Raw genomic sequence first — 121076 nt, 5'->3', positions numbered from 1 at the left:
ATAAAGAGCCGCAGGGCTAATGTACCAAACGCCGCATTGTTTGTGTGTCAAGACCCGCTAGCTCCATCCCCGCATACCTCCATTTTATTATTGTGTCAAGCTGCACGACAAACGCAGAAGTTAAGTTGATAGTGCGTTTCATATGCTCACACGGCTGCGCCGACAGAACCAAGAAGTGTCGTTTGTCATTTTACCACAGAAACAGCTTGCTATCACTAACATAAGAAACATTGCATGCTTGTAATTGCACGTGGCCAATTCGATTATAACTGCCCTTGCCGTCCTTATAAATTACTAGTACACTAATAAGTAAACCAATACATCTTCCTCATCTTATTTTATTACCCCCGCCCCGCAGCCACCTTGATGTCTGTGGGTGTAGAATTCAAATGCACCACCGACACCAGCTAGCACGATAGCATCTCGTTAGCACTATCTTTAAGCTAGCCGGCAAGCTAACATTAATCCAGCCCGTTATAACACATTTTGTCAACTGAAGATGCTAAACATATTAAACCGACGCGGCTTACCTGCTGCTCTAGACCGTGGGCATTTTCGACGGCCACATGACTCATAACTATTGAATACGGAGGAAAAATGTTGTCGTTGAAAAAAGGACCTCTTTGTTTGCCGGGTTTGATGTAATGTAATATTTCTCCCCTGCCTTTGTTTTGTCGGCCGTAACAACAGATGACAACTATTGCATTGGTTTACGACGGTTACATATAACTTTAGAAACTGCTATTGTTGAATTGAACGTCGTGATAAATTCCTCAATTTTAGCTGCAAGGATGGCACTTCGTGCAAACTCAGCTGTTATCGGTTTGCTCTTCAGGTACCAGTCAAGTCAATCCCACTAAAATATATAAGTACTTCCGGTAAAGTCAAAAAAGGGTTCCCCAATAAGCATAAATGAAAGTAACCCTTTGCTATAAATGCATTTAATAAACACTATAGCCTATCCATAAATTGTTTTTGAACATTTAACATTGACTATAAGCTATAAACATATTATACATTGTATATAGACATTAAAAAAGGAACCCAATCCCTGGACTTCCGGTCAGATATTGGGTAACACTTGCTAACTTGACTGAGTCATAATTAATCCAGAAACCGCGAGATTTTATTTACTTTTCATCGCGAGATCACAATAAACAAGAAGAATATCATTCATCTCGGTGGAGCACAGAGCTTATTTTCATTTTTCAATTAATAATAATCAAAAATAAAATAATAATACATACATGTGTAGTGCTATTTGTATATTTTGTTCAAATCAAACTGATATTGATGACATCATATAGTAAATCCCATTTAAACATACTCTACATACTCCAAGTGGATTTGTAAAGAATAATAATAATAAATCAAAGAAACAGGAGCATCCCACCAAGAGAAAACTGAACCCTGTGTCTCAAAGGTTTTGTGAGATTTTATAGGAGAACTGTGAAAATGAAAAAACATTCCAGACAGTGGTGAGAATGATCTGAACAAACAGAAAAGCAATCCTCTGTCTGCAAAAAGGTGACCCCCAAAGGAATATGACAAACTCAAATCCGGTTATATATTAGACTATTATGTTCTATAATTCACCCAAAAGAAAAGGGGAAGAGAGAGTGTTATAGTCCCAATGCCATAAAGATTACTGTAATTCATACAAAACTGAAAATCTCCCTATAGTTAACTATGTTCACCCCTGGTTTTCATAATTTTGCTTATTTATCTGTATGTTTGCTTTGCCAGTATCGTTATATTGGTTGTTGGTTGTCTGTCTGTCATATCTGACCAAAGTAAGCAGATATATTTATTTTAATTATTGTTATGTCTCTGAACCTTTAAAGTACATAACCTGAGGGGTGTGTTCATGTGTGCATGGCGGTGTCTGAGGAGATTTGAGATCTTTCTCAAGAAGTACACATGAGAAAGTCAAATCAATAAATGTAATTCAGCAGCAGTGTTTGAAAAAAATTTTTTTTTGAAGAAATTATTATTATTATTGTTTTCAAGTTATGCTTTTCATGCTCTGCTCTTTCGTGCAGCAATTTTTTTATGTCAAGCCTGACCCAGTGTTTAACCATTCCAAAACTGTACTATACTGATGGAAAACACAGCAATAATGAAACACCACCACAACAATGCTGTCTGGCTGTCTTATATGCAAATATGAGAGGCAGCTATAAAAATAATAATAACTTATTCTGCAGGAAAGACACACTCACAGGATGCTAGTAAGTAAATGGTAAATGATCCGTATTTCTAGAGCACCTTTCTAGCTGCTCTACGCTACGGCTTTTGCCATTCACCCATCCACATCCATTTACTCACACTTATACAGTGCATCTCTGTACAGCACATTTTCTATCACTCATCTTTCATACCTATTCACACACTGCCAGCACATTCGTCAGGATGGACAGACAGACACCCAAACTAAGGCCTCATGCTGCATTCCATTTGGATCAGAACTGGAGTTCACTGCGTTCCAGAGAGAAGTCAGTAAAAACAATGAGAGCTGGGTTAGCCATTGTTAGCAATACCATGACAAAGTGATAACAACTTCAGTATTTTGTGCATGCCAACAGCATAGCAACATGTCTTCAGATAAAAATGAAACAGTACTATGTTGTGTACAACTGATTAACTGTGAATCAAATATGACAGGAGTGCTATTAATAGTACAAGTAGCAGTGCTTGTGCTAAGGGTGGCATGATATCACTTTTTGGTGTCTGATACCGATAACACAACCTTGGATATGTACCGAAACTGATCTGATGACTGATCTGAGTGATTTTAAAGCCTTTCAACTATGAAGCTGTTAAGAACACATTTGTGTTTGCTATTTTAAACAATTTTAAAGATTTAATTCTGCAGCTATGTAACAATGACGCCAATATTGGTGATTTTGACCAATATCAGACCGATACCAATACTGAGTATTGTATAGTTTCATCCCTAGTTTGAGGTGAGTTTGCTCCAAGTTACCAAGTTGGTAATCCAAGATCACGTGGCATCAGCCTCAGTACACAGGTGTAATAAATGTTGCATGATGTGAAATATGGGATTGAAGCTGACTGGGTTGAAATCCTGCTTTGACTGAGGATACCACACATCAGTAAAGTGTAAATGGAGTTCACACAGTTATATAAACTTCCTCAAGTGGCACCCTCTCCTGATGGAAGAGATTACATGATTAGAAACCATGATGGACTGTACTGTCTCCTATTTCAGCACAAACAAAAGGACTTTGATTATACAGTATTTACACCATTGCTGATAAAACAGCATTTCTAAAAGACATACATTTTGTGTATGGTTATTCACCTGAAGACACAAGAAAGAATGAGAAAGAGAAACATTCTTGTCATATTTTGCAGTGAGCTCGTGTGGGAAGGGTTTACCCAGTAACTTTCCACTTGTAGTCTGTAACTTTCCAGAGCAGCACAGGCTGTTGTTCACGACCTGACTGACTGAGTTATGACATGTTCACTTGCTTTGTATTAGAGTTGGTGAAATCAGTTTCACATTCCATGACCTGCAGGTAAGTAATGATGACTTTTGCTGTGAAGCCCAAGTTTACTTTCTCTTTCCTATGCATTGCAAGTGTCAATAAACTGCAGGTGACTGCACAGCCGCTACTAAACATACATGAGTAAGTAAGTTTTGTTGAGACGGCTTAACAAAGATGAATGAACTATATTATTATCTAGATGGGTTACACAGCGGGTAGTGGTTATCACTGTTGCCTTAATGCAAAAAGACCTGTTCGCGACAAAGTCTGATCCAGTGGGTTTTCTCCAGGATCTCTGGTTCCCCCCCACAGTCCAAAAACATGCAGAGGTTAGTTGGACACTGTAAGGCCATATCCACATGGAAATGAGACAAAAGTAAATTATCTTTTTCTTTGTTGTTTTGGAAAAGTTTCTTCTGAACATGGAATTATTTCTGGAAACAGCTATATCCACATGAAACTGCCCAAAACAGCTCAAATTGCTGTATGCCAGGCCTGTAAGCGGCGCTGTAATGCTACACCAAAAACAGAGAAGAAGATGTCATAGACAATACAATGTATACTCACAGAAATGGAGACAGAATGAAACAAGCCTAGGGGAAAGAAAGGAAAATAAAGAAAGAAAGTAAACGTTTATCATAAAGCAAACACACAGTGCTGCCAACTTGTTGGCTTTGATGCAACATTTAGCGACTTTACACATCCCCGGCAACTTTTTTTCAAAAAGCTCAGCTTCAACTGTTCTCTATGGTATGGCACAGAATACAGAATTCACTGAGTTTGGAGGTGATTAGACAACCGCAGCAAAATCTTCTTCCATGACAGTGGATGGAAAGGTGGGCGGGTGTGAACGCCGGGCTCACTAGAGACACAGTGTTACAGGCACAGCCTCTGGCTGTGTTTGTGTATGTATGTGAGTGTGCATGCACAAGGCTGTGAAGTGCGTACGTAGGTAATGGTGACTGATACGGGCTGTAATAGCAGAGCAGTATACTGTATGTTAAGTTACAGGCTGGACGAAAAAATCCTATGCATACTATAGGTGTGAATGTGAGAATGAATGGTTGTTATTTGTCTCTGTTGTTGGCCCTCACGCGTTTATGTTGAGGATAAAGTGGCAGACAATGAATTCATTAATTTGACCCATTCATTTGAAACAGGTGTGTTGGAGCAGGACAACATCTAAAACATGCAGGTCCCCTTAATGAGGAGGATTGGGAAGCACTGAATTAATTAATGGTCTATCTGAAGATTAGCACTATATGGAGTATGATTTACTCTAAATGCCCCACCCTTAAAGGCCACTTTATAATCAAAGTGTAAATAGGGATCAAGATCCAGATTTTGACCTTATAGTACTATGACTTGACATTTTTCCATATAAGCAGAGTTTTTAATATAAATGTTTAGAAACTCCCTAACTAGGTCAACAATTGTTTGTTTTTTGAACCCCGCCCCACATCACACCAATCATCATTCTAATAGTTTCCTCCTTGAGCTATAAGCTACAACTTGTTATGCTTCTCACAAACCGGTCAGAATACACAAAAACGTCACCAAGGTTGCTGAATGATACGTAGGTGATACATGTGCAGATCACCATCAAACTAACAATTTCTTACTTGATCCCGACATCCTCAGGGAATCTAACGATAAATGTCCTTAACTATTAAGTTATGCCACTCACGGATAAAAGGCAAAATTATAACCCCCATAGGTAGAGGTAATAAAATCTGTTATTCACAGTATGCCCTTCCCAAAGTGTGGGTCGCGGCGCACTGGTTGGCATCAAATTACTTCAATTAAATTATTGTTAGGAGAAAAAACACAAAAGCTAAATTAAAAAATGGTAAAATGTGTCTAATAATATGATGTCTCACTTTGTCATTTACATTTCTATGATATATGTTGAATTTATATGGTAAATGGTCTGTATTATAACGCTTGTCTTGATGACACGTTGCTACACTACAGTGCATTTGCTCATTCACACGCTGCCGGCACAGCAGTCAGGGGCAAGGAGTGGTTAAGGGCACATTGGCATGTAGACTAGTGGAACCAGAAATCAAATCCACGATCTTGCAGTTGAAAGACAACTCACTCTACCACTGTCGCTGCACATATAGAAACATGACATACTGTAGAACTTAACAGTAGAGATGGGATTTATGACTCTTTGAAGGGAGCCGGATCTTGAGGAGCCGTTCCTTTCAAAGAGCCGTTCAAAAGACTGGCTCACTATTTTGGATCTTTGTATAAAATGGGTCTTAGTGTAAATAAAGGTTTTGACTTGTTAATCATGCAACACCTTTTTATTTGTGGCACAATAAAAAACTAAGCAGTCTTCAATGAACTTCCAGGCAAAACTACTAAAGTAAAAATATATTAATATGGAAAAACTTTTACGAAACAAGTTTCACGTATCACCCTTCAGAGGATTCCTGTACTGCCCTTGGTAACATTAATGCAAATTTTAGCAAACAATATTTGAGATAGACTTGAAAGAAATATTATTTTGGCATTTGTTACATTTTGCTTTGAGTTTTTTTCTTCCGAAAAGTGGCTCATAGCTGCATTCCTTTGGCTCATAGCTGCAGTCTGACACTCCGCAGTCTGCACTCATAATAATAACAATGACCTTATGGTACTATGTTTTAGTTTAGTTTTTTTTAGGTAGTCATTGAATAAAATGTAATTGTGATCAGATAATAGTGTATGATATAGAAATGTCCATGAATTGTAATACTTGGTACACTTTTTCTTTAAAAGAAACTGCTATTGTGAACAATAATTTTTTTCCATTTTTTTCCATTTTTTTGTGTCAAGCGCATGAGTTCAGAGGAAGCCCACAGCATGTCTCAACACTCTGCAGTGTTTAACATACAGTTGCCCTCATCCCACCGACAGGGCTTTAAACAGAGCGTAACGACCAGTTTGATCAAATGTTGTCCAATAGGAGATGACTCGTGGGCTGTAAATGGTGACTCTACAGTGCTCTACAGTTTAGGGACATCACATAATAATCAGTCTGAAGGAGCATATGCTCAATCTCATGATGCATCCAAGAACAATTGTCAAAGCACTGGGTGGCAGCTATCATGGAATCCTATTTCGGGGAGCACACCATATGTCAGCAGCACTGACCGAGACATTAAATAAAACGAGACTGATGCACAGTAAATCCATCCTTGTTTTAATTGTGCAAAAAAGTATGGTTTAAGATTGCGCTACAGTCAAATGTGTACACCTTAGGAATTCAAGGCTTCACTATCAGCCACAACGTGAAAACATTTCTCATAAATGAATACATCAAAATTCACATTTACATTAATAAAAATAACATCTGAGTAGAAGACAGCTTTTAAGTTTTAAAGAGTAGTACAAACCACAAACTCAGCAAATTGGATTTGCATACAGTGTGGTTCATGAGTATGTGTACCAATAAGAAGGTATTAAAATAAGTGTTACTATGACATTTTCACAGCGGAATTACAAAAGAGATCCCCATTGGGACAAATTAAAAAACATGTTATTATGTATACAACAGAAAACCAGCCTACTGCATGTAACAGTAAACATCAATTAATTCAGTGTCATATATTGTTATATTGTTAGTGTCATACACAAACACATAGACTCATCGTAAATGTTCTTTACATGTAAAACCATTCATTTAGTCATAGTATACAACATGCTAACACATGTGCTACTGCTAATTCAAACCTGCTGAGTTTTATGAAATTTAATGCGATTAAAAAAACAAATACAGCACAAATACAGTACAAGTCAAATTTGAGTGATAGAAATCTTATTCCATAACAACAAATATACATTTTATCCAGTCATTCTGAGTAAAATGTACATTAGTGCATATGTTCAAATCTTATTTTTGTGTATTGGCTTAACAAATGAGAGTATTTGCTATTTTTTATTCAAAATAAGGGATGTAATTTAATGTAGTTATCTGGAAGACTCCACCCTAACAGGGTGCAGCATTTGACACTGAATGTAAAGCAATTCAGTTGATACTTCTGCCATGAATATAAGTCTCCCGTAAATGTGTTGTGAAGTAACCCTAACCCTAAACTAAACCAAACACTATGTTGTGAAGTCAACATATACAATATAGAATGTCTATGTTGTCTATGTAAAAATCTCAGGTTGAACAGTTTTCAGTGCTGTACTCATGAGCACCTTTGGTTTGGTAAATTCCAATTTTGGTCATTCAAGGCAAGCCGTTCAAGAACGAACTCATAGAAGTGTGGATGCTCAGGTTTAATTGGGGGGTCTATATAGAAAAATAGACGAAGAGGAACATGCCAATGGAGCAAATCACGACCATTCCTATGGTCAGGATGATTCTGGTTTGGGGAGGTTCTTGGAGAAGCTCATCAGCGGTCATTTCCTGTTCCTGAGCTATAATGACCTGATCCTTGGATGGTTTCTCCCTGAAGCCACACACCCACTCTAGCACCCTTATGCACCTCCGGCTGTGTGTCCCCCCTCCTTCAAAGCAGCCCTCCTCCCCATGCCTCACACCCCCTCCATCTGCTTCCTCTAACATTTTGCGGTCAGTAGTCATTGTATAGCAACTTTTCTGGACTGGATGGTGGGGTTCAAGGTTAGTGACTGTAATAGCATGGCCATTGCTTGGTTGACCATTTTCACAATTGTCAATGCCATTGAGGTGGTCGCTGTACTCTCCTTTACCAAGCTCAGTGTTTCCATTGTTAAGGGGCTTCAGAGAATTTATGCTCTCCTCAGCATTTTCTTTTTCTTGCAGTTTTAACTTCTTTCTCTTGTTTAAACCCCACAGAGTAGTTGTTGCGATTTGTTCTTTTGTGGGGGGTGGAGTGCAGAGACTCACAACAATGGTCACTAAAGCGGATACCCAGAACAAGATGGCCGCCACATACATGAAATGGATGTCTTTGATGAAAGACGGGCGCTCATCCGGTTGGTCACAGTGAGGTTCACGGTAAACAAATGCTAGCACCAGACGCACGGCTCCAAGTATAAAGCCTATTATCCCACCCCAAAAAGCACCCATCTCATTGCATCGATGCCACAGGACTCCGAGCAAGAAAAGAGCAGCGATGGGTGGAGTCAGATAATCGGATACTTCTTGGATGTAATAGAACATCTGTCCTCCCTGCATTTCAATAATGACTGGCACCCATGCAATGCTTATTATCACCATAAAAACCACAAACAGTCTGCCGACTATCACCAGCTCTCTAGACGATATTTCCTTCCGTAGCATCTTGTAAATATCCAGTGTAAAGATGGTGCTTGCTGAGTTGAAGATGGAGTCCAGGTCACTCATGAGAGCTGCAATCATGACTGCCATCATCAGACCTCGGAGGCCAACAGGCATCACTGACATGACAAGCCGCGGGTAAGCCACGTTGCTACAGCCAGCTGCTGAACCACACACTTCCAGACAGTGTTCAGGACTGATACACACCAACTCATCAGTGAAAAAGACCCGGGCAATCATCCCTGGAATCACCATGACAAATACATATGAGCATACAATCAAGCTTTTAGATGTTAGAGATAGGAACAGCGATTAATGACTCTACCTGGGATGACGATAACAAACATGGGCAGGATTTTCAGGAAGCCAGCCATGATCGTAGAACCTTTGGCATGGGCAATGTTCTTTGCCGCCAGAACCCGTTGCACAATCACTTGATCTGCACACCAGTACCTGGAACACACAATGATTATCACTGGTGGAAAATATAAAAAACTAAATTTTGTGATTTAGAACAGACGGTTAAATGCCCACGCCTGCACTTAACTGAAGCTCTATAATAAAAAGTATAAAAGGAAAGACTTAGACCAGTACCAAATAGAGGCAGGTGTCTGGCCCAGCAAAAAACCCGGCCAAGGCAGGTCTGGATCTTTTGGTCCTCGAAAGATCTTCAGTGCATCTGGCCTTGGGTTGAGGTGGTGGTAGCAGGATTCAGAAAATGTCAGGTTAGGTGAAGCCATCAAGATGGCTGAGATGTTTGGCGAGGCTTCCATGTACTTGACCCTTAACCCTTGAAATAACATGGCATGATGTGGTTTACTTTTGAGAAAGTATGCAGATAAAATGAATTACATTGTATAAATAACTGATAGAACTTCAATGCACAATGAACCTTCAAGTCCTCCCACTTTGACGAGGCTGATGCCTGTAAGACAGAGAGCTCCCGCAATCATGAGGAACGCCTGGACTATGTCCGTGTAGATGACAGCAACCAGACCTCCAGTGACTGTCAGCAAAGCAGTCATGGCGATAAGCAGGGTGATAGACAAATACAAGTTCCACCCAAATGATTCCTGGATAAACAAAGCTCCGGCATAGAGGTTCACTGACAACTTGGTGAAGATGTAGAGGATAAGCAATAACACTGCAAAATACACCTTCAGCCGTCTCCCTCCGAACCGTTTGGACAGGTACTCTGGCATGGTGTAGACTCCTGACTGAATATAGACAGGGATGAAAATCCAACCTAACAGCTGGAGCAATAGCAGGGCATTCAGTTCCCACGCAGCTACACTCAAACCAGTCGCAGCTCCAGATCCTGCAAGTCCAATAAAATGCTCACTTCCTATGTTGCTGACGAATAGGGAGGCCCCTATAGCTGCCCAGTTCATGGAGCGACCAGCAAGGAAGTATCCACTCACTGTGCTGCGATTGGATTTCCACATCGCCAAGAACCCAATCGCTAGCACCAGGATGAAGTAGAGCATTACAACACTGATGTCTGCCACTTCCATGGCACCAGTCGTGGCCATGTTTGAATATGTCAGCTGAGTTGACACCTAAGTAATTTCAGTTTCAAGGGTGAAGTGATCTTTGCACTTTCTTAACTAGGTCACAGGGGGTTGATGATTACAATAATTAATATTCAAACAAATATTTAACTCTGACCTTTGGGTGAAAGTGGCCAGTCGGTGCTTCAGAGCTTTGAGGGAGAAGCTGGGTAATATAGTAATCTATCTGCCGTTCAGTTTTAAGCAAAAATAAAGGGAAGGTTTTCGATAATAGTTCCTTCTTGATATTTTTAGCTTTCATCCAATTCTTGTATCCATTCCATTTTGGTTCATCTTTGTGAATCAATGCAGGTTGTGGTTTGGCAGCTTAGAGGAATGCAGTGTGCTGTATGTGTGTTTTGACTGAGGGAGCCACAAGAGGTCATCTTGATCCTGCAACACAAAAAATTTACAAATTAATTTCGGCTCTTGGAGCTCTTATTTTAAAAGAAACATATTTATAATTTATGATGCACAATTAATTGATTTGATCTGTTGTGGCTTGTCTGTCTTTCTCACGTCTCTCTTTGAGAGGACAAGCCCTGACTTGCCACAATGCTGATTATCAGTTCAGCTCTTCATGATCCTGCATGTTTAAACGTATACAGTTTACTGCAAGTGTACACTTTTTTTCTTTCATGTGCTGGAGCCATATCTAATGTGGCTTGAATGATGAGATCCATCCATCCATCTTCGACTGCTTTATCCTCCACATGACTGTGCCAGTCTCAGCTCACATAGGGGTGGCTGCCATGTTGGATGTATACAAAAGCTGCCTGATGTGCATGTTGGGTCTGCCTCTAGTCTGCTAGGGGGAACCATTTATGATTGGTTCCCTTTTTTAGGGAATTCTGTAGTTGTCCAAAACAGTGTCCTTGCCAGACTTCTCTGCATATTGGTTGGAGTTCACCCAGGCTAGGTTTGTCTTCTCCTCTCTATATAATACTATTAGGTCTGCCTTACAATGTTTGTATGTGTATGCAGCCGGGTGGAAGAGGTTAACATAATATATATTGTGATTTGACGATGTATAAACACAATTTGATAAAACATTTTTACCTGTCTCCTCTCCAGGCACGAGTTGTTTCCCCTTAAATATACTCTGTGTATGTACACATGAAAGTACTTTCTATCCTACAAAAACCAGAAAAACATGTTACTCATGTTACGAAATGCACTTATACACACACACGTATATTATTCTAGAATCATTGATGTCACCAGGAACTGTTCTGGAGGGCAATGAGTCTCACATAAATTAAAGTTTTTTCTTTACTTCAACTTCTCCCCAATCGCTTCATTTTCACAATGGCAGCATACATATATATATATATATATACATATACATATGGATAAATAATGAAATAGTGGGACTAGATATGCTTCGGCTTCTTCCCACTCTCTTATGAACATGGATTATTTAGATTAAGTTATTGTTTGGTCTTTGGTTGATTGTTTACATTTTTGTTTGTTGTTGTTTGTATTTTATGTTTCATGTTTAAATATCATTAAAGTGTCTGTTTTGGATTTTTTTTGTCAACTATATCATTACATCTCAAAACAGACTTTTATTTTCATATTCTATAAAATATTGCAACATCGCAATATCATGATGGAATATTGTGATTTTATTTTAATCTCATACGCATACCCCTGCATCCCTGCAGTTGTTTTCTACACTTGACATCGCTTGACTAAGTTTAACTCATACTCATAAGTGTATGCAATTCATGTCTTGAATAAAGCTGTTGTAATAGACCTTGTTCACAGCAGATATTTGTTAACATAAAATAGTAGTAACACAAGATTAATCAATAACATTAATGTTGGTTCACTCCAGGTTTAAGAGAGTCAGAGTTTTGCGATTACAACAATTTTATTTTTTCATTTTTAATTAATTATTTAGCTGAATTTTCTGCATGTGTTCCAATAATAGTCATTCTAGTGACGTAAGTTAATTTTAATTCTTAAAATGTAGTAATGCAGATTGTCATGCAGCAGCTGATGTGTGTGCTACAAAATGTATGAGCAAAAAAAAAAAGTCTAGATGTGAGTGAGGGTTGCCCTTGTTATAAGCTGACACTTACCTCCTCCTGGACTGCAGGTTTCTTGCACGACTTGCCTGTGGAAAGGTTAGTCAGCAGAGTGGGTCGAGTGCCAGACTGCTGATAGTAACAGGGCTCCTCTGGCTAATAAGGAGAATGGGAGACACCGCCCACAGCTACTGCATCATCACCTGGGTGGAGGATAAATAGACAGGCTTCTGCTGCTGCAGGTGCTGTCCATTCACAGCAGATATGCAGGTGAAACACAGATGTTACAGTTTCTTTTAGCACACTCTTTCTGTATGGATATGCAATCCTTCAAGATATTTTTATATATATACATACATATACATACAGTATATATATAGGGGACCTGCTCCTTGACGAGTTTGTTCTGCCTGGTTTGGTTATATATATTCGTATGTTTGTGCTTGTAAATAGACTCCATGTGACCTCCACCGCTCAGTCAAAGACTCATGTTGCCTTCAGGTGCACAGCAAATACTAAGTTCACTTCAGAAATGATATAATGACCAGTTGGCAAAGACGTGTACTAGGTTAAATATGTGCGGATGTTAGAGTGCACACAGAACAGCATGAAGCAAGCAGAAATGTCAACCAGGGTGTGCAGTGATATTAACAGCGACATGAGTTGCCTGTAAACATTACACACTTATGTCACTTTTCCCTCGTGACATCGGCCTCAGCTCCACCAGGATGCAAAACCAACAAAAAAGATGAGTCCCGAATGAAACTCAGATGCTCGTCTTACCTGATATACTAGTGAATGAAAGTGGGTGAGTTTATACTGACAGCTTAGGGATGACATTACAGAAATGTTCCCTATTTACATGCACTGTATACTGAAGAGTCCTGGAATTTTTGTTATTACGGCGCAGCATTTCAACATGTCATGGTATCAAAACAGGAGTAGCATTTAGTATTTAGTAAAATTATTTTTAGATACGTTTCAATATTCTTTACAATATAGTATGACAGTGTTAATCCTGCCAAGGATTTCAGCTTGCAGTGAATTTCAATATGTTTCATATTGAAATTCATATTCATATATGGTTACCGAAAGAAATGGTGTGCTAGCATTTGAGCGTAGCATAGCAGCATTACATATATCTGTGAATTTAACTGCATTGCATTTAAATCTGACTGGAACTGGATTAGGACTCATTAAGCCAAGTGTATGGTTTATGTCAGGTAACAATCCTGACTATAGTAACTAATACTGTACTGTATACTAATATTTAACATAATGATTGATATAGAGAATATACATGAATTAAATATTAATTTGTGTTACCAAATTAAAACAAAAATCTAAATTCTCTACGTTTTATATGGGGACTGGCAAACTATTGTGACCCAAACATAGCAACTTGTTACAGCCATATCATTATACATTATTTTGAATTGATGAACAAATCATTTCCAAATACACTTCATTTTAGGCATGTTATTTAAACCATATATACATAAATCTAAACTAAAAGGCTGGGAACATTTTGTTATTTTGTTTAGGGACCCAAACGAAATCGCCTGTGACCCATCTGTGGGTCCCGACCCCGTGTTTGGGAGCCACTGCTGTAAACTGTGCTCATTCATTACATCTTTATTTTTTACATTTTTCCACGTTTTCCTTTTTACTACCTGCAGTTTTCGTCATTGCTTGTTTTTCTACTCACTGATGACGCCACAAAAAATTGATCCGATCGGTATTGTGATTCTCAAGAAATCCAGAATGTAAACCGGTATGTAACACACAGATCTTATTTATAATATACTGTATGTCCTGTGAGGAACTTTGATTATCATTCTTGAAATTCCGTTCACGAGTCTGTCCAATACTAGTGAGTACATTATGTGCTGGTGACTGTTGCTTGTCAGGTTGTTCCAGTTTATTAGTTTACAGCACATGACTCCATCGACACCCTGGTAAATTTTGCTTTAATGAAACAGAAGTGGATTATTGACACTAACTGAAAACAACACAATCACACAGTGTTACTCATAAACTCGGCTGTTCAGGCAGCAAAAGAGCTCTGACAGTTCGGACACGACATGACCTGGCTGTACTGTCACGTGTCTGCGTGAATACTGTGTGAGTTGGTGTGCGTGCGTGTGCGTGTGCGTGCGTGTGTGTTTTACCACTATCACACTTAGTGCACTGTCACATAGTCATTGTCAAGACCAGTCCAGTAGTCCTCACGGAGGCCAAAACCTGGTCCTAATGAGGCAGGACTTTATTTCTGAAGAGCTGATTGTCAGGATTAACCAGAATGTGTGCATGCGCTTGTATTTGTTACCACATTAGGACCTTTTCTGGCCTAAACACTGACTTTGTCAGTACCAGTAGTCCTCATGGAGACTAAAACCTGGTCCAAATGACACAGAACCTCATTTTTGAGGAGCTGGTTATTAGGTTTAGGGCTAAGGTTTTAATTGTGGTTAGGTGAAGATTAGACATTAATTGGTAAAGGTCAAAATGTGTGTGTGTGTGCGTGTGTGTGTTAACCATGAACACCTTTTTTTTATCCATTACCGAGTCAGGAATTACCTTCCCCTTGAAAACAGTTTAGTTTGTGCACACATGCCATGATTTTGCACTTTTCATAAACTATTAGCCATAAACTGTAAGGAAGTGAGGTGCAGAGTCTCTGAAGCAAATCTGTCACGATGACTCCTACTTTTGTTGGATCAAGACAACAGAGTCATACTAATAGTAAATGACGGTTTTAATGAATCCGACTTCAAAAAATGTAATACTTTTTGTTTTTTTACAGAAAAGAAAATTCCTGTTCAGTTCCACATTTCATCTGGTGTTTTTAATATGTTGAAGTGCAGGAGGAGCTTTGATATGCTCTGCACTCTTTAGCCATATCTGGAAATAGAGTCAGTCAGTCAGTCATCATCTACCCGCTTTATCCTCCACCAGAGGGTCGCGGGGGGTGCTGTGCCAATCTCAGCTACATCGGGCGATAGGCGGGGTACACCCTGGACAGTTCGCCAGTCCATCGCAGGGCCACACAGATAGAGACAAACAACCATTCACTCTCACGCTCACTCCTACGGTCAATTTAGAGTGTCCAATTCACCTAATCCCCACATTGCATGTTTTTGGACTGTGGGAGGAAGCCGGAGAACCCGGAGAGAACCCACGCACACACGGGGAGAACATGCAAACTCCATGCAGAAAGGCCCTTGTTCCAACCGGGGCTCGAACCCGGGTCTTCTCGCTGCAAGGCAAGAGTGCTAACCACTACACCACCGTGTGACCCTGGAAATAGAGTAAAAAGCAAAAATAAACACAAAAAGTAACTCCCATATTTAAAACTTAATGCAAGCAAAAAAAGTGAAACATAAATAAAACTGTAAAACACAGGGGAGGTGCATGTGTTACACAGGAGCCTCTTTTCAACAGCAGATAAATTCTATAGATTACTCCTGCTGTTTCTCTTTTAGCCACTAGATGGTGGTAAAGCTGTGTAGCACAAAGATAAATAATGATCTTATCCATCTTTAAATCAAAGTTTGTCTTTGTTTTAGCTTTTACTAAACGGTAAATGACCTGTATTTGTAAAGTGCTTTTTCAAGCCTTAATGACCACTCAAAGCTGCTTTATTAGTTTTTTGCCATTCACCCACACGTTCCTACAGTGCATCTATGTATGCATCATTCACACACTTCATTCACAGCTTACAGGAGCAACTTGGAATTAAGTGTCTTGCCCAAGGACACATCAGCATGTAGACTAACAGACCCAGGAATTGAACCCACCACCTTACAATTGAAAGACAAATCGCTCTACCACTGAGCTTCCTCTCTCCACAAAGGCTAAGATGGGGGAAGCCAATGGCTCTTTTCTTTACCCTCAGTCTTAAAATAAAACATTGGTGTGAAGCGTGGGAACATTGACATCATGAGTGAAAGAAACAAATACTTAGTTGATCCTGCATGTCTAACGCTTCACACCGATGTTTTATTTTAAAACTGAGGGTAAAGAAAAGAGCCATTGGCTTCCCCCATCTTAGCAGCCCTCCGACATAAAACAGTGTAGAAAACATGTACAATCTGTTTAAAATGATGATGATAAATACCTCATTGTACCAGAGGGCAAGTGAAGTTCATTATGACTCAGCTAAACGCAACATGCACACAGTGAAGCTGGCAGCAACCACAGGCCACTGACTGTGTAGCAGGTAAAAACCCCCCCGTTGCATCCTGCATACGTACACGTCCCACATCCATTTCCCATGTATTTTAGCTGTTAGGCTCAGAGTTTCCTGTTTTCTGAAACAGCCTCAAACCGTTTCTAGTGCTTCTTTTACAAAGAGCATCAAAAAAAAAAACATTGCCTGGCCTGTAACCCATCTGTGGGTTACAGGCCAAGGTGTTGTGCTTCAGTCAAAGTTTTCTTTTCAATCTCATAAAGAATACAGAATACTCAAATGTTGAAACTCACTCCGTTTCTTCAATTGTTCATGCCATAGCCCCTTATTAGACCACACAACTGACCTTTGACCCTGACCCCCTCTGCAGTTACATTATGCCACTTCAACAAACTGAATGTCACGCCTGAGTCGCCAACTGGTTCGGCTCTACATACTTTTTACTGTCTCACTAGGAAGTAGACTTGTTTTCAGTATTTTGGATTAGCCCAACCCACAAGAGGTAGATAGATTAAAGTATGTCGGCAGTTTCATTTAATTTTGAGCGTTTCATTTTAGGCTACAGTCAGTCCTCCTCTAAGATGTCAAAGACATCGGCAGTGTGGCAGCATTTTCCAAAAATAGGTGGCGATAAAAAAGTCAAATGCAAAGTTTGCCAGCAACAGTTTGCACATCACAGCGCAACTACAAATATGGCAAATCAAGTCTAATAATCAATGATTCGTGATATAACTGCAGGCGCAACAGCGACTTGTAAGTCGCTTTGGATAAAAGTTCAGTGTCGCTCTGTGTGAGGTCATGCATGAGACAAATCATGTAAATATTCCTCATCAGTTTGAACTACGGGGCAGATCTAGTATCCAGGGGCGAGTCCACGTATGCCGACTGGAGTCTTCACGCTGATGTGGTGAAACATATCTGGTTCCAGTTCGGACAAGCAAATGTGGACGTCTTTGCGTCAGCAGAGAACAGGCATTGTCCTCTGTCCTTCTTTCTGCACAATCAGAAGGCCCCTCTGGGGATGGATGCTCTGGCACACAGGTGGCCTGATTGCTCCAACCATGGTCAGGGTGAGGGAGGAGGATATGTCGGTGATCCTGATAGCTCCACGTTGGTCAGGGAAACACTGGCTGGCCCTGGTTTTTCAGTTACTGGTCAGCACACTGCTGCTGCTGTGCTGGGACCTGCTGTTTCAGGCACAGGGGGAAGTATTTCAACCCCATCCAGAGAGCCTGGCCATGTGGGCCTGGCCCGTGAGTGGTTCAACCTGAGTACAGTGGAACTCCCACCAGTGTTATTGACACTATTCAGTGTGTGAGAGCTGTGTCAACACGGTCGCTTTATGACCATAAATGGCATGTGTTTGAAAACTGGTGCTCCAAGTTACAAGCTGTCTCATTTCAGTGCTCCATGGCAATGGTTCTGTCAGTACAGGACCTTGTGGAGAAGAGTAAAGCTTTGTCAACTGTTAAGGCCTATCTGGCCGCTATCTCACTCTGCCATGTTGGGTTTGATGGTAAAATGGTGGGTCAGCAACTTGTGGTGTGTCTTTCATGCCTGCCCCTCGGTCTCAAGTACCATCACGGGACTATGTCATGCACTGTGCTTTTCCAAATTCTGTCTGTACCAAAACAGATCAATAAAGTGAATTGCACAAATCAAATGACTGAAAGGTCAGTTCTGCTTCCACATATCACAGCAAAGCAAATGTGGAATTTAGTGAAAATGGTGGATGAGAGGAGGAAAACATGACATTCTTCCACTAATATTCCAACAGCAGTAATGAAGTGAAACAATCTCATCCTTGAAAATCTACATGCATTTTCAAACCACAGCTCACATAATACAACTATAACCAATGTATTATATAGCTGCTTGTCCTTTTCTGAAGGTCACATGAGGAGCTGCAACCAATCCCAGATGGCGATAGTGTGTCACACCCTGGATGAGATTAAACTAATAGTGATGATGATAATTGTTATTAATGTTATTCATTTATGATATACTCCTGGTCTCCATTGCTATACATGTGATAACTACTGCACGTCTGTCCATCCTGGGAGAGGGGGAGTCCTCCTCTTCCTGAGGTTTCTCCCATTATTTCCTTGTACAAGGGTTTTTCCTAACTCAGTGTGAGAGTCTAAGGACAGAGACTTGTTGTACAGACTATAAAGCCATTAGTGGCAAATTGTGTTTGTGATGTTGGGCTACATAAATATAATTGAATTCAATTGAATTGGAAATATCTGCTTTATACAAACCCATACAGTACCAACAATAATAATAATTTAAAGTTTTACATTTTTTAATTTTTATATATTTTGAAGTTTAAACTGTTGGTTGTTTCTTGTTTTCTTTTTATTGTTGGGCTGACCGGGTTCTGGGGAGACTGACATTTGGTTCTGACCCAAATATATTGTCTACAATGATATAAAAAAACAAGTATTTTTACATTGTGTTTAAACGTTTGACCACTAGTTGGTTTGAGTTGCTCTTCTCTCACTGGACAAAAAAAACATTTGTGCACATTATCAGACTTTTTCTAAAAATAGACTATTTCTGATGTTTTCTGAGAAATATAGCTGGGATATATGTTTAAAGAGTCTTTGCAGCCATTATTTTCCCCTGTTGAAGATGTATTTGATGATAATTAGTGTAAGAATTATGATTAAAATGTTGGTTATTATAATTTGAAATACTCATTGAACTCTTGCTGTTATGTTGTCTTTGTTCTTTATCTGTTTATATATGTTGGATATATATACTAATATACATTTTTTTTTACATGTATACAGTATGTAAATTAAAACAGCAAAAACCCAATTAGCAGTAAATTATAGCAGTATTAATTCAGAGCAGTTAATTAATGTAAGCAGAAAATACTGAATGAAATACCTTCCATAATAAATAATGTTGCTGTTTTGTGAGCTTTGGTAAAAAATGCAGCATCATTTGTCCTGCAGATGGCAATACAAGACCAAACAAAGTCAAGGGGGAAGCATAAATCTGCTGCTTTAAAGGACCTGCATGTGACAACCACTTAAAATAAATGTCATTTGATTACAGTTTTTGGATTCTTAATCACATTTTTATAGCCAGAACAATCAGTCAACTAATTACCGATCTAAGTCAGTTAATTTTAAAATTAGCATTTTACTGCAATATCTTTTTTAATGCTCTTTAGACTCCATACATGGTCAGAGGATAAAAGAAATATTGAAATTATTTCCAGATTTGTAGACAGCCAAAATAAAATGTACTCTTTATAATCCCACTGTGATTATTAGTAGATTAAAAAATTATCTAGCCTTTTATTTTATACACATGCTGAGTGTATTTCTTGTTGTTCTGTTGTACTGTATGTATGGAACGGTCATGTGACACAAGATACAAGAAGACAGTTCATACAGGGAGCTGAGGGGAATTGGAGGCGATGCTATGCACTGTAAAAAAAGGAAAAAATCAAATTAGTAAAATTCACTATCACAAATTGATGTGTGTGTGCAAATATAAGAAATTCTAAGCTATACATTCTTAAAGTCAGTTTAATCAAGTAAATGAAGACTCATTTTAAGTAAACATTTCTTACATCACAGAATTTCTTTGCTTATGATGAATACAACCTTCCCACATTTTGGCCAGTTTTTCCTTGTTTTAAAGCACAATACAGTTGGAAAGTGGCTAAATATACAAAATAGTGTTAAATATTCAAGCCAAGTGGATTTTGCTTACCCCATTGGCAGATTCTTTTTCCTTACAACAAGTACATTTATATAAATTCAAGAGTATTCAATTGACTCATTTCTTGAAGGGTTGTTTTTTCTGCATTTGTAGTGTGATGTTATGGGAGTCCTGTTATCTTCTCTCTCAGCAGCACAGAGAAGGAGGAAGGAGGAGGATTTTGTTCTTCCTCAAACACAAACAGGAGCTGAGATGCTTCGAGTTGCAGCTGGTAGAGAGAGGAAAGAATGAAAGACAGATGGAAAAATCCCTTCCAACATGTTTATCATCATCAAGTGTGTATATGAGTGTGTGTGTGTGTGTGGGGGGGTGATTCCCTCAGCTTGAATGAACATGGTTTCAGTCTTGATGACCACTCAAAGCTTCTTTACACTGTAGTTTTCTATTGGGATCAAAAGAACTGCATTAAACTGGTCTAAATCTTACTTATCAGAGATTCCATGTTAAAGCATGTGAATGATGAATTTTCTTTACTCTTGGACTTAAACATGCGATCCACAAGGTTCTTCTCGGAAGTCTTATTTAAACAAACACAACCTACATTTTCATTGTTATGCAGATGACACGTAGCTGAAGATCCAGTTGACAGTAATCAAGTTATAGGAATGTCTCACAGACATTAAAACCTGGATGAGACATAACTTTTTACTTCTTAACAGCTGTAAACACCTTAGGGAAGATGAACATTTAGTCATCCTGGATGGCATTACCATGCCCTCCAGTTCTACTGTTAACCTACTGTTAATGAACCTTGGAGTTGTTATTGACCCAGATTTGTCATTTGACTCACACAAACAACAAGTTTGTAAGTCAGCCTTCTTCCACCTGCGCGACACAACCAAAATAAGAAACATCCTGTCATCAAAGGATGCCGAGAAGCGTGTTACTGCATTTATTACATCTAGACTATAGAACACTGTCACTCATTATTATCAGGATGCTTTAAAAAGTCTCTGAAGAGTCTTCAGTTGGTTCAGAATGCAGCAGCACGGGCTCTGACGGGAACTAAGAGATCACGTCACTTCATTGCTGAGCTCTTTACACTGGATCCCTGTAAAATGTAATAGAATTTAAAATCCTCCTCCTCACATATAACGCACTCAGTGATCAGGCCCTGTCATATCTCAAAGAGATAATTATTCCTTACTACCAAAATAGACCACTCCTCTCTGAAAATGGAGGCCTGCTTAAAAGTAGAATGGGAGGCAGAGCTTTCAGCTACCAAGCTCCTCTCCTGGGGAACCAGCTCCCACTCTGGGTCTGGGAGGCAGACACTCCCCCTACATTGAAGTTAAACTTAAAACCCTCCTCTTTAATAAAGCTTATAGTTAGGGCAGGTTCTAGTGAACTTTGAACCATCGCTCTGTCATGCTGCCATAGACTGTTGGGGGAACAGCCATTATGCAGCAAGCACTCTCTCTCTCTGTTTATCTGTCTCTCTTTCACTGTCTCCCTCTCTCCTTTTCCCTCTTTTCTTGGATGTTCTTCACATGTCTTTATGTATTTAAGCAATTTGACATCTTTATTTTAATAATGAATTTGTTTGTTTCTATTTTTTATCATTATAATGGGCACTTATAGATAACGATAATGAAAACAAGTTCACATTCTGTCAATTTACTTGTCGATTTATGGACTTATCAATTAGCAATATAACTAATAACCAGCTTTTTGGAAGAGAGCAGAGGACGTAAACTATGGGAACCAATGACACTAGACACACTTTGCATTAGCTATAGGCTACACCGTTCCATGGTAATAACTGCACTTTCTCACATTCTCAGCTGTTGCTATGGTGATATGTGTGTGTGTACTGTGTGTGGTTGTGACAGAAGTGAGGGAGCTGACAAACTTGAGAAATGTACATGACTTTGTGACCTCGGCAAACACACCCCTGACAGCATGAAGCAGACAGTGTGGGTGTGATATTAAAAAAAAGAAAAAGTTGCAACAGAAAGTTGTATTTGAAGTTGAAGCCTAATAGTAAATGATATTATGCATTATTATTTATTACAATGCAAAAATGTATTTTACAGAAAGTATGTAAAATATGTACACTTTTTGTACAAAAAGCAAGTTTTGCACTAGGAAAATAATCACATTTTAGGAAAGAAATATCAGTTTGTCTTTAATAAGATATGACAGATAGCTTTATAAAAAGCTATATAAAAATATAAATATAAAATACATATATATAGTATAAATAAGTAATATTTTGGGCTAATTTTAAGGCACATTACAGGATTTAAAAGCTATGGTTTTACATGTTATGGCCAAGCAAAATTTGATTACCCCATTGGTAGAATCTTCTTAAAACAAGTACATTTAAATCCATTTAAGAATATCCGACAGATTTTTTAGTAGGGTTGAGTTAGTAACTGTGTTTGCAGTGTAGCTATGAGAGTCTGGATCGCTGCAGAACATCAGTTGCAACAGTTTGAATATAAAGGGGATACAATACAGCCAAATCTTAGTTAAACTCTAAGCCAAAACAACTTGATTCTGTTGGCACTCGGCTGTTGGCTGTGATGGAAGTAATTAAGATACTCTGAAACCTGATTGCTGCAATTCCCGTTAGAGTTTTTGTAGCTTGTTTCTGTGATTTCATGCAAACCATTGTTTCAGCTTTTTGACGAGAATTAAAGCTTAAAATAATACAAGGCAACATTTATACTTTAGCAAAAATCCATCATAATTATTTGACTGTTATAGTGACTGTTAATGTGATGAATGATTGCTCTTTTGTTTTCATGACGTCAGTATTTTTCCTAAATTGGCTGTTTCTTGGTGTCCTGGTGCAAGATAGTTTTGTTGGTGTTGTGAGTGCTGTAAAATATAATCCTGCCATCGCTGCTTTTGGTAAGGATTTTGAGACTTTAGGTTTAGGTGGTGGGATATTCTGATATAATCCTGGCTTGTTATGTCTTCAGTTGTTGCACTCACTTGAGTTTGACTGTGTTATTCATTCATTGTATTATTATTATTATTATTATTATTATTAATAATTTCATGACTACGTGACTGTACTTTAGCTGCTGGTTTTTAGTTAGTAATGTGATCTCTGCTAACGTTATCCATCATCAGATAAACATTTAGTAGGCTATAATAGTATTGACTGCACAAAATATTACAAAAATAATACTGTATATCTTCACTAAAAATGTCATATTTCTATTGATCTATTGAACTATACTGCTCCTATACACTGAAGCCTCAAACTCCTAACTTTTTCGATGGGATTGAAGCAAATCCTCTGAATGTTGTATCATATATTTCAGACAGTAGGAAGTATCACTTCCAAAGTGGACTCTATGGACCCCCCAGGTTTTTTGAGGGGTTACAGTATATCTGAAGAGCTTGTGCTGAGTAGTGAGGAGTAATCCAGGGATAAAAGCATGAAAAAGAAAAATGTGTGTAAATGTGTACAATGTATAAGATTCTATAAACTTCCCAAAAAAGGGAAAAATTACACAGAAATTAGGCTTTTTTTAGCATCTTGAAAACATTTTTTTTACAGTGCAGCACACAACCCTGGAAAAACGGTAAGAACTGGAGTCCATACGAATGTACAGATAGTTGCTCTATGGTGTCCTGTAGCGACATAAATAAGGATTAACTGCAGTTTATTGCAACTTGATTTCTGTTTGTGCATCTTTGTTGATTGATTTGCATCAGTTGCGTAATGCATGAATTGATAACATAACTGATAACATAATTGACAAAATAATCATAGCACTGGATATGGGAAATAGAACAGAGTAGTATAGTATGTTTGTTTACATACATACATACATACATATATATACATATATATGTATTTTTTTATTGGCAGTCTGAAGGAGAGTAGAATATACAGTGGTGTCAAAAAATAAAACATAACAAAGAATACTAAGATAAAGACATATTGCTCAGTAATGGAGTAGGATTTCAATGAATGGATGGTTCTGATAGATCTTTTATTAGAGGTTCTTAAATTTGATATTGTGTTAAGGTATAAGTTAAGATCAGAATTTTCAAAAGTGCTCCATAAAGGTACTGTCTTTGAACACACTGCAAAAATAGATTTAAAGTAAAATAAGCCTTGTATCTGGAAAATGTTTCTTACTTTTTGCCCAAAAAGTAAAAAAAATAATAATTTGGTAAGCAAGTTTTCCACAAGAAAAATGATCCTATGTTTTGGCCAGTCAAATCCTTCCTCAATTTAAGACACATTACAGCTTCAAAGCAGCTGTAGATAAGGAAGCTCACCCCATTGGGAGATTATTTCTCTTAAAAAAACAAAAACTTTTTTAATAATTTTATTATATAATAATAATAATAATAATATTTGTTTCTTTCTAGTGGGGCTGTTTTTGCAGTGTACTTTTGTTTTAAGAAATTAAATTTGGCTATGAGCAGATGAATCATATACTGTTCATTATTAGAGCAATTCAAATTTTTGAATGTCTATAAATAGGATTTTTTTGCAAAAACAGCTGCCTTAGTTTTTGGCTTCAAATGTACTTGTAAATATTAAATTAAAATGTCCTCTTTAATTCTTCTCCTCTGTGGGATTAAGATTCCATTTCAATCTAACCTCACTCTCAGTGTTTGCCTTTCACCATTTTTCATTCCTTGAATGCTGGTGTTTTAAATAAGGGCGTCTTATTGTCTTGGGGACATTTGATCCTCTCACACACACACACACTTGGAAAATATGCTGACACCATGTGCAAGCTCAGCTTTTTTTTTAAAGAAAGAAAAAAAGTTGACAGATGAATGAAGAATAAAAAAAATCTATTTTTTTCCTCTTTCCACTCTGTTTCTTTTTCTCTCCTCCTTCTTTGAAGTAAAGAAAGATGAATTGCACCAGCACTCGGGGCTATTATGTAATTTCCATGTGTGTGACTGAGTGTGTGTTGGCGTTGTAACATTTGTCTTGAAAGGCAGCGTGATTCATTCAGTTGTGATTAAAAAAACAACTGAAGGACACAGAAAAGCTCTCAGCGGTTCTAAGATCAGTCATCATCTAACCGCTTTATCCTCCACCAGAGGGTCGCGGGGGGTGCTGTGCCAATCTCAGCTACATCGGGCGATAGGCGGGGTACACCCTGGACAGTTCGCCAGTCCATCGCAGGGGCCCGGTTCTAAGATTTCCAACAAAAATATTCTAATCAGAACCAGGTCACATAAATAAGGTCCATTATCGCAAAAGAAAGAAACCTTAACTGAGGTAAAAAAGTGGTTACTATTGCCACCCTGTTGACCACTGATGGGGAAAATGACAGCCTTATATACATGGAATCATGACTGCACAACAAAACAAATATGCTAGGCCTGTGTGTGGCACTGTAGTGCTGTTACAGGAATACACTAAAAACAGAGAAGAAGATGTAGACAACCTGTGGACAACAAGACGAATAAATAAATATTATCAGGTTAGTGTGTAGTAATTCAATTGGGAGGGAGGGGCCGGGGGGATGAAAAAACTTCTGTCCTCTAGGGGGCATGACAGAAAATAATTAAGAACCACTGGGTTAGGGAAAAACAGAGGCACAGTTTTCTAGGATTCACACATGCAGGGTCTGAACTGATACTGGCTTGCAAATCTAAAGTTCATATCCCCACCTGTTCTTATTTAAAAACCAATGCAACTCTATAATTATTAATCAGTCACAGCAGATCATTTTGCACATGAAGTCGAACAAACACCGAAACAAGAATTTATGTTTGTGGATTAGTTAAGAGGCTTAACCAGGTTTATTTGGTACCAGATACATTTGGGTCCGTGTTTTAGTTTCAATTTCTCAACTGCAATGCGATGAACTTCATTCCCAGTCTTGACTTCCGATGTAACTGGAACGCATCCTTCATGGTTTCTTTTCACCATGACTACAATTTATGAATCTTTTAATGTCTCCAACAACTCCAGAATATATGGCTGTTTTAAAAGCTAAATGATCCTCCAGTCTAATATTTAATGCCAAACAGGTCATTTTGAGTCTTCTTTTCTGTGAAAACAACTGATTACATTAGTTGAAACTCACAATAAGTCCCATTAAAGTTAAGGAGAGCTGCTCATTTGATACACTGTTCGTATAAAAATATGGATTACAGCCAGTTCAACATCTGATTGTGTAGTCTTCAACATTTTACTTAGAACTGGAATTGTATATGAGGAAATATAACACTTCTACATAGCAGGGCTGATCCCCTCATCCCTCCTGTGCAGTCACAGAAAGTGGCTATATTTACAAGCAAGTGTTCTTGCCAAGCAAAATACATTCTTTCTTAAAACAAGAACATTTTAATACATTTAGGAATATTTGGTTTATTTATGCTCGAACTGCTTTTAAAGTGCATTTTACGGAGTATAGGATGAGGCAAAGTTTATTAAAAAATAGAAGAGGTCGAGAAAGGTATGAAAAAATATGTGCACTGGCTGTTTCCATACTCCTGGAAAGCACCAGGGGGCAGTGTACGGATCAGATATATTCATATTGTCTGTCAGTTTCTGCGACATCTAAGTCCGACAGCTATGTTGGTGTAAACAAACTGAGTCACCTGACGTCTGGAGCCCTGTATATGTCTGTGAATGTAAAGGTTAATCCGGTAGTTTGCTGGTTGAGATGGTTATTTTAGACCAGCTGAGTGATGAAAGGCAGTCAGCTGTTGTATGCACAGAGCCTGACCTCGGTCAACCTGAGTCTACGTGGACCTAAATAACCTCACAGGCTTCAGTGCACTGTCACATTCACATTCATGGATTATAACATGGATTAATAATCTTGGACATAAGGAGATATATATAGCTGGAAAACTATAGAGTCAAGTCTGACTTTACTATGAACAGAATTACAAAAAAGCCATATGAGACAATAACAGAAACATGGACGTTTACTGCAATAACTTTTGCAGTAACTTTTCATATTTTTCCTTAATAAAGCTCTTATTTATTGTGACCCAATGCCAGATTGTATAAATACCCATAGATTTTTATGTGGTTATTTTTTCATTCCCTTTCTTAATTCAAAAAATTTGATGATGAATGATTTTCTTTTGTTTGTTTCCATGTCCTGTCACACCTTGATTCTAAACCATTGTATAATGGCAGGGCAATTCTACAACAGGAAACATCTCTTTTCTTTTTAGGCAAAAATTGTACTCAGAAAAGGCTTATTTTACATTCTTGACATACATTTTTTTGCGGTGCATCATTTAAACAACGGTTGTCGACAGACAGCCTTTTCGTATGGAGATCTTGAGGAATTAAACTCATTTCTTTTAGTTTAACTGTGAATTATTTTTTATGAATAAGATGTAGACAACAGAATATTGACCAGACCATGAGTGGGTCAGGGCCTCAGCGGCGCCTGCATCTCACAGTAGAAAAGAGGTTAATGTATGTTTGCCTCAGGCTGGATGTGACCACTGAGCATCATAACAGCCACAATGATGATTGGCCAGCGTGATAAAGACAGGATCTGACACTAATACTGTATTAAACAGTATATACACACTGTTCCGTGAGGTTTAATCTACAGAAGTAGAAGGAAGTCTGTGTATAATGTATTCAAATATATTTTCTTTGCATTGTGCCTCTATTTAAAGCTGTAGTGTGTAAGTTTATAGTATAAACGAATGCTCATGACATTCAAATCAATGTCAAATGAGTTCACACAATGATGATTCAGTCTATCAGCTCCACACGACTCTTTCCTGACGGGTGTTTCTACCGTTTCTGCGCACTACTCAGTGAAAGGGACGTCCTGCCTGTCTCTGATTGGCCAGTAGGTCAGCCAATCACAGGCAGAGTAGGGCGGGCCTTCATCGAATCGAGGCACGGAAAACAGCAGGAACCCTTGACAGCGACTGGGAGAGAGATTTACGAAGGCACAAGAAGACAAGAGACAGAGAAAAGCGGCAAAAGTGAGTCAGCGTACCATGGCTTGTACCAAGTGTTAAAAACTGGGCTTTTAATCCATAACGGACCGAGGCGTTCATGTTCATTCTTCCCTTAGGAAGCTTGAAACCGTTGGGTCTCATTTGCTCTGAGACGGTGGCAGTGGTTAAAATTGAATAATAAATTAATAAATAAAAAAATAAAAAAACGTTTAAATGGCATTTGAATTGAGTCCTTGACATCACACAGTGCAGATATTGATACAATGACAATGTTACTTCAATATATATAAATTAATTAATGTATAATTAAGGTATAATGCATCTTAAACATGATGATGCTGCGGACCCATGCATGAGGACATTTTCTCTATCCTTAAATCCTGCTCTACATGGTATTTTACACACACACACACACACACACACAAACACACAGAGTAGCAACATGTCCACATAAAAATGAACTATGTACTAAGTGTACGACCTATTTCCTGTGAAACAAATATGACAGAAGTTCCATTAACTAAATTAACTATCATTGTTCATAGCCATCTTGGAATCCTAACTCGGGATATGTGGTGTTGGGGAGTTTCCGAGTTGGAAATCTGGTTTCATGTGGCATTCCTGTGACCTCGGAAATTCCAAGTTCCGACTGCAAATGGAATGCACCAGTAAAAATACATCCAAACCTTCATGACAATAAAATACCAAATATCTAACTAATAAATAATGACTCAGCATACAAATAAGGTTCATGAAATGGTTTAAGCGTTCCTTCATGCATGACCTTGTTGTTTTTGTGTATTAGAGATATTTATGGTTGTCCCTGTGTGTGTGTGTGTGTGGCAATGGCTGGTGATTATGTTTGAAATGTGACGTGTTTCCCCCCTCAGCCCCCACTCACTGAGGGTTTACGTGACCATGAAATGCTGTGATTGATTGATAGTGAGTCAACGATATTTGCGCCCAAGTGCTGCGCCGCACTTTGCGAGGCAACTTGACCCACATCCACACGCTGCTGATGTCCAAACATGGAAGATGCAGCACATCTGGGTCACACCAGGTCAAACATCACATATAAAAGTGACAACCTTCCTTCTACAGCACAAAGTTTTACACACAATTCTCTTCATTTTAAATCTCCTGCAGGTAAAGCCACACATGGGTTGCTGGAGATTTTTGGGGGCCCCAAACAAATTTGCAGAATCTTCCCAACCTTTTATTTCAGATTTATACATGTAAGTAACAGGCATAAAATAATTGTGGAAAACACTTTAAAATATAGTTAGTTAAAATTACTGAAGACAAATTGCAGTCTAACAAAAATGCAAGACAAATCAGATATCACACATAAAGTGCTCAGTTTGGCTGTTCTCATATTTTATTTATAAATAGATTTTGATTTTACATCACTGAGGCTATAAATTCTAAGATTGACATCAGAATTCTGCAAAATTCAGGTTGGATAAAATTAATTATTGACCTTACTTTTAAATTTTGTCATATATTGAAAATGACTGAAGCCACTTCTGTTTTTTTTTTTACATCACTGGTTAAATTACAGTAAGCTGGATGTCCACCTCTGGACCGTAATGGACAAAGACACAGTGATATGATGAGTTCATGGCTGCATGCTGACACCACTGCATAAGCTCCAATAAAACAGAAAAAATCCCAATAAAATTCTAATCTGCCGTGTAAATCCAGGCCAAGGCATGCTGTTTGATGAGCTGTGAGCCTTTTAAAGTGATCCAGGTTATGTCGAGGCTGAGAATTACAAGGTCATGTCTTGTTTTTACGAGTGGTTTGCAACTAGTTTTCTTTTGATAGAGCGATAGAATGTGTGTGTGTGTACTTGTATTTGTTAGCTTATTAGGACTTTTCCAGGCATAAACACTGACCCTGTGAGGACCAGTCGTCGTCATGGAGACAAAAACCTAGTCCTAATGAGGCAAACCTCCTTTTTTAGGGATTAGATTAAGGTTAGATTAAGGTTAGGGTTAGGCATTAACTGGTTATGGTTAAGGTTAGGGATACAGCTTTGTAAATAGTACTACTATTACTGTTGTCATTTTTAGATATTTGAATGCAGAAATGTTACAAATTACAACTTCATGTCATGAACTCATCTATATCATGCTGTCACTGAGTGTGTGAGGGTGAACGAGTCTACTGAAATCCTTCTTCAAACAACACAGACATGTCGGCGTCGAGCTCCGGCTTCCTTCAGCTCTTCTGCCTTAATGCTCCCCCCCGGAGCGTTAGCTGAGATCCCTGCAGCTATGAATTACATCTATGATGTCAATACACATTGTCAGCGATTCGTGCGTGCGTGTGTGTGTATGTGTGTGTGTGTGTGTGTGTGCAGACGAGTTCCTTTCACAACTATTTTGTACCTATTTTAAGAACTGTGATCATAAAAAGTGTCCACATGAGTCCACAGGGACCTGCAGCAAACATGGGGATGTTCACTGTTAAAGGTACAGTGTGTCGGATTGGTGACATTGCATGTTGCAGGTGAATATGCCACCCTTCCCTTCCAAGCATGTAGAATAAAACCTGGCCTTCAGTTATCATAAACCACGTGTGTTTATTTTGTCCATGAAAAACATGGTGGTCCTTATGTACAGTAAATATAAAGGGGCTTGTTCTGTGCTAATCAAAACAGAAATTCATACAGTGAATGTCAGAAAAGGGAAAATAAAGTCAGAATTCTCAGAATAAAAGTCAGAATTCTGAGATTGAAGGCAGAAAATTGAGAAATTAGAGTTAGGGGGAGGGATTAACAGTTTAGAAAATAAGGAATAAGAATAAGAAATACAAACTCAGCAAAAAACAACCTTTACATGAACTATGTGTGTATGACATAAGCATCTGCTTATTAAGTGATACGACAATACATATGAATGTGAATATGTATAAATAGAATGTGTGAATGTAAAGTAAGAAATATTTGCTCGTGTTTTATCTAATTACTGTTTCTATGCTGTCTTTGCTTGACACGTGACATTGCTATGTGACCTTTTACTTATTGTTCTGCTGACCGATTCACACCTCAGGTTTCACACCTCAGGTTTCACGAAAACTCGGAAATTGACTGCACATGCACTTCCTAGAATAGGGTCTGTCTCATGTGCAAAGTTTTTATTTCATCGCTCACCAACTCAACAAATGATCATTTAAATCTTTTTTTCCGCATAGCTGTTTAAAATGCTGTAAAACCCGCAAGGTTTTATAAGAGCACAATTATTGAATTATCTAAGCAGCAGACATATTGCACATGATATATTACACAGGTGTTTTGTTATTGTACAAGTGATGTTGTTTAGTTGTTTACTTGTTGCAGCTGCTCTCACGAGATTTGACCAAACCCCCGCCCCCCTTGCTAAATTTTCCTAGATTATGATGTCATCAGACCACACGGTTGGTGTATTGGTTAGCGCTCTTGCCATTGCAGCAAGAAGACCCGGGTTCGAGCCCCGGTTGCAACAAGGGCCTTCCTGCATGGAGTTTGCATGTTCTCCCCGTGTGTGTGTGGGTTCTCTCCGGGTTCTCCGGCTTCCTCCCACAGTCCAAAAACATGCAATGTGGGGATTAGGTAAATTGGACACTCTAAATTGACCATAGGTGTGAATGTGAGAGTGAATGTCGAACTGTCCAGGGTGTACCCCGCCTAGCGCCCTATGTCAGCTGAGATTGGCACAGCACCCTCCGGTGGAGGATAAAGAGGTAGATAATGGATGTATGGATGACATCATTGTTTCCCAAAGCAGTCTATTGGTTGTCTATGAAAACACAAAGGTGGCCTTTTAAAATACTCCCACTCTGGAACCCCCCCAAAACGCTGTTTCTGTGTGGATGAAATGCAGATACGATAACAAAATAAATCTTTAGCTGAGTGGACAGGAATTCTTGCTTAAAAATGAAGAATAAAGAAATCCCATATGGCTCTAATCCTACTTCTGTGTAAGGTATTTAACATTTTTGAGTGAATTCAAACAATACGTGTACTTGGTATTTGCTACATGATCGTTGATTCCTGGTCGTTGGCAGGCTAATATGGCTCCCTACATAAACCCGTCATCAAATGCTGAGCTCTATTTGCCATCTGGAAGCAAAGGGTAAACAGTATGTGCAGCATCGGAGCTGCAGCCTGGGCTTTTACAGAGCGACATTAGCTGGCATCGTGCCACACACACACACACACGCACGAGGAGAGACGATGCGCAGTCACACGAACAGTACAAGTTATTTGTGTACACTTGGCAGTGTGTGCATTGTGTGGATGTGAGACTGGTGAAGAGCTGGAGCAGAGCCACGCTGAGGAAACGGCACCATACAAGGACAAGATATGCTGGAGTGTGAGCAGGCTGGTGCCGGTGCCACTGCGGCTCTGTGACAACTCAGCCCAGGTGGAGTCAGTTCAAAGGGCTGTTTTGTATGTGTCAGTGGTATTTTGGGAAATTCAAATTACCTGGATGTGACATTCCTGCATGTGTTCATGATTAACTAACTGCTGATAGAAGATGTGATGTGAAAAAGTGTCCATACAGTTACACCGCATCATGCACAGTCAGATTATAGTCGGAAGGTTTCTAGTAGAGGATGGGTTCAATGCAGAGAAGGGACTGATTTATTTTAAACTAATTTAAAGGTTATCCTTTATTAGTCCTAAGATAACGAATAATAAACATCTGTGAATGGGATGTGAAAATCTCTCATTTTAAAGACTAGGACAGAGTCTGTTCTTCAACTCACCTGTGCACCTGTGCGTCTGCACTCTGAATGATTCATATTGACCCATATAGTTACACTGCATCATATGTCCCACACAGTCAATTTGTAATACGTGGTATAATCCTGATCCGGAGTATCTGTCTTCCCTTTTTACTTTCCCTGCTGTCTGCTTGTGTGTTTGTATGTGTGTGTTTGAGTGTTTTATTCAGTAACTCTGAAAGGGATTTAACTACACTGAAGTCAATCCTCTCTCTATATGTTTTACATCTTTAGAACCTGTTCTGGCATAAACACTGACCTTGTCAGGACCAGCAGTCCTCATGGAGACCAAAACCTGGGCCCAATGACGCAGAGGATCTGGTTAAGTTTGGTAGATAAGATTTGAATTGTGGTTAGGTTAAGGTTAGGCATTAACTGGTTACTGGTTAGTGATAAACCTTTAGTAGTCCAAATGAATGGAAGTCGATACAGTGTTCTAAGAAGAATAGCTGTGCAAAGTTAGGCCTTTAACTGTGAGAAGGTCAAGGGTGTGTGTGCTTTTTGCACATATATATTAGATAGATAGATAGATAGATAGACAGATAGATAGATAGATAGATAGATAGATAGATAGAGAGATAGAGAGATAGATAGATAGATAGAGAGATAGAGAGATAGAGAGATAGATATAGACAGACAGACAGACGGACAGACAGAACAAGCAAGAGATTAACGAGGTAGTGAGGTCAAACATTTTCTATCTCATAATAAATCTCTCTCTTTCTTTCTCTTTCTCTCTCTCAGACACACACACACCATTCCCCCACCCATGTGTTGACAAAGTTTCCATGGTGAGAGGAAGGTGTTGACGATTCATCACTGCATTCCTTAGCACATGCTCGCTCTCTCTCTCTCTCTCTCTCACTTTACTCAGGGGGGTCAATTAATACCCCCCACACACACACACACACACACTGTACACACATGCACAAAAGATATTTGACTGCTGCTACCTCAAACGAAACAGAAAACTGACATGTTTTTCCTAGGGTTTTATAGTGTTACATGTCATCACCTGATTTTGCTTATTTTACTTCACACCGTACAGGAAAACAAGTCGTTTCATCACCCAGTTCTAAAACAATGACATCAGAGCGTCAAACACATGCAGCGATGAAATCTCCTCTTGTAAATGATCATATATTGAGTCTCTAAACACATGAAGTAAATAAATAAAAGCCCATATGTGATAGCCTCATAATCATAATAAATAACGCACATGGATACAGCATGCTGCTCTTGATTAGCATCACTACTTGGTAAATTGAAGTTGGGGATGCCAAGAAGAATTGATGCTGCGTTCCATTTACGTCAGAAGTTGGAAGTGGGAGCGTGACCTTCGAGTTGAGAGGTCAGGCAAAAAAATGGACACAAAGGTACTTGAAATAGAAAGTAGCATAAGTTGAGTCGGAAATTCAACCAAAGGGGCATTCCTGTTGAAGGAACTCCCTCTCAACCTTGTGGGTATTTTTTCTTGCATGTTTTTCATTAATATTATTTTTTAATTTCTTTTTGCAGCAGTAGTTTTTCCTCCCTGGGCATTTTGTTTATTTTACTTACTGTTGCTTTCTGTTTGTCATCACCTGTGTTCAGTTAGTTTCACCACCGGTTCCACGGTATTCATCTCCTGCCACAGTAATTGTTCTCACCTGTTTCTCATAAAGCCTTCAGCTCTTAGTCATCTAGCCTCTACTCACCTTTCATTCTCTGCCAGATTGTCTCGTCATCAACGTGTGAGTTCCCCAGCATTTTCCCTCGTGTTTCAACCCTGGTCCTGGGTTCCCAGTGCCCGGCATGTTCTAGATGTCTCCCTGCTCCAACACACCTGATTCAAATAAAAATGAACCAGGATTGAGAAACCCTGTAGCGTGCAGAGGTCATATCTTGTGCATTATCCCTAAACTTAACCATAACCATTAAATGACAACCCTAACCTTAACTCACCCACTTTTCAGATCTTGGTCCTAAACGTTACCAGTTCCTCAGAAGTGAGGTTCTGCCTCATTAGGACCAGAGTTTGGTCTCCATGAGGACTACTGGTCCTGACAAGGTCAGTGTTTGTGCCAGAAAAGGTCCTACATATACAACAAATACAAGAACACACACACACACACAGCTTTACAGTATATACTTATCTATACATATTATGTAATTCCCAACACTTAGTAGTTTAGTGTCACATGACTTAGGACTATATCATGAATGTTGTGATCACAACCATGTAACCCCAAAAAGAGGGCGAGGAAATGGACTTATAGCTAAATTGTATACACAAGTTTGGTTTGTGTGTGTTCACTACTGGTGTGTAAAAATAATGGGTTAAATGCAGAGGTCAGTTTCATATTTTTAGTTTTTTCATTACATATTTTGTGTATTATTTAAATTATTTTGAACTGCAGTTTGAAAAACAAAAAGGCTGATGGATAAGAAAATGAGAGTCAGCCCTTGACTTCTCATGCAGGCAGTAGCTGTACCTCTGGGGAAGCGCTGTCAAGACATGCAAATACCCACCACCCCCACTCCAGAAATTGTACAGGCCTTGTGAGACTTCCTCAGCCTTGTGATGGACCACACTGAATATGCTGATGTTACCGGGGGACACAGCTGAAACTGTAGCTGCAGCGATGGAGCGTCCCAGGTACAGCATATTAGCCTGGAAATAAGCTCGAGTCTGAGATACTTCCCTGTTGACAACAACATTAACACAAGATGAGAAAGATTTTATTGAACAATAACAACCTTTATTTGTTCAGAGCCCTCCACGCAATACTCATGGAGGATCTAAAGTTCCAAAATAAACAAAAAAAAGGCAGTATATTTAATAACGTATTATTAAATATAGCCATTCTCTAATTTAATGCATGAAAACATAAACTGATTTTTTTCTTGCATTATGGTAAATGTTATTTATACATATCTTAGCATATAAAAGCAAAATATCTATTTATTTCTCATGGTTCACAAATTCTGGGTCAGGATCCAAAGATGGGTCGCGGGAGATATTTTCAGATAGTTTCACAGGCATCTCTTTTACTATTGTGGCCCGCATGAGGATTTTCTGTTGCAATACCACAAGTGGCCACCATGGCAAAATTGTCTTGGAAAAGTCCAGCTCTTCGGTATATTTAAGGGGTCCCAAACCATTATTATCTTTAAAAATGTGCAAAGAAATGTGCAAGTGGGACAAAAGAAATACAAGATGACAGACCATAGCTCCACCATATACAGTATATACAATACGCTTTACTATTGTTTTATTTGACAATTATTTTTGACATAATGATTTAACCTTTTTTTAATTTCAGTGTGTTGTGCTCGCTTTCGACGGAATTTTATTTTTTTTAAGGAAACAGAAACAGGACTGCTTGAGAAAATGCCTTCTTTGAGTAATGTTAAATAAACACGTACATCTTGTTGTAACTGCTATTGTTGAGTCCATTGTCCCGTTAACTCGATTAGGATTTTTTTCCCCCTTCTTCTAGTGTCTTGTATTCTATCCTCCGCTTCTTGAGCTGTCAATCAAAGTGCAAGGAGGAGTTCTAGTGGTGTGCTAAACGTGTTGAAAATGACCAATAAGAAGAGGGCCAGAGTATTTCCTATGTCTGGGAGTGACGTCACTCCTGAAGTGGCAAGTCTGAAAAAACATGAATGCAAACGTACACATAAACAGTGTACGTCGTACAGTATGTGAAACTAATATGACAGAAGTGCTATTCACAGTAAAAGTAGCAGTGCGTGAATCTGTGTAATTTGCACGTGCATATTTAATTGCTTTACTGTACATTTGATGCAAATGTGACGCCATACTAGGGCCTTTGTTACTGCACACACACATTGTAGGGTAATATCAGGGCAAAGTGTCCTGCAACTGAGAGAAACAGGCAGTTATGAGGCAAACGTGCTACACCCACAAACTTCTTAACACAGCAGGGAGTCACGCTTTGGCATTTGATGTCACAAATCATTATACTGTACGTATGAATGTGTGTGACGATGAGATAATGAGAGAAAAAAAAAATCCCATCACTGTGTTTGAATGGGACAAGAAAGCAGAGCGGTGCGATGGAGTCGAGGTGTTCGGCTGCTGTAAACAATAGTGAAGACAAAGAGAGAGCGTGTGGCCTCTGGTAAACTCCGGGGAGATAAGGCTGGTACATTTTTTTCGTCAGAATTTTTTTTTGTTTTGTTTTGAGGAGCGTGCCTCAAGCTGTAACATGTTAGCGCTGGAGCCGAGGGTAGCACCGTGAAATGTGCCATCTCCGGAACAGCATGAGCGCACAAGTGGTGAGGAATATCTCTCTCACACACACACACACAGCCAAGTCAATTAAAGAAGATAATGGTTTAAAATGTGACAAAGCCACATTGGCAAATGATCCATGAGACGTCAGAACACACTGGGAGGGGGAAACTGGGTCAAATGGATCCAGAGAGAGAGAGGGTGTGTGAGTGAAGATCCAGAGCCAATCAACACTCAATCTTTCCTCTCTGTCATTTTTATCTCATGTGGAGTCAAGAGAGGGAAACGAGGGAGAGAGAGAGAGGGTTGGATGGAGAGACTGTTGTTAAAGAGGTGTGAAAATTAAAATTCTAGAGAGCCACTGAGGTTTCAACTCATCTGCATCTTTAATCAAGAGTGAGAGTGAAAGACGGATTGGTGTGATGAGGAGAGAGATACTGTGAATGAGAGATGAAAAGGGGAAGCCATGGAGATGGAATGAAGGAGGGACTGAGGACAAAAAAGTCAGAGACAGAGAGGAAAAAGAAGCAGCAGCTTTATGTTGAATTATAAAATATTGATTCTATGGGAAGTTTTTTTCCCCATCCGGATGTTTGGAAGCCAAGAAAAACCTGATTGATGGCTTTGCAAGAGATGGAGGGGGAAAAAAAAAACAAATTGGCCCACATTTGTCACAAGTCTGAGCAGAAACTGTGATCATGACCACATCAGAGTCTTTGAAAAAATTCTGCCGCCGCATCTCGACAATAAGATGTTGCAGTGTGGGACAATCCGGACTGCACTACCACGGTTTTCCGTTTATTTAGTTTTAATCACACAAAAAATACACTTACACTGAAATGTTGAAATGATGTGATGTTGGGTGATGGTTACTTTGTCTATTTTTACATTTTAATATTAAAGGTGTGCTAGAATGTGACAAAAACATGTCTCTGTTTGTTCAGGAAGTCCGTAGATAGCTGGTCCTTGTGGATTTTCTTTTGTACATACTGTACACACAGTAAATAAAAACACTATTGTGTTTCTTTGTGTTTGTTCATCAGCAGAATGTATGTATAAATAACTGGGATCCCTGTTTCAAAGACCAGCAACTGGTCCAGTGTGTAACATCATGTGTTTTTGTAGCCTTTTGTATGCAGAGAGTGCACATTATGCAAATTAGCCACATAAACCAACTTTAAAACATATGTATCTATGGTAACCTTATCAGCTCATGGACAACTTGACATACTGTACTTGCCAACAACATTGTTGGTATAGGTGGGCCACCGTAGTTTCCAAACAAACTTAATAAAGGGATAGGTGAGAGTAAATCCGCACTCTATTTTTTTTTTTTTAACCTGTCCTGTCCAGTACCCAGGACATGTAATATGGTTGACTGCATGTCTTGTGGTGTCGGACAGATTTGTTATGTGCAGGGCGAGTCTGTGATACTCGGAACTGCAGTATTTTTATTTATTTGTTTTATGATTATGTGTTGTGGGCAGCCGGACCGGACAGGGGGACAGGGAGTGGACTGACAAGGGGAGGAGGGAGGGAGGAAGGGAGAAAGGGTAAAGACCACGGTAAATCAGCACTCTAACCGCTGATGTCACTTATTCTTACAAGTTATAGTCTGCAAAATGTGTTTCATTGTCTTCCACCAGGTTATACTGTATAAGCATGAAGAAGTAAACAAAAACTATCAGAATGAACACATCTTACAAATCTATTTATTAAAAAAAAAAAAACACAACCATCATATTCGTTGAAATAAAATAAAATCATCCTGGAGAAGCCTTGTAGTGACAGGGGCCCCATTACCCATCTGTGTGTTAGTTGTAAATACTGCAACAGCATGATCACAGACACATAATCACCCGTAGACCATCAATCTATACCAAACACACATATTGTTTTCAATATTTCTTAAAAGAATCACAGGGCTGTGATCTGGGTTATTGAGATTCCTTTGTGTTTTTTTTATTTCTTTTCTTCAGCCAGACCAAATTCATGTTTAAAATGTAGAAAATACTTTGACTACGTGGCCTCATATTGCTCATAAAGTTCTCTTAGTTGCTTAAAATACTGCGTAAAGTTTTAAATAATCAAACCAGGCTCTAACCAAGCCCAGTCGAACCCACATTATTACAAACCTAACAGGTGTTTTTGGATCGTACCGAGTTTAGACACAACACACACACACACACAACACGTGTGTGTGTGTTGTTACTGGAGGTGTGTGTTCACACTTAAAGCCAACAGGGTACACCAGTCAACGTTTATATTCATTTGATGGCTTTGAAAGTTACCACAGAGTCTGATTTATTTTACACTGTATTATTAATATTATTATTAATGGGATCCTTTACTGTTGTAGGAAACAAAACACCTAAAATATTTTTAAAAGCCAAAAATTAAAAAAAAAAAAAAAGAGGGTGTGGAGGTGGTTGGATTTGAAAAAAAGTCCAGTTAGCATAGCTTAAAATAGCACAAAAAAACACAGTCTAAAGACTGACTTAAAAAAATAACACAGGGGTAAATAATCAATTTAATGACGGCTGCGTTCCATTTAGCTTCCTCACTTTCAGGGTGTGTCCTGACTTGACATGAACCAAACAAAGGATCATCAACGGCTGCTCTTGTCCTGCTCTGACATGTCAAAATGGCTGCCGTGGAAAAGGCACATAGCAGCAGCACGAAATGTCACAGAGGAACCTGTTGTGTCTGGTTTCTTTAGCGTCCACAGGGACATAAAACGAATAAAAAGATGGTTTAACGATGGATTAAACACTATAATCTGTTATACTTTACTTTGCTGTTCACAGAGCTAGATCATCCACTTCCTCACCCACCTAAAAGTCTGCAGTTAGACAGGTCTTTCAGAAAACACTGAGAGACATGCATGATTTTCCTATGGGTTTCTGTCAAGATCGATATGTAGGAGACTTTAAACCTGAAAAAGGCCTGTGCTCATTATTGATATCTGCCATAAAAAAGTAAAAAAAAAAGTACATGCATGTCTTTGTCTCACATCCTGTAGTACAGCACTCACACGGTGTACGAAAAATACACAAGACTCAGGCAAAAAACAACAGCTGGGTACATTTCTGAATATCTATGAAAGACGAGTGCTTGTCGTCTGTGGCAGTTCAAGTGTTTGATCTGGCAAAAAAATGGACCAAGCACACAAATATTGGCACCACGTACTGAATTCCTCACACACAAACACACCAAAAACTGCATATCTCATTGTAAAGCTTAATAATAATTATTTTTTATTTTTTTTAAATCTCTCTTAATTTTCAAAAAACTAGAGGTGAGAATAAAGATTTGTGTCGTCCCTTTGTTCAGGGTGAGAATACTCTGGGGTGCTAGTTCTAGTGCAATACCTCTTGTATGAAAAACACACATGGCGCACTTGCATTTTCTGGGACCTCTGCTGCCAAACGATGAACATGATGCTAAAAAAGCAAGACCTGAACTGATGACAGAAACCTCGGGCTACTTTAACTCTCATGGCGTCTCCGCATGGACACAGCGTCCAAACAAACGAAGATCCACCTGTGTTTGGGAGATCCAGTTACCGAAACATGGCGACATCATGTGCAGAGGCAGCAGGTGAGTTTAGTGGTCCTTTATTCCCAAGTGGCAGTGACGTCTCCTCCAAAATTCTGCGTCCCTCAGAGTCTCCTGTAGTGCTCTGGTTCTAATGGGGAGTGAATATATCCGTGTAAAAATCACTGGAAGCACCACAGATTTTGTTGGATTTTCAGAGCAACGGGTTATTTCCCCCATTGCTGCTAGTAAAAAAAAAAAAACTGAAAGTGTACTATAGTCCCCTCCCCTGCTCCTCCACTGCAGAGCTGATAGATCCTGAGCACCTCGGGATCAGGCTCCTGTTTCCAAAGCGGCACAGAGTTTTACTCCCAACGTCCGTCACTGGGAAACAGTTGCGTGTCCCAGAAATCGTCTACGGGTGTGTGTCTGTTTTGTGCGTGGTGCTTCCTGTGAGCGCTGCTGCAGTGTGTGGGTGCGGGGGAAAGTGTTTGTCAGTCCATCTCCAGGTCCATCAGTTTGTTGCGCGAGCGCGGGGTGTGTGCGGTGTTGCGGCAACAGCACTGTGCACAGATGAGACCCAGGACGAGAGAGAAGAGGCCCACACCTGGCAAAACACAGCACAGTTCAAATTGAATTCCGGGTCCTTTAAAACAAACCTCACAGCAGCTGTAGCTTCATTCATATGCACTTGACTGTATTCTGGTGAGGGATGGATATTTCTTGAGAAGTGTCCTCCAGTCAGACACATGAATATTGTATTATTTCTTTTTAATTGACTTTTCAAAAAAAATGCTTTCTAAAGACAACACCAAGGTGGAGAAATTGTCGTCTATCAAAGGGATGAGCTGGTAAGATACATGCATAATATATGAAATATGACTATTTTACTGACATTTCTGTAATGCCTAATATTATTTTGAATAGGTAACTGGTCTCAGAAGATACTCGATGTCGTGATATCAGTATCAAACATGTGAGATAAAGCAGCAAACACAACAACGATAACCTTTTGGCTAAACAGCTAAACTCTTCAGTGACAGCATGCACACACAACACACACAGTGCACTCTGCTGTGTAGTGACTATATGTCAGTACCTGATACATTCACACTAACAGAAACCTGAACTATCCCTTTAAGAAATTATGAGGTAAAACAATGATGATGATGATGATGAAAAAAAACAAAAACTGATAAGGAAAGTATTTTACATTACCTAAGGAAGCCGATGCACCATATAATAGAGGTAACTGTAGAGAGTCCCACACTAGAAAAGAAGAGGAAAAGTTAGGTATTTTTAAAGTGTCTGAATTAAAGCTCTAGTATGTAACTTCTGGCACCAAAGCACTGACAGTATCATTAATCGCCCCAGACATGGGCCATGCCTTAGGCAAGCTCTGAGCCCACTTTCCAACCCTTCGTCCAATATGATACGCGGTATTGGTCCGATATGATGCGCAGTATCAGTCATTTAGTCCCATACGATACACAGTATCAGTCATATTGGTCTGATAAGATACGCAGTATCAGTCATATTAGTCCGATACGATACACAGTATCAGTCATATTGGTCCGATACGATATGCAGTATCAGTCATATTAGTCCGATACGATACGCAGTATCAGTCATATTGGTCCCTAAGATACGCAGCGCAGTCATATCAGTCATATTGGTCCAATGCACAGTATCAGTCATATAGTCCATATGCAGTATCAGTCATAGGATCACAACTCATCCGGTCCGTATGATATGCAGTATCACGATCGCGCAGTATCAATCATATTAGTCCAACGGTACACAGTATCAGCATTGGTCCGATACGATGCGCAGTATCAGTCATATTAGTCCAATACGATACACAGTATCAGTCGTATTGGTCTGATACGATATGCAGTATCAGTCATATTGGTCCAATATGATATGCAGTATCAGTCATATTGGTCTGATAGGATACGCAGTATCAGTCATATTGGTCCGATACGTACATATCAGTCATATTGGTCTGGATACGCATAGTCATATTGGTCCGATACATACACAGTATCAGTCATATTGGTCTGAGTATCAATCATATTAGTCCAACGCATACACAGTATCAGTCATCATAATTGGCAGTATCAGTCATATAGTCCAATACGATATTGGTCTGATACAATATGTATCATATTGGTCCGATAGGATACACAGTATCAGTCATATTGGTCTGATACGATACGCAGTATCAATCATATTGGTCTGATACGATACGCAGTATCAGTCATATTGGTCCGATATGATAAACAGTATCAGTCATATTGGTCCGATATGATAAACAGTATCAGTCATATTCGTCTACAATACGTGTTATCAGTCCGATATGATACTCAATTTTGGTCCGATAGTGGTCAAAATCACTGGATCACTGGAAAGATAAAAATTAACAGTCCGGCACAATCCTAGATATATATATTGCATGCTTCACTATGCACAAACTATATTGACACATATACATGAACGCAAATAAAAATTCATGTTGTGGGCTGCTTATTTTAGGGAGACAAATATTTGTTAACACAGTTGGAGAATTATGTCTTGGAAATAGCTTGAAACAGGTTCATGTACATTTCCACCAAAGTGCAATATTATTGTATAAAGGGCTGTGTGCAATCAAGCAATTATGCAACAATGTGCTTTATATTGTCTATAATAGACCTGTCTTTAACATTAGCACTTTACTTAACAACTGTCCTTTTTGTATTGTATATGCATGCAAGAGTATGTGTGTGTATGTGAGTATGTCTTTTCCTCCTTTATGTAACATTTGTATTTCTGTGAGCCCTCATGTTCCTATGTTTTTGTTTCCCTGAATATATTTTAATTTTTATCACTTATAACATCAACCTGCCAAGGGACTACAGGCAGAAATTAGCCATAGGCTATACCCTGGCATAATTACATTTTAATGTTTATTAATATGCATTATTAAGTTATTTATAAAATGAATAAATAACAACTTCATAAAAGGTCAAAAATGACTGAAAGTATTGGTAAAAACTTGAGTTTGTGGTATCGGTGTCGGACACGGAAAATCGTTATCTTGCCATTCCTACTCTGTGTCTCCACAGACACCAAAACAAAACACAGCTATACTGAAAAGCATGGAGAGAGTCGTGTGTGGCAAACTCATCTGACGTTCATATTGAAAAGTTACACACTACAGCTTTAACGTGGTGACGGCTCTATGTGTGCACACTCCTCACCAGCGAACTGGACAGTGAGGAAGACTCTGGACGACGTCAGCTCTCCAGCCTGAGTCCAGGCTCCCGTTGAAGCGGACAGGTACCAGGGCGTGGCCACACAGAAATACTCGCCACTGTCACTGGAGACCACAGAACACACACACACACACACAGAGCAGGTGAGATCTGGGTCATTAGAACATTGCTTTTCCAACCCACTGAGACAAACTAGTTCTCCACATCTGTTTACCCATCAATAACCTCCCTCACCTGTCCTGAGTGCCAAAAATGTTCAGCAGGTATGAGTGCGTGTCCCTGCGCTCCACTGAGATCTCACTGGAGGAGTTACGAGCCTCTGCCTTCACCACGCCAAAGCGGTCGACGCTCGCCACCTGGTTGGTCGTTTGTCCACCACGCAGCCTGGTGAAAAACCAACGCACCTCATAGGCCAGGTCATCTGAGAAAAACACAACAGAATCAGAATAGGTTATTAATACCTGGGGGGAAATTTAACATTTAACATGAAACATAAACATGACAAGAAATATTAAATAAGGTTTTTGGAAGCAAAACTTTGCCTGACAACATTTAGATCCATATTTGTCCAAATGTCGATGCTTTATAGATTTGTTTCCCTAATGGCGAACACCCACTTTTTCATCCATAGTCTATGGGTTGGATGTATCCGTTGCATTTTGTGTAATGTGTAATTCACTATTTCTAATAGGCATGGGGTGATTATAAAATGTCAGGATAATTGTGAGCATATTTGTCATTTGTGATAACAATAATTACGATAACACACAGTGATAATAATGCACACTAACAAGTGTAAAGAGGATATTATTACAACACAAGAAACTTTTATAACTCTTTTTGTGTTAAAATATCAGTTGAACCATTTATTTGGCCTTAATAGGAATTTCACTTAAATTGACTGAAGTGTTACTTAAACACTATACTGCTTTATTATTATAATAATAACAATAACAATAATAATAATAATAATTAAATACAAAATCTGCTTTAACTTTAAAGTGTCAGTAATAAAGTCAGTTTAACTTTGGTTCAAAAACACATTGAGCAAGACTTATCATTGCTAATCATAGAGATCCGAAAATGACTATAAAGGATTAAACTTGAAAATAAATCACGAGGACTGTATGTTGGCAAGGGTTGCTCATGTACAATATTAATGATTTAAGCCATTCACGACTATCCTGATAATGGAAGTTCACCATGATGAACCCATCTTTTTTTAAATTATGTGTGATAATATATATTGTTCCATCATTAGCGTTTCTCCCACAGTCCATAAATAAAAGAATGATGGACGCAAAGAAAGGTGGGTAGTTATAACAAAAGAAAGAAAAAGGGGACCAGAGAGAATTTGTGATAAAAGATATTCTTTGGAGTGGGGGCGAGTGAGCTAATTATTTCCTAGAAAAAGATGGAGAGAGAGAGACAGAGAAAGAGAGATGCACAAACTAGTCATTAGTCTGTCAAGGAGGAGAAGGACTATTAACACACACACACACACACACACACATTTTTGGGTAGCTATTCTTCTTAGGACTCTGCACAGACTTCCATACATTTGAACAGACTAAACAAATATTGCCTTAACGATAACCAGTTAATCTAATCCTAACCTAAACCTAACCAGAATTCAAATCTCTGACCTAAACGTAACCCGTTCCTCATAAATAATGTTCTACCTCATTAACACCAGGTTTTGGTTTCAACAAGGACTACCGACTCTGACAAGGTCAGTGTTTATGCCAGAAAAGGTCCTAAAGAGGTGGAAAACACAAGACAACACACACACACACACACACGCAGTGTGGCACAATAAGCCCCATGCAGTCATCCTCTGTCATTTTACAGACAAATAGAGGAAATGGGTGAAAAAGAATAAAGGAATATAAAATAACTTTTGCAAATGACAAGGCTGGAAAAAAGACAAATGATGATGAAAAACAATTATGAAAAGGAGAAAAAGAGAGACGGAAACGCAAAGGTGAAGGAGGAGGAGAGTGGATGAAGCGAACATAATGATGAGAAAGAAAGAGAAAGAGAGGAGGGGGAGAATGAACTCACCCAGAGCGGAGTAATGAATCACATCTCAATTTCTCTCCCCCATTCTCACAAATGGTTTTAATATTCAAGTGCTACATCATTAAAATCAGTAGTAGTATCATCAGCAGCAGCAGCAGCAGCAGCAATAGTACTGACACCGCCGTCTGTGTCATGCTCCTGAAAACTTAGTCCTACTGCCTTTCAGTAGAAAACATGTTACACTCACTGGCCTCTTGTTGCTGCATTGGCCTCTACTGTGGTTACTAATGAGTTTTATATTTTAACACAATGAATAAACTTTCACTTTTCTTTTAAAATGAGTGAAAATATTTATACTTTTTTCTATCATCCTTTAAAAAAGGTAAACAAAGCTTGCTGTATTTATTGGATTAACACCAATATCAAACATCATATTCTGTTTAATAAGAGAGTTTTTCTGATTTTTTTACTACTTTATCACAACTACAGAGGCTAATACTGTGTAATATATCAATATATCTGACAAATATAATATAAATATTAAACAGTAAAAATAATTACATGTACTTTTACAAAAATGTAGCAATTGGAAGCCTACAATTAACACTGGCAGAGGAGCTGAACAACTTCTTTGCCCGCTTTGAGAGCGCCACACACCTGCACACGTTGCCTCCCCACAACAACCCCCTCTCCTCTCTCTAGGAGCACAAGGTGAAGAAAAACCTGAGAGCAGTACACCCCCAGGAAAGCTGCTGGACCTGACGGCATCCTGGGGGACGGTGGTCAAAGCATGTGCACACCAGCTGGCAGGGCTCTTCACCAAGCTGTTCAACCTCTCCCCGATACATGTCACCATATTCGTGGAATGAGTGCTTGCAGCGGAAGCCCATTTTCAGACTTTACCCGGCAAAGAGTAATACTATTTTCTGATAAGTTGCTAATTCAAGACAGCTGTATGACTGGACTACACAGAGCAATCTGCCTTCGCATCACCCATTCCTAGATTACTAATTTATTTGCTGTGACTTTATCACTTCTCAGCGTGAGAAATGTCATGTGTGGCGTTGGAGCATGTGAACTTATTGAAATGCATGTCAGCGTGTGACTATGAATTTAACAATAACCAGTAAATGCTTATGTGCAATGACAATAAAGTCTATTCTATTCAATTTGTTTTTTATTGTGACATTATGATGGAATATTGTGATATCATTTTAAGATGGTTTGGGCTGAGAAGTCCAATGTAGCTTAAATGTTAAGTCTTTTTTGTTTAACAGCTTTTGGAATATTAGCTGAAAGAAAAGTACACAGACATTTAATTATTACATTTTACTCAGACGTTAACTACATTACTGGCCCTTGTTTCATTAGATAAACCTATAATACTTGATGGGTTACCATACCGGTTAATAACCCCTACACGGTATTTGGCACACACAACCAGTGAAGCAACATTTCTATGGATAAAAAAGTTAACAGTGCTAAGTATATACTACTGATTTACGGTGAAACAAACACCGACTTACTTTTTTTCTTTAAAACCTAAAATCCTCAAATTACTTTTTTTTGTCATAGACAGAAAAGTTTATCTCACATTTGAAAACGGATAGTGAAGAGGACGATGAAGACGCCTCAGGACACTCTTGTCCACAGCGCTCCATTCGACCAATGAGGAGCAAACGGGACGTGACACTGGGCCGGGACGCGAATGGGTCAAGTGGCCACACACACACACACACATAAACACAACACACACATGCACATACACACACACACACCCCTCCAGACATGCTGACCAGAATGAACTGATGAGTAAAGTTGTGACACAGCGACATGAAGACTGAAACACCACAGTGACACTTTTCTTTAAACTCATCAATAATGACATCATCAAAGTTTTAAGTGAAAATTCAAATGATTTGATTTTTATCTCTGTTAGCTCGAGGGCTAGTCACCCAAGAGTCCACATTAAAACGTTTGGCTTACAATACTTTGAAAACACAACGTATTTATTTATTTTATCAAATTTTTGGATCACTGCACTTTAAAATTCCACCTATTATTTCCTGCCGATTTATTTAAAGGATCTTTTTCGAACACTTTTTGCATTTGTTACTTTATACGGTAATGTAAGCATCTAAGACACAATCATTTACTGTAAAGACACTCAAAGTACAGTCAAACTTTTTACAGGGCGGGGTCTGGAACACGTTTATAGATGTATGTATCTATTTGTATTGATTTTTTTAAAAACATTTTTTAAATATCATTCTACTGAATCCTTTTAATTCTGCCCTTATATGTAGCATAAAAGAAATTGATTGATTTGATTGATAAAATATCATCAATTCAACACAAGTTGAACCTACAGATACACTCACACAAGCATCCACACAGATGACCTACATATATTATTATATTATATTATACATATACACTTCAATCAGATTTATCTGCATATAATTCCAAAATATGATGGAAAAGACTAAAATACAGCAGCAATACTAGAACTGCAATTAAGCACAGTATAATAATGTGATAGTACATCTTTTTCTTTGCCTGCCCATTTCCGTCTTTAGTTTTGCTAGTACAGGCACAGCATACAATTTATTAATTACAATTAATTTCTGTTCACAAAGACCAAACAGAGGCAGAATAATAACATCAACAACAATCACGAGCAGCTTTAAAAACAAAGTTGTGCCGCACAGAATTACACTGTGTGTCGTCCTTGTTCTTAGGTCTGGAAGTAAGAATAACTTAAAATTTTGTGATGACAGGAAAAAACTATTTTAATCTCCTATATATTTGCCAAGACTATACCCTTATATAATCACATCATTTAAAAGCTGCCGAGCCGAGCCAGTCAACAGATACTGTGACGTTGTGATAACACCGGGGTTAGCGTCACACGGCAGCGCTTTATGATCAAAGACATGTTTTTGCATAATTCCACGTGACTGACGGCGGGACCAGCGTTTAAAGAACAGATGTATAATTAGAAAAGCCTTCGCTTTTTCGCAGTTAGACTCCCTCCGTTAACCATCTTTGTTCTTGGCGGTGGGGAAGACGGACGAGTGAGGTAAGGAAGAGGGGATTTGAACGTCTTAAAGACAGAGTGACATCTCAAGATGCTTCATACGAGAGTGTGTCATATCACCCTATACATATGGGTGGTGCTATAGGAGTATGAGATCCTGCAGCAGCAGCAGCAGCAACAGCAGCAGCAGCAGCAGCAGCTGTTCCTCTGCTGCCCCCCCATCAAGACCTTTCTATTCCCCTGTATGAACTCATGAACTCTGTGACTCCCACCACAGCAGTCATTTGATCATTTACAGGCTCTGCGTGTGTGTGTGTGTGTGTGTCTGTGTGTGTGTGTGTTGCCTTACTGCACAGCCCTCCTGTGAACACACAGTGACCATACTTAATGTTTAATCCAACAGAACGGCATTTGTTATTGCATATTTTGATGAAAAGAGGGAAAAAGCACTACATGATTGAAAAGAAGAAAAATAGGTGACGTGGAGTGGTGGGTGATCGATTAAATCTCAGACATAATTGACTACTGTTCGGAGCTATGAGAGAGAGACACACACAGGGAGAGAGAGACACGCAGTGTTGCCTCTTGCTGTGGCGTGTATGGTGTTGTTTCAAACTAGTTTGACGTCCAGAATTTTCCCATCTTTTGTATTGGGGGTCTAGTGCGCATGCACCACTTATAACGGGAGTCTATGGTAAAGATTTTTGCGCGCTGAAGGAACGGGAGACACGTCCCTTGACTGTTCACTCGCTGTAAACAAGTGAGAACATCTTTAAACTACATTTAAATCCAGATTACACACAATACTAATGGTCTGCATAATGTAGGGCTGTCAAAGCTAACGCGATGAAATAATTTAACGCAGAAGTTATCCACGCAAAACAGTCACTTGCCTGCAGTCAGTCAGATAAGAGACGGAAATAGCAGCTATAGATGGAGAGAGGTGAGGGAATGTTGGGCGGAAGGTTTCATTTCAAGAAGCTGTGCACACTTCAAGCATAGCCATAAACGTTATACCTTTAGATAATGTACAAAAACAAATGTAAACTCTTTCTATGTGCTTTCATTGGAGCTCCCCGACTGCTTTTAGGGACATTTAAACAGGCAGAAGACACGGGGACACACGCAGACACTCGTAAAAATTCTTCCTTTGTTGACACCAGTATATTGAGCACAGCATGAGACAGTTAGAGAACACCTCCATGACGACAAATGAATTTGACTTTTTCTCATTAATTTGAAAAGAGCAATTTAAGAGGCCGCTTTATGAAGAAAAAAGAAACACAAATTGCGCTTTATGGCCGACATCAATCTATTTTTCTTCCATTAAACAAACTCATCATATCATATCCGCTCACTCAGCTTCAAATGAAGTCAAATTACCTGGAAAAAGGTGGGGTTTGGAGTTTTTAACAAACTACTTGGACTACTTGCAGCGAGAGCACAGGTTTCAAACAAAGGAATGAAGCAACACGGAGCAGAATCTGACACACTGGCAGCGATTGACGGCCATGTTAGCTTCATCGCTAATGACACAGGTTTGGATGGTGCAGCAGGTTCAGTGATATGGAAGGTGTGTGTCTGTGTGTATTCTGGTAGTTGGATGGCAGAGGAGGAAATACAGTACATCTCTAATAGAATATCTGGCTCCTGTCTGAGCTAATAAAACTAAAATGGCTGCCTGTGGAAATGAAGACAGTCTGATTGGATTTCGCTGGATTAATCCCTCGAGGAGAGACAAAGGCGTAAAACTCTCGAAAACTCTCTCCCTCTCTTTCTCACACACACTGAAAAGACAATTACCACCAGTGCTCCTAATGAAACCGTGTGTGTGTTCTCTACTCCATAAAGCAGGGCAGCAGTGGTAGAGTGGAATACTAAGTGCTATAAAAACAAGATTTATTCACACAGAAAACAAAGCAACTGGGATGCAAAGTTTCCCCGGCATGTTTAATAAGACCTCTGCCAAATTACATGCAATTTTGGATACATGGCATGTTTTACTTCTGGATACGAGTTATCATTTGCAGATAGGGTTGGAAAATTTTGTGAATTTTCAAAATTGGAAACTTTCCATTTTCCAAATTCCCATACTAAAGTTCCCATGGAAAGTTTTCCACCTCTTTGCAACCCCATTTGCAGCTAAACGTTGGTATCTAAAGACTAGAGCATACAATACATTTATTAAAGTCCAACACATAGGTGTTTACATTTCCATATTTGTTTTTAGTAGAATCAATTAATTCATTGATTCTCCATGGAGTAATGTTTCTGCAAAGCTCTCAATCAAATACTGATTGTAGAGGCAAGCACTTTCACATCAACAGTAGCAAGAGCCTGCTGCAGGTCCTGGGGTGACATTGTGGGATTTTTGGAGAATTCTTGCTTGGACAGCGAGACCTGGGCCTGTTGGCAGTTGTTTTGAATGTCCTCCACTTGTAGACTATTTTCCAGACAGTGGAATGACTGATTTAAATTATTTTGAGATCTTTTTAAATCCCTTACCAGACTCATAAGCTGCTCAGGCCTCAGATAGCTCTTTCAATCTCACCATGGTGTTCACTCTCACTTCAACAGTCAGGAGCAAACCAAACTAAATGTCTGAGGTTTATTAAATAGGTTTTATTATTGTTTAGTAACACAACTTGAATCTCCCTCCTACACATGCTTTCATGTATATATATATATGTATACATATATATATATATATATATATATATATATATATACACACATACTGTATATAGATATAGCTGTGTAAGAATCAATCTGCTCCCATGAAGAAACAACAGCCCACAACATGACTCAGCTAAAATGCTGTTGCAGATATTTTTTATTTACACTACACTTTCACAGTCTTATTGATTTATATCTGATTTAACATACCGATACCCAGCGCTTGTGACCAGCATTGGACCGACACCAGTACTGAGTATCGTATCGGCTCATCCCCATTATAAACTGACTAAATATTTTGTTACAGACTCAATTCCTGGCATTATCTTTAGGCAATTTCATCACTAAAATATGGTTATAGCAGATTCACACTCATTTAAACTGTTATTTTAAGTGCTACATTCTAATTCTCACTTTTGTCTCACTTTTGGTGCAGAATATTTTATGTAATCAAATTTTTTTGTGTGTGTTTATACTTATTTATGTATTGGGTATTTTTCTATTCATTTATTTACTTTGGTGGTGACGGTAGCTCAGTGGTAGAGCGAGTCCAGTTGGAAGATTGTGGGTTTGATTTCCGGGTCTGTTAGTCTACATGCTGATGTGTCCTTCAGCAAGACATTTCCACAGATTCCTTTAAACCTGCATTTCTGCTCCTGTTCCTATTTAACTGAAGACTTAATGGAGTGAAAATGATGGTGCTGTTCTGCTGCTCAGGACTATCTGCTCAGAATTTGCAATTTGTGGTTTACCATCACCATGATCCTCTTCCGCTCACTCTCCTTCGACCATAAGTGTCTTGAAGTTTGGATTGAAAACCCTCACTAGCTCACCACAGTGTGTACTGTAAATATAAGAACTGAGTGAGTCACTCGCTGACATTTCATGCTGAACCATAAGTGGAGGTGGTTGCAGTCATCAAGAGGCCACTCAATATTCAACATGCTTTTTTTTTGGGACAATAAATGAACAAATAACCATTGAGTATCCTTAAAACCTTTTTTTTTTCATATGATTTTGGAAAAAGCATTGGATTTCATTGTATCTATCACTTTAGTTTTTCTTTGTGACCAATTTAGAGTCAACTTCAGAGTCAGTTTATACTAAGAAAAAAAGTTTGAACATTTAAAGAAGTGACAATTTACAATTAGGTCTGAACGATATGGTTAAAAATCTTATTACAATAAACATATATACATACATATATGTATGTATATAAAATGTGCATACTGTATATGTATGTATGTATACGTGACCAGAAATAAGGTAATTTAGTCTCTTCTGTAGTGACATTAACATGTTTTCCATGCTCATGTCACAGCAAATGCAGATGTAAGATTTCTTCATTATGTACATACACACACATATATATATACACACATATATATGTACATATATATATATATATACACACACACACACACACAACATGTTACCTGTTACTTTTTTTGGTATGATATATACATATTATCATACATATCATAGCAAAAAAAAGTACCAGGTACTATCTGTAATGGATTCGAGTAGTGCTAGAACAGTATAATGGAAAAGCCCCATTAGTTTGCTTATGCCTTGGGCCAGCTGTGATTCCTAGTGCTGGTCCCAGGCCCGGATAAATGGAGATGGTTGCGTCAGGAAGGGCATCTGGCATAAAACCTTTGCCAAATCAAATATGCAGGTTTCCACTGTGGCGACCCCTACTGGGAGAACCCGGAAGAATAGTGCAAATCTTAGCCTGATTATATTAATTCACATTTTGTTGTTAATTCACAAGAAACAGTTAATGGAGTGACCCACTCTCATCCCCTTCCACTTCATCCTCTCAACAACTCTTCCTCGCTCTCCTCTCTCCCCTATGTTAGAATTCACATTTTTTTCCCTCTCCTCCTCATCACTCTCTTTAGGAAACACTGCACGCTGTTCTCTCGACACTTTCCCTCCATTTACTGCCACTTCTATTCACTCCTCTCCCACTCTTGCTCACTTTAACAATCTGGTTTAAGCCCCCCACCCCAATTCACTCCTGCATTCTCTCCATCTCGCCCAACTCTGCTTTCTCTACCTCGCTCTGTCTCCCCGGCTGGCTAACGGAGCGTGAGATTGGCTAATTAACGGCTGCCTGTCGGCCTTGGAGAGACAGCTGGGTAATTTGGTGAGTGTGGAGAGGAGGTGGTGAAGAGAGTGAGGAGGAAATGAGGAGAGGAGCAGCCAAAAACTGGAGAGAGAGAGAGAAGGATGTGTCAGTATATTTACCATACGATTTACGTTGCCAGGTGTTAATCACCTATTCCTGCCTGCACAGAAAGACCTGGTGTACTCATTAAAATATGTGGCTGTTAATTGCCTCACATCCTTCTCAGCTGTTAATAAATGCCTGAAAAACAGCACAGATACTGGGATGTGGAGAGGTGCAGGCAAAAATGTTTCTCAAAATGTCTGCTGACATTACTGTCAATTATGAACTGCATCAAATCAATGTAAACATAACTTCACCCCCCTTTTATTTCACCATTAAAGGTGATTATGCAAACACAACATGCAGAAACAACGTAGTGGTTAGCGTTTTTGCCTTACAACGTGTAAAGACCAGAGTTTGTGACGGTATGTGTGAATGAATGTGTGAGAGTGAATGTTTCTTTGTCTCCATGTGTCACCCTGGCCTCCAGGGTGTTTCCCGCCTTTCACTGTATGTCAGCTGGGATTGGCACCAGCAGCCCTCAAGTGGAGGATAAATCGGTGGACAATGAATGGAAGTTCATGGCTACCTGATGGAAACACTATACATCTGACTATGATGCAATGGTCAAATTTGGCCAACTAACGTTACTTTTCAACACAGTCTCTTCTGCACTCTACACTACATCCCACTACATTATTCTTCCTTCGGTGCTGCACCACTTGGACGCCCTTAGTATAATATAGTCTCTTTCATTCTATAACATGCCTTAAAACTAGGAAAAACAGGACAAAAACTAGACAAACTGGCAAAAATGACACTTTACCATAAGCAAAGAAATGTTGTCATGTAAATATTTACTTAAATGAGTCTTCCTTTACTTGACGTGCACCACAAAAATGGTTTAAGAAAAATAATCTGCCATCTGCTAGCTTGTAAATCTAGCCACTTTCAGACTGTAATGAGTCTGATGATCAGGGGAAAAAACAGGCCAAAAAATAAATACAATTTCGGAAAGGTCACGCTGTCCAGTAAGAAATGTTTATATAAAGATGCAGTGTGTAATATTTAGGTCTAATTATGTCAATGTGGCAGAGAGTGAATACAAAATAAATATACTGGTGGGGTTTTGCTGAGTGTACGAGCACCTGAATGTATAAGTTGTTGTCATTACCACACAATGCACACTCTAAGTTGGACCACCCTATCACAAACTAAACAACTTTTGAGTTTTGAAGATAAGTGAAGCCTAGTATATAGTAGGTTGCTTGGAAATTCAAGTGACTTGTGCCATCACCAACATTACTGTAAACTCCTTCAACCAGCCTCTTAATACCAGCCGTCAGTGGTGCTGGTGACCAATATATGCCATTACTAGTTTATTCTAAACTGAAACATAATTTACCCAAAACTAGTGATTGAGATAATTAACACAAAGGAAAATGTTTACTGACCTTATGAATCGAATGAGAAGTAGAGGCTCATTTTCCTATAGACTTCCATTCAAACAGTTCTACCTTTAAAATGAGTCTTCCTTTACTTGGTTTAGCTGACTTTGCCACTGGGATTGTATGTAAACCATTGTTTTAGCTTGTAATGAACGCTTAAAGCAAGCTGTAATATCAAAGTTTTTTCTTAAAGTTTAATTATTTTTCTTGTGCAAAACTTGCCTGCCAAGATCCTTTTTCTTTTTTTAGACAAAAAATAAGCACAACTTCCAAGAAAAGAGGCTTATTTTACTTTCTTGAACATCTATTTTTACAGCATACACACCCTCGCACACACCTACCAAACACCATGACAGTTTTCCTCGCTACATATAAATCAATGCAATTAACTTAGCGAATAAAAACTGAAATAAAATGAGATTAAATGGACACTTCACAGTCACAACTGTTTAACATGGCGCTTAAAATGTCCTTTTTATGTACGGGTTATGCATTCCACAGAGGCAATAGGAGATGGTGTGTGTGTGTGTGTGTGTGTGTGCTATTTTCTCCCAGGAGGAGCAGAACAGTACACTGTTATCTTTTCAAAAGACTTTCAGAGCAGGAAAAAAAACAAAAAAAAAACACAATGTGCTGAAAAGCCTCAACTTGTCACAGCTTCAGTGTCAGTGCTTCAAAAGAAAAAAAAAACTATCTCTAAAGCGGATGTCATCTCATGTCTACCATTAATTTGCACACACGCACACGCACACGCACACGCACACACACACACACACACACACACACACACACACACACACACACACACACACACACACACACATACACACGGCTGCAATAACATGCCAGTCATTCCATTGGTAATGAATGCTGTGTCCACACGCAGCAGCAGCTTCACTCTGAGACAACACAGGGTCAGGGAAACAGTGACTTGGTGCTTATTGTTCAAAGGTTGGCTCGAATAGATATCAGTATTTAAAAACTGTAATTAAATTGATCAATGTTCCAGTTAATACAGTTAATCATCTATAAATTGAACTCCAGTGATGAACTGCCAGGCCTCATTAACTGACAACATACTGAAACGTGCAAGAATAGTGCAAACTTGGACATCATTCAACAAAATGAAAAGTTTAAGGCCTTGTTGCAACCATAACAACTGTTCATGATGCATGCGCTGTAAATACCGTCACTAATAAAAGGTCAACTGTTACTGCCGTTGCTGTAAACTGTGAGCAGTAATGAGGGATATTTATTTTACGTGTGAGTGTGTTTCACCATGCCCATCATCAAGACAAGCTGCAACAGGAGAGCCCTTCTTAACCATCTCAAAGGAATGCGCACACACACACACACACACACACACACACACACACACCTTCACAGCCTTTTCAATAATTTCCCAAACTTCTCCTTTTGTCTTGTTTTGTCAGAACAACAAACTACAAAAGTGAGTTTAAACATAATAAACTGTATACTAGAGTTGGGTGTTATCTATACTGTATGTTCTTACCTTGAAACCTTCCTCACATTATACCACAGTGTATGATATTACCATAAAAAAGTCACTTAATAACCCCTAACCCAATAAATAAAAATGTAAAACAAAATTAAATTTAGAAATTAAAGTAATGAATTCTGAGAAAAAAAAACTATGTATATTTGTTTATTATCTTAGATTAGATTTGCTGTTGTAGCATTGGTACAATGACTTCATATAATATATACAATGTAAAATTCTATAATGATATGTAGATCCATACACACTGTATATAGACACTTATACAGCATAGTATTGGTTTCACTGTATACAATACAAGAATGTGTGTGTACAAAAATACTAAAACAGGAAGTGAAGGTTTGGCTGTTGTCCAGACCAGATGACGCGAGCACCAGCACCGCACCTTTGTTGACATTTGTCACTCGATACCTCGTCGCTAATTGGTCCATTTAACCTGTGTGTGCTGTTCCCACTCACACACTGATGAGCTGCACTAAGGTTGCATGTTTTGTCATTGACACTGTGGCATAAACTATCCTGCTGCAGTAAATAAGTCATTAATTATTAAAACTCACTGTTGGATTTTGCCGCTTGCATTCATTTGATTCATTTCCAATACAAAAATACAATATAGTTGCAGCCCTTTCTTTTACATGTAATAATGTGTATTTAGACATGTCAGAGCAAAAATCAATCTACATACCATATATTAAATTCCATATAGACATGTACATGTAAATTAATAAATAAATTATCAAAATGATTACATTTGTTTGCTTTTTCCTTGTGTAGTGGTGTTGGTGTTATTGATCAATAATTCCATAATCACTGTTCAGCATAATGCAAATCAAGTGATTTTTGCACTTTTGACCTCTGACTGATGACTTCACTGACTCCATATTGAACAATTACTGGCAATTACCTTCCTGAAATCTTTAAAAACCTAAATCAGACTTCAAGGACAAACGCAATAAACACGATGAATCAGCAGCAATGGCAGTTAAAAGGGAAGATAATACATGATAAATGTGCATTTTAGTATCCAGGAATACACAAATACAACAAATATTAAATATGATAATAATAAACACAGAACCCTGATAATACAAATAGAATAGTGTATGTCATATCGCTAATTAGTGTACAGCATGATCTTACTATTTACAGTCCTAAAACTAATTTTTAAGAAAGTAAAATAAGGCTTGGCAAGCACATTCTGTACAAGAAAAAATATTTTGTAATTGGAAGAGAAAATACTTAAAGAAGACTAATTTCTTACATGACAGTTTCTTTGCTTGTGATAAGTACAACCTTGCAAAATTTTGGCCAGTTTTTCCTCAATTTAAGGCCCATTACAATCTGAAACTGGCTATAGATTCACAAGCTAGTCATACATATTCTAGCCAAGCAAATCTTATCCCATTGGAAGATTATTTGTCTTAAAACAAGAACATTTGAACATATTAGGTTTGTTTCTAGTAATGCTGTTTTTGCAGATTTGCACATATGAGATCACACATCATCAGATGAGAGACGCTCTGGACAGAGAGCTGTGATTCCACAACATTATTTATTTTTAATAAACTAAGCATTTTCCAGTGCCTATTGCAGCTTTAATAGTTTATGTCCTCTACTTCTATAGTTCCTGGAATTTTTAGGGGTTATTAGTGAGATATATACACGAGTGCTATTTATACACCACTTTTCATTAAAAGTGATGCAACTCAAAGTGCTTCACAAGCTCAGGGTTAAGAGGAGGTATTTAATTTTTGCTTTTAAAAATATTAATATTATCTGTTGCCCTGAGGTCTTATGGAAGGTGGTTCCACAGGCAGGCACCATAGCACTGAAAAAAAGGCCTCACTGTGTTTTTGTTTTGATTTTAGTGATGATTAAAAGGTCGCTACCTGAAGACCTGAAGAAACTTGAGGCACGGGGACCACATGCTTCCTTCTAATCTAACTCATGGGGCCTGCTACTCGCATTAGTTATTTGTGTATGTTGTTTTTTTTATTTTATTTAATAGATTAAATTTGCATCTTTCTATGATGGATATGCTGAAGTTCATCTTACACACCCTAACAGAACAGCCTATTCTATTTCTACTGCTAATAATCACAAAAGCAACACAACATATTCATGCATACCATTACACTGCATTCCTCTTTACTTCTTCACTGTGAACATGTTCATGTGTAACTCTGCTACCAGCTGTGATGCTCAGGGGGTATTTCTTTCCCATGATGCAACTCTCTAAGTGCATGTTTCACAACCACCAAGGCACCAATCCCTGAAGTGAATGTTTGTGTTTATTTATGGCCATTTATTCATTCATACATACACTGCTGAGGAGACACAGGTGTGAAGCCATGTTTCCATGTGTGGGTAGCTTAATGCCCAACACTAACCTTAACCTAACCCCAATTCAAATCTTAGCCCTAAACGTAACCACTTCCTCAGAAAGAAAGGTCTACCTCACGAGGACCAGGTTTTGGTCTCAATGAGGACTATTAGTTTGTGTTAGAAAAGGTCATGAAGAGGAAACAAATGTACACACATACTCACTATGACAATACAATACTGAAAACATATGTTGGAAGGCAAAGAAAAACAGAGAGGAGGAGACATTGATAGTTGGGTAGAGTAATGAGTAAGACGAGGGAGGACAGAAGATGCATGGGTGTTTAGAGTGAGGGAGGAAAAGGAAAGTGGGGGAGATGAGGAAGAAAGATAAATAGAGGAGGAGGAGAAGAAGAAGGATGGAATACACCTACAAAAAAAAGACATTTTAATCTACTGAATAGGATTATGTTTTTGATTTACCTGTACTTTACCAGTATTTAAATTGACTGTGACTATAATTAATAATATAATAATAATAATAATAATAATAATAATAATAATACACATTCAGTATTATATAGGAAAATTGCACCTTGATCTAATGATTATTTACCTAATTTTTACATTAATCTTGTTAGAAGAAGGTTTAGACAGATTGTGTATTGTCACACACAAATGAAAAGTGAAAGCATTTACAGTGTGTATGTGTGTGCGTGCGTGTGTGTGTGAACATGGGCGCGACAGTGAGTGTCGTTTCATCTGTACAACTATTTGAAATGCAGGAGTCCCGTCACTCTTATTAGCAGTGCTGCTGACAAGTTGGCAGGTGAAGAACAAAGAAGTTCAAACTGTGTGTGTGTGTGTGTGTGAGTGTGTGTGAGAGACAGAGAGAGAGAGGGGAGAGAGAGAGTGACTGAAGGAGAGATACGGCTGATTTTATTTATTTATGCTCACACAAACTGAGGAAGAAAAAAAAAGACAACAGAAGATAAAAAAACTGCATCAGTGACTGTGATTTGTAAGTGTAAGAGGAAAAACAACTGTGTGGTCCAGCTGTTAGTGTTTGTGTGTGTGTGTGTGTGTGAACTATACCAGTCTTTGGCGAGGATCCGGAGACGCTGAGTGAACACTCCATCTTGGCTGTTGTTGACGGATAAACACTGGTGTCATCCGAGTGGATGGCGATGGAGAAGGACGGGCCTGTGACAATGACACATGAGATAAAATAAGCATTATACAAAAAAACACACACACACACTCATTGCTGACAGGAAACATCAGGGTAAATCAAAAGGATCCATTATTATATATATAATATATATATATCTATACAACAAAACAGACATTCAAGCTCAACCACATGAATGCCTATGCTCAATCTCTACTCGTCTATCATGGTGTGCTAAGATTCATTACAGGGTGTAGGCCCCTCACACACCATTGTACTTTGTACTCTCTGGTCAGCTGATCATCATTGTCCATGCCCAGACTCTTGCATTGGTACAATTTCATATACAAAACTCCTCTGTCTGCACAGAGCTTGAGAAAAGGGCATTTTCCTCTGGCCCCCCCAACCTGGAACATGCTTCAGCAGAGTCTCAAGCTGTCTAGCTTGATTCCCTTAGTGGATTTAAAAATTATTTTAGAGTCACTGGAGAGGTCATCTTCGGGGATTTGCTCCTGTCCTAGTATTTTAATTTGTTTATTCACTTGGCACTTTGCACATTTCCTTTATTGTTGTGTTGTCTGTCTGTAATTCTGTGTTCTCTCTTGAAAATAAGATAGTCACCGTGTCTCCAGGGGTGGTACATTTGGAGATAAAAGCTTGGAAAACTATCAAAGTATAACTAATGCTGCTTATTTTGGCAAATGATGGCAAATCTACATACTGGCACCCATTTGAGTGAAAGGATGAATAAAATGTGACCGCTCGCTCCATATGCATGTTGCCATCTGATCAGAGAATCACTTCAACTCTGAATTATTTAACAGTAAATGTGCTGGTGAGACTTTGCATCATGTACATCCTCACAGACGATCATGTACACGAGGAAACGCCACAACACGCTTGAAACATTCACGATACAGATGGAACCTTGGGAGGCCTGCCAGTTGGTGTATGTGCAAAAACACTCACACACACACACACACACAATGCAGAGAGCTTCTTCCCTAAGGCAAGCATAAGGACTTTTTGAAAACAGCACGACTTGAAGCCTAAACGCTGTCGGTGCCTGTGTTCTGGTGGGGGCGGTGGGGGTGGTGGGGCTGTGTGTTGCACTGTGTGAGGTCAAGAAAATGTTAAACTCGGATACATAATCTGGAACACTTGAGAGAGATACACACAGGCACACACAAACGTGAGCAGAGAAAGAAAAGGAAAGCGGCGGGGCAGATCTTAGCAGCTGACTGATTGGCCAAAGGGTTTCACTTTGAAGACATCCCAAAGAGAGTGAGGGTGAGAAAGTGAAAGGATGGCGGTTAGAACGGGGGAGGAAAAACAGCGAGCGAGATAAAGTAATGCTCAAGGGCTGCTGCCCTCCCCAGAGAAGGGGAGATAGCACTGCCATCTTGCTGTCTTCCAAAAATGATTAAAAATGCTGCTTCTCACCCACAAACGATGTAATATGCAGGCAGATTCTTACTCTAGCATAGACGTTGTGGCCATTAATGTTTCCTTTAACAATGAATGTGAACATTGAATCAACCAGCTTCACCATTACAAAAGGTTTGCAGTTGCTAGATTCACCTTTAGGTTAAAATCCTACTTGTTTACAGACAATTGTACATATGAACCACAACAGAAAGGTAATGTTCCCAGGACATTCTTGGTACCAGAAATTGTTAGCTGGGCAGTTATTTATTGGATTTCTGAAAATCCAACAAACACACAAAAGGTGAACTCCAGATTGAGGAGGTGTCAATTTAAAGAAATTAAGGTTTTACAGGTAATGGATTGTAGAAAGACACAAAATGCCACTGGTATGGTACAAGCTAGCTTCCAGCTAAAGTTGTTTTGGTCTTTGACATAGGTCAACATGAAAACGGTGAAAAGGGACAAGTCTCCACCTAGCATAGCGGAGTCTGACACACTTAATTCGATATTCCCCTCTCGGGCTTGCATATTGAGAAAAAGAAAGTCATCCAATTCAACTGTCACTGCAAATGAAGCTACCATATAGCTACCTTTCTCCCCGTTTCCAGTCTCTATGCTAAACTAAGCTAATCTTAGCTAAACAAAGCTGCTACTAGCTGCTACTTTTCGTCATAGGTCAACTGAAAAATGTCTTCAATTAACTTTGTGGACAAAATATTATTAGGATTATTATTCCTCCATTTTATATGTAATATAGTCTTTGGATAATTCTGACATATTAACATTGATGTGTTCATCAAAATGCATTGTCCCTTTTAAATTTCACATTGTTACCATATCTCTACCTCCTTCTTGCCTAATATCCTTGTCAACCATTTCTTTTAATGCCCCCATCGATTGGTCCACTTCACCACCTCTGACGCTGCTTTCTCTCCATCCTTCGTTTATCATCCTGTCTCACTCTTTCCAGTCAGATCAAACACAGTAAAGTAGGCCAGTGGTTGTGGTGGGCGTTTAGGGGCTTAAAGGTGTGTGTGCATGAGCATCTTTATTTTTTGCTCATTAGGGAATTTATGCTGGTTATCATTGACTGTGTGTGGGTGGACCATGTGAGTGTACACAGGGGCTAAATATTTCTATTAATAAACACTAATAGATTTCCAGGGTTTTTAATTCAGTTGGTTCAGATTGTTATGAAACTGAATAAGTGATTTGACTCCCTAAAAGGGCTATGAATTAATAATGAAGAAAGTTTCTTCTCTTTGTCATGCTCTTTGTTCACGGCATGATTCCAGGATACTTCTTTTAATAAGAACAGTATCTTAAGAAAAAAAACACTTCTTTTGGATGAAGTAGCAAGAAATCCACAAGATTGAGTAAACAGAGAAGCACAGTGGAAATATGTTGCTTTTAACAGATGGTCCTTTCAGTGATACTGCCATTGTAAATTCACATGTGGAAGTTTATTTTGAAAGTTAAACTCAGAGTTCCTTTAGCATACAAACACTGGAGGCATGTGTTAGCAGTGAGGTTTCAGGTCAGGTTTCCACATCACTACGTAGTAGGTATTAGACAGGGTTCGAAGTGAAATAAGTGTTTTTTCTGCATAGCTTGGGATTCACAACACTTTCAAATCCTTCCACTTCTGACAGAGTCAGCGACTGCAGGATGAGACAAACGTTTCTCAAAATGTGCTAATGAATAAAATGGGGGATACATCTTTAAATAAAGAGACTGATGGTATTGTTGTTTTTGGCTATGTCAATTAACAAAATATCAAATTAGTCTGACCATCTCTGATTGTTGCTTCGGTTCAAATTCTTTCACATGTGTAGCTGACTAAGTACTGGTGCATTAGATTTATAGTCGGACCTCAGAAGTACCCCGATTTAGGATTCCAAGGTGACCCATACAAACACCGCTGTGTCCCCATGTTTTTGTCCAACTTCTCAACTGTAACACGGTAAACTTGGAGGTGGAGGTCACCGATTTAAATGGAAATGGAACAGAGCTTATTATGTTAAGTTATTTTGTCTACAATCAACATATTTGTAGAGTTCATGCTTATTTAAACCGTCTTGATATAAAAAGCAAAAGAAACGACGATGAGTGAAAAGACGCGCACTGACTCACCATTTTCCTGAAAGTCAATTCGGACTTTGTTGGATTCAGCACTTGTGGCTCTGGTCCAAGTTTGTCCCGGCTGCTGTTTTGTCCATGCAGTGATGTCACACCAGTAGAAACCTCTGTCGGACAGCTGGACACCCGCCAGGCGGAACCGAAACTCTGCCGGACCGGACTTTGCCAGAACCAAACTGTCTCTGAGCAGAGAGAGAAGATCATACATTTAGAAGTTAAAATACAGAAACTGCGCAATGTTAAGTCACTACATGCTATGTCTGTACCTCCTGTTGGGGTCCGTAGCTCCACCATGCTGCAGGACATTGTCCGGGCTGAGAGTCATGATGGTTCTCACGTTGCTCTCCAGGCTCTCCTGTGATTGGATGAGCACCGAGTAGCCTGCCTCGCCGAGGTTCTCAAGGCTCACGATGCAGCTCATTTCAAAGGTGGCCCCGCCCACAGAGGCTTCGCGGATACGTTTGGCCATGACATTTAGAGTTGGACCTGAAAGCAGTCCACTGATGAGTCCATGAAATGACTTGAAGATTGAGATCATTCAAACACACCATAGTGTCAGGGGGGGATCCCCATATGAAGTGATGAACAATTACGCCATGACATTAGACATCTGATTCAATGCAGGCTCACACACACACACACAGAGCATATGAGTTACAAAATGGCCCAATTAACTAAAGAAAGGGCACAGAGTTCAGGATGTGGGACTGAAATAGGGAGAAAATTGTTGAGAATGGAACAGAGCACAAACGGTCTGTTGTTATGTTGAAGTATTTCTCCTGTGAAGTCTGGAAATGATCTCCACACATTAGATCTCATTCATAAACCTCAGCAGTGGGGTTACTCTAGCTGGTTAAGAGTTTTCTAAATCATAAATGTGATTTAATGGATCTTTTTTTTTTGTTTCCCCCCCAAATGTGAATCATTAAATCCCAGAAGACAACTTTGAGTATCAGGATAAATGTTCCATGCTGAGATTATAGGAAATTTTATTTAGTTATTAGTTATTAGTTATTAGTTTATTTCCCTAGAAAAAAGAGAAAAGTCCTGTGAAATGCAGAAAACCAAAGCCGCCTTACGTTTAGTATCCCATCGCACAGTCACTGCAGAGCTCTTGTACTCAGTGGTCTTCACCAGGTCACCGTGGCTGCTGGCACTCCATGCAGACACAGTACAAGAATACTGGCCCATATCGATCTCCTACCAACAAAAAAGAAAATGAGAGATCAACTCAAAAACATCAGTTGCAGCGGTGTGGAAAATCCAAACCACAAAACCAAAACCAGAGCTTAGACACATATATAATATATTCTGTGTCAAAGACTCAAAGACATCCTGTGCTCCAAAGGCCTCTTATTTCTGTGCATACTCTGGTAATATCAGGGAATAGGTGAACCACAAATGTTTCATTATGCCATTACTTTGCTAGACGGTTTTTGTTTTTTTCTACCTGTGTGCGGAGAATACGCAGTTTGAACGTGTTGGGCTGGACTCTTGTCAGAGACAACGCGCCACTCTTCAGACGGTCAGAGTACGTCGACCCTGGCAACAAGTTGCCATTTCCGTCCAGCGAGCCAATGTGATGCGAGGTCTGAGGACCACCTCCTGCACCTGCCGGTGATTGGACGGACATAAAATAACAAATCAGCCAACGAAACGTTGCACAGCAAATCTCAATCTTTAAATGTTTAAATGTCGAAAGTACCAGGAAGTGTTGTGTACTCCCATGTGACACCAAGGCGACCTCCCAGGGGTAGATGGGCAATGTTGCTCACCAGGCAAGCCAGCTCTGTGGGTTCAGCTGTCATGAGTGGGTTGAGGGTGGGTTCAAGGGTCAGCGTAAAGTTTGGCTCTAAGGAGAAAAAGTGAAAAAAAATTCAAATATTATAGGTACAAAGGCAAGATAAAAAAAAGACACAAATAAGGGTAAAATAAACCCAGTACTGTATTGTACGGTTTTATCACTTTGCTCTCTTGGTACTTAATATTGCACCATTAAAAGCTTTACTCCAATAAATCAATGCAAAATCTGAAACAACCTTCTGTCTTCTTGGCACTTCTTTTCACCTCATACTGCTTTGCATCATACATGACCAGAGACACCATGGAACATCTGTGCAACAACAAATCTGTGTTTGAAAGCCCTAAAGCCATACTTCAATATGCAGTTTACATACAACCAGCTATGTTAGAGCTTCCTTGTGGTAAGAAAATGTGGTTTTGACTTGACCCCACAAGAACAACAGGCCGATCCTCATCATACTAACTTCCTATCACAGAGTCGGCTCAGATTACACAAAAAGAAGCGTATCGTCTGCAACAGGTTTAAACCTAAAGACCTGTCATCTAATACTACAGTCATGAAATTAGTTTCAAGCAGCAATGTTGTGTTCTGATGATGGACCGACAACTAAAAACAACTAATGGCATGAAATCAATTTCCTGTGCTGCCACAAAAGATTACCCTTATTTTCATCAGTCATTGCCAGGTTTCTTCCTTGGAAAGCAAACAAGTCTGGACCAGAAAGTCTCCAGATTTGTTGCTAGTCACTTTTTTTGAGAAAGAAAACAAGTCTCTAGGGGGTCTGAAAAGTTGCTAAATATAACAACAAAGTCACAAATGTTTGCAACATTGGAAAATAGACACCATGGAACATATGTGCATCAACAAATCAAATAGTTTGAAAGCCCTAAATCCATACTTCAACATACAGTTTACCTAGCTTTGTTAGAACCTTCCATGTGGAAAAAAAGGGGCTGTGACCCCACATGAACAACAGGCCGATCCTCATCATACTAACTTCCTATCACAGAGTCGGCTCAGATTACACAAAAAGAAGCGTATCGTCTGCAACAGGTTTAAACCTAAAGACCTGTCATCTAATACTACAGTCATGAAATTAGTTTCAAGCAGCAATGTTGTGTTCTGATGATGGACCGACAACTAAAAACAACTAATGGCATGAAATCAATTTCCTGTGCTGCCACAAAAGATTACCCTTATTTTCATCAGTCATTGCCAGGTTTCTTCCTTGGAAAGCAAACAAGTCTGGACTAGAAAGTCTCCAGATTTGTTGCTAGTCACTTTTTTTGAGAAAGAAAACAAGTCCCTAGGGGGTCTGAAAAGTTGCTAAATATAACAACAAAGTCACAAATGTTTGCAACATTGGAAAATAGACACCATGGAACATATGTGCATCAACAAATCAAATAGTTTGAAAGCCCTAAATCCATACTTCAACATACAGTTTACCTAGCTTTGTTAGAACCTTCCATGTGGAAAAAAAGGGGCTGTGACCCCACATGAACAACAGGCCGATCCTCATCACACTAACTTACAATGTCTATCACAGAGTCAGCTCTGAAAGAAAGAGCAGCCAGTCATCTAATCCTACAGACATTAGTTTCAGGGAGAGATGTGTGTTCTTAAGACAACAACTGAGACCAACTAATGGCATAAAATCAATTTCCTGTGCTGCCTCCAAAGAAAAGATTTCCCTTAATTTCATCAGTCATTGCCAGGTTGTCACTTCACTACAGAAATGTACCAGACAAATAAAATCAAACAAAGCCAGACAGCAAAACAACCGGATATAATGCTGTTAATCATGTAGGAGGAGAACTGGATCAGTGTTAACAGTGTTTGTTAGAGTGTGTGACACAGAGCGGGAGAGAGTGAGGGAGAGAGAGAGAGAGAGATCACAGATATAAAAGTGGTCATCTTTCTGTTTGTTTCCTGGTCATTGATGTGTAAAGGTGCAATCTGCTCTGACTGAGAACTTGCTTCACCACCTACCACACACACACATGCACACACACACACAAGGGCTCCCATTCTTTTACACAGACTAAACAAACCGTTATCCCTAATCTTAACCATAACCAGTTTATACCTAAGCCTAACCTTAACTTAACCACAATTAAAATCATAGCACAAAACGTAACCAGTCTCTAAGAAATGAGGTTCTGCTTAACTAGGACCAGGTTTTGGTCTCCATGAGGACTACTGGTCCTACAAGGTCAGTGTTAATGCCAGAACATTTCCTACAGAGGTAACAAATAATACACACACACACACACACAGCAACACTAAGACATACGCAAAAGGAACTATAAATTCAAGTGCAAATATAAATGTGAGCGTGTGTGTTTGGTAAAGGAGGGTGGTTTTCATGATGTCAGCTGGACGTCGCTGACACACACACAGTGACTCATACCACAGTCACCATCTGCTGTGAAACACATACTTTGATCAATGGGAACGTGCTGTTTAACCACGTGCTTCTCTCCGAGTGCCATATTTAGTAGAGCTGTCGATTCTCTAACAGGAGCCGATTCTGTCATCATCATCGTACAGTAAATGTCTGATACAGCTGACAAACACTGAGACAATGCGAGATACAATTTCAAGGCCACATAATAGACATTTGATTAACTTGTTGGGGGTTTTTTTTAACGAGAGATTTATTTATAGGATATTTCATGTGGTCTTATTTTGAAGAGAGAGAAGTAAAATACATAAACAGCCATGCATTCAGATTTACCATTTTTTTGTATTTTACAGAAGCAGAAAATGTTTTCAGCAGGAAATTAAGATAAACATTTTTTTTTTTTTCAATGAAACCACATTGTTTGGAATGAAAATTCCACACTCCACCCTGCCAGCAACAAATTCTCTCCGATCGGATGTGCTTCACAATTTGAAAAGGGAGCGTGTTCAGTGTTCCCAAGGACACACTGGTATGTAGACTACAGTAGTGGAGCTGGAAATCATCTGAATTAGTCTTTAAGATCAATATTAACATTATATACTTCAGTAATTGTTAGTTTACTTAAGTCATTGCAGTACTATCCTCAGATATTACTTATATACTCCTATGTAAGACATTCTGCCACACAAACAAGCTGCTCATGCATCTAATGAGACCCAAGCCTTATTTAACTCTGCTTAAATTGTTGCTGCTTGTATCGAGTTTGTGTTGTCTTTGTTGTTGTCAGCCGTTACCGTCAACAAAGACAGAAATACGCAAGCACCTGCAGTTCCTGAACACATGGGTTTTAAGAGTCAGTGATGCAGCCCACCTACTGTCAAATCCCCACACACAAGTGGAACTCTTTTTTTTTCCATTTCAAAGCATAGTTTGTGTAAAAAAAAAAGAAAACAAAGAAGCTTTAAAAGATGGAAAATGATCCGTAAGTGTGAAGAAAATGGGTCAATGTCAACAACATAACAGACCCCTTTCATCTGCGTTGCACTACATATCTTCATTTTAAAGAGCTCCTCCGAGTCACAAGCTCTGCATTTGCAGTGAATCTGGCGGTTTGTGTAAATGCTTCAGAAGAAGTCACAAATTATTAAATTAGAATATAAAAACACAAGTAGTAATTATTTACAGGGAGTGATCTACTGGTTAGTTAATCATTTGGTTGATAAGAGAAGATTAGGATTTAGGATTTTTTGTTAATTTTGCAGCTTCTCCATTTCCACTTTCTCCAACGATATTATTTAAATACTATAGTTAATCATCAAATTGTAGTCAGCTTGTTGCAGTAGCTTGAAAGCTGAATTACCCTGATCAAGTTTAGAGTATGCAAGCAATTTCCACATGTATTTATTACTATTTTTTACTACTATTGTACATTTACCAACAGCTATTTGTATCATATGTTCCTCAAATGTGAGATGTTTATGGTACCTTTTATTGAGCACAATATTACAGTGATCGTTGGAGGCTAGCCCGGATTGAGAGGCACACATTCTTTGTATTTTTAACCTTCAAGTCAAACAACACACCACATTAGGAATGTAGATACAATCATGTGCGCCTTGCAGCCTCAGACACGGGTGGCCACTGGGATGTAATTTCCATTGAAGCGAGCACCAAAACCTTTCACAAAGCAATTCACAAATGATGTTTCCACCCTCTCTCTGCTACCAATCATTCCTTTACTTTTTGCAACGGAGTCACAACAACAACAAAAAAAATTTAGAAGAAGAAACTTGTCTTCTCTCACATACCGTCAAACCTACTGCTGCCTCAAACTGTTATGACAGATAAAATCAACACTGCAGCTAAAAACAGGTATTGTACTATCTGAACATACAGAAACAACATTGAAAAATATCAATGTGTATTTATGAATTTATGTAAATTAAAAATAAACTAAATGCATTGTGGAGTCCTCTATTTCCCAATAGAAGCAGAAGTTTGTAACCCACTACACCAGGTCAGGTTTTGGTGACTACACAGATGAATGTACAGACCAATCTGGACCCAGAAATCTCTACAGCACACTGGGCAGATGGAAACAAAAATGTCCCCCTCTCAGGCTATTCCTTGGCAACTGTGGCAATGGTGGCACAATGAACCACCTGAACCACCACTTTAATATGGCTCCTGAAAGTATGTCAATAGTAAGGTTATATGCTTTTAAACCATAAATATTTTGTTTAAATCAAATTGCTATGGACTATATTACAACCATTAAGACCCATGCACACAAAGGAAGACAGAGGCAAAACATCCAAATTCTGTGAAGTCTGAACTTAACGCACACACTGCAATTCTAAGAGTCCACAACAGTGAATCTCAGCCTGCGCCAAACACATAGGTTTGCACAGCTATTCTTCTTAGGATACTACATTGACTTTCATTCATTTAGACAGCCTAACCCAAGCCTTATCTCTAACCTAACCCATAGAGAATTGATGCCTAACTGTAACCTTCAAACCTCAAATCTTATTCCTAAACTAGTCAACTATACCAGTTCCTCAGCAAAGTGGTTCTGCTTCATTCTAGCAAAACTGCTATTCAAATATTCATTGTTTGATGACTATTTTTATATTCTAAATTCTGGCACTAGAGCTAGTGAAATGAATGCAGGGTTGACTGTGTGTTGAGTAGCTAAGAAGATGCATTCAAAAACCCTTGTAAATGTTATGACTTCTGAGGGATCTACAGCGTGTTGAACCTAGAGGAGCAGCTTCAAGATGCATTCAAAAAAACTTGTAAAATTAATCTCTTCTGTATGGAGCCCCCCTCGGGTCAGGCTGGGAAATGTTCTAGTTTGAACTTTTGCATTCCTCTCGATACTTTTGCATTCCCTCGTAATAACCTTTGTGTTTCCCCTCCCTGTGTCTCAGGCAGCCCTGCCCAGCCGTGCATGGCACTTGCTCCCTGCTCTGCATGCCTGAGTCAACCTTTTCTCCCTCACTCACAGTCTACAGCTACAGATAAATGGCTACAACATATGGAGCCCAAGCTTTGTATTACGAGGGAACTTTGCTCTATATATTTGTAGCTCTATTTATTGGCGCCATGGAGTTCTGCCGGGAGTATGAGTCCTGGCCTGGGGCAGGGGGGCACAGAGCTTCAGGGATCATGAGGCAACATAAAAGTTATTGTGAGGGAATGCAAAAAGTGCTGTAAGGGAATGCAAAAGTTCGGTCTAAAATATTTCCCCCCATGACCCTTCACGGGCTCCATATTTCTGCGAACACACATGCAATCCACTAACTAAAGCCATGTTTCCATCGAATGGAACGGTTTGGTTCAGTACAGTACCTTTCCATTAGGAATTGTACCAAAACAACCAGCCCATACCGTTACATTTTTGGTACCCTTCCTTTGGGGTATCAGAGTAAAATGGCACAGTAAGATCAGGGTGAAGCTAGGTCGTCTCCATCCACAACAGTCAGCTGATTGGTTGACAGAAAAATGTACTTCCTAAGTTTCTTAAATGTCCGCACTCATCAAAAATATTGATGTCTTGTTGAGACAAACAGCCACAAACTGACCAGGTAAAAAACAAAAAGCTACTGGATATCCTCCATAGTTGTCTGTTGCATCGGTACAATGTCAAGCTCGATAACTCGCTAATGTGGGTACAGCCCAAAAGCTGCCAACCAAGTGAAAACATAAGCCTCACCCAGGGCTTTACCATTCTAAACCATACCGACTGTACCAAACCGAACCGTACTATCATAGAAACAGAGCAAACACGCTTGCTGCTGCTGCCACCTTGTGATAACCACAGCAACACAAATTATGTTGTCACTGGGGTAGAAAGATTAGCTTTTTATCAATGCAATCATTAATGATTGAGTCACAGAAACAGATTTTTTTTTTTATAATCAAGCAAATAATCAAATACTAGTCCCTATTCCTAATTAGAATTACCAAGTTTTGGTCTCCATGAAGACTACTGGTCCTGACAAGGTGAGTGTTTACACCAGAAGAGGTAATAAATACAAGAACACACACACACAAACCAGCATTTGTGTTTCTATGGGAGTTCAGAGGGTGTGACCAGGAACGTGTTTGGCAAGTGTTTTCCGCTTCGTCATTTGCAGGTGAACTGTGGTAATATTACACGTCTGGAAGGAAGAAGAGAGTGACTGTGGCACTGAGACAGGCAGGAGTCTGCTGCTGTATTCTGCCAAAACAACCAATGGCATGTGTGACACTCTGGTTTCACAGGAGTGTGTGCGTGTGTGTGTGTGTGTGTGCGTTCGAGTGTGCAGAGTGTGTCAGATATGAATAAGCCACTCGAGCCGTTCCCTCTTCCTGTCAACACTCCGAGGGGAGGAATGAAGAGAGGAACGAGCTGACACACACTGAACAGATGCCCATTCAACATCACACATTACAGCTAAAACAACATGTAATCAGATTACCTCCTGAGCAGCCATATTACGGTCATCGGTTACGACAAATGTCAGGCTTTGTATTACCAAGACACGGCAATCAATTTCTTCTTATGTAATATCAAAAAAATTGATATTTCAACAATAATTCCATTGTGTGAGTGTGATATTCTAATGTGAAATCACTTTGGTTTTAAGATAAGTGTAGATTATACAGTATGAGTATGTGTAGTATGAGCTTGAAAGATTGCACATGAAATATTGCACTTGTGAAATTATAATGGTTATATTGCACATAGGTTGACTTGTTACCTGTTATATGTCATCTGCTCCACTGAGAGCAGGAGACCTGTGCTGTATAATGTTAAAGGTTAATAACTTAGGAGACAAGACAAGCTTTTCACAGCCTGTGGTATGATATATATGAAATATATATAAATATGAATTTCATTCAAAAGGTTCAACCTGAAAAAAAGGGGCACAACTCCACAATTTTGGGGCTTAAGTATATTAAAGCAGAACTTAGGAGGTGAGAGGGAAACCACAAACTGAATAAAAAAAGAGGCCAGTGATCACGTGTCTGCATAAAGAAAGGAATGACTCTCAAAGAAATCTACAAAGACGTGGTGAAGACTAGGGGTGGCACGATACCACTTATTCATGTCCGATACCGATATCACTAACCCGAGTATCTACCGATACTGATATCAATCTGATACAGTTATTTTTTACCTTTAAATTATGTTGCTGTCAACAAAACATTTAAAGCTATTTCAAAGACATAATTCTCCAACTGTGCAACAAATATTCTATTCTATGATTTTTGGATTACATAAGATTTTACGGATCTGGTGATTTTGAGTATCGTATTGGCTCATCCCTAGTGAAGACTCGCCTTCAAACAGGTCCTGAAGCCTGTAAAGTTTTGTCACTGCAACAGGAGAAGATGGGTCTTCCTCCCTGAAGTATCTCTGTCACTCACAGCAGAAGTTATGGTCTGTTTTTACTCATAAATGCAGAGAAATTATCAGAAAACTACCTCTAATGTCTTTGAGTCACTGCTCTGCTCATTCTGAGCACTCCCCATCGAGGAGAGTAGGGGGTAGCAATACTAGCAGAGCTGATCCAGCTCCATGCAGTATGATGACCGTGACAAACTCATTTACTGTATATCCTTTACATCCTTAAAATGAACTTATTCCAGTTCCGTCTGGCCCTCTCGGCTCAGCTGGAGGACTCAGACCCTCCAGGGCGTCTGCACTGAGATCGCAGAGTCTGCTTTTAGTCATGCTAGAGCACGTCCAGCCATGTGAGGCTGTGACCTCACTCAGGGCCTGAACCACCTCCACTCACTCCTCTCAGCGTGGAGGAGCAGCTGAACTACACAGGGATCCACTCGAGTCCCTGAATTCCTCACTGTGTTGCAGCTTGAGGTCAGACAGGCCTCAAGCTGCAACACCGTTTGCCTGCTCATCTTCTGGTCACTTCAGTGGCTCAGCGCTCTGGTTCCCATCACTATGGTCACAGAGGTGAGAATGTCCTCAGCAGAAGACATGACTTAAAGATATAATATGCACCATTTCTATGCAGTTTACATTAACCAAAATGTTTTCAACTCTTTTTAAATCAATAGAAATCCATATTTCATATTCTGGTATTGTCCGTGGCGAGGAGGCGTATACTGTGTATGCTCGACATTTTCATTAATATTCTGATATGCCAGGAGAGATAAGACATTTGAGTCAGCATGAAACACAAGACGTCCTTTTCAGAGTGAAGTGGCTCCACTGACAATTCCAGCTGACACAACACAAGCATGTGCACATGCACAGAGGAAGTGTGCAGCCAATGGTGAGTGGGATGTGTGTATCTTTGTGAGGAGCAAAAAACTAATAAACCGCTGGGAGTGAGGACATTTTGGGAAAGTGGGGACATTTTGTCTGGTCCTCAAATCTTTAAAGGGCGTTTTGGGAGTTTCTTCCTGTTAGAAGGTTTAGGTTAAAGGGTTAGGGTAAGGGGCAAGGGAATGTCTATGAATGCCCTCAGTAACAATGCTGTGTGAGGTTGTGTGTGTGTGGTATGGGGGCTCCTAAACAAGTTCTTTTTGTTTCCTGATAGGCTGCGCTTAAGCATAAACACCGTGGGAAGAGGGGGGATGGGGGTAACCTCAAGGATGTGCTATTGACACAAACACACACAATCATAAAAGATTCAAGCTAATATTCATGAGTAAGGTTGAAATATGAGTTAGATTCAATTAAAAATGTTGCTCTCCTGGTGTGTGTAAATGTGTGTGCTTGTCAGCAGACGCTGCATGAAGGAATGTGTCCCCTTAGGGGTATAAGTGTAGAAGGTTCCACCAGTGAGAACAGCCACATACCCCTACAAGTATGTGGGGCACACACACACACAAAAGACAGTGTTTGAAGCATGAATTTATGAATCTATGACCGTGTTTGCAGTTATTACTCTCAAGAGAAAGCTTTCATCGAACTGGGTTTCTCCCTTTCACACACACACAAACACACACTAGTATGCAAATAAGTTGTGCACTTCATCACTCCTGTAAACGTACATAGCCATGCCGGAGATTGTCAAAATGTTCTTGACCACCTCAAGTCTTTGACAGGAAATGACAGGATGACACACACACAAACACACTTTTGTCCACTGAGATTAGTTTGACTAGCATCTTTACATTAAATAATAGAAAACTGCGATGTCCCTCTGACGTTTCTCATGTTTCGTCAGAGAAGAACTTAATTTTCTTCTGAAACCACAAAGGTAACTGGTTAGCTCATGAGCTGCATCTGCCACCAGTACTAAATAAATAACTTTATATATTATAACGCACACTGTTTTATTTGTATATTGGCAGCTAAAGACCTGCCGGAGAACCCATCCATGCTATAAAACAAAAATCAGCTTACTTGCACTTGAATGTTACTGTTTGTACTTCTGAATAGCAGCTGTAATCTATACTGAACTGCCATTTAATTTCAATAACCAGTGGGAAACTTTTATTGTGAAGGAGCTGTGGGAAAAACAAGGCATTTGTCACCAAAATGTGATTTTCTGTTGTTTTAGCTGTCAGCTAAAAAATTACACAAAGTAAATATCCCATTTATTTAAAGAATTGTTGGAAGTAGATATAAAGCTGAAGGCCACAGAGGAAACAAATAGGAAGTGACAGTGAAGTCACCATGTTAGTCCAACTGAAACTGTACAACACCAAATTTCTCAACAAAGCTAGACAATGGATGTCGAGCTATTACTACACGTGTAAGTTCAGTCGAGCAGTCTTGGAGCTCTATGGATATGCCACAGTTATATGATACATATTAGACGAAAGAATAATAGACAAAGCCTTAGACAGACAATAAACTGGGTATTTGGATGATTACTTGATATGCCTACTTTAAGGGCAAAAACAAGTACAGCATAGACCGAAAAACTATATTGATGTCAGATGTAAAATCTCAGATTAATATTTGTGTTTCAACAATGCATTAAAACAGAACTTTGCACGTCTGGTAGCATTTTCACCTTTTTTCTCTATGGAGCTCCCCCTTACAGTTTTTATTGCACATGTGTCATACTGCTAGTGAATAGAGTTAGACAGTGATAATTGTTATTCGAATGATGATACTTATGTTTGAGTTGCAGCATTGACAGGACCTGTTAGACAGGAGCTTTATGTAAAACTGTTGCTGAACTGCAGGGATTAACGCAAATAGCAGACCTCCTGTTCTCTAATACAGCATAGTATACTCAACACTAGCATTTTAAAATAAAATGAAATTAAATACAATTTTGATCAGATTTTATATGATCACTTTGTTCTTGTAATTAAACTGTTTTCAATATTTTCAATAAAACTGATGCGAGGCGTGACATCCAAAGAATCCACCTGTTACTTACACAAGTGTTGCAGGCCAAGCCAGGTCCTTTAAGAGCGGGTGTGGCCTTGTGGGTACTGTGTTTGTGTGTGTGTTGTAATATTTGAAATAGGGAAATGGCCCTTTAAGGCATTTGATACCTGATTACAACAGTAGATCTCAAATGTAAGGTTGGAGTATAGTTTATGCTTAATAAACAGACGAGCATTGTGGAACCCCAGTACGCGTGTGGCTGAGTCTTTGATTTAAGCAGCGAGACGATGGGAAGAAGATGGAGGAGAGACAGACAGACAGACAGCCCACCCACCATGCCTGCAATTGATTGCTGTGTCAACTGTGCTTGACACCGCTGCTCTTTAGAGCATCACACACACATACATACAGCATACACACACACACAGGAGTAGCATATCCAGTGGTAGCAGAGAGCAGGACAGGCATGACTAATCTATCATCCCGACAACAGGAGTCGACAGGCTGACTCGAGTATTAAAAAACTTCCCCTCAAGACTCCAAATTCATCCGATTCACCGTAGCACTCTTACACATTCACACAGCTCAACACAGTCACATAGAGAAACAATACTCACTTTACTTTTTTGTCATTTATATCATTATTCATTTGCTTATATGACTTAATGTGGAATTTCAGCCATTCCCAAACTTGAAAACATTTTTCAACTCAAAATTGTTGGTTTTACTCACTGATCTGAGACACTTTAACTGTCACAGCGCTGGACTTCTTCTCAGCAGCCATGTGCCACCTCCCACCTCCTCCCGCGCTCTTTCCTCCTTTGTCAATGAAGGCTCGGACTCGGCAGGTGTATTCTCCTCCGTCCTCCTCACCGACTCCCCTCACAGACAGCCTGTACTCCCCGGCTCCTGTTCTCTCCAGGCTCGCCTCACCTCGCTTTCCTTGCACGGTGCTTGAGGACGTGTTTGAGATCACAACCCCGCTGCGCTCCATGGTGATGATGTCACGGTCGCCGGCCAGCCAGGTCACTTCCAGGGCGAGGGCCTGCAGGTTGCTGGCACCGACGGAGCAGAGGAGGGTCAGTGTGTCGCCGGGGGAGAGGAGCGGAGACGGAGACGAGGACGTAGTTTTCACACTGAGGGACTGACCTTGAGAGGACAGAGACAGTGTCAGACCCTTCATCATTCTGTGTTCAGGCAATAAATATAGAGTCTGAGTCTCTTTAAAACCCTGAAATAATTGGTTGTTTTTGTTTACTCATAAAAATGCAGACATGGCTTCAACATATGTTAATAGACAGATCAATCAGAAAATCCAACACATCTAAAGATAAGGTAATTGAGGAAATAATTGACAAATTAAGTCATAACTAAAACATGTGCATTTAAGATCGCGGTTGCTGCGTTCCATTTAAAATGGAAGTTGGAACCGGGAATGACTATACTTCTGAACACTTCTAAATTTTAGTAAATAAATCATTCAGCAAGTAACATTCAGAGGAGCGGATTTGTTCAGCAGTGATGCTAAAGATGTTTCACACGCACTCAAAGTAAAGAAGCCCTACAAATGAAAAGTGGCCATTAGTCTTTTCTGTATATCTTCAAACAGAGTTGAATCAGGGCTTTGGATCTGGTCTCCACTAACAACGCAGACTGCAGTATGTGGGGAAGAGTCTCTGTATGGTGTCTGAGAAAGGACAAAAGAGACAAAGCCCACTCTGTTTGACATTTCTCATCCTCTTTACTCAAGCCGGTGAGTCAATAAGAACAGACTGGGACACAATGGACCTGAGAGTGACACCTCTGTGTGTGTGTGTCTCATCTCTGGTTTCATTATAAACCACTAGGTGTTTTCAAACACTTAAGAGGATATGGTTACCCAGAAGATGTAAGATATGGTGACCACAGCAACCAGAATAAATGAAAGAGAGATGGTGGGTGTGTGTGTGTGTGTGTAGATATATATACACACATAGATATAGATATACAGCTTCACAAATTTAAAAGGCTTTTGGAGGGGTTTTAGGGTTAGTGGTTAAGCATTCAGTTGGTATGACTAAGGATTGCATTGTGTTAATAGTAGTAAGTAAGTAACTGAGTAGGTATGCTGTGTGAGAATGAGTGTGTTCACGTCTTTTAGGCCGTAATTTTGATTCAAACCCATCTTTTTAAAGGGCATATGGGCTGGTACTCACAAATATAACGGGCTTTTCGAGGTTGAAGCACTGGTTTTATGGTTCTAGAGTTAGAATTAGGTTTAGGTTAGACGTTAGGCTTAGGCATTTATCTGTGACGGTTAAGGTCAGGGTAAGGGATAGAGGTGGAAATATTTAGATAACCTTTGATTACAATTCTGACAGCAACCATTATGATACTAAAGTGATTCTAAATTCAGATTTTAAAGTGACTATGTAATTACATCTTAATTATTATTTGTTTTTTTTTTGTTTTTTTATTGTATTTTCTTCCATTAGCATTTATTAATACAAAATGGAACAACATACGGAGAACCAAGGGAAGAAAGAAAAATCGAAATATTTTTTGAGATTCGTCATTACTTGCTAACTTTTTTGCTGATCGGCAGCAACAGGAGTCGTTTGTTTATACTCCACCTCCGGGTGGTAATGTGACATCTTGTTGCCCATTTGGGTTGTGTTACCAAGAAATTTTAGTTTGGTTTTAAAGAGTGTACATACTTTTGTTTTGTTGGCTTTTATTCAACTTGCTTCTTCGGTTTATAGTCCAGATTGTGATGGTCTAATTTTACACTTTTGTGATTTCTCGATTATGGTGGTTTCATAATCAATACAGATTAATTTAAGAAAGAATCACAATTCATTGGAAAAAAGATGACTTCTCTGACCTCTAGTAATGGGCTAGGGAACATGGTATGTCTATTGCTGTGTTTCCATCATGGTACAGTTCAGTTTGGCACAATATGGTACAGTATGGTACAGTTTACAATGGTAAAGCCCTTTGTAAGCCTTGCGTTCCAACTGCGAACAGCACCTTCATGTGGTAGGCAAGGTGTGGGCCATGTCCAATGGCCATGTCAGCGAGATATGTAGCATGACATTCAACACGACAGACAACAATGAAGGATAACTTTTTTTCTGCTTGGTTTGTGGCTGTTTTTCTAAACAAGACGTGAAGCTTTGTATGAGAAAAGACTGCAGGCGGAAGAGATATTTGTTGCACAATAAACTGACTGTTGTGGGTGGAGCTGATTTACCCAACATTACCATACTATCTTACTCTGGTACCTCAAGGGAACGGGGCCAAAAAATGGAATGTTAGATGCTGATTATTTTTGGTACTTTTTTTTTGTGTACCGTACTGTGCGAAATGGAATTGTTCCACATACACTACTTATCAGTGTCCTCACTAAGATTGTTGCACAAGAATGTGTGTGTCTTCTCTAAAGACAAGATGAGACAGAAATACAGGCAGTGAGGGTCAAGAGCCTCCAAAGGGGGGCCAAGTGTAGAAAAAGACAGAGTTTCACAGGGAACATAAATAAAAGACAGGGAGACAAAAAGAGAGAGAGACCTCTCCCACATCCCTCTCTTCATTTTCCCATCCTTCATTTCCTTCCTGAAACCCAACACAGTAGCTCAGAAAACTGCAAACACATGCAGAGCAGTAGCCTCATTTATCAAGAAGCGGGAGAAAAGATTTGAAGATTATCTCTGGCTCCCTACAGGAAAATTATCTACACATTCAAATCTCTATTATAACTGCACACATACGGTGTAATTACTGCTGAGTATGAAGGGAAACTCCTAATGCAGGGCCATATTTAACAATGTCACACAGATTCGGGTCCGATAGTGTTTTAGCTACTGAACTTTCCAAAATAAAGGTTTTCTAATCATGTAAGAGAGCATTACATAAGTGTAATGAGTGTCATTATGAAGTAGGCCTAGGTAACATATTGATAATGAATAATTGTTTCTAACACACGTAAATGTCCTTCATTTAAAATTTAAACAACTGTTACCACCATGTGGCAGCAGCAGAAAGCATTTAGTTAGCGGACATCATGTATTTTTGCAGAAGTGATGACATTTACGATATTTCTTGAATGCATCTCGAAGAAGCTCCTCCTAGTCAACACACTGTAGATCCCGCAGAAGTGATGGAAATTGCCAAGGTCTTTGAATGCATTTTGTTAGCTGCTCAACGCAGCGTGAACCCTTCCTTAGTTTATAATATTCAGATAATAATGTTTTTCTTACCTGTTGGAATGACTTTAACAGTTCCCATCTCCTTTGTACTCTCCACAATCTTTATCCACTTTCCGCCATTCTCGTTTTCATGCGTCCACTCTGTTCCGTTGCACTCATAAGTCCCATCGTTGGACGTCATCACCCTGGATATCACCAGCTCAAACACTCCATTCTTCCCAGGAACAAGTCGGATGCCTCCATCGGCGTAGCGCCGCGCAAACTTTGCCCCTGTGGTGACACCACCCTGTGGACCAAACGTCAGGATTTCCTCTGATGTTGTGGCGGTCTTCAGCAGCCAGGTAACCGACAGGTAGGTGGGGTGGGTGAGCACCCGTGTGACATTACAAGAGAGTGTGATGTCACTTCCTTCTGGCACTTCTTGGGGCAGGGTCTGCGGGGAGACGCTGAGGGTGTTGGGAATGACTGGAAAGAGATGGAAATAAAAATTTCAAATAAATAAAAACACTCTTAAAAGACGGAAACTGTTCAATATGAACATCAAAGAAAAACATTTTGATAAAGTAAATTAAGCTTAGTCTTCCTTTATTACACTTCTGATGGATGATTTTTGTTTTACCATTAACTCCTATATAGGATACATATAGCTATATGGGAATTTTATTCCCATTAACCCTATTTCATTTTAACTGGTGCAGATGTTTGTTAAGGTTAAGGTTAGTGATAAGGCAGTGTCCTAAGAAGAATAGCTGCCCAAACGTGTGTACGTGTGTTGCGCCCATGGGAGTGTTCATAAAAGTTAATGACTTGTCCGTTCACACACACAGCACCGTAAACTCTTCCCCACTCACGCCGACACATTTACCTGCTTTCTGATAATGGAGAAGTCCCTGCTTTCAAAGCTCTATTTGGCTGCCAAGGATTTGAGCAGGTCATGACGGAGTGGCCTTTACCTCAGCTTTACTATTCTTGTTGTTTTAACACTGTCCTTCTTAGAGGAGGGAGCTAAAAAGAAAAATCACTGCTGGAATTCCTGAGCATAACTTTGCTTTATAGCACAATAGCATTGAAAAGAAGTTTTCTTTTTCACAACAGGGAAATCAAAGGAAAAGACATTAGATACATTGATGAATGGTGCATCTGTGGTGAAGACACAGGGGGTTAATAACGAAACTAAGTGGCAGACTCTGCATTGTGGGATGGCTGCTGCTGCTGAAAACAAATTACAGTTTTATCATTATCAGACTTTTTTGATCCGTTCAATATGAAAACACTAAATACCACCAAAAAAGAGCAAATTATGACTCGAGTGCAAATGTACTGCCTTCAGGTTTTAGATTAACCATCCAGGTTTTAGTCCAAAATATATAAATAGTCTGTAATCTTTTTTGGAAGGTAATTCTAGTCGTGTTACAAATGATGTGGCAGATGGCTGGGGATGAGGAGTCAGAAGCTGTGCATTATGGGAATTACACTGATTATATTACATCAAATGGGACGAAGAAAAATGCTCATCTCAGCTTTAGGAAGTAAATGGATAACTAAGGCAAATTAAAACTAAGCACTATGGAGCAAATGGGTACTGCTTCACATCCTGTATGTCCTTCCAGGTGCAAATATTCACGATGACCAATCAGCGTTGAGATTCTTCGGATATGTCACGTACCAGACTCCGCTCATTTTTGTGTGTGGACACTCGGAGCTCTACGACGCTATATGCACTCTATCTGACTGGACACAACTTGGCGAGCATCAGATGTATACAACAGCTGCTACATGTTGGTTCTCTTGTCTGCCTCTATTTTACCAGGTAATTGGTTCCCCTTTTTCTGTGATTCTCTCTTTTCCTTTTTTTGGACCATCCCCAACATTCCCAGAAAGTTTCATTAAAATCTACCTTTTCTCAGACAGACCAAAAACATTACCTAGCAGCTAAATGGAGGTAATAATAGGATGTTACAGCAGGACTGGAATGTGTGAGACACCTGGTCAGATTTCAGTCCACAACACATATATTCTCCTTAACAACCTGGTCGACCTCAACCAGCCACACTCCACAACCTCTCTGTAAGAAGATTTAAGTAACATCAATAACAGAAAGTATTCATAAGAAGTCAAAATTGTGATTAAAATAGAAATGTCAACTTATTGTCAACTTTATTTTTAGCAGTGTTTTCCACATTTCACCATAATGCTGCAATAATGAATCACTGCATGCTTCTTCCAATATTATATTATATTTTTTAGTGCCGTCAGCGTTAACTTTGGCAATTCATTTAAATAATTTAACCCGTTCAAAAAATTAACGCCGTTAACGTTGTTTGTTTACCTCTGGTGGCGACGTGTGCAGGCAAACTGAGCCATCCTGGTTAAAGGACAGTCTACAGCGCAATGATGGGGAAAAGAACGGACTTTTATTTTAAAAAGTTACCCGACGGCTTGTTGGACGAAACTCAAGTGCATGTGTGTGTGTGTGTGTGTGTGTGTGTGCATGTGCTGTTTTTCTCTCTTCTTTCTTTCTCTCATGTGCGTTTGTGCACTCTCTTTCAGTGTCCAACAGTGTTTTCTGTGTGTTGTCTTTCTCAAAATGAAAATCTTTGTCAGTGTAAATTCAGTGTAAAAAAATTAACAAAATGGCTAATAATTGGTCAACTCTTAGTTTAATCCACTGTGTAAACACACTTTGTGTCAGCACGTAATTGATGTTTCACCTCAGATTCATTAACACTTTCTGTGTTTTAAAACCACAGTTTAAAAACTTCATCACCGGATCAGACAGATAAAAAATGTAAAATCCTATACAATCATATAATCTTATTTATGATTGTATAGGAGTCATGTTGTGGCCTGTTTATTTCTTTTGGGAGAAGAATATTTGCTATGCAGATGGATAAGTCTGTCTATCAATTAGCGTGAGATGGCTAGCACAAATGTGCCTTTAACAGCTTTAAAGTTTAAAAGGTCTAAAATGACCAATTTCTGACTGATATCTGTAGATACTTAAGTTTGTGATCGCACACAAAAAGTAGTATTGTGCCATCCCTAATTTGTAGACCTAATATTTAAAGTCTGGCTTTAAATAAGACAGTACTGGACACCATTAAGTCTTGCTGTGGAGGTCAGAGCCTTCAGTGCCACTGCAGTGATGTGAGAGTCTATGGCAGATAACAAAGGCAGGACAAATAATCTGCATTTTGTTCTATCAATTAAAATTTGCCTGGGAGGTGTTTTCAAATGTTCAGTACCCTCGAATTCACTTGTTTCTTACATAACCACGCAGCCTCAGTGAAAACTCACTGTGTGTGTGTGTGGTGTGCACAAGTCTCAACTGGTACAGACCCTGCAGCACCAATTCTATCTCATCAACTCTGTTACGGACTGACTGTCTCATACACACACACACACACACACACACATAAACACTCAATACAAAATACACTACCCATATACTGTACACACATACAGTGCACACACAACACCATCTCTTTCACACATACAGAGAGCTGCCTGGTTAATTCAGGTCTAAATTTAACAAGGTGTCTGGGGAGCCTTGCTTGGAAGCAGAGAGCAGTCCAGCATGATGGTGCATTATGGAGCTCACTAACCTGCTGCCTGACACTCCATCTTTGTGACATACACTGGATAGGCATTTCAAGCAAAAAAATATATATTCAAATGTTCTGGATTGCCCAGTTAATATTCAAATACTACCCTTATCTCTCTCAGTGGCAGTTTATCATTAACAAACATTTTTCCGATACCTTTCAACATGGAAACGGAACTTTGTCTTCGTCGTCTTGGAAAAGCTTGCCATAAACATGCATCGTTTCAGGAAATGTCTTCATCCACATGAAACCCATTACTCTAAAAGCTGATTTACGTATGCCAGGGCTGTGTGTAGCGCTATAACACGGCTACACCAAAAAAAAAAGAAATAGATTTAGGGAGACTAATGAAAGAAACCAAATATTATCATAAAGTAAACACACCAAACCATCGGCAAACACAAGAAGAGGATAACGATTACGACAGAGGTGGGGCTGTGACATCATCGTTTTCCCATAGTAGCTTATTGGTTGTCTCAAAATGTGAGGGTAGTGTTTTGAGATTTTCTCACTCTGGGGCCTGTGACAATAAAAACTTTAGTGGATTCACCTATTCTCGTTTCTGTGTGGACATCCCTTAAATATACAAAAGTATAATATGGTACCTGACTGAAGTTTCAAATTAGCTATTCTACACATGAATTCTTTCAGATCCCACTACACGCTTTCTTCAAACTACTACTGCACTTGTATGAGGGTAGGAAAAACCTGAACTTACACAACATTCATTTTGTCAGACGGTGATTTTCCACGACAAGAAAACAAACAAACAGAAACTCCAGCACATGTGAGCTACTGAAAGTAATGTTGGGTCCACAGTATGTTGAGATAAGTGGAGCCAGCTCCAAGATGCATTCAAAGACCCTCGTAAATCATATTACTGCTGCAAGGTCCACAGTGTGTTGAGCTTATGAGCATTCATGAGACCTTTTAAATGTCATTACTTCTGCAACACACATGCAATCCACAAACTAAATGTGATAAAAGGTGCCCCACACATTAGGTCAGCGGTGAGTTTTAATGACAGTTAGGATAAAGCGGTGCCTCAAAGAGAAAAAGGCAAAAAAACAAACATATCTCAGGCTAAGCCATTGTTAGCAATACCAGCCAATAACAACACTAACGACAAATAGGGTAGCTTAAAATGGAAGCAACAGCTGAATCAAGAGACAGTGGTCACCATGTTGGACAAAAGCTGCCAGATGTTGCTTCTCTGTCATTATCACGTTAAGCCCACCTGTAGTGCACCAGGCAAAAAAATCGTAGTAGGAAGTGATTTGCTTCCCGTTTCCACACTGTCTGGACCTTGATCTTCAGACATTACTTGAGAGTTTATATCTACAAACTGCTCATGTGTGAATTGATAAAAAAGAAGTCTGTGAGTATAAAAGCAAGGTTATACAACATAATACATCCTTAAAAAACATGGGTTTCACCTGCTCTCAAGGGTGGCAGTATTTTTAAAATAATAAGCAAGACAACACATCTGTAGTATTTAGAGATGTGCCTTGAGATGTGTCGCCTCGAAATAACTGAAGCATGATTCACGGTTTAACTGTTGTGTATACAGCATGTTGTTAAGGGAAGGGAAAGATAATGGTTGTGTTAATTATTAAAGAGGTCAACACCGCCCTGCAGCACTTTGAATGAACAAAGTGTCAACTGAAAGAAAGATTTTAGAAACAATAAAAAATCTTCTTTTTGCTAAGGAGATTGATGAACAGCGGTGGAAACTTCTCTCTCAACTTGTCTGGACAGACACATTCTAGTAAAACAGGTTGTGCTTTAATTCAATCATGTTTTATGTGCAGATAATTTAGTTAAAACTCCCTCCGTGCTGCTCCCTTTATAATGCCGAAAACAGTAGTGGGAAAATAATGAAATTTCTTGTATGGAATGAGATGCTTGACTTAAACAACATACATTTGTTGGTTGATTATCAAGTATGTTCAGTGGAACACTTTGGTCGCATACTGTCATGACTTAAAAAGCAAGGTGATGTTATGTTATTTAAAGCTGCAGTTGAAGCTTTATTTAATAAACCAACATTGAAGATGAAAAGGTTTCCTGGTGGATCTGAATCCAAAGGTAAAGTATATACCATTTTGGTTGGTTTAGTGGCATATATTACCCAGAACTAAGTCTATAATCACTTTAAAATAAAATGTGTATGAGTTTTGATATAAATATTAGACAAGGGCCTCGCTTGACGGAGGCCACAATGTTTGCTTTGCCATGTTTACTCGGCAACCCGCATTTTGAAGTTAGGGTTATTAAAGAAAGATTTGTCACTAGTAGCTAAAAAAAAGGTGGTCTGTAAAGTCGCTAAATGTAGCGACAAAGTCACCAAATTGTCAACACTGTTGTTTGGTCTGTTTGCTTCATCATAACTTTTATTATCTGTCTTTATTTCTCTTTATTTCCCCTGGCTTGGTTCATTCTCCCTCAGTTTCTTTTATTATATCTAAAATGTGTACAGCGTCTGCGTTGTTGGTGTCGTGTTACAACGTCACTTACACGCCTGGCAGCATTTTGACTAGTTTTGTGTGGAAGGAGATATTTCCTGAAACAATGCCCTGTTCACTGGAAACTTTTTGTTTTTTTAAAACGGCAAACGAAACAGAAGCAGAAACAGAAACAGATGTAATTAATACAGTTCTCCACAAAGTTTGGTTTTTCCAACATAAATCAGCTGTGTTTATGATGCTGATACACACAGCTCTCTACACAGAAACATTTCACTGAACATTTCGCTGCGTTCGTTATCTGCCATATGATGCTATTTTTATCCTGAATTCTAGCCTAAGCATTTGACGTTCACATTTTCACATTTTCACATTTGACACAAGCCAAGTTCTCCCACCTGACATCTGCTCCCCACCATGAGTGCGTGAGTGAGTGTGTGTGTGTGTGTGTGTGTATAGGACACATAAAAGCTCTGTAGAGTATTGGTTCATTTAACAGCCATTATGATTTACTAACATAGCCAGCTGGCTTCATATACACAAACTCATACTCTTAAACCACATAAAAGACCAAAAAGCCTATAAGTTTCATTCCAAACAATGGTAAATAGTCTGTATTTATATATATTTAGTCTTGATGACCACTCAAAACTGCTTTACACTGCCATTCACTCACACATTTATACAGCACATCTATGTGCAGCGCATTTTCTATCAAACATCTTTTATATCCATTCACACGCAGCCGGCACAGCCGCCAGGAGCAACGTGGGGTTAAGTGTCTTGCCCAAGGACACATTGGCATGTAGACTAGCGGAGCCGGGGATACAATCGAACCCACAACCTTCTAGTTGAAAAACGACTTGCTCTACCGCTGCGCTACAGTTGCTCCTGCTAATGCTAAAGACTAATGCTGTTTTTCATTTTTAAGGGTCGTGAGACACACAGGTGCTAATGGGATGGTTTCCATGAATCAATATTTACTTTTATAATTTTTGTTTGTTTGTTTTTTACCTGTTCTGTCCAAGCTTAGACCAACTGTACCTGTTTGAATTGATTTTATTATGTGGGGATTGCATCAACGTCTGGTCAGCTCTTAGTAGCAGGCGGGCAGTAGGTTCAAATGTATTATTTTATAACTGATTTTATATATTATTGGAGTTTGCAATTTTGTATTTGCATTTACCTCCATAATGCAAACAAACAAAACAAAAGCAGCCACTTTTAGTCTTTTAATTAATATGTTCTACCTTGTGGTCCAAGAGTGCCAGACATGTTTTGACGACAATGTGTTAATCAAATTGTAAATTATGTTTTTGAGTGTAAAATTGTTCTAAAAAAAACATTGAAAGATATTTGCACACAGAAACACACACACTCTCTTACCAATGAGCTGGACCTGAGCCTCATAGTTTCCACTGATGACAGAGTCGGTACTTGGCGTTTGACACCAGTACAGCCCTGCGTCCAGCGATTTCACCTCTGCTATCTTCAGCTCCACCTTGTTGTCCTCAAGCCTCGCCACCGAGATGTCGCCCGATGCGACGCGCTTGCTGAGCGATGGGTGGGAGTAGCTGTTGTCAAAGGTGGAGATTATCTTCAGCCGCACCGCACTTGTATCCCTGGACATCATCCACTCAAAATCCTGCAGGTCAAACAGATATTTTTGCTATTAACCTAGATGTGTTTTGCATGTGTTCATCCACAGATGCAACAGAGAGTTGTTTCCTTCAAAGCTGTGGAAATGTATGAGTAGAAAGAACTACCTGCTCACGAGGTCCCGAATACTCATAGACATCACATCGGATGGAGACTGGCTGACCCTCCACCCGGATTAATGGACCAGGAGACACTTTCACCACTCGGGCCGAGCAGCAACCTTGACAAACAGAAAGAATATGAACAACTGAGTGCTAAATAAATTACTACTGAACACTTTTGAATCTGATGACTTAATACCTCTTTCTTTGTGGCCAATACTGATGACAATATTACAACATCAGTCCAATACAGAAACTTTCTATTTGGTGAACCCAGACGGCACTCTATCGTGTGCCAAATCACAATATAAATCTTGACTAATTTACTAATTTACAGCCATATACGAAACACCTAATATCATTTTAAATCAGTAAACAACCGGTAAATGGTTCACAACTTAATTTTACTTCAAGTTATTTATAACATATACTCACAATCAATCCCAATTTTTCTATGCTACATTACAATATAAGTGACTTTTTTATATAATTTGTCGATTCCATGTCATTTTAATAAATATACTGTATATTATTTAATATATACTATTTAGTGTATTACCCAAATGTATTCTGTATAATAAATACAATTATTATTAATTCAACAGCCTTCAAACCAGGAAAAGTCCTTACCGATACCTTATTACGATATGGCGATATTTTTTTTTACATTTTGTCCTTAGTAAAGTAGTTTATGCGATATGCATGTGTCTTGGAGCATGTCAAATTTCAAGATTTCCCCCAACATCCAATCCAGTGATTCCAACTAGTATCTGACTGCTAATGATCAGTTAACTCCTAATCCCCGCCTTCCTGAACTTTAGTCTGGATTCAACAGCCGAACAGTGTCTACAAGCTGAATGTGCTGAATGAATAGGGATTTTCTGAGTCATATTAAATGATAGCTGACGCATTTGTTCTATTAAGAGAAGTCCTGATGACTAACAAACAGCCGTGATGCTACATCCTCATCAGCCACAAACTAGAGGTTAAAGGATGACAAATCTGACACACATGGATCAACCATGTTGCAACATGAAAAACAACACGTACACACAGGGCTTGTCGTAACTTGAGTGAGTATCGATAATTGTGACGATGGTGCTGAAAAATCTGATTCTCTAAGCACGGGAGCATATTCTTATGGTGAGATTCTTGAGTCTGGCCCTTCCAAAAAGGCTGAAATTCACAGCGGCGAGTGTGGAAACACTAAGTAAGAGTGTTAGAACTCTCACTGACATTCCAGCTGAGTGAAGCGTGTCACAACAAAACACAGTCCTACTGAGCTGGTTGGCTCACTGACACCAACACTGTGCTTCCTGGTTCTGCAGGCCATCATAATCTCACATACACATCTCAGCTGAAGTTAAAGTGGGAGATGCTACATTATTAGTACATATCAGTATCAGTATTGACAAGTTATCCACTGTATTGTTCAGTAAAGAGGAAAGTAAGGCTTATGGAGTGCAAGATGGGAGAAGTACAGGGTACTGCGTATTAAATGCTGGACATACAGTATTCTTAAATAGACACATGACAAGAAAAACGCACACATATACAGAGGACAAAAAAAATTGCACAAAATCTTAAGATTTAACAAGTTTTCAATGAATTCCACAAACTATAATCTAAGCAGGCAAAAATCGAATTATTATAAACTAAATGAGAAATAAACAATGAACGCCCTGTTGAATTAACCAGAAATACAAAACCAGATTCACAGACGAGCTGTGGATGTTCAGTGCAGCGGTCTCTGTGTGGAACAATCACTGATCTGTTGTGTTTATTCAAGTAAAAATAGGTTGTTTTCTCCACTCTTTATTTTACGAGTCAATGTTTTTTTCAGCCCTGTGTGAAATCTTACAGACAGGACGCGTTCTAGTGATATCTAGTGTATTTTCAGACTGACTTTAGTTACTTTTCATTGACAGTAGTTGGTAAAACTGTCAAACAATCTCAAAACACAAGAAAATGAATGACAGCGCAAGAGAGGGCTAGGAGTATGACGTCACCGTTTTCCTAAAGTATCGTATTCTCTGTCTCCATGGAAACTCGAGGTCAGCATTTTGAGATTTCCCCACTCTGGGAAGTGCTTTTGACATACAGTTTCAGGTCCTAAAGAGTATTATCCTAAACCATTTCCATGTGGACTGCCCCTTAATCATCAATTTAATAATTTGGCATTTTTTCCAGTGAGAGTGAGTGGCCCTCATTTATCAAACGTGTGTACACCAAAAACTTGGTGCATGCAAAGATCCACAATTATCAATACAGATGTTGGTTTAGCGTACAATTAGATCTCACACCAGCTCAGGTGTACGCCAGTTTGAAATCACAGTGGACAATTATTCATTATTATTATACGTATAGATCATACTAAAACAATGTAAACTCACACAGTGATGCCTGGACTGACAGTTAAATGATATACAACACGCAAAATGTTGAATTTTGTTATCGTTAAAAAGAATAATAATATACAGCCATATATTCAGCACGTCAAAATATGTATCTTAAGGTGAAGGAGTCTTTTTCGTCGACAGACTACAGATGACATAAACTGTTTACTTTAATTCAGTCCGCAATTACGCATGTGGGTGACAGTGGAGCTGGTGAAGGGCAGAGGGCTGTGTCTGTGAGCAGGGAGGAGAATTCTAGAGCTGCAACTAACGATTCTATTCATAATCGATTAATCTGGGGCAGTGACTAGATCAGGGGGGCGGGACTAGATAAGCTTTTGCTTCTCCCGCTTTCCCTTTCGGTTAAGTGTATTGTGTGAACTGCACTGTTGTGTGTTGAGTGATCTAAATGTCATGACCGAAATAAACATATAAATAAATAAATCTGTCAATTAATCGTTTGGTCAATAAAATATCCTAAAACCTAACAAATTGCTGATCGGTGTTCGTCAAACCTGGAAATGAGGATGTTGTCAAACGTTTTGTTTTGTCCACAAACCAAAATCATTAACTTTTAATAATTTCTTTGATATCCAGAGCAAAGAAATTAAGAACACATTTAAGAAGCTTAAACAATTAGAAATCTTGTTTTAATCATGAAAAAAGCTTCAAAATAGTTGTCGATGAATTTAGTAATCGATTAATAATCGATGAATCGTTTCACCTCTAGACAATACATATGTTTGGTTAGTAAGTTATTCAGTAAAAGAAACACTGTGCAACATTGATTTAGCATTGATTTTCTGATGTTCGTATAAGATTTTATATTGCATTTATTGCGAACAGAGAGCAATTTATGTTTAACTGGCACATTTCTGCCCGTTTCGAAACATCAGAGTCCAGGGTCATGGATGTGGAGGTGAACCCCTTTCTCAGCTGGTGGCCGCCTGGCTCTGTGGAGCTCCAGGCCAGTTCCTGAGCACATGACACACACATCTGATTAAAAAAGAAATACATGTCCAGGTGTATGTAGAGTCTGTGTTGATAATAAACTTAAAATATTCAAACTCCGCAGTTTAAATATTTAACATTATCTGGCTCCAGTGCAGTTTTTGAAATATACTGATATATTTTCATACGCAATACAGGATTAGACAATATTATTTATATCGATGTAGTTTATGCTGTGCTGAAATTATACTAGGAGGTAATTCAGTTTTGTTTTCTGTTTCGTCTGACTGTCGCACCCTACTCCTGTGCAGTGAACGACAACATGCAGAGCGGCTCAGACGGAGGTCAAACTTCTGAAGAGGAGCTTGTGATAAAGAAGAAAAAATAATGGCTCCGTTATTCGGAGACGGTTTGAATTGAAACGGGCAGATGAGCAGCAGAAGCATGTTTTCTGTAGAGTGCCAAAAACAGGTTCCAACTAAAGGTTCGAGCTCGACTAATCTCTGTCACCATCTACAGCAGCGTAACTGCTGTAGATGGTGACAGAGATTAGTCGAGCTCGAACTTGTGACTGATAAAGAGTGTGTGAAACTGCGTCCTGAAAACAAGTCTGAGATGGCTCTCTAAATAAAAAAATAAAAAAATAAAAACAGAAATAAATAAATATGGCTATGAAATAAATAATTATTTCTATTTATATATAAATATATATACACATATATATATATACACATATATATATATGTATACACATATATACCTTTTTGTTTGTTTTTTTAACTTTATTTTCATAAAGTCATTTATTTTACAGTATACAAAGAAAGAAAGAGAAAACATGAGAGAAGGGCACAGATGGGCGAAAAACAAATAAGCAGAGGGGAGATGAATCATAATGACAACATGTGTACATTTTAAGAGTTAGAGCTGGATTCAAGGTTTAGGATCATTTCAGTCCTTTTTGATTCACTTGTCCATAGTCTTTTCTCCACAGCAAAACACGCCGGAGGCCTTCTCATATAGGTGTACGATAAGCATTGAGAGAGTACATCGAATGGCACAAAAAAAAAAGGCCACTTATTTGGGATGAGCCATCCTTTTCCTCCAGTATGTAGTGAATTTGTCCATGCACATGTTAAAGGGAAAGGTCAGTTTTTCCATGTCATATATTTCTTTAACTTTTCAGGGGACTTTTATTTCCCAACAACGCTTTTATTAATTTCCGGAGAAGCACCACATTTATTTCCAATCGCTACATTTATTTCGAATCCTTGTATGCAAATTAGGGGCCGTGGTTAATCATAGATCCAGATTTATTTATTTCATAGCCATGTTATTTCAGGGGTATATTTAGTTATTTCTGTTTATATTTATTTCATTTTGACTCAGATGGCTCTCCATAGACTCCAGCACCGAAACAAACCACTACAAAATTAATTTACTCGTTCTGTGCCTTATGAAAGAACAAGTGAGAAGTGGGGCAATATCACTAAAGCAGTGGCCTTCCATATCGCCATGGACCTGGTCCCAGTCGCTACTGTCACAGGACGGCTTCCAGCTGGTGGAAGTATCTCACGTCGCACTGACCACTGACATGTGGTCCAGCAGGGGCTGACTTGACTGAAAATACCAGCTACTTTCCCCAAGCCCACACCGGGGTGCATATAGCTGAGGCCCTCCAGGATACCCTCACAAGCTGGAAGCTCGACCCAATGGGACTAGTTGCTATAACAACTGACAACGCCATTGATGTTGTCAAAGTGGTGCAGCTGAACGGGTGGCTGAGGATGCAGTGTTTTGGACACAGACAATATTGAATACATTGATTTGGAATAATTAAAGAAGTGGTCAGGTGTTAAGTAAAAACCTTGTTTACAGAAAGAACCACAACAAGCATTTTTATTTAATACATATTTAAATGTATTAAATTTTGTTTCATGTAATTTCATGTAAATTTCTGTTAAGAAAGGTTCCCCTGTGACATTAGTACATGTGGCTTTGACCCAGAACTGTCTTTTTGTCATTACTTCACAAAAAAAAAATATCGATATATATCTTATATGGCCAAATTTTGACATATGATTTTTGGTCCATATCGCTTAGCCCTAGTGTATACCAGGATTTGGTGGCATACGCACTTGAATCACAGGTTAGACTTGCAGGAAGGTGATATTTACACGGAATCAGCAGCAAATAAAAATGATGATGAAAAAGAAGAATAATCACAGCAGATACTAGGGCTGAACGATTTTGAATAAATATCTATTTGCGATTATTTTGACAGGCAATTGCGATATCAGAGAGAATGGTTATTTTTACATCATTATTATCATTTTAATTTGTGTGATATTTGTGCAGATGTGTGATATTTTGACACACAAAATATTGCACGTCGGCCATATTGTGATTTCGATTAAATGTCGATTAATTGTTCAGCCCTAGCAGATACAAAAGGACATCACACCACATGCTTGGGACCTAATGATAATGTATTAAATCTATTAAGTTACCATAGTACAAGGGTTCACCATCACACTGTCAAACAGAGATAGGCCGTAGCATTAATGTTATCAGGACACACATTTCCTGTAAAATGTGTCAAAATATCTGCCACAAATAAGGCTGACTTCTCCAAATGTTTCCTATCGTAGTGTGGGACAGTGTTTGAGTTGAGTCCAATTGACTGTATGCTAAAATATACACCAGTTTCCTGACTTCTGGTTAGTTGTGGTTAAAGAGAAACTGGGGCTGCAACCAATAGTAACCATGGCAACTACTGATTTGGGCGACATATCAACACATGGTTTTGTCAAAAAAACTATGTCATGTGCATGTAGCAAAGCACAGGACATCTCTGTATGCATCATAAGGAACAGACGTACACAGGCTCTCTTATTATTGTGCAGCTGCAGCGGCTCTCACACTAAGAGGAATAACTCAAAATAAGCAGGGTGACACCTGTCACCCTGACGCCATGTAGACGGAATGGGAAGTAAAAAAATTAAATGAATTATCATGACATAAAACCAATCATCCTAGACAAGTCTAGAAATGGAAGATCCATCTGCACCAATGAGAGAAAAATTTTATCAAAAATTGAAGGATTTGGAGAATGATGACACCCCTACCAAAAACAAATATGTATGCATATATATATATATATATATATATATATATATATATATATATATATATATATATATATATATGCATACATATATATACACACACACACACACACACACATAAATCTTAACTGTACAAATTCTGTTTATTTGTTCAGACCCAAGAAAAAACTCCCTTGACCCATCTGTGGGTCCCAAGCCAGTGATTGGGAAACACTGATCTACTACTCGACCAATGGTGATTCAAGTATAACATGAAAAATATTTTTTCATCCAATTCTTTTATATAGCAATTCTGTCTTTTAACACAGGATTTAACTTTGTTTCCAACATATATTTCCTCCTCAGGCCTCAAAGCAGAAAGCTGGAGTGGCTCCAGCTGTGGATAAAGTACTTCATAAATAAGGCCTGTGATTGTACGGTCTAGCGATACTCGAGCAAGTCCATCAGTACTTGAGTTTTTGGCAGTTGGCCTGGTGCAATGTGGGAAAGCCTGCTGCTGACAGTGTGCTTTTTTTCCTGCTTTAGTAAGTCACTGTGAAAGGAACGCCACATAAAACCTGCTCTATGTTTCGGTGTCTATGTTTACCATCTCTGTCAGGACCTGTCGATGGTTTAATACGTCTCCGACGTCACATCACATGAGCCATAAAGACGCTCTGCTGCTGCTGCTGGTGACGGACTGCTGCTCGCCTAGGAGCCTGACACATACTGTATAATGTGTAACACTCCCGAGCTGTTACACCAAAGGAGCTTTAAATTTTACAACAAGGCAGTTGTTTTAACTCAAGCTGATATTACAAAGTCCGTCATTTGATTCAACTGCAACACTTTATAATAAGGGTACATTAATTAACAGTTAGTAAATGCTATAATAAGAATTACTAACTGTTAAATAATGTTAAACTAAACATGTGATAACTTCATTAAGGTATTAATTTATATATTATTCAAAGGTTTATAATACTACTTGTAAATTCAGTTAACACTTAACAGCACTACTTACTTACTTAACTATATTTAAGCATTTATTTACCATTGTTAACCGTTATCAATGCTGCTTGTTGTGACCCTTAAATATACTAAACATGTGTGGAACAAGTTTCCCCCTTTACAATAAGGGTCACAAGGAACATTAATAAAGGGGAACTAGAACATTTTGCGTCAACATTTTGATCGTGCCTGGTTCTTGGTGCCAATGTGAGAAATATGTTTAATTTAGTTAGACAGATATTGTGATGTATCGCTATATGAATACATTTATTATGACATAATCGTTGTATCGTTATATTATTGGCATTGTGGACCGTGCGTATTGTATCGTGAAGTACCCAGTGATTCTCACCCTAAGGGATGTACAGGGCTCCAGACTGAGACCAAAATTAAAAAATTTAAACACGTCAGCGATGTTGATAGCCCTGCGTCCTGCATCTCTGACACAAATAATTCAGAAAGGACGCATTTACCCACAGTGAACATAAAGTAATTGTGCTGCCGCATCGGAACAGAGCCTACACAGACCTGCCAATCTATACGCATTTTGCGTAGCAGATACGCATTTTGACATTAAACTACACTACTACGATGTGTCACTTCAAACTACGTGAAAAGGAAACAGCGGCTTTCAGTTCATCACACTTATTCTACACTCTCATTCATTTATGAAATCATATTTATGGGACGCATGTTTTACATCTTACAATAAAGTTCACTAGGAGTATTGATAAAGGTAAAGTGTGCTTAGGTAATGCTTAATTGAAGTAATGATTATTTAGTGCCACTTAAGGGAAACTTATATCCAAGTTTACACACACAGAAACCAGAGAAACTAAAGAAAATCACTTAAAGTTTTCAACAGTTATTCCTGATAATAATAGTAGCTTGAAATACGATTTAATAACTTCATTAACCTGAATGTCATTAATAAACAATCAGTTAAAATATTACTTAACTGTGTTTATAATGTTTATAACAGTATTAGGTAATGATAATTAGTGGGACTGCTGCAATCCCACTATGTTAAATGGATCCTTATTGTAAAGCCTTATCTATTCAACTCAAAAACATCCAACATGAAGCGTCTGAGGCTCTCAGATACAGCTGGGTGCAAGTTTCTTCAGTCCTATATTCAAAATTCAAAGTTAATTGGTATTAAGTAGATTATCCAACCTCAGGTAAGAAGAACTATTCTTTTTTTTCCGTCCTATCACAAATTGACTGTAACATACCAGTACAGTAAACCTGCAGTGTATATGTGTCAGCTAAAGAGTGATGGGGCCATTTGTCACTGCATATGAGAGAGTTGCTTGGCCAGCGGCTGAGGTATATGATGTCTTTAAAACTCAATTTACAGAGACAAATACTCCACAGCCAATACAGCCTTAGAGACACAGAGAGAGGGAGGGAGTGAGGGACTGTGATCACCAGAAATTCTACATCCAAGATCCTTTACTGTATTTGTTGTTGTCATTGTTAGGGATTCAGCAATATTCGGTATTTTACCAAACTGTACGATACACCCTATTCAGTTCCAGCCAGCCAGCCAGACTCCGGCCGTCGTCATCATCGTCATCATCCAAATAGTTCTGATATTCAATAGTGGGGGGGGGCGACGGTAGGTCAGTGTTAGAGCGAGTTGTCCGAGCGAGTTGTCCGTTGTAGGCAATGTTGTTTTCATCAACCATGACGACATTATTTATTTCATGACGATAACGAGACAGTGACGAGATAAACATGGATCACTGATGACTAGAACATGACAAGACGTGTGTGAGTTTTCGTTGACGAGACGGGAATGGACATAAGTGATTGGTCTGTCAGACGTTCAAAATGCGTGACATTTCTGCTTATTGTGTGTGTAATCTGTCAATTAAAACCTTGGGTCAACATCGCCGCCAACCCCCCCGCTTGGTCGAAACACCGAAACAACCCGACAGAAACAGGATATTGTGATGACGGATGCAAAACTGCGGCTAGCACGCGTCCGTCTATTCCTGCTTAGAGTCTGTCCAAGAACAGTTTGGAACACCGACGGTTCCAATGAGATGCACACGGTGGAACAGCACCTATTAAATGCTGCTGAAGTCACTTTGCGCAAAAGCGAAACTTGGCTGCATACAGCACAGATTATGAAACCCCCGTGAAATTCACTTCACAGCACTAAAATGTTTTGTCTGGCTGCACCAGATGAGCAGCATGGATCTTCGTTGTACGATATGTTCGATGAGATCCTCCTAAATATTTTCATAGTTTCTTAATTGATTTATTATTGGAAGCATGAATATTAATCCATACAATTTCAATTCCTTGACTTTAGTGAGGTAAGCACACATAGGCCCAGCCATAACAACAAAAGATGAAAAAACAAACAATGGTCTGGTGTGTTTCCTGATTTTCGGTTTCAGCCAACAATTTTTCCTGTCAGTGAATCCCAAAGTTTCACCCATTCGAACCCCTTCACTCCACTGGCGGTTGATGGTCTTTGAAACAGGGGAAGCTTATTTCAGGCCCAGTTATTTATACATAAATTCTTCCACAAATTCTGCAAATGAAATGGTAGTGTAATAGTGTTTTTATTTACAGTTTATATGTACAAATGAGTATGTGCAAATTTGCCGAGCAAATGACACGCAACAACCGGATATTTGTCAACAAACTTCCCTCACAAAATCCACACAGGCAGAAAAGGATTTGCAACACTGTCAATCAAAAACTGGTTCCTTTCAGACAGTTCCTCCAATCATCATGTTCCATTGACTCAGAGAGAAGCTGAGCTTCCATGGAAGTGACATTTTTGCAACATTAGTCCAATCACTGTCAAGCGTCAACCCATAGAGAACAAATGAAGCTGAGCTTCAAGTGGTTTTAATATGGCGGTTGCTACAGGAATAGGAAGTTACATAAAACAATCCATCATCTGTGATAAATAGCTCACTGAACAAACTAGACAGGTTCCAAAATGTTCTTGTGCACGTTTAGCATTGAAATGTAAATACAACACAGTACATTTGACGACATTTAAGAGGAAGCTGAGCTTCCCTTGCCGTCTTAGAGGAATTGCCACTGCTTCACTCGCACATTCATACATCACGGAACGCAGTTTTAGCGCAAAATAGCGGCCTCCGTAAAGCAAGACACTTGCCTAAAGTTCATATGAAAGGCTTATTCTAAGGATATGAAAACATAACTATTTATACTTTAAACTTTTTACAACAACTTTAAGAGGGCTAACATAGGGTTTATTTTCAGTCCTATAACTTAGAAATCTGACACATATAGAGAGGTCATGTCTATGAACAGTAAGTAAATATAAAATATAAAGTAAATTATTATTTATGAAGACGTTGGACTGCGGTTGAAATGAAATAAATAAAGGTGAAATAAATAATCCCAAATAAAAAAAAAACATGTTCATTTATAGTAAAGGTGCTTTTATATTCTTACCATCTGCTTGTTCAAACTGATCAGGTTAGTGTTGGGTGTCGGATGACACGGAATATGAAAGCCAAGGTCAATGTATTATTAGTTCTCAATCTAAAAAACAGACGTGTACTGGCTTAATCATCTTTTAATTTATTGATATGGATTTAAAACTGAACTACCTGTTGGTATGTCCAGTAAATGGTCTTTTTATTTTAGTTTTCAGCTTTTCTTTGAATTAATGCAGAAACATTTGAAACTTTTTTTAGGTTTTGGGTGTACACAAGCAAAGGGTGTACATCAATGAGTGGGATTGAATTACTGTTAAAACACACCTTGACTTGCAGTATAGAGCTCCAAATGCCATGTTACTAAGTGTCACAGCGCCATCATGGCAATCAAGGATGCTGCAAAAGTGAATGGGACCGGAGCTGGATTTAACCCGTCAGAGTTCACTGCACACTTAAAATCGACAGAGTTGACCGACAGACCAAACATATATATCTGATCCTTATAATGCCCATGGTGCTTTTTTACTAGATTGTAAACAGCGAGAGAGGACATAAAACCAGTCCTGCAGTATCTTTACATCTTCAACTTCTGGATTAACCTCCCTTCACCTTACTCACTTAGTCACTGAAAGTGGAAAATAAACAAACTGGAAGGTAAACAAATGGACACAATCTGGCTTTGTGAGTTTACCAGCTAAAGATAGTGCTGTTGTCACTGGAAGTGTCACATTTTATTTATGTTTATTTCGGTCATGACATTTAGATCACTCATCACACAACAGTGAAGTTCACACAATACACATAACCGAAAGGGAAAGCGGGAGAAGCAAAAGGCTTATCTAGTCCCGCCCCCATTATTAGTATAGTGTTAGCATTAGCAACAGGCAGAGTAATGTAAAAACAAAATTGCTGTGCAGACGATCTCTTGTTAAATCTAAGAGTTACTCAGCACTAAAACATTAACACAGCAATTATTGACATTACACTGCTCGTTGCTAATGCTTATATTATGCTTACGTGACACTTATCCTTCCAGTGACAACAACACTATCTTTAGCCATTTAAATAATTTCTGTGAGCACGTTTCATAGTAGATCTGTGGGTATCTGGTAAAATGCTCTCCTGTTAGCCTGTCTCTGACTGTTTTGGCACAACATGTATCCACCATCTTCACTTTTATGATTAAACAACCGGCAAAGAGATATATTGCCTTATTTATGTTATGTCTAGTACAGTGGAACAGTTCAGTTCAGCTTGGTACGGTACATATGGTACAGTTTGGTAAGGTACATATTTTGTTGCATTTCCATTACGAATAGTGTCAAAATAATCAGCCACAACCATTCCATTCTTTGGCAGCCTATTCCTTGGGGTACCAAGGAGTCAAATGTATGGTATGGTCAGGGTGGAGCTACCTGGTTGGGTGACAGAAAAACACCACTCCCTTGCGATTGGTGTAAATATCCCATGGAAGTCGAGGAGAATGCCCACAGTCTATTCTCAAAGCAACAAGACGTCAATGTTGAGACAAACTGCCACAAACCAAGCAGGAAAAAAAATAAATAAGAGCTACTGGATGTCCTCCCTTGTTGTGTCGTATTTTATGTCATCATCCGTTGTTGCTGCACTGGTGCAACACCACATTAAGCAGCCATTGGGCACAGCCCACACCCCGCTTAGGGGGTTTACCATTCCAAACTGTGCCACACTGTACCAAACCGAACAGTACGATGATGGAAACACAGCATTTGTTGTATGAGGTAAGCTACTGGAGCTCCATATTAGATAAATGTGGAGAATATGATCTTTACAGTATACAGAGGTACAGTATATTATAACAATATCAAACCAGCTGTCATGGTATGATACTCACAGTGCGGGTTGATAGATGAAGTGAGAGTCTGGTGGTTTCAGATAAATGAACCACAAGTCTTGGTATGTGTCTGACAAGTGGAGTCCATGTTGACGAGGCAATTTGTACTGGGGCACTTTTGCTTCTACAGTGCCAGAACATACAACACCACAGGGGAGCTGGCGACATTTGATCATCTTACACTGCACTAATTTAAGCCTCTCTCCGTCTCTCACCCTGAAAAGAGAGAACCACTGATATGCTTCCAAACATAAGGCAACTTCAGCACTGGTAAACCTTGTTTTACCTTGTTGGTCTCTGAAGTAGAATGCCATGTCTAATCACTGACTGAGCACTCGACCTTTAGTTCCATCAGTCTGCTATGACTATGGTATGGATACAACACATATCATGACCATTATCATGACGGCCTGCCCGGGGTGGCTTTTTATGTGCCCCAGTCAAAACAGGTCACCTTATGATGGTTGACTGAATTTAAAAGAAGGCAGATGGTAGGCAACATAACAAACTCACTTTCACTCACTCACACACACACACAGGCTGACCTCCATTCACTTGCACAGCCGTAATACAGCACTATCCCTAACCTTAACCATGACCAGTGCCTAATCCTAATCTTAACCTAACCACAATTCTAACACTAAACCAGTGCTTCAGAAATTAGGTTATGCCTCATTTGGACCCGATTTTCATCTACAGTACTACTAGTCCTGACAAGGTCAGTGTTTATGACAGAAAAGGTCCTATAGAGGAAACAAATACAATAACACACACACTATAAAGTCTTCATTGTGAACTTATCTTGTACCGGTGCTTTAATTGCAGTTAATGAGACAAATAGCATACATGTCATCTATATGCAGCCAGTCGTGTATAAACATTGGCGGTTAATTTAAATGGAAAATAGGTTCGGCTCACTCCACAGGGGAGATTCCAGTGACGAATCCCATCTAGATACATGGCACTTATCACACGACGTGATTCAATACACCGATTACATTTTTTTCCCACTTAAAATACACGTCTTTCTGTGGTTGCACTGGTGAACTACGTCCATCAAAATGCCCAAAGGAATATAGCAGAGCGAACCACGAGATAAAGTTCAAAATGAATTGGAATGAAATGCTGCTTCTTGGGTTTCATGTTAGCCGATCTGGCTAATGGATGTTAAGTGTGTAGACCGTCCTTTAACTGAGCTTCTACGACAACTGTGTGTCCGCCAATAAGCAAATGAAGGCTAAATTGACAAATTCCTTTACAGGGTTTGGTTTGTAGTTCTGCTGAGTGGTATACGGCGTCACGTACCGGAGTTCATTAGCGTTCAACAAGCAAAAAAACCTCTCTTACCCCACATTAAAATCCCAAAGACGACTGTGAGGTGAAAGTTATCCATTTTCATCCTTCTCTTCTTTGACACGTATCCTTTTCCCCTTAATTTCACCCCCTTGTTCCCTTTGTCCTACGTGTGGGGTGAAACCAGTCCTCCCTCGCCGCTGTCGGGCAGACCAATAAAACTCTTAGATGTGTGCACACAGCTCGAAGAGCACGCCACCGCACAACACCGCAAACCACCGCACACCGGGCGGAGCCGCACAACAAATCCGACACACGCCGTGGCGCTTAATCCAATCCGAAATCCCAAGGGGAAGCGTTTACATGTTCCACACGCTGGACAGGTTTAATATGGGTATGTCAATGACAGAGAGAGAGAGAGAGAGAGAGAGAGAGAGAGAGGCTAGCCGGAAGTTAGGTGTCGGTCTTGTCCCAGGTGGAGAGAGAGAGGGAGAGAGAGATCAAATCTGCCTGTCCTATTAGGTATTATTTACTTCGTTTACATGAACACAAATAATCTGATTACTGAGTTTATTTAATCTGATTATTATGTTATGTATGCTCCAAAAATTGAAAATTTCCCCACTGTGGGACAAATAAAGGACTATCTTATCTTATCATATCTTATTTAAAAGGACATACTTGGATTTTTTTAAAAATTTTCTATATAGTTATAGCCCAAGGAATAAATACATTGATTTTAATTGTGATCTTTTTTACAGATATTGATTTATTATTAACATTCTTTTTTTCTTTTAAATTTGTGAGATTGTATTGACATCCCAGGAGTGCACAGATATTTCAGGGGCCCAAGTGAACAAAAAGAACACCCCTTTAAAAAAAAAGATCACTCTACAGCTTCTGATGTCAGCACCGACCGAGGCCTACAGTGAGACTAACTGTAAAACAATGTCGACACAAGTGTGGTGACTGGTTTACGGCAAACACCAGCACGAGGGAGGGGGCAGGCTAGGGGACGGTCGTATTGCTGGTGCGGTCATTCAGACATTTTTAAAGCAACAACACCATGCAATGGAAAGACACATTTACATGTTCATTTTGACACTTTTGGTATAAAAGTTGTTCAGTCCACATGAGGAGTATGAAACTATATTTCAGTTCTGATCTGTTCAGTTCTGATTTTTTTTGTTGCTGTTACTTTTAATATTTTGCCTGCAGTCTGGCCTTTTAACAAGGTTTGACACATTCCTGTTGTCAGCTACTGTCTCAGACAACATGCTGTGTATTTACACAGCCTGACTGGGCAGGTCAAAGTTCACCGCTCAGTTAGGGTCTGCATGCATGAAGAGAAGAGCGGGAGGAGGTCGAGAGGAGGCAAGAAGTTTGGGTTTGTTAGCTAGGGGGTCAAGGGTCAAACCATGGGTCATTTGCTACAATGTCTATGCAGTATATAAACTAACACACAATATAACAGTCAACAGTGGTCATCAGAGTTACAGTATACATTTGACTCTGGTACAATTACCAGTCAATAACATTGCTGTACATGATATCTTTCGCACACAAACAGCACAAGGTGATTCTGGTCACAATAACAATGGCTCTGCTCAGTTCAAGTAGTAAGAAACTGATGAGATCACTTTTTATTCCCATGCTTTTACGACTGTGACCTTTCAAAATTTCAAAACGGGCCATTATCTGTCCATTATCTTCGCATGTTCATGTTGTGTCAGATCTCTTTAGCATCACTCAGTCTTATCGCTAGGTAGACTAGAGCACAATGCTGAACTTCATTTAATAACCTTAGTTCGAAACTCTTCCTCCAGGTTGTAGATTGAAGTTGAACTAATGTTATCACCAAATATGCTTAAATAATGTAGTGATGAACTGTTCATCTTTTTTCCTAGCTCTGTATTTCCATGCTCCAATGGAGCTATATTCAATAATTAGCTGGATTGTTTTTGAGTGTGCTCTTTTGACATGACTTTCTGAGCATATCAACTGCTAATGTTTTGTTTTTTACTTTATTCACCCCTGTAGGGAAATTCCTTCTCTGCATTTAACCCATCCTCTACTAGAAAACATCCTAGAATTAAGAGCAGTGGGCAGCCACGGAGCAACACCCAGGGAGCAATGGGGGTTGGGCACCTTGCTGAGGGGTACCCCAGCCCTTTGACCTTGTGGGATTCGAAACGGCAACTGTCCAGTTAAGTATTATTTCCCCTCGTCATGGGCTGCCCAATATTAGTTATAGGGCACCATCTAGTGGATGCAGCACATAAATACAGAATATTGTGTTTTTTTTCCTAGACATATCCTTCCTGGGAACTAGTTATCGTTTAACCTTCTATTTATGAATCTGTTTTTTCATTGATTTATGTTGAATTCTACAAATTTTAAGATGTTGCACATTTACAGCACATTATAAGACTTTAGATGACATATACTACCATTCAAAACACCTGGACACAACTTCTCATACAATGGTTTTTCTTTATTGTTTTATTTTCTACATTGTAAATGAAAACCAAAAAAACCCATAAAGGAACATATATGGACTTATGTAAACAAAAAATGTAAAAGAAACCAGGATATACAGCATAACAATCATGTGGACTCTAATCTTAAGTGCTTTGAATTTGCGGTTTCTGAGGCCGGTAACTCTGCTGAACTCGTCGTCCTCTGCAGCAGAGGTCTTTCAGAGGCGGTCCTCGTGAGAGCCCGTTTCATTATAGCGTTTGATGGTCTTTGCGACTGCACATGAGGACATATTCAGAATTCTTGAAATTTTCCAGATTGACTGACCTTTTTTGTCTGTATAGACCCTCATCTATACAGTCTTGGGGGCAGTGTCCACACCAGCCATGTAACTAAACTGCCCTTGTGTTGAGTAAATCAATCGTGGACTAGTTTTGGACAATTACAAAGGTTCATCTGACTTATTATATTCCACATCCCCCTTCTCAGAAAACTGAACTTCTACTTCCTTTAGCCAGTTTCAAACCATGAAATGTAGTTGATATTTGCTTATGATATTTGCTGAGTCCCCAGTGTTTCAAGTTCCTACTTTTTTGTTGTTTTTTTTGTTTTGAAATATTAAAATTCAAGTACTTCAATGTCTTTGTGCAGAGTCTAAGTTTGCAGTTTTCCGTTGCCATAAAGCTGCAAGTGCAGGAAAACACATACACCAGCAGTCGCTTGACGTTTGTGTGACTCAAAACCACAAGCACATTTTCAGCAAAAAGACACAGGATATGTGAGTGACACACACACACACACACACACACACACACACACAGACACACGCACACACACACACACACACACACTGCCTTCTTCTGAAAAACGCACTGAAATTGCAGAAGCGAAGGCGATGCTGAAACGAAAGTCACAGAGTACTTTGCTCAATTTATTTAAAATCTTGACTTGAGCACACATATCCTTAAAATAAAAGTACATAGAATGTAAATAAATTGCTGCAGATATAGACGTCTTCTTTAAATTATTGCATGTGTCATTTATTTACATTGATTTCAAAAGTAAGGGAAATGATTCACTGGACATTAACATTTCCCCCATTCAATGATACATAAAATAACATCATAAACAAATGCATAGATAAGTAAATACAATTTTGCACTTTTACACGTGCATTAAAGGCTGCAGTGAAAATACAAAAATGTGGTTCTTACAATGAAAAAAAAATAAAATTGAGTTTAGGGCACAGTGAAATCCTGGCATCTTAATGTCTTCACATGTTGCCAGGCAACAAGCAAAAAGTTTAGCTCGCTGATATACTTGCCTTTAAATGGTTTTTACATCATGTGAAATTTAAGCATCTTCTGTGAAAAAAGGAACATCCATCCATCCATTGTCAAATGCTTTATCCTCCACATGAGGGTCACGGCGGGCACTGTGCCAGTCTCAGCTGACATAGGGCGATAGGCCTGGACAGCCTGTCCATCACAGGGCCACATATAGAGACAAACAACCATCCACTCTCACACTCAATTTTAGCTAATCCCCATATTGCATGTTTTTGGACTGTAGGAGGAGAAAAACCTCCCGCACACGGGAATAACTATCAGGCAACATGACTTTAAAATAAATACACTATTATAATGAATACAAAATGGAAATATTGTACATGGTTCTACAGCTTTGTCTTGAATTGTTTTTGTGTATTTTTTAATGTCTTGATGACCAAAAAAATCTGTAAATGCCTTTTTGGCATGATTTGTCAATTTCTTTGAGGTCAGGTTATGTGAAGTTTGAAAGACTTGATAAAAAAAATTCACATTAATTCAACAGACATCATTATGTTTGACAATAAAACCAAAGTCTACTTTTTCTAGATGACTTTAAAAAAGGAGTTTGAAATTGGAAAAAAGGAAAGAAAAACTAAGAAAATTGGAGCTAAACTCTGACGCTCACGTCCTGTCACACTCTCTGTGTCCTGGGACCTTTCTTCCTTGGTTGAGGAAGAGGAGGAGGCTGCTCATCATTTTCATTTACAGGTGGTCTGGGAGCCTGAAGAGAAGGCAAAACGAAGGCTGTGAAAATAAAGAAAAAGAAAAAAGTGATGCCAACTCTTCACACTTTAAACTCCTACCTGTGCAGGTCTTCTAGGGCTGGGCTGAGGGTGACCAGAGGCAGGGTTCTGGGCTCTGGGGTACTGAGGATCGAGATGCTGTTTGGAGCGATGCTGGCGAGGACCGGTGTGACCGGCAGGCTGCTGCTGATGATGATGATGGTGATGGTGAGGATGGTTGGGAGGATGAGAATGGTGATGGTGACGTTGTTGTTGCTGCTGCTGCTGCTGCTGCTGCTCCTCCTGCGTAGGACTGCCCCACCTCAAACGCAGCTCCTCCTCATCTGAAGATTAGCACACATAATGAGTCAGTGCTGCTGAAGTATCTTAACCTTCATTATTGGGCAACAACGTTACACCAAAAATTGTTCTGTGGTTTAAAAAAAAGAATGACCTCAAATTACATCACATGTTTTTAGGGACAGGGGTGAACCCAGCCAAGTCTGCCAGCGATTTGATTTCATTCTGCAGGTTTGTGATTGGTTCTCTTCTTCAGAGTGAAATGAAATTGCTCGCCTGGGTTCGTTGCAAACAAAGCAACACATCCATAATGCAGGTTGAAAATGAAAGGAAAAGCGTCTGCCAAAAAAGCATTCGACACTTCTCTTTCCTAAGTGTGTCAGGGAACTTTGGTGGCCCTTACATACTGGAAAGGATGTTAGTCATCTTTATTTTACACTTCTGCTGTGTCTAAAATGGCAGCCCCTGTAAAGCAAGCCCCTTTCCCCAAGTTATTTTAAGCAAAGCTAGGCTAAGTGATTATGCCTGGGTAAGAAATGAGCAGAGACTCAGGGCAAAATGGTCTAAAAACATGTGAACTTGCTCTTCAAAGTCACAGGGGACTGTATTGCTCCCTTGACATACAGTAAATATTTCACTTTTGCAAACCTTAGAAAAGTAGAGTAGAAAATGACTAGCAAGGAATCCAACTGCAACAACATAGCTAAAACAAACATCAATACACCATGCTATAATTCATTATATATTCATTAATTCATTCATGGCATTCATTCATTCACTCCTACATGGACTAATCTGTAATTGGTATGGTTTTACACGGACTTATCTGTATTATTATCAAATACGGAACAAATCGTTACTTAACTGAACGGCTGGCACAGACCATAGACTCAAATGACACAGATAATATTGATGAAACAATTATTGCCGCTGGCCTAGATCCCCTGCCGTCTAACAGCGGTGTCAAATATGTTACTATTCGTGGTTGTAACATATTTGACAGCTATCTATGGCAGCCCGCATTTTAACAATGGCAAACTATTGTGACCAAATCACAATATAAATTATGACAAGAGCAAATAAATGTTTACACAATGTAACAACTGATTTACAGTTGTATATGTAAGATCTAATATCCCTTTCAATTGGTTACCAAAATCATTTCCAAGAGATCACATAAAATAAATTGTCTAAAAATTGCCTCTGTGGGTCCTGACCCAGTCTTTGGGAACCACTGCTTTAAACTGCTGTAGTAGCGCAGCTGATAATAAAGTCAATTGTCAGTTGAATTCAGCAGATCTTAAAATGTCTTAAATGTGATATGGAGCAACCTGGCAGTACTCTGATGAAGGCTATTTCACATTTGATCACATTGCCCTTGAAATGATCTAAAATGCCCTTTTCATGTACTTCACAGTGGCAATAATAGTGTATGTAGTAAATTCTACTGAATGGTACACAAAATTATCATTGTATGTGAATAGTTTTATATACAAATCGTTAGAACATGGCTCTGAAGATGGGGCTGAGTCATCAAAAAAAAAAAAAGGGCTATCATAGAGAACATCGGCCAGTTATGAGGGGATGTTGTGGTCATGCATGGTTAATGTGTGGCTGCTGTTACAAAGTCAAAGTCTCTCCGCGTGTTTGAAACTACAAAGGCCCAAAAACGACTCTCAGTGCTGTAGGACACGTAGTATGTGTTGAGCATTATAGCTGAGACGGTAGAGTGTTCTTAGCTAATGTACATACACTATTTCCTCAAATCCATCACAACTGTCTCGTATTTGTTTGATATTTTAATGCATAAATGTTACATTTTGTTTTTTTAATTGACCAAAAAACCTGGAGCCAGACAATAAACAGACAACATTTCACTTTCATTAGAAAGTTTAAAGATTGTTGGTACTTCTTTTGACATTTCATTGAATTTTAATGCATTTAATGCATTTTTTTTTATTATTTTATTTTATTTTATTATTTTTATATTTCTTTAACATCATAATCATCCAAACTTCCTAATTATTTTGATTAACACAATATTCAGCTGCTCAATCTTGCCTTCATCAGCAAACAAACCAGCAGCACACTATTCTGACTGACCTATATAGAAATGTAGTTATTCATGTATCTATTGAATAACGACTATCTATTCTTATAAACAGAAAAATTCTTACCCTTAATTTGTAAGCTTTTTTTCCGTTTGGCCCAGACACAGCAGACAATCACAACCACTATTAGCACCAGAACAACACCTGATGATAACAATAATAACACATGTAAACATTTCAACCAGATTACTTTTCTTTCAGACTTTCCACTTAAAACACGTACAAAATGTAAAGGTAATAGTGTCAAGCAACACAATCTGATATAACAGATACTGACATGGAACCACACAGTAGAACAAAACCTACCTCCTCCACCACCGACAAAAATCCAGATACTATATCCCAAAAATTGTTTGGGGAAAACAAAAGCTGAAGTGGAGAAAATTGGAAGAAAAAAAATGCGTTGATGATTGACTCAATGTATTATAGATTTATTAATAAGAAAAAAAACATTTCAGTGTCAGGTATGTAACATCCTTTTGTTTACAATATTGTCATCATACTCACAGGGTTTATAGCAGGGGTCAGGGACGGAATCACTGGTCAATGAGCTGACCTGGTTGGAGACTTTGCATCTGAATGAATCTGTTCCCAAGTTTTTTGTGTTGTATATCAGTGTTGGACTCTTCTGGCCTTTCATCGTTTGGTTATTGAGGAGCCACTCGTACTTAATATCTGACGCCGGCTGGGTACAAACGTCATTAAAGGACAGATTTGAAGATATCATCATGAGTACATCACTTAAGTCATTAACTGATTCTAATGTTGTGGCCGTTGAAAGTCAAGGCCTAAAAGTACACCACTGAAAACCAAAGTACATCTACTGCAAATATTGCATTTCTCTTTTTCAGTTTTAAACAAAATGGGTTTATGTATATTTTTCAGAATAAATGTCTCCTGTTGTGTGAAGAGCATTAGCAAGTGGAAACACCGTGGTCATTGTAGCCTCTATTCCTAAATGAACTGAACGTCGGATCAACCTCACCAACCAATGTTAATAGCAAATCTGTCACTGATCCACCATGTAGCCCCCACCCCTAAGTGTATCATCCAATTTCTAAGGTCATGGTTGGATTTCCAATTTAGAGCTACCTCACCAACCCTGACTTGAGATTCCGAGATGGCTACCACCCTACGAACACCTCTCATTTGTGGGTCTAGATCCTGAAGGGTGGATTTGTCGTCCGGATGTTGTGAAAATACGTCACACGAATCGTCGACTCCTTCTCATGCAGCCGGTGTTTGCTTGTTTTTGAGGTGTACGTACATTTGTGTATCCTTCACAGTGGAGGCTATCCCAGAAAGATCTGTTTTTTGTAAAACTTTATTAACATGAGAACGTTGCAGCTATAATCTTGATTTAATTAAACATCATTTCTAGGCTTTTTATCCAAGTCATTTCAGCTGATTATTCATATTATTGAATTATTTTTATTATTATTTCGTGGATTAAAGAGAAGCGTTAGGAAGCTTAACCAGGTTTATGCGTTTGTTCTAATATTTCATGTCCAAAATCATCTGCTGTGATTAATCAATAATTATAGAGTCCATTTACTTATTTATTGCTAAACAAATGCAGTTGAAATCATAAATCATAAATCATATTCAAGTTTAATAACATTTGAGGAAAATTGTTTTGTCTCTAAGCATGAGATACATCACATTTACTCCAGTATTACATGAAATATTTACAAAAAGAATATTAACTTAATGACAAAACTAATACACAATATACTAAATACTACTACTATTACTACAATTAAATATATTATATTTAAAATATTTTACATCAGATATGTGTAAATATACCAGATTTTTGGGATGTTTTGGCTGATTAGAGCTTTAGTCAGACTTGAAGAGGCAAGAGAACTGTGATTCAGGATTTTGAACTGTAGAGGGCAGTGTTTAGCCCAGACTTGGGAATTTTACAGCCCTTTGGGTATCCCTGTCCTGCAATGTTGCTTTTATTTTGAAAACCCTGACGTATGGACGCATGTATAACCAATGTATAACATTGTATACACTAACCAGTTACCCCTGCCTCCCTAGAAATGTTGGATTTCCTAATCTTCATGATCCAAATAGGTTGGTGGAACAGATTTGTTTGTGGATGTTTATGGAAGTGCAGTGTCTTATTTATGTGACTCGGTACCACGCTCATGCAGTGTTTTGAATTGGGATTGGGCATTAACCTGTTCCTGAACGTTAAAGGTCGCTGTTGTGCATGTTTTGCATATATTGCCTTTAAACCCTCTGAATAAAAAAAAGAAAGAAAGAAAAAGTGCACGTTTGTTCTCACCTTGACAGAGCAGGTAAACTTGGCTTTAGCCTGAGACTGACACTGAGTCTGTACTTTAGGTTCAGGGACACGATCTGAGCAGAGGAGATTTGATTTCATACAAGAAACAAGAGACAAAAAAAAAATACAAAATACAAAAACAGATGTGATGTGAACTAATGACATAGAATAGAAATGACAAGATGATGCATTGCATCTCAGTAAAAATTGATACTTACCCATTACACATAAATGTACGCTCTCCAAATCTTTTATTGATATTCCATCTGCTGACATAACCTCGGGGGTGTATTTCCCGGCTTGGTCTTTGTTAATTTTCTTCAGCTTCAGGGATCCATTTTGATCAATATCATCCTTGCTCCCTTTGCTAAACCTGGGCTCGGCGCCATTCCTCGCTGCCTTTCGATCCACGATTAACGTGTTATCTTTAAGCCATTTTAGTTTTTCGCTGTCGCTCAGGCGATGGTTTTTCAGCGTCACCGTGAAGCTCTCTCCTACTGTGACGTAGTGGTCACATTTATCCTGAGCATCTGTACAACAGAAACAAAATACAAACTCATATATGTTTGTGTGAACCTAAAACTGAACCTTCATCAGTGAATTTTAGTGTCTGCAGCAAAGTAAAAATGTGTAACAGCAAATCAGACGAATACAATTTTAATATACAATAAAATAAAAGTTTTCATGACATTCTTTGGGGGATTTTGAGTGTTTTTGGGAATTATTATTCTTGAGTTCAGCTTGATGATGGCGCTGCAGAAAAGCATTAGGGTTCATCCTCTGGTAAAACTGCTCTCCAAATTTTCATCAGGAAAACAAATGATTTCCAAGTGATTTCAACTTTTTATATTCATTCTTAAACATTAAACAATTCATTATTGAAGCCTATTGAAAGCTCAGCACCGGGTTAGAGGAACCACAATCATTTACAGACTTGTCTGTAACACCTGATATCGATGAATCTTTTCTAAGAGATGTTTAGTTTCATTTCAATTTCATTTTATGCATGTTATTTAAAACATATACTCATAAATCTTGACTAAAATGTGGGGAACGTTTGGAAAATTTATTTGGGGACCCAAAATAAATCTGCCATGACCCATCTGTGGGTCCCGATCCAGTGTCTTGGAACCACTGCAGTAAAGTAAAGTTTTTTTATTGTGTAAATTAACTAAATGTAGCAGTAGTAGTAGCAGTAGTAGTAGTAGTGGTAGTATTATTATTATTAGTAGTAGTCGAAGTAATAGTAGCAGTATTAGTATTGGTAGTATTAGTAGTAGTGGTAGTAATATTAGTAGTAGTAGTAGTAGTATTAGTTATGTGACATTGCTTGAACGATGCTTTGCGTAGTCTCATTTTCAAAATGCATTTTAACGCGACTTGATGGTAAAATAAAGGTGAAATAGAAACTTAAATTCTTGTGCATTGATGATTGACGACTAGTGAAACCACAGCACAGACTCTAGAACTCCAGGAAGCAGCAGGCGACTGTTTGAAGCTTTACACATCACATCTTCACAACTTTATTTCCAGCCTCGTCACCATGATGATTCAAATGGTTCATCCGCAACAATGAAAACGGACATTTTTGATCTGATTACACTGGAAAATTGGTTTGGTTTCACCCACTTTAAAGTTATTTTTATTTATTTCTAATACATATGCAGTGACGCAAATGACATTTTTGTAATTCACTGTTGACATATTTAATAGTATTTTCTTTTTAGTTTGATTCAATTGCGATGAAGTTGCTTTCTATATTTTTTCTATATTTGATGCAAAAAGATTTAAATTAGGAGGCATACTGTATATGTTATTTCAACCTTATTTGTTATATATTGTGCTTAAATATGATATTGCTCAATGTGAGCATTGCTGTGTGAGTCGTCTTTACTGAAAACCCTTGTTTTCCTGTTCATTGTCTGTGACCTCATTTTCAACCAATGACACAATGACACAGTGATGGGTTTGTGCTGCAGCTGAGATGTCCGGCTGACTTTTTGTGTCTAAGTCTAGAAGGTTTCTGGTCTTATTTATTTAATTTTTGGCAAATGTAGAAAAGATATTATCATAAATTATCATAAAATGTAATTTCTTATTACTCGATTTCAACTTTTTGTGGAATTATCATCCACACAAGTACAGCAGCATATATCTTAATTTCTATTTGACTTACTATGGTACAGCACTGTTTTTTGGACTGGATCTAGAAACAAACTTTTACTTTATTTTAAGCCTTTGAATAAGTTTGGGACTATTTATTTTTCAATCAGGAGGTTACACATAAAAACACATAAACAGCAAAGCATACATGATGTGAGATCAGAATACAGCTGCCCTGAAAAAAAAGAAAATGATTGACAAATAAAAAATAAAAAAAAGTAAAATTAGTAACACCTGGCATTAAATTAAGCAGGTTGTCTGCATTTAACTTGGTACATTTAGTTTGAATGAACTTCATTTGTCAGAGAGCTGTCCAAAACATGTTTAAAGATATACGATGTTATCCCAGAACATGTTTTGGACAGAAAAACAGATTAACAATAAAGATGTTAGAGTTACACAGAAAAAAGACATTTCAATAATAGTTGAATTAAGTTAATTCGAATGAACTTAATTCAGTTGGCTGTTACTAATTGAAGCACCTTTTTGTCAACCATTTTCTTTTGTCACTGTAATCTCACATCAGACGTGTTTTATTGTAAATGAGTATTTCCTTCCAGGCTGAAAAATAAATTGTCCATAACATGTTCCAAGACATAAAATCTGACTTAAAATAAATCTTATTCCAATCAAATCCATTTAAAAAGACAGCAGTTGACCAACGTGCTGTACAGTAGTTAGCAATTGAAGTAATTTTAAAAAAATGAACAATTCAGTGTGCCTGGGTTTGAGTACACAAAATTTACCATGTTATCATATAAAAACCCAAAAATAAAACCACAGGTGGAGTTTTTTCGTTGAAACATGATGATGTAAATTTCCTTCATGGTTTGTTCGCCTCTTTGCTGAGAAAAATCAGTGAAATTAAATTAAAATTTACGGAGCATTTTGACTGATTTTTGGAGGGAAATATAGCTGCAGAGCAACTAATTGGAGTTGACAGTACCTGTGGTGGAGATGATGAAGCAGCAGAGCAGCAGCAGAGTGATTTCAGAGGTTGCAGCCATCTTCATTGCCATCCTCCTCATATTCAGCTAGAAAGAAACAACAGCCGATTTCCATTATCAGGGTTATTTCCTGTCACAGCAGCGTTAGATCACTTCCTTTGTGTAGGTGTGAATCTTCATGGTTTGTACAGGAAGTGATCCATGAGGCCCTCTTTGCTTTCAACAACCACAGATAAACACATGTGTATTTTTATAGATTTAGTATTTAGTCAGTAACTAAAATTATAACGTGTGGTCTGCTTTTGAAGGTCATCACAGCACAGTTTAATCCTAATTCTGATACAAATCCCTATATTGGTCACACATTCATACACATAACCTTTTTTTCAGCCACAGAATGTCAAAGGAAACTTAAATAACAGATTAAATAATAAATAAAAGCAAAGTTTTGCTAATTAAACCATTACTTGTGTGTTAAAACTATTCAAAAATCACTTGTAGACACAGGTTTGAGCTTTTCTAAATTTCAAAAACATGATTTTTTTTTTTTTTGTCTAAAGTTTCAAATGACTTTAATTCAGAATAAGGTCAACTAAACACACATGCTTTGTTTGGCCTTATGCCTACAGAGGGCGCTGCTGCTCTGGAAACACAATGTTTAATTATCACACTTGTTGAACTCAAACGCCAGATGTCAGATGTGTATTATAGTGTTGTAGTCAAGACCACCTAAACCGAGACCAAGTCGAGACCAAGACCACAGTGTATGGAGACCAAGACAAGACCAAGACTTTGAGGGGTCGAGACCGAGACGAGACCAAGACCGAGGCAGGGTGAGAACCAAGACCAGACCTCACAACAAATGATAAACACGTGACGTGGACATTGCGAAAGACCACCTGAACTTTTAAGTAGAGTTTGGTTGCATTTTAGCAATGTGATAATGTGGGAAACACGATAAAATCTGTTTCACAAGTGACTCTTCTGTGCATCTCTATTGCGTTTCACATCCCGCCACTTTATTCTTCTTTCAGTTTCCATTCCAGTATCTGAAACATGTTCCCCTTTCGGGAATTGCAATAGATTGCTGTTGTACATAAAGTATATTACATCATCACGTTGAAGAAAGGCTCATTATTATATGTTGCATGCACATTAGTCTTTAGGACAGTTGCTCTTTCAGTGGCATCATGTTACAGTTGATACAATACGAAATACTGAGATTAAGGCTGTTATAATGTAGGGTAAAGAATCCAGAGGCATCTCTATGATAGATGTATCAGGATGTGTACGGAATACTGGTTCTATTGGTTTATACATATTCACAAGGATACAGGGGATGGGACACAAAGGTGAGGGCAAGATTGAGTCAGATGATCCACTTGGACTAGCCTTAAAAGGGTGAAGTCGAAAGAAGAAGAAAAAGAAGAAGTATATGTAAGGTTTTGAGGGTGGAATGAGTTCTCAGGACAAGTGGACAGACCGTGTTCCTGTGAGGGACACAGATGACCCTCTTCTGTTAAATGGGCCTTTATATAAATAGAGCAGTTATTTTTCCACTGCTCTGCTCCAACTTGTCTGTGCATCACACTGGAGACACTGCACAAACCCTTCAGATGAAGCGGCATCCAATCGCGATCCGCGTTAGCGGCCAATCGGAGAGAGCTGGAGGTGACTTTCATTATCATAGCAGAACGCTTCAAAGAAATGTTGTAATGATGTGGACTGACCTCAGGGTGGAGGATTGCTCAGATAAAAAAAAAATGTCTGAATTGAAACAGAGAAAATGTGAAAAAAGTATCATGCCAATTAGTTTTTAGATTAGAGATTAGATTTAATTAAATTGATCCCAGACTGGGGAATTTTTATTTTTACAACAGCAGGGTTGGGTGCTACAGGAGAGGATTAGGGCCACAAAGTCAAAATTCTGACTTTAATCTCAGTTAAATGCCATTCAGACGGATCTGAATGGGTAGGAAAGTTGTGTGATAGAAGATGTGCTGTATGAACGTGTGACCGAATGACTGAGTGAATGTAGTAGTGTAAAGACGCTTCAAGACTAGACAAGCGCTATATAAATACACACCATTTATCATTTTGTGTACAAATGAGAGAAGATAAGAAGTACATGTCTCTCTCTCTGCTTACTCCCTGTCTTGGGCAGCCCGTGGACAAGTGGAAAGGGAACTTGGCTTGTAACCGGAGGGTCGTTCATTCAAATCCCCACCTGGCCAAAAGGGCTGGGGTACCCAACCCCCATTGCTCCCTGGGCGCTACTCAGTGTGGCAGCACCCTGCTCCTAATTCTAGGATGGGTCAAATGCAGAGGAATAATTTCCCTAAGGGGATTAATAATAATTCTATCTCTTCCACTGTGTGGTTTTATACTGACTAAAAGTGTCAGGGCAAATAACAAAAACTCATCATTCATTACGAAACGGCTGAAAAAGTTATTTGTAGTGACCACTTTGCATTCACATGATGGTCAACTGAAGTATTAACAAGCTGATTTATGTATTAGATATTAGATTAAGATTATATAAAAGAATGAGCTCTAACAGTGGCCAGTGATAAGAACATGTACTTCTGCATTAATGGGCTGCACTATATGCAACACATGTAATGTGTAATCCCCTGTGAGCAAGGTAATTCTTCACTGGGTTATTATTTACAAATTCTACTGTGTATTTTTGGGCTGTAAATGGAAGAAATAGTAGATTTCTTTCTTTTTTTTAAAGCTCATCTCAAGCTGGTGGATCAAGTGGAGTGAATCCTCAGACACAAAAATACACCACGTGAATATGATATCAAAATGTCAGAGCTGGATTATGTTTATGGATTATCTTTAACAGCCATCTATATTAGGAAAGGATAGACTTACACATCCGTTCTTCCTGTAGAGTTATGGAGGACATGGAGGTTGTCACAGAGCACAGGCTCCAGGGGTTGTCCCACTTTTGGTGGCGCTGACGCTTCACTTTCGCCTGTTTGACAGAGAAATGTAATGTGAAAAGATGAAGCTCTCTGTGTTTATGGAAGAATAAACATAGCGGAGATTCATGAGTACAATGAGAGGACGTGACATCGGAAAGCAGATGAGATGAGCTGGGAGTGACGTCACCTCAGAGTTCACGGCATTCCAGAGAAAAGTAGGGGAAATAAAAGAAGCTAGTCATTATTAGCAATACTTCTACTACTCTAGTCATTGTTAGCCACACCAATCGATAGCAACCTCTACAAAGGATTTTCATTTATTAGAAATCAATGATCGATTGCGATAAAAGCGCAAATTTCCCTTTATTATTTACAAAAACTGTACATTAAGCTCTTCGTCCCTAACTCTCTTTTTGCTAAACAGCAATTATTATTTATTATGTCAATTGTCTTGGTATCAAAATAAAGAAAACACTTGTGAGATTCCACCAGAAGTGTAAGCATCACTGTACTGTAGATGCCACTGTGTCAGAGTAAATGCAGATGGAACCCAGCATGAACAAATATTGCATTTTAAAGTAAATATCACCGTTAAAAAGGTGCATAAAATCTCATGTGACCAGTGCCGCTTTTCAATGTTTACACTGTTACGGTGTTTTCGGCTCCTGCTGGTGTCTGAACTGTGTTTGGTAAACATCAGAAGGTTTTTTTTGTGAGCTTTTGGTCAAGTTTCTGACCTTTCTGTGGGTATGCATGCATGTCTGTGTTTATTAAAGTGAGACATGGCTTTATGCTGCCAGGGTCAGGGAAGAAGGGGTTTTAAAAATGGATGAAAATCAGCATAGCCATAGTCAGTGTGAACAAGACTGGATTAAATTACTAGCACCATTAAAACTTCACGAGGCTCACACTGTGACAGTGTGTAGTACAAATGTGTTACTAAATTAAAAGGCAGTTTAAAAATAAATCAGCTGTGATTTCACACTCGATAGGCCCTTCCTGATTTGAGTCTCTATTCTCAGAGGAATGACAAGTGTGGCCAAAAATCCAGTGCACACTGGGTTTGAGTTATTTTTAGAGACCTGGAGTCACAGGGCTATCTTTGAATTAAATTGTTGCTGGGTATCTCTGGGGAATGCTATCCTCTGGAGGTGCTGGATGTTGGGACGTGACAGCAGACAACGCACATCAGGTGCTGTATGGTTTTATGTTGCGAGGCCCGGCTGCGTTTTTTTTTTTTCCACGTTTTTGTATGACACACACACACATGCCATCATTGTCTACGGTGGATTAGGCTTACAACAGTGGCCCGCTGTGTTTACTTCTGGCTAATGTGGTGCATCGGTAGACACTGGGTTAGAAGTCATTTATGTAATGTTTGAAACGAGCAGATGGCGACAGCTGTTGTGTCTGTTGTGGATTTTGACGCGTTTCATCTTGAGTGGGCTGAACACTTTTGTTTTCGAGTCATGCTGGTCATGATGACACTGTGACAGGTGAACACTTTGATTTTGTGGCAGTAAAGACTTCCATTTTTCATTCTTGTTTGCGGGCACTTAAGATAGTTTTGTTCCAATCTCTTTAAGGGTTTCAAATTAGATGGAGCATTCGTTTGCTGCCATGAACCGGAGAGTAAAGCATGTGGAAAGACCGTCGTTACAATTCAGAGTATAAAGAAGGTAAAGAAAAACATACGATTAAATACAATTAAATGTGCAAAGTGAAAACAAGGTAAACGACAATAGCTTCCCTATACACAGTATATACAGTGTTATAATTTGCAGTATTGCCCAGAGAATGAGGCAGTTTTGGTGTGGGTGTGATCTACTGGCAGGGAGGAAAGACCTGCCACTGTCAAAAACTCCATCAGATCCAGACAAGCAACTCTCTCTGTGTTGTTTATATCTCATGCTGCCAAGTGACAAGTGTGCAGCGCTGCACACAGGAAGTGATTCATTTTATGTCAAGACACGAATAACATTGTGCTTGTAAAGTGAGGCGACAGCAACCAGGTTAGAGTGTGCCTAAAAACACAAAGAAACACAACTATTGACCACTCCTGCGTGCTATTATATACCTTTTTTATCTCTCAATTCGTAGCATAGTGATTATGTTAATGACTAAAGCAGTAAAGCAGCCCTACATGTATTTTATTTTTTAGGGAACAACTGAAATATCCTGGTAGTGGTTAGCATTCTTGCCTTTGCAGCAACACAGTCAGAGCAAGGGTTCTCAGATTACCCCCCCACAGTCCAAAAACATGCAGATTTGGAGATTAGGCAAATTGGACATTCTAAATTGACCGTAGATGTAAGTGTGAGCATGGATAGTTGTTTATTTCTATGTGGCCAGTGTGATGGACAGGCGGCCTGTCTAGGGCGTGCCCACCATTCACCCTGTGTCCGCCTCCCCGTGGCCCTTGGAGGATAAAGAGGTAGAAGTTTAGTGGGTGAGTGAGTGAGTGATTGCAATACCCTGAAAACATTTTTTAAATCAAATTCCTCTTTTCACAAACACGTTAATGTCATTTGTGTGGAACTCAGAGGAGAATTGTTATGTTGGATTGGGGCTGAGCTTCAAACGCCTCACGTCACATAAAAACCCTCCCTGCTCTTTGACAGAAGCCTCTGGAGAGAAGCGAGTTGTAGGCTTCTCCACATAGCTGCCTATATGTGGAAAACAGAGAGACACAGATAGAGAGACAGAGAGAGAGAGAGAGAGGGAGAGAGAGAGAGAGAGAGAGAGAGAGAGATGTGTGTGAAGCTGCCAACAGAAGCAATAAGTCTCCCAGGGTAAACACAGCTGATGGGGCAAATCCTCCCTCCATCCCTCACAGGGGATTTATCTATCTATCTATCTATCTATCTATCTATCTATCTATCTATCTATCTACCTACCTATCTATCTATCTATCTATCTATCTATCATATAGTGACACAAATGGAAGTGACACTATTGTTCATATTTAGATTTGTGCTAACCGTAGCATTTAAGTTTATATCCTCTACTAACACTGACAGTGACGTTCAGCTGCTTTTGTCCCCACCGCTGCGTGTGTGTGTTCGGGGAGGCGGGGGCATAAGGGCAGAGCACGAAGTGGACAAGCACTCAAATACACACTTTAGTGGGGAGCAAAAGCAGTTTGTTGGACAGTATATTTGATACTGTTGCCTTTACAATTCTATTCTGTAGAAACACTATTGAACATGGATATTCAGGGACTTTGGTCCCCACTAAAGCATACAAGTCCGCGCGTTGAAACGCCCAAAAC

General features: G+C 39.0%; 4 protein-coding genes and 1 long non-coding RNA gene across 10 annotated transcripts in view; all 5 read right to left on the bottom strand.

Moving 5' to 3' along the window:
* The window catches only part of LOC122785191 (ATP-dependent RNA helicase DDX3X-like), a 28164-nt gene extending 27323 nt beyond the window's left edge, over positions 1–841 (bottom strand). For all 5 annotated transcript variants that reach the window (XM_044050886.1, XM_044050914.1, XM_044050896.1 and 2 more), the window contains exon 1: positions 531–841. In XM_044050886.1, the coding sequence (XP_043906821.1) occupies positions 531–575 (45 nt within the window). In that variant the 5' untranslated portion in view covers positions 576–841. The remainder of the gene's footprint in view (positions 1–530) is intronic.
* A 5843-nt stretch (positions 842–6684) lies between these two features.
* On the bottom strand, positions 6685–12476 carry LOC122765622 (sodium/myo-inositol cotransporter-like). The gene is made up of 6 exons (XM_044020015.1): positions 12410–12476; positions 11382–11456; positions 9665–10715; positions 9367–9562; positions 9098–9225; positions 6685–9014 (listed from the first exon to the last, which is right to left on the bottom strand). The coding sequence occupies exons 3-6, from the start codon at positions 10302–10304 to the stop codon at positions 7801–7803; spliced, it is 2178 nt and encodes a 725-aa protein (XP_043875950.1). The 5' UTR covers positions 10305–10715; positions 11382–11456; positions 12410–12476; the 3' UTR covers positions 6685–7800.
* Positions 12477–20179: 7703 nt separating this feature from the next.
* On the bottom strand, positions 20180–34949 carry LOC122783492. The gene is made up of 3 exons (XR_006362054.1): positions 34890–34949; positions 34643–34770; positions 20180–20496 (listed from the first exon to the last, which is right to left on the bottom strand). It is a non-coding gene; the product is annotated as an uncharacterized LOC122783492 (long non-coding RNA).
* A 4138-nt stretch (positions 34950–39087) lies between these two features.
* On the bottom strand, positions 39088–102920 carry ptgfrnb (prostaglandin F2 receptor inhibitor b). The gene is made up of 15 exons (XM_044019628.1): positions 102576–102920; positions 88463–88575; positions 88083–88341; positions 80678–81091; positions 77172–77588; positions 65626–65772; positions 65371–65531; positions 65000–65120; positions 64187–64406; positions 63915–64102; positions 60278–60385; positions 44214–44400; positions 43965–44083; positions 41941–41991; positions 39088–41329 (listed from the first exon to the last, which is right to left on the bottom strand). Exons 1-15 carry the CDS (start codon positions 102625–102627, stop codon positions 41217–41219), a joined length of 2670 nt encoding a protein of 889 aa, XP_043875563.1. The 5' UTR covers positions 102628–102920; the 3' UTR covers positions 39088–41216.
* A 3605-nt stretch (positions 102921–106525) lies between these two features.
* si:ch211-132g1.1 (T-cell surface antigen CD2) lies at positions 106526–114982 on the bottom strand. Of its 2 annotated transcripts, XM_044049801.1 has the most exons (8): positions 114872–114982; positions 111981–112292; positions 111763–111836; positions 109971–110148; positions 109770–109832; positions 109530–109607; positions 107134–107396; positions 106526–107051 (listed from the first exon to the last, which is right to left on the bottom strand). In XM_044049801.1, exons 1-8 carry the CDS (start codon positions 114951–114953, stop codon positions 106962–106964), a joined length of 1140 nt encoding a protein of 379 aa, XP_043905736.1. In that variant the 5' UTR covers positions 114954–114982; the 3' UTR covers positions 106526–106961. The 2 variants fall into 2 exon arrangements, with proteins under 2 accessions (XP_043905736.1, XP_043905728.1); XM_044049793.1 differs by having other exon boundaries at positions 109530–109832.
* Positions 114983–121076: the final 6094 nt, after the last annotated feature.

This window comes from Solea senegalensis, linkage group LG2 (genome assembly GCF_019176455.1).
Source record: "Solea senegalensis isolate Sse05_10M linkage group LG2, IFAPA_SoseM_1, whole genome shotgun sequence".
NCBI lineage: Eukaryota > Metazoa > Chordata > Actinopteri > Pleuronectiformes > Soleidae > Solea > Solea senegalensis.
Note: the sequence above shows the minus strand (reverse complement) of the source record. Positions and strands in the feature narration are given on the sequence as shown.

What these genes read in the sequence shown, in the direction of transcription:
- LOC122765622 (XM_044020015.1), bottom strand. Translation starts at nt 10,304, where the DNA reads ATGGCCACGACTGGTGCCATGGAAGTGGCAGACATCAGTGTTGTAATG. An exon ending in CAAAGTGGGAGGACTTGAAG is followed by an intron (nt 9,563 to 9,664) that starts GTTCATTGTGCA and finishes TGTTATTTCAAG; the next exon opens with GGTTAAGGGTCAAGTACATG. An exon ending in CAGACACCTGCCTCTATTTG is followed by an intron (nt 9,226 to 9,366) that starts GTACTGGTCTAA and finishes TGTGTGTTCCAG; the next exon opens with GTACTGGTGTGCAGATCAAG.
- ptgfrnb (XM_044019628.1), bottom strand. Translation starts at nt 102,627, where the DNA reads ATGAAAATGGATAACTTTCACCTCACAGTCGTCTTTGGGATTTTAATG. An exon ending in TGTTAAAGTCATTCCAACAG is followed by an intron (nt 77,589 to 80,677) that starts GTAAGAAAAACA and finishes TGTCCTCTCAAG; the next exon opens with GTCAGTCCCTCAGTGTGAAA. An exon ending in ATTTTTGGCACTCAGGACAG is followed by an intron (nt 44,084 to 44,213) that starts GTGAGGGAGGTT and finishes TGTGGTCTCCAG; the next exon opens with TGACAGTGGCGAGTATTTCT.
- si:ch211-132g1.1 (XM_044049793.1), bottom strand. Translation starts at nt 114,953, where the DNA reads ATGAGGAGGATGGCAATGAAGATGGCTGCAACCTCTGAAATCACTCTG. An exon ending in AGTTTACCTGCTCTGTCAAG is followed by an intron (nt 110,149 to 111,762) that starts GTGAGAACAAAC and finishes GTTTGTACCCAG; the next exon opens with CCGGCGTCAGATATTAAGTA. An exon ending in GCCCTAGAAGACCTGCACAG is followed by an intron (nt 107,052 to 107,133) that starts GTAGGAGTTTAA and finishes CCTTCTCTTCAG; the next exon opens with GCTCCCAGACCACCTGTAAA.